This window comes from Lonchura striata, chromosome 25 (genome assembly GCF_046129695.1).
Source record: "Lonchura striata isolate bLonStr1 chromosome 25, bLonStr1.mat, whole genome shotgun sequence".
Lineage (NCBI taxonomy): Eukaryota > Metazoa > Chordata > Aves > Passeriformes > Estrildidae > Lonchura > Lonchura striata.
Window position 1 is genome coordinate 8,589,313 of NC_134627.1, and position 111,490 is coordinate 8,700,802.

At 67.6% G+C, this 111,490-nt stretch overlaps 13 protein-coding genes across 23 annotated transcripts in view; 4 read left to right on the forward strand and 9 right to left on the reverse strand.

Annotated features, from left to right (window-relative positions):
• Positions 1-607, reverse strand: part of LOC144247483 (collagen alpha-1(I) chain-like) — a 4,525-nt gene extending 3,918 nt beyond the window's left edge. The window contains exon 1 of the mRNA XM_077788400.1: positions 416-607. Coding sequence (XP_077644526.1) covers positions 416-497 — 82 coding nt within the window. The 5' untranslated portion in view covers positions 498-607. The remainder of the gene's footprint in view (positions 1-415) is intronic.
• Positions 608-13,838: 13,231 nt separating this feature from the next.
• On the reverse strand, positions 13,839-20,305 carry LOC144247480 (all-trans-retinol 13,14-reductase-like). The gene is made up of 11 exons (XM_077788358.1): positions 20,075-20,305; positions 18,692-18,874; positions 17,814-18,043; positions 16,844-17,039; positions 16,317-16,514; positions 15,849-15,968; positions 15,237-15,375; positions 15,043-15,152; positions 14,765-14,931; positions 14,495-14,654; positions 13,839-14,089 (listed from the first exon to the last, which is right to left on the reverse strand). The coding sequence occupies exons 1-11, from the start codon at positions 20,238-20,240 to the stop codon at positions 13,944-13,946; spliced, it is 1,815 nt and encodes a 604-aa protein (XP_077644484.1). The 5' UTR covers positions 20,241-20,305; the 3' UTR covers positions 13,839-13,943.
• A 2,240-nt stretch (positions 20,306-22,545) lies between these two features.
• Positions 22,546-29,491, reverse strand: MPP2 (MAGUK p55 scaffold protein 2). Its single transcript, XM_077788359.1, has 12 exons — positions 29,394-29,491; positions 28,301-28,419; positions 27,455-27,613; positions 27,190-27,339; positions 26,705-26,932; positions 25,720-25,851; positions 25,216-25,321; positions 24,634-24,702; positions 24,380-24,541; positions 23,492-23,694; positions 23,288-23,416; positions 22,546-22,748 (listed from the first exon to the last, which is right to left on the reverse strand). Exons 2-12 carry the CDS (start codon positions 28,415-28,417, stop codon positions 22,572-22,574), a joined length of 1,632 nt encoding a protein of 543 aa, XP_077644485.1. The 5' UTR covers positions 28,418-28,419; positions 29,394-29,491; the 3' UTR covers positions 22,546-22,571.
• Positions 29,492-33,519: 4,028 nt separating this feature from the next.
• Positions 33,520-34,507, reverse strand: LOC110474803 (peptide YY). The gene is made up of 4 exons (XM_021538492.3): positions 34,454-34,507; positions 33,885-34,063; positions 33,713-33,784; positions 33,520-33,563 (listed from the first exon to the last, which is right to left on the reverse strand). Exons 2-4 carry the CDS (start codon positions 34,061-34,063, stop codon positions 33,539-33,541), a joined length of 276 nt encoding a protein of 91 aa, XP_021394167.1. The 5' UTR covers positions 34,454-34,507; the 3' UTR covers positions 33,520-33,538.
• A 2,484-nt stretch (positions 34,508-36,991) lies between these two features.
• TMEM101 (transmembrane protein 101) lies at positions 36,992-40,626 on the reverse strand. Of its 2 annotated transcripts, none has more exons than XM_077788377.1 (4): positions 40,563-40,626; positions 39,242-39,422; positions 38,147-38,293; positions 36,992-37,492 (listed from the first exon to the last, which is right to left on the reverse strand). In XM_077788377.1, exons 2-4 carry the CDS (start codon positions 39,383-39,385, stop codon positions 37,184-37,186), a joined length of 600 nt encoding a protein of 199 aa, XP_077644503.1. In that variant the 5' UTR covers positions 39,386-39,422; positions 40,563-40,626; the 3' UTR covers positions 36,992-37,183. The 2 variants fall into 2 exon arrangements, with proteins under 2 accessions (XP_077644503.1, XP_077644502.1); XM_077788376.1 differs by lacking the exon at positions 40,563-40,626 and adding an exon at positions 40,269-40,405.
• An 840-nt stretch (positions 40,627-41,466) lies between these two features.
• LSM12 (LSM12 homolog) lies at positions 41,467-50,517 on the reverse strand. 2 transcript variants are annotated; one of them, XM_077788379.1, is made up of 5 exons: positions 50,341-50,517; positions 46,817-46,950; positions 43,050-43,159; positions 42,497-42,611; positions 41,467-41,924 (listed from the first exon to the last, which is right to left on the reverse strand). In XM_077788379.1, exons 1-5 carry the CDS (start codon positions 50,459-50,461, stop codon positions 41,832-41,834), a joined length of 573 nt encoding a protein of 190 aa, XP_077644505.1. In that variant the 5' UTR covers positions 50,462-50,517; the 3' UTR covers positions 41,467-41,831. The 2 variants fall into 2 exon arrangements, with proteins under 2 accessions (XP_077644505.1, XP_077644504.1); XM_077788378.1 differs by having other exon boundaries at positions 42,485-42,611.
• Positions 50,518-50,610: 93 nt separating this feature from the next.
• G6PC3 (glucose-6-phosphatase catalytic subunit 3) lies at positions 50,611-55,967 on the forward strand. Its single transcript, XM_077788373.1, has 7 exons — positions 50,611-50,752; positions 51,893-52,119; positions 53,549-53,655; positions 53,779-53,869; positions 54,167-54,285; positions 54,364-54,505; positions 55,411-55,967. Exons 1-7 carry the CDS (start codon positions 50,735-50,737, stop codon positions 55,760-55,762), a joined length of 1,056 nt encoding a protein of 351 aa, XP_077644499.1. The 5' UTR covers positions 50,611-50,734; the 3' UTR covers positions 55,763-55,967.
• An 855-nt stretch (positions 55,968-56,822) lies between these two features.
• On the reverse strand, positions 56,823-73,104 carry HDAC5 (histone deacetylase 5). Its single transcript, XM_077788380.1, has 26 exons — positions 73,004-73,104; positions 70,674-70,736; positions 68,801-69,000; positions 68,277-68,412; positions 68,069-68,183; positions 67,855-67,982; positions 67,656-67,787; positions 67,045-67,151; positions 66,766-66,894; positions 66,012-66,243; positions 65,004-65,200; positions 64,020-64,289; positions 63,504-63,648; positions 62,631-62,764; positions 62,432-62,552; positions 61,753-61,802; positions 61,579-61,686; positions 61,176-61,231; positions 60,973-61,060; positions 60,776-60,895; positions 60,591-60,688; positions 59,967-60,085; positions 59,755-59,888; positions 59,531-59,615; positions 58,992-59,166; positions 56,823-58,189 (listed from the first exon to the last, which is right to left on the reverse strand). Exons 1-26 carry the CDS (start codon positions 73,023-73,025, stop codon positions 58,150-58,152), a joined length of 3,204 nt encoding a protein of 1,067 aa, XP_077644506.1. The 5' UTR covers positions 73,026-73,104; the 3' UTR covers positions 56,823-58,149.
• Positions 73,105-74,761: 1,657 nt separating this feature from the next.
• On the forward strand, positions 74,762-78,681 carry HROB (homologous recombination factor with OB-fold). The gene is made up of 10 exons (XM_077788360.1): positions 74,762-74,829; positions 75,033-75,083; positions 75,161-76,366; positions 76,675-76,758; positions 76,864-77,004; positions 77,204-77,312; positions 77,426-77,511; positions 77,889-77,993; positions 78,120-78,312; positions 78,432-78,681. Exons 1-10 carry the CDS (start codon positions 74,827-74,829, stop codon positions 78,503-78,505), a joined length of 2,052 nt encoding a protein of 683 aa, XP_077644486.1. The 5' UTR covers positions 74,762-74,826; the 3' UTR covers positions 78,506-78,681.
• A 247-nt stretch (positions 78,682-78,928) lies between these two features.
• ASB16 (ankyrin repeat and SOCS box containing 16) lies at positions 78,929-81,552 on the forward strand. Its single transcript, XM_021538497.3, has 5 exons — positions 78,929-79,299; positions 79,576-79,843; positions 80,610-81,102; positions 81,173-81,286; positions 81,367-81,552. Exons 1-5 carry the CDS (start codon positions 78,993-78,995, stop codon positions 81,550-81,552), a joined length of 1,368 nt encoding a protein of 455 aa, XP_021394172.1. The 5' UTR covers positions 78,929-78,992.
• A 496-nt stretch (positions 81,553-82,048) lies between these two features.
• On the forward strand, positions 82,049-83,940 carry TMUB2 (transmembrane and ubiquitin like domain containing 2). The gene is made up of 3 exons (XM_077788374.1): positions 82,049-82,101; positions 82,343-83,105; positions 83,372-83,940. The coding sequence occupies exons 2-3, from the start codon at positions 82,633-82,635 to the stop codon at positions 83,739-83,741; spliced, it is 843 nt and encodes a 280-aa protein (XP_077644500.1). The 5' UTR covers positions 82,049-82,101; positions 82,343-82,632; the 3' UTR covers positions 83,742-83,940.
• Positions 83,941-85,436: 1,496 nt separating this feature from the next.
• On the reverse strand, positions 85,437-90,560 carry ATXN7L3 (ataxin 7 like 3). The gene is made up of 13 exons (XM_077788372.1): positions 90,530-90,560; positions 89,051-89,157; positions 88,832-88,964; positions 88,273-88,444; positions 87,794-87,891; positions 87,570-87,592; positions 87,451-87,496; positions 87,243-87,274; positions 87,069-87,137; positions 86,790-86,833; positions 86,617-86,688; positions 86,252-86,385; positions 85,437-85,954 (listed from the first exon to the last, which is right to left on the reverse strand). The coding sequence occupies exons 2-13, from the start codon at positions 89,099-89,101 to the stop codon at positions 85,803-85,805; spliced, it is 1,026 nt and encodes a 341-aa protein (XP_077644498.1). The 5' UTR covers positions 89,102-89,157; positions 90,530-90,560; the 3' UTR covers positions 85,437-85,802.
• A 3,256-nt stretch (positions 90,561-93,816) lies between these two features.
• UBTF (upstream binding transcription factor) lies at positions 93,817-110,758 on the reverse strand. 9 transcript variants are annotated; one of them, XM_077788356.1, is made up of 22 exons: positions 110,672-110,758; positions 106,775-106,908; positions 103,697-103,872; positions 103,355-103,438; positions 102,581-102,736; positions 101,798-101,862; positions 101,108-101,228; positions 100,559-100,669; positions 100,142-100,275; positions 99,425-99,566; positions 99,082-99,123; positions 97,998-98,111; positions 97,721-97,876; positions 97,220-97,375; positions 96,895-97,005; positions 96,719-96,807; positions 96,358-96,547; positions 96,081-96,128; positions 95,744-95,812; positions 95,227-95,373; positions 94,813-94,932; positions 93,817-94,484 (listed from the first exon to the last, which is right to left on the reverse strand). In XM_077788356.1, exons 2-22 carry the CDS (start codon positions 106,830-106,832, stop codon positions 94,371-94,373), a joined length of 2,403 nt encoding a protein of 800 aa, XP_077644482.1. In that variant the 5' UTR covers positions 106,833-106,908; positions 110,672-110,758; the 3' UTR covers positions 93,817-94,370. The 9 variants fall into 9 exon arrangements, with proteins under 9 accessions (XP_077644482.1, XP_021394181.1, XP_021394182.1 ...); XM_021538506.3 differs by lacking the exon at positions 110,672-110,758 and adding an exon at positions 110,098-110,193; XM_021538507.3 differs by lacking the exon at positions 110,672-110,758 and adding an exon at positions 109,664-109,788.
• Between the last annotated feature and the right edge of the window lie 732 nt (positions 110,759-111,490).

The window sequence follows — 111,490 nt, forward strand, 5'->3', positions numbered from 1 at the left end:
TTTTCTAATTCTTTCCTGATGGCTTTCGCAGATCCCGGGGCTGGGCCCCCCCTCTCCCTCCTCTCCCCCCTCTTCTCTCTCCCGCGCTCTTTCCCCCCTTTCCTTTCCCTTCCCGGCCTCCTCCTCCTCCTCCCCTTGGTCCCGGCTCCTCTCCACCCTTCCTTCCCTCCCCGCTCTTGGCAGGGCGCCCCATCCTCACCCCGCAGCCCCCTAAACCCCTATTCCCCCAACCCCAAATCCCCTCAGTCCTCTCCTCTTCTCTTTTTTGCGATTTTCCCCTCGTTGCCCCGCTTCGCCCCTCGTTCCCCGCTCCGCACGCCCAGCCCGGGCCGGGCGCGGCCGGTGCCGCGGGGCCGGTGCCAGCCCGGAGCCGCGTCCCGCCGGGCCGGGGGCATCCCCGGTGCCCGCTACTCACTGTCTTCCTCTCCTTGCCCGCGGGCGAGTAGGACGGTCGCTGCTATCAACAGCAGTGACCGAGAATCCACAAAGCTGAACATGTCTAAATATTAGACATGTAGACTCTTTGGGGTCTCTTTTGTTCTCAGCTTGGGGTCATGCGGGGCCGCTGCAACCCTGGAGCTCCAAATCCCGACCCCAGCAGAAAGTTCCTACCGCCCTTCGCCCGCTCCGGCGCCGGCCCTTTTATACCCTGCGCCGCGGCGGAGAGGTGGGACCCGGCGCGAGCAGCGGATTTTGGACGGCCCCCTCGGCCAATCAGAGGCACCCAGAGAATTGGGGGGCACCCCCTGTCCCCCCCCCCACCCCGGGCCGTGTGGCCGCGCACACGCAAACACGGCCGGGCACACGCACACGCGGCCGGGCACACGCGTGTGCTCCGCGGCGGGGCCGGGCCGGGATGGGGGTCGGGGGGTTTTGGGGTGCGGGTTTTTTTGCGGGGGGTTGTGGTTTTTTTGGGGGGGTCCTGCACGCTCGGAGGGGTCTGCGGGGCTGGCTGGGTGGGGACGGGCGATGTGGCACGTGGCGCCTCGGGGACCCCGGTGCCACGCGACGCCCGGAGCTGCACCGGGGCCCCGCCATCCCCCCACCCCCCAAAACAGCCACCCCGGGACTGGGGCACCCCAAAACCCACCCCCGGCGGGACCAAACCCCGGCACGGCGCAAGGCCACCGGTCCCCAGAGCATCCCTTGGACGGTCCCCAAGAGCATCCCCTGAGGGACCCCAGCCCCGAGGCCCCTCCAAGAACCACGGGCACCCCAAATCCCTCCCCCAGGCCCGCTGGCTTTGTGTTTTCAGCCCTTTTTTCTTCCCCTCTTTCCCCTTCCTTCCCCTCGCTCCTCTCGCTCCCCGCGCTCCCCCCCTGGCGCGGCTCCAGGGCCGTTTCCACATTTGAAGGAGCCACGTTGGTTGGAAAAAGCAAAAGCTCCTGGACAATGCTCCAGGACCTACCGTGCAATTTGGGGAGGCTGTAATTACACGCCAAAAGCATCCCCGCCCGGCCCGGCCGGCAGCGCGGCCAATGTGGCACCGGGGGAGGGGCGGCTCCCGCCGCCGCTCGCGTTTTTGGGGAGCGCGGTGGGAAATGGGGCCGGGGGAAAAGGGGGGATCGGCCCCGGGGCCCCCGCGCTCTGCTGGGGGGTGCTGGGAGCGCTGGGAGAACTGGGAATACTGGGAGTGCTGGGAGCACTGGGAGAACTGGGAGCACTGGGAGAACTGGGGGCACTGGGAGATGGGAGCACTGGGAGAACTGGGGGCACTGGGGACACTGGGAGCACTGGGGGCACTGGGAGCACTGGGAGTACTGGGAGCACTGGGAGCACTGGGAGTACTGGGGGCACTGGGGACACTGGGAGCACTGGGGGCACTGGGAGCACTGGGAGCACTGGGAGATGGGAGCACTGGGAGAACTGGGGGCACTGGGGACACTGGGAACACTGGGAGCACTGGGGGCACTGGGAGTACTGGGAGCACTGGGGGCACTGGGAGATGGGAGCACTGGGAGCATTGGGAGTACTGGGAGCACTGGGAGCACTGGGAGCACTGGGAGCACTGGGGACACTGGGAGCACTGGGGGCACTGGGCGCCTTGGGAACACTGAGAGCACTGGGAACACTGGGAGAACTGGAAGCGCTGGGTGCACTGGGGACACTGGGAACACTGGGAGCTCTGAGAGCACTGGGAGCACTGGGAGAACTGGGAACACTGGGAGAACTTGGAGTGCTGGGAGCATTGGGAACACTGGGAGTGCTGGGCGTGCTGGGAGAACTGGGAACACTGGGAGAACTGGGAGCACTGGGGACACTGGGAGCACTGGGAGTGCTGGGCGCACTGGGAGCGCTTGGAGCACTGGGAGAACTGGGAGTGCTGGGAGCAGTGGGAGCAGTGGGAATACTGGGAATTCTGAGAGTACTGGGAGCACTGGGAATACTGGGAGCACTGGGAATGCCAGCAGTGCTGGGAGCACTGGGAATACTGGTGGGGGTCACTGGTGTGCCCAGGCGTGTCCCAGCCCTGCCCCCAGCCCTGTCCCCTTATCCAGCCCCAGATCCAGCCCCAAATCCCAGATCCAGCCCCAGATCCCACATCCAGCCCCACATCCAGCCCCACATCCATTCTCCAGCCCCGGATCCAGCCCCACATCCCTCCTCCAGCCCTGGATCAATTCTCCAGCCCCACATCCATTCTCCAGCCCCACATCCAGCCCCACATCCCTCCTCCAGCCCCGGATCCAGCCCCACATCCCTCCTCCAGCCTGGATCCATTCTCCAGCCCCACATCCATTCTCCAGCCCCAGATCCAGCCCCACATCCATTCTCCAGCCCCGGATCCAGCCCCACATCCATTCTCCAGCCCCGGATCCAGCCCCACATCCCTCCTCCAGCCTGGATCCATTCTCCAGCCCCACATCCCTCCTCCAGCCCTGGATCCATTCTCCAGCCCCACATCCCTGCTCCAGCCCTGGATCCATTCTCCAGCCCCACATCCCTCCTCCAGCCTGGATCCATTCTCCAGCCCCACATCCCTTCTCCAGCCCTGGATCCATTCTCCAGCCCCACATCCCTCCTCCAGCCCTGGATCCATTCTCCAGCCCCACATCCCTCCTCCAGCCCTGGATCCGTGCATCCAAGACACGTTGCAAGCGGAGCCTCCTCCAATCCTGCCCCGGCGACTCGAAAAGCCCTGGCCGGGCTCCAGGCTGAAGATGTGTCTTTAATTTTTGCAGCATGACAGAAAAGAAAAGAATGTCATCGGCTTGGGTGTTTTTTTTCTTGCCTTTTTTTTCTTTTTTTTTTTTATGTATATATGGAGAGGGAGGGGAATTAAAAAAAAAAAGGGGGGGGGAAGGACGGGATGATGCCACCTCATCAACCCCCGGCCGCCCGCCCCAGGAATGCGGGACAAGGGGTTGGGGGCTGGGAAAAGGGAAGAATTCCCACTCTGAATAAGGGAAAAAAAATAATAAAGAAGAAGAAAATGAAAAAAAAGAGGCTGGAAAAGCCATTAGGATCCTCGGAAGCAGAACGGGAGATGCCGAGGCCTGGGCTCCTGCAGGATTTTGGGTCACCCAGCCGGGACCCTCCTGCTCCCTGGGGGTGTTGGGGATGGGGGTGTCCCACTCAGCCCCCCCTCAGCTTTTGGGGGGATCCCAGAGCCTTTCCCGCGGGTTCCAGACTGGTTTTTACTGGTGCGAACCGGGCGTGTGGCCACAGCGCTCAGAATGGGGGCAGCCACCCCAAAAAGAAGAGGGTCACCCCAAAAACTCGGGGGCCACCCCAAAAACTTGGGGGATCCTCCCAGAAAAATCAGCGGTCGTGCCAAAAACTTGGGGGATGCCCAAAATTGCAGGGGGTTCCCCAAAAGTTGATGGGTGCCCCAAAAAGTCAGCGGCTGCCCCAAAAATCCTCTGGGCCAGGGGTTGCCCGGAGGGTGGGGGGCGAGGATGAAGGGGGGCAGCCCCCCAATGATTTTGGGGGGGAATCACCCAAAAAAGGGGTTCGGGGCAGGGCGGGGGTTTGTTTGCCGAGCAGCTGGAGCAGGCAGCGGCATCTGGAGCGGGTTAGCTGCCGGCAGCCCGGCCACATGGATCGGATTAATTCCCTCCCCTCTCCCCCCTTCCCTCGGCAGCCCCGGGAGCCGCTCCCGGTCCCCCCGCATCGCCCCCCGCCCACCCCGCGGGCTCAGCCCCCTCCCCGGGCCGCGTCCCCCCCTTGGGGACAGGGCGGAGGGGACAGGGCGCTGTCCTGCCAGGCGGTGCCACGCAGGTGTCCGACCCCACCCTGGGTGCCCCCAGCCCCACCACGCCGCCACTAAGGAGCCTTTTTGGGGTGGGGGGTGCTCCCCGAGATCCGCCCCTTGCTCAGACCCCCCCCCCCCCCATTCCCCCCCACACTTGTCACTCTCCCATGGGGACGTGGTGGGCGACGCGGTGCCTCAGTTTCCCCCGCGGCGGCCGCAGCCCGGCACCGCCCCGGCTATTCCTGGTGGCCTCCGGGCCTCAATTGCGGCGCAGGGCAGAACCCCGTAATCACGGCCGCGACTCCCCGGCTATTTCCAGGGAAAATTGCTGAAATTGGCCCCCGCGGTGCCAGCGCCGCGCCGCCCGCGCCGGGGGCACCGCCGGCCCGGGGGGGCTGCCACAGGGTGGTCGTGCCCCCGCCGGGGACCCCCGGCTTGAGGAGGGGACCTCGTCCTGCTCGGGGGGTCCCTGCACCAAGCATGGGTCCAGCGGGATGGGGGGCAGGGGTGTGACCCCTCCCAGGGGCTGGGACCCACCCCCGGGGGGCTCATTTCAACCTCTGCACCCCCACATTGTCCCCACGGCCAGGGATGGGGGTCACCCCCCGTCTGCACCCCCCAACAGCCAGGCTGGCCCCTCCTGGGGGGCTCATCACCCCCTGCACCCCTAACCCAGGTCTGGGACCTCTGGGGGGCTCATCACCCCCTGCACCCCCCAACACCCAGGGCAGGGCCCCTCCTGGGGGGCTCATCACCCCCTGCACCCCCCAACACCCAGGGCTGGGCCCCTCCTGGGGGGCTCATCACCCCCTGCACCCCCCAACACCCAGGGCAGGGCCCCTCCTGGGGGTCTCATCCCCTCTGCCCCCCCACCCCAGCAGTGGGGTCTGGAGCGGATCTGGGGGGCTGGGGGCAGTTTTGGGGGGCCAGGGGCTCCGGAGGGGTCCCAGGCCGGGCGCAGCCGCCCAGGCCCGGCCCCGCTGTCTGAGCCGGGATGGAAACTCTGAGGGCCGAGCTCCACGCCGAACATTTTCCGTTCCCGACTCCTTTTTTTTTCACTTTTTATTCCTTTTTTTTTTTTTTTTTCCCCTCTTCAGTTTCATTGAAGAATTTGCTGCCCCCCCCCCAACCCCAGCCCCGGGGCAGCCTCATCCCCGGGGGGAGGGGGCGATGCTCCCCAGCCCCTTCCCCACCGTGGGACTGGGGGGGATGTGGGGGTACCCCGAGCACCCCGGAGCCCCCCGGGAGGGGATTGCGCACCCCTGAACCCCCCGGAAATCATCCCCGGGAACGGGGACGGGAACGGGGACCGGACGGGGACGGGAACGGGAACGGGAAGGGGAGCGGGGACGGGAACGGGAACGGGAAGGGGAGCGGGGACGGGACGGGAACGGGATGGAGACGGGAACGGGACGGGAGCGGGGACGGGATGGAGACGGGAGCGGGGACGGGACGGGGACGGGACGGGGACGGGGACGGGACGGGACGGGAAGGGGAGCGGGGACCGGGCGCTCCCGCGCTGCCGGCGGCCCCGGGGCTGGCCCGGAGCGGTCCCGGTGACCTCATCGGCCGGGGCCGGCCCCGGGCCCGCGGCCCGGCGGGGACGGTGGCCCCGGTGCCACGTGGCCGGGTCGCGGCGCTGCCAGCGCCCGCCTCGCACCCCCGCGGCGGGGCAGGGGGGGTCCCGGGGGTCCCCTGTACCCCAAAACCTTGGTGCGAGGGGCTGAAAACCCCGAGAGCCCCCCAGGAGGGAGGGGGGGAAGGTTGGGGGGCTCTGGGGGACAGAGCTGTGGGGTGTCCTCTGGGTGCCAAAGGGCTCATCTGGCACCGAGGCGTCCCCAAATCTGTCGGGTTTGGGGGGATCAGAGTGCCGGGGAGAGCCAGGCACTGCTTGGGGTGCTTGGGGTGGGGTTGGGGTGTTTGGGTTGGTGGGAGGAGCTGCTGGGGTGGTTCGGGTCGGGGTCCCCGGGGCTGTTTGGGTTGGGGTTACTTGGGGTTTGGAGTTTGGGGTTGGGGCTGCTGGGTTGGGGTGTTCGGGTTTTCAGCGTTTTGAGCTGGGGCTGTTGGGGTTGTTGGGGTTTTGGGGGTATTTGGGTGGTTTGGGCTCCTGGGCTGGGGGTCTCAGCTGCGGACTCAGGACGCCCCCTCCCCAAAGGAGCAGCTGGGGCCGGGCAGGGGGAGAGGGGCCCCCCCCGGCCCCGCCGTCCCCAGGCAGGGTCCCTCCAGCTGGAGCTCGGCCCAGCAGCAGCAGCGATGCTCCAGCTCTTCCTCCTCCTCCTCTTCCTCCCCGGCCCCACGTCAGCACCTCCCTGCTCCCCCAGTTGATCCCAGTTCCCTGCCAGGGGACGGCAGCGGCACGGCCGAGGGGGGGTTAACCCTTCCCCCCGTCCCCACGGTGTCCCCACTGTCCCCACGGTGTCCCCCCAGTCCCACGGTGTCCCTCCCTCCCCACGGTGTCCCCCCAGCCCCACGGTGTCCCCACGGTGTCCCCCCCGTCCCGCCACGTCCCTTTGGCAGCGGGACTCGGCCGTCGTGGAAATAGAGCGGGGGGGGGGGGGTGAACTGGGAGGGGGAACTGGGCGAACTGGGCGTGGTGTGTCCGTGTGGGCGAGGCCTGCGGGGAGGGGGCGCGGCCACCCAACAAAAGGGTTTCAAAGGGATGAGACTGGGGCAAAGCCAGAAAACTTGAAAAGTCTTTCCCTCCTCCCCCCCCCCCACCAAAAACAAACAAAACCCAAACCTCGCCCGCCGGGCCCTGCACACGTGTGAGGGGAAACTGAGGCACGGCGGGGCCGGGCGGAGCTCACGGTGCGGCCGCGGTGCCGGGGGTCCCGCGCAGAGCGCAGCAGCGGGGAGCACCGGGGGTGCCCCGGAGCAGCCGCGTCCCCACGCGGGACAGCGGCGGTGGCGGGGACGCGGCGGGGCCGGACTCGTCCCGTGGCGGGGCTGCCGGGGGCCCGATCCCAAAGTCGGGGCGGGCGGGGCGGGCGATGCCCTTGGCTCGCACCGGGCCCGGCCCCGGCGCTGCCTCCACGTCGGCAGCGGGAGCGGGGCCCGGGGGCTGAGGGGACCGGGGGTTTGGGGGGTTTGGGGGGACTGGGGGGCCGGGGACGTCCCCGCCTTGTGCCGGGCCGGGTCCCACCCTGCGCACCCCCGGGGGGAGCTCGGAACGGGAACGGCCCCCCCGGGACCGGCCGGGCACCGGGCAGGGCTGGGGACACCGGGACAGTGCCACCGGCAGGGCTGGGGACACCGGGACAGTGTTACACCGGCAGGGTTGGGGACAGTGTGACACCGGGACAGTGCCACCGGCAGGGGCGGGGACACCGGGACAGTGTTACACCGGCAGGGGCGGGGACACCGGGACAGTGCCACGGGCAGGGCCGGGGACACACCACGGGTAGCACCGGGGGCTGCACCCCCAGACCACGGCCAGGACACTCTCAGGGCCAGATAAAGGTGGGTGCCAGCCCTGCCCGTGGGCACACCCAAGGGCTGTGGGACACCAGTGACACCTGTGGCACCCACGGGCTCAGCCCCAAGGGTGAGCCATCCATCCATCATCCATCCATCCATCCATCCATCCATCATCCATCCATCCATCCATTCATCTATCCATCCATCCATCCATCCATCCATCCATCATCCAACCATCCATCATCCATCCATCATCCATCATCCATCCATCCATCCATCCATCCATCATCCATCCATTCATCCATTCATCTATCCATCCATCCATCCATCCATCATCCATCCATCCATCCATCCATCCATTCATCCATTCATCCATCCATCCATCCATCCATCATCCATCCATCCACCCATCATCCATCCATCATCCATCCATCCATCATCCATCCATCCATCCATCCATCCATCCATCATCCATCCATCCATCCATCATCCATCCATCCATCCATCCATCCATCCATCCATCCCTCTCTCCATCCCACCTGACCACTTTACACATTTTGATTTATTTCTCTGCCCCTCCATCCCTTCTCCATCCCCCCGGATCTCGGGTGGGCGCAGCCGCTGCGTGTGCAGCCACACGCCCATGTCACGCGTGTGCAGCCACACACCTGTGTCACGCGTGTGCTCTCGGGGACAGACCCCAAGGGCCACCTCGTGGCCACGGTAAAACCTTTGGTCTGTGTCCGTTCCCGTTCCCATTCCCGTTCTCGTTCCCGTTCCCATTCCCGTTCCCGGTCCCATTCCCGTTCCTGTTCCCGTTTCCGTTTCCGTTCCCGTTCCCGTTCCCGGTCCCTGTCCCATTCCCATTCCCATCCCCGTTCCCGTTCCCGGTCCCTGTCCCATTCCCGTCCCCGTTCCCGTCCCCGTTCCCATTCCCATTCCCATTCCCGTTCCCATTTCCGTTCCCATTCCCATTCCCGTTCCCGTTCCCATTCCCGTTCCCATTCCCATTCCCATTCCCGTTCCCATTCCCGTTCCCATTCCCATTCCCATTCCCATTCCCATTCCCATTCCCGTTCCCGTTCCTGTTCCCGTTCCCGTTCCCGGTCCCTGTGCCCATTCCCATTCCCGTTCCCATTCGCGTTCCCATTCCCGTTCCCGTCCCCGTTCCCGTCCCCGTTCCCGTTCCCGTTCCCGGTCCCGTTCCCGGTGGCTCCCGCTGTCCCCGCCGGTGCCGGGTGGCCGCGCTGCCGGCGGTGTCCGGCTGCAGCCCCGCGGCCGGGAGCCAAATTCCTCCGCCTCCGCAGGAAGCCGGCGGCGCTGGCGGCGCGGCGGGGCCGGCCCGGCCGGAGGCTGCCGGAGGCTGCCGGGGCGAGGACGCAACGCGGCTCAGCCCCGAGCCGCCGGCGTCACCCTGGCAGCGGCGGCGGCGGCGCCTTCGAGGAAGCAGGGCGAGGAGCGGCCCCGTGACGTCCCTCCGGGCCGGCCTGGCCGCGGCGCGCTCGCTCGAGGAACCGGCCCGGCCCCGGGGCGCGGGGAGCCCCAGGCAGGGGCGTTTGCTCCCCACAGCCCGGCCGTGAGCAGGGGGCGTCTCCGGGCGTGGGCTCGGCTCGGCCGCCGCTGTCCCGGGAGCCTCAAGGGCGGGACGAGAGAATGTTCGGCTCGGGCAGTGCCGGCTCTGTGTGCCCGGGATTTCCTTCCCTGGGTGCTGCTCCCGTCCCCGGGGCATCGTTCCCGTGCCCGGGTACCGCTCCCGTCCCCGGGGAATCGTTCCCGTGCCCGGGTACCGCTCCCATCCCCGGGCATCGTTCCCGTGCCCGGGGAATCGTTCCCGTGCCCGGGTGCCGCTCCCGTCCCCGGGTATCGTTCCCGTGCCCGGGTACCGCTCCCGTCCCCGGGTATCGTTCCCGTGCCCGGGTACCGTTCCCGTGCCCGGATGCTGCTCCCCGAGCCCTGCGGTGCTCCAAGCCCCGGTCCCGCTCCGTCTCCAGGCTCTGGGCTCGCTCTGATCCCTGATCCCATTCCTGGGTGCTGCTCCCACCCTCGGTGCCAACCAGCCCGGCTAGCCGCCCCTCCCCGGGCCGGAATCCTCCCCCCATGCCCGCCTCCCTGAACCCCGTCCCGGTCCCCGCGGTGGGCTCGGGGGTCCCTCCCTCCCTCCGGCCGGCGCTGTCAAACCCAAACTCGGCTCGGTGGAAAATGTGAGCGGCCGATAACTGGGGCCGGGCCGGGGCCGGCTGGAGCAGCGCGGGCTTGGCCGCGGGCCCGGCCGGGAGCGGGGGAGCCGCGGGGAACGGCGCGGGACTCCCTCGCACCTCGCTCCTCCCCGCCCCCGGCACCGCCCTGGCACCGGCCTGGCCACAGGGACACGGGGAACCGGGGACACCAGAGCCTGGTGGCACCCGGGCCCGGCCCAGCCCTGCCCGCAGCGCGGCCGAGACCCCAGCGATGGTGGCAGGACGGAAATGCCCAGGGATGGTGACAGGAGAGGATGGGATGCCAGGGATGGTGACAGGACAGGATGGGGTGCCAGGGATGGTGACAGGAGAGGATGAGATCCCAGGGACGGTGACAGGAGAGGATGAGATCCCAGGGATGGTGACAGGAGAGGATGAGGTCCCAGGGATGGTGACAGGAGAGGATGGGGTCCCAGGGATGGTGACAGGTCAGGATGGGGTGCCAGGGATGGTGACAGGACAGGATGAGATCCCAGGGACGGTGGCACCTGGGCAGCACAGAGATGCCCAGGGACAGTGGCACATGGACAGGACAGAGATGCCCATGGTGGGTGGGCACGATGGAGATGCTCAGGGATGGTGACGTGTGCAGGACAGAGATGCCCGGGAGGATGGAGGTGCCCGGGGATGGCGCCGGGCAGGGAGGACGGAGCTGCCCGGGGACGGTGCTGGTGGCGAGGACGGCGGTGCCAGCTGGGCAGGATGCAGATGCCCGGTGCCGGTGCCTGGTGGGGAGGATGCAGGTGCCCGGGGCCGCTGCCAGGAGGGCACCGGGAGGCGCACGGCCGGCCCCGCGGCCGGAGGTGTGTGGGCCGGGAGCAGCGCGGCCGAGCAGCCCGTTTGTTTCTCATTAGCGGCTCTTGGCAGGAGCTGTGGAAAAAATAGCTTCAAACAGGGAGCTGGAAGGGAAAAGGCCGGGCCGAGGGAGGGGAGAGGGGCCGCGGTGGGGAAGGGGGGCACGGGGCCAGGCGGGGGCGGGGAGGGGGCTGGGGGACGGCGGCCTGCATGGGGATGGGGACAGGGGGACACGCGGGATTCTGTCGGGAGCGGCGGCGGGGTCCGTGCGGGGATCGCGGCCCGTGCACACGCGGACCCGCTTGCACACGCGTGTGCGCACAGCGCAGCGAGCACAGCGTGTGCGCGCACCCCGCGGCCCGAGCGGCCCCGGGGAGGGGACGGGGACGCTCGGCCGGGGACCTCCCTCCGCACGGGGCATCCCGGCCCCGCGCTCCCCGGGAAACCGAGGCACACCGGCAGCGCCTGCGGGGCCCCGCCCCGCCGTGGGGCCGCAGCCTCCGCCGGTTCTCACGTTTTTTGGGGGGCCTCGTCACCGCGGGTGACGCAACCGCGCGTCTGCGAGCGCGGCCGGGGCAGCCCGGAGCGGGCGGGGGGCACGGGGGCTGCCCGGGGCTCTCCCCGCCTCGTACCACGGCGAGGAGACCGCGGCGACAGCGGCGAGTCCCACCCCGGTGTGGCTGTGCCCGGGCGGCACCGGTGCCCCGCGGTCCCCTCCCGGGACGCCGCCCTGGAAACGGGAGAGCGGCGGGACGGGGTCACCCGGGGACACGGCCGGGGATGGCGCCTGTCCCTGCGCCGGGGCTGGTGGCACCGTGGCAGCCTTGGCAGCCGGGCGCGGGCTTGGCACAGCCGTCCCTGCAGGCACAGGGGCCGTGTGCCAGGGATGATGGGCGTGTGTGTCCGTCTGCGTGCCCGTGTGTGTGTCCGTCTGCGTGTCCGTGTGCGCCTCTGTGTGTCCGTCTGCGTGTCCGTGTGCGTCTCTGTGTGTGTGTCCAGGTGTGTCCAGGTGTGTCCATCTGTGTCCGTGTGTCGCCAGGTGTGTCCAGCTGTGTGCATCTTCCGTTCCCATTCCCATTCAGCCTCCCGTTCCCGTTCCCATTCCCGTTCCCGTTCCCGCTCCCGTTCCCGTTCCCATTCCCGTTCCCGTTCCCGCTCCCGTTCCCGTTCCCGTTCCCGTTCCCGTTCCCGTTCCCGTTCCCGCTCCCGTTCCCGTTCCCGTTCCCGTTCCCGGTTCGGCCCCCAGCACCCACCTGGGGTCACGGATGTTTCTGCCTCCAGCCGGGATTTCACTCCCCGCGGCTGGAGTGGATTTAGGAGCCCGAAGGGAGCCCGGGCAGCCTCTCATGCCCTGGGGGACACGAGGGGACCCCCACCCCTCCGCGGCTCCAGCTCCCCCTCCCCACCGTGCCCTTGAACCCGCACCAGCCCTGTCCCCTCTGCCACCGCCTCCGCCTGTGCTCTGGGGCCACGGGGCCGGGGCGCAGCGTGGGGCACCCCTGGTTCACCCCCGGATCACCCCCAGATCGCCCCCGGTTCACCCCCGGATCGCCCCCGGATCACCCCCGGTTCACCCCCGGATCGCCCCGGGTCGCCCCGGGTCGCCCCGGCGCGGGGCTCAGCCGCCGATGGGATCTGGGAGCTCTTCACCCCCGCTCCTTCGGCCTCGCCGCCGGCTCCTCGCCCTCCCCTCTGCCCGGGCGTGACTCCCGGCAGGGCCGGGGGTCCCTGTGCCACCCGAGCACCCTTTGTGTCACCCTGAGCGCGCCCTGCGCCACCCAGGCCACCCCTCCATCCCCCCGCAGCCCCCCAGCAAGGTGCCACCCTTTACAGAGCTCCCAGAGCGGCCCGAATCACCCCAAAGTGCCCCACGGCGGGCCCCCCACCCAGGGCAAGGTGCGCCGTGGGGCAGGGAGGGTGCAAAGGGCGGCGGGCGTGGGGTGCTGGGCGCGGGCCGTGGGGTGCCCCGGGGCAGAGAGCGGCTGCGGCACGGAGGTGAGGCGGCGGCGCCGGGGCACACCGGCTCCGGGGGCGGGGGTCGGGGGCAGTGCCCGGGAGGGGTCCCTGGGGATGGAGACACCCTGGGAGCTCCGCGGGTGTGGGGACAGGGCTGGGGGGGACATGCCAGCCCCCAGCACGCATCTCTTGGTGTCCCCAGGGCCATGTTCTCCATCACCATCATCACCTTCGTAGCCGTCACCGTCCTCCTCCTCATCTTCCACATCATCCGCAAGCTCTGCCAGGGCCCCGCGCCGCCCCCCGCCTACCGGAGCCCGCAGGGCCCCGCGCCCGCCCCGCCCCACGGAGACCCCCGTGGCTCCGCGCCCCCCGCGCTCACCCCGGTGTCCCCGGTGCCCCGCGCCGCCGGTCCCGTGGGGCCGGAGCCGCCGCCCTACAGCGAGGTGGGTCCCGCTGGGAGCTGGGCTGAGCCCGGGGGGGCTGGGGGCGTGGGGTGTGTGGTGTGGGGGGTGTGGGGGGTGGGATGGGGGGTGGGGTGTGGGGGGTGTGGGGTTGGGGGTGTTTGCTGTGGGCTGTGGGGTGCTGGGCTCCCTTGTCCACGGAGAGGGATACCCTCTTTTCCTGGGGAACCCCCTGGGTGTGCCGCATGTCCCCTGAGGGTGCCGCATGTCCCCTGAGGGTGCCACATGTCCCCCCTCGCCCTCAGGTGACAGCCAAGCCCTTCCTGTACCCCCTGCCCGGGGGGCCGTGCCCCAAATGTGGCCACAACCCCGCAGCTCAGCCCCCCTTCAGCACCCGGCCCTAGAGGTGACCCCCTCCAAGGACAGCTGGTGACAACTCTCGCCTTCACTCGGGGGGACACGGACCCCTCAGGACCACCTGGATGGCCTGGCCTCATGGCACCCCGTTTCCCCAGGCTGCCCCACTGAGAATCCCCCTATTTATTTATTATATTTAAAAGTGTGAAGCATTCTGGACTTTCCTTGGGGGAGGGTGGGGCTGGAGAACCTCGGCGAGTATAAAGGGAGGAGGGGGGAAAGTTTAAGGGGGTTCTGCACCCCGCATTTACCCGCAGCTGTGTGTGCTCCCCGTGCCCATCCCCATCCCCATCCCAGACCTCTCTCCGTTCCGGTCTCACCCCTGTCCTTGTCCCTGTCCCCATCCCTACCCCAGTCCCTGCCCCTGTCCCATCCCTCTCCCACCTCCATCCCCTCCCCAAAACAGCTGCTGGCCGCTGGGACATCGGCGTTTATTGAGCCCGGAGCCACCCCCGAGCGCAGCTGTCCCCGAGGAGAGGCGTCCCTGTCCCCGGGCCCGCTGTCCCCGGGCCCGCTGTCCCCTCATGTCCCGTGCTGGCCCCGGCGCCGCTTGATCTCCGTCTTGAGGAGCTGCAGGTCCCGGTAGAGCAGCCGGCCCAGCACGGCCGAGGCGCAGAGCAGCCCCCCGTGCAGAGCCCCCGCCAGCCCGCAGCAGAACACGTCCTGCCCTGGGGACAGCCACCGTGCCACAGGGACACTGGGGGACAGGGACACCGGGGGGACAGGGACACCGGGGGGGACAGGGACACCGGGGGGACAGGGACACTGGGGGGGACAGGGACACCCCGAGGGGGACAGGGACACCGGGGGGACAGGGACACCCCGAGGGGGACAGGGACACCGGGGGGACAGGGACACTGGGGGGGACAGGGACACCCCGAGGGGACAGGGACACCCCAGGGGGACAGGGACACCGGGGGGACAGGGACACCCGGGAGGGGATGTGGCCACCACCCGGTGTGGGGACACCCGTGCAGAGGCTGGAGCTGGCGGGGACATGGGGACACGGGGACACAGGGACACAGACACATGGGGACATGCGGACACGGGGACACGGGGACACTGCCCCTCACCTGTCAGGTAGAGGTTCTTCACGGGGGTCTCGGGTCTCAGGGCCGCCGCCACGTCGCAGCTGAAGCGGCGCAGGTCGTGGTCGCCGCCGCCCAGCTCGCCCCGCGAGGCCGCCAGGTAGTGCTGGTTGCTGAGCGGGGACGCCGCCTCCATGTACTCCACCTGCGAGACACAGCGGGGGCTGCCGGCGTGCCGGGGGCGCGGCTGGAGCCCACGCGGGACACCCCGGCCCGTCCCGGCCCGCGGGCCGCCCCGGCCCGTCCCGCGGGCACCTTGTCCCGCAGGTGCGGGAAGCGGAGCAGCGCCTTGTCCAGCAGCCGCCGGGCGATGTCCATCTTGTAGCTCTGGTAGTCGTGGCCGCGGTGCCGCGGGCGGCTCCCGGACCACTCCTCGAACCACTCGTAGCGCGCCAGGGTCAGGATGGTCATGCAGGACTTACCTGGGTGGGGACGGCCGGTGACGCGGCCCGCGGGCTGCGGCGGCAGCGCCCACCCCGGGCCCCGAGCCCGCGGAGGGAGCTGGGGGGCCGCGGGGGTCCCCCCGAGGGTACCTGGGTGCCGCTGCTCGTACGTGGGGTCCTTGGCGGAGGGGAAGGTGATGAATACCATGGCCAGGTTCTCGGGAACGTCCTCGGGGCTCAGGGCGCTGTACTCGGCCATCCTGCGGGGACGCAGGGCTGTGATGCCCCCCGTGCCCCCCACCCACCCGCCGTGCCCCCCCCCCCAGGGCTGCCGGAGCCCTCACATGGCATCCAGGTCGTTGTGGGGGTAGATCCAGAAGTTGGTGGTGGGCAGGTCCAGCTCGGCCGCGGTGCCGCGCAGCCCCACGAACACCAGGAAGGAGCTCATGGCCGGCTGCACCATGTCCAGGATGGAGCGGACACCTGCGGGGACAGCGGGGTGGCACCTGGCCCGGGCAGGGGACAGAGGGGTGGCACCTGGCCCGGGCAGCGCAGGGGACAGCGGGGTGGCACCTGGCCCGGGCAGGGGACAGCGGGGTGGCACCTGGCCCTGCTTGTGCAGGGGACATGGGGGTGGCACCTTGTCTTGCCCAGGCAGGGGACACAGATGTGGAATATGACCCTGCCCAAACGAGGACACGGGGGTGGCACCTGGCCCTCCCGGGACAAGGACATGGGGCTGGCACTTGGCCCTGCCCGGGCAGAGGACACGGGGGTGAACCTTGTCCTGCCAGGGCAGGGGACACAGACGTGGAATATGACCCTGCTGGGACAAGGACACGGGGGTGGCACCTGGCCCTGCTGGGACACGGAGGTGCCAGGAGGGACGAGGCCGCTGGGGACGCCAGGGGTGCTGGGGACACGCGAGGGACACGGGGACACGAGTGGCACCTTACCGGGCTGGCTGCGGACGTGGGCGGGCAGCAGCTTCCCGAAGGTGTTGAAGACCCCCGCGTCGGAGATGACCAGGGGGGCGCGGATCTCCAGCTCTCCCTCACCCGTGCGCACCGCCACCCCTGGGACACGCGGGGGCAGGGGACACGCGTGGGGTCAGGCGACACGTGTGGGGTCAGGGGACACGCGGGGGGCAGGGGACACGCGGGGGGTCAGGGGACACGCGGGGGGTCAGGGGACACGCGGGGTCAGGGGACAGGCGGGGGGCAGGGGACACGCGTGGGGTCAGGGGACACGTGTGGGGTCAGGGGACACGCGGGGTGGAGCAGGGAACACGCGGGGTGGAGCAGGGAACACGCGGGGTGGAGCAGGGGACACCCGGTGGGGGTCAGGGGACACGCGGGGCGCTGTCGCCGTGTCCCCACCCCTCGGGGAGGCCCGGGCGGGGTTTGGGGGGTCCCGGCGCTCACCCCGGGCGGAGCCGTCGTCGCCGACGAGCACGCGCGTGACGGGGGCGCGCACGAGCACGGCGCCCCCCGCGCGCTCGATGATGGGCACGGCGTGGAAGGCGATCTCGCTGCCCCCCCCACGCGGGTACCAGGCCCCGCGCTGGTAGTGGTGAACCATCAGCGTGTTCACCAGCAAGCTCGAGTCCTGCGGCGCCGAGCCTGTCGCGACAGCGCGGGGGGACACGGGCGTGGCTGGCCTCCCTCTCACCGCGATGTCGCCCTCCCTTATCGCGACGCGGCCCCCCCGCTGTCCCCACGGAGCCCTCCCCTACCGCGACGCACCCTTCTGCTATCGCGACAGGGCCTTCCCCCCGCGACACAGCCTCCCCATCCCAACGCGGCACTGCCCGTGTCGCCGCGTGTCGCCGCGTGTCGCCGCGTGTCGCCGCGTGTCGCCACACAGCCTCCGCCGCTACAGCACCGCCCTCCTCCTCCGCCTGGCGCCCTCCCTGTCGCGACAGCCCCTCGCTATCGCGACGGCCCCTGACCGTAGAAGAGGTAGGTGAAGACGGCGCGCAGGTCGGCGTTGGAGGTGAGGCGCGCCACGGCGCGGCTGTGGCTGGTGGTGGCCATGCGGAACACGGGGGACAGGAGGTGCAGGAGGCCCGTGCGCAGCAGGACGGTGACGAGCCACCTGGGGACCAGCTTCAGCATGGCCAGCAGCGCCACGTGCCGCGCGGCCACCTGCGGGACACGGCCGGGACACCGTCACCGGGCCACCGGCACCGTGCCACTGTCACCGGGCCACCGGCACCGTGCCACCGCCCGCAGGGCTGCCGCTGCTGCGACCCCGGGGCCACCCGCGGCACAGCACCCATGTTCTCTGTGTCCCCTCTGTGCCCTCTTGGTGCCCCCTCTGTGTCCCCTCTGTGTCCCCTCTGTGTCATCTCTGTGTCCCCTCTGTGTCCCCTCCGTGTCCCCTCTGTGTCCCCTCCGTGTCCCCTCTGTGTCCTCTCCGTGTCCCCTCTGTGTCCCCTCCGTGTCCCCTCTGTGTCCTCTCTGTGTCCCCTCTGTGTCCCCTCCGTGTCCCCTCTGTGTCCTCTCTGTGTCCTCTCTGTGTCCCCTCCGTGTCCTCTCTGTGTCCCCTCCGTGTCCCCTCTGTGTCCTCTCTGTGTCCCCTCTGTGTCCCCTCTGTGCCCTCTTGGTGTCCCCTCTGTGTCCCCTCCGTGTCCTCTCTGTGTCCCCTCTGTGTCCCCTCTGTGTCCTCTTGGTGCCCCCTCTGTGTCCCCTCCGTGTCCTCTCTATGTCCCCTCCGTGTCCCCTCTGTGTCCCCTCCGTCCCCACCATGCCCACCACACATCAGGCATGTCCCCACCACGCTGTCACTCGTGTCCCCTCTGTCCCGCAGTCCCTTCCCCAGCACGAGCACCCCCACGTCTCCCCCCGGTGCCGCCGTGCCGAGCTGACCCCTCCCTGGGGACACGCCACCCCCGTGGGGAGGTGAGCCCGGGGCCACACCTTGGAGATCTTCATGAACTCCCTGATGGCCTCCTTCTCCTCGGGGAACTGCTCCTCCAGCGCGGTGACAAAGGCCACCTTGCCCGAGCGCATCAGGTAGCGCCGGGACCCCAGGGTCACCTCGTCGTAGGGGTCGGGCAGGCGCTGCCAGCAGAGCTGCCCGTCCGTCACCTGGTCCAGGGCCACCCGCAGGAGGCTCCCCTCGTGCAGCTGCCCCACGTAGTGGATGCCTGTGGGGACAGGGGACACGCTGGGGGACAGGGGACACGCTGGGGGACAGCGGGGACGCCAGCGGGGAGGACACGGTGGCGTGGGAGCAGCCGGGGAGGGCAGGGCTTGGCTTTGGCTGGTGTGGCACTGAGGGGTGAGGGTGGGACAGGGCAGGGACAGGGCAGGGACAGGGCAGGGACAGGGCAGGGACATGGTAGGGACACGGAAGGGACAGGGCAGACACTGGGGCTGGCAGCAGGTTCACAGTGGAGCTTCAGGGACAGGGGGTGGCAGGGGGTGACCAGGCATGACAGGGGTGGCAGGGGGTGGCAGCCAGGGGTGGCAGGGGTGCCAGGGGTTGGCAGCCAGGAGTGGCAGGGGGTGGCAGGGGTGACAGGGGTGGCAGCCGGGGGTGACAGGGGTGGCAGAGGGTGGCAGCGGTGGCAGGGGGTGGTAACCAGGGGTGGCAGGGGTGACAGGGGTGGCAGGGGGTGGCAGGGGGTGGCAGGGGGTGGTAGCCAGGGGTGGCAGGGGTGACAGGGGTGGCAGGGGGTGGCAGGGGTGACAGCCAGGGGTGACAGCCGGGGGTGGCAGGGGGTGGCAGGGGGTGGCAGGGGGTGGCAGGGGTGACAGCCTGGGGTGGCAGCCGGGGCTGCCGGGCTCCTCACCCACGTCGAACTCGAAGCCGTGCTGCTGGAAGGTGTGGCAGCAGCCCCCGGCCTGGTCGTGCTGCTCCAGCACCAGCACCCGCCGGCCCGCCTTGGCCAGGGTGGCGGCCGCCGCCAGGCCCCCGATGCCGCTGCCCACGACCACGGCGTCCAGCCGGGCGGGCACGCGCCGGGCGCTGAACCCTGCGTGAGCCCCGGGACCGTGAGCGGCGAGGGACCGGGAGAGCCCCGGGACCGGGAGCCCCGGGACTGTGAGAGCCCCGGGACCGTGAGAGCCCCGGGACTGTGAGAGCCCCGGGACCGTGAGAGCCCCGGGACCGGGAGCCCCGGGACCGTGAGCGCCCCGGGACCGGGAGCCCCGGGACCGTGATAGCCCCGGGACCATGAGCGCCCCGGGACTGTGAGAGCCCCGGGACCGTGAGAGCCCCGGGACTGTGAGCCCCGGGACCGTGAGAGCCCCGGGACCGCGTCCCAGAGGCACTGACACAGGGACACGGGGACACACAGACACACGGGCACATGGACACACGGACACACAGACACACGGACACATGAACACACGGACACACAGACACACGGACACATGAACACACGGATACACAGACTCACAGACACACAGACACACGGACACACAGACTCACAGACACACAGACACACAGACACACAGACACACGGATACACAGACTCACAGACACACAGACACACGGACACACAGACTCACAGACACACAGACACACAGACACACGGATACACAGACTCACAGACACACAGACACACGGATACACAGACTCACAGACACACAGACACACGGACACACGGACACACAGACACACAGACACACGGACACAGACACATGGACACACGGACACACAGACACACACACACACACACGGACACACAGACACACAGATACATACACATACACGGACACACGGACACACAGACACACGGACACACGGACACACGGACACACAGACACACGGACACACAGACACATACACATACACGGACACACGGACACACAGACACACAGACACACACACACAGACACACAGACACATACACACGGACACACAGACACACGGACACACAGACACACGGATACACAGACACACGGACACACGGACACACGGACACAGATACAGACACACGGATACACAGACTCACAGACTCACAGACACACAGACACACGGACGCACGGACACACGGACACACGAACACACAGACACACGGACACACGGACACACAGACACACAGACACACAGACACACAGACACACGGACACAGACACACAGACACACGGACGCACGGACACAGACACACAGACTCACAGACTCACAGACACACGGACACACGGACACACGGACACACGGACACACTCACCCTGCTTCAGGACCCTGTCCCGCGCACGCTGGTCCGTCACCAGCGGCCGCGGCGGCTCCAGGGGGGTGCGGAAGGGGTTCCCGGCCGGGCCCAGCAGCCGGTTCGCCACCCGCGCCACGGCCAGCGCGGCCACGGCCAGCGGCAGCAGCAGCAGCACGGCCCACATGGCTGCCCCGCGTGGGCTGGCTCCGGGCGGACACGCGGGGACACGGCACGGACAGGGCACGGGCACTGCAGGGACACGGCAGGGACACGTCAGGGACACGGCAGAGACACGGCAGGGACACGGCAGGGACACGGCAGGGACACGTCAGGGACACGGCAGGGACACGGCAGAGACACGGCAGGGACACGCGGGGACACGTCAGGGACACGGCAGGGACACGGCAGGGACACACACGGACATGGCAGGGACTCGGCAGGGACACACACGGACACGGCAGGGACACGTCAGGGACACGTCAGGGACACGCGGGGACACGGCACGGACAGGGCACGGGCACTGCAGGGACACGGCAGGGACACGTCAGGGACACGGCAGGGACACGGCAGGGACACGGCAGGGACACGGCAGGGACACTGCAGGGACACGGCAGGGACACACACGGACATGGCAGGGACACGGCAGGGACACGGCAGGGACACGGCAGGGACACACACGGACATGGCAGGGACACGGCAAGGACACGGCAGGGACACACACGGACATGGCAGGGACACACACAGACACACAAAGACACACATAGACACTGCAGGGATACAGACGGACACACGGACACACAGACGGACACACGGACACCCACGGGCACGCAGCCTCGGAGCCGGCGCGGGCGGCCCCAGCCCTTATAGCCGCGGCAGTCTGGGGCACGGGGGGCACGGAGGGCACGGGGGCCACGGAGGGCACGGACTGTGGACTCTGCACGGGCACGGCAGCGGCTTCAGAGGCGGCGCCGCTTAAAGCCACAGAGCGCCAGGCACGGCAGACACACGGACACGGACACACGGACACGGACACAGACACACGGACGTGGACACAGACACGGACACACGGACGTGGACACAGACACACGGACACGGACACAGACACACGGACACAGAAACACGGACATGGACACACGGACACGGACACTGCAGGCATGGACACGGGCCCACGGACACGGACCCACGGACAGGGCACCCACGAACACAGCACTACATGGACAGAGCACCCACAGACACGGACCCATGGACGGGGCACCCACGGACAGGGCACCCACAGACACGGACCCACGGAAAGGGCACCCATGGAGGGGGCACCCACGGACACGGACCCATGGATGGGGTACCCACGGACACGGACCCACGGACACGGATGGGGCACCCACGGACGGGGCACCCACCCCCTGGCCCCCTGTGACATCCTGTGACCCCCCATGGCCATGGCAGCCCGTGGGAGGTGCCCACGCACGTGCACAACGTGGGGACGCGCGTGTCACCCCGGGGCGCTGCACACACAGACACGGGCACACCCATGCTTGTGCAAAGGGAGCCAAAAAACCCTCGCACACCCACACACCCCCTTGCACACCCCTTGCACACCCCTTGCACGCCCCCCGCCCCCCCCCGGTGCCTGCGGCTCTGCTGACCCCTCCCGGCAGCACCGAGGAAGGGCCCCACGCGTGTGCAAGGTGACACGCGTGTGACACGCGTGAGACACACCCACCCGCGCTCCCACCCCCAGCCCCAGACTAGCGGGAAATGGCGATTTGCAGAGAAAAAAACACCGGCAGGGCAGGGCTGGGGAGGCGGACGTGTGGCACAGGGGACATGGGTGGCACAAGTGACACAGGTATGACAAGTATGACATAGGTGGCACAGGTGACACAAGTGACACAGGTGACACCAGCCCCCCCACGCTCACACGCGGGACAAACGTGTTTTTCTCTCCTTTAATAAAATCGACAGCAAAGTACCAAAAAGGGGCGAGGGGCGGCGGGGGGGGGGGGCGCACCCCACGCCCCCCGTGTCCCCGTCCCTTGGGGACAGCCGTGTCACCACCCCAGCCCCCCCCCCAGGCACAGCCCGCCGTGGGTTAATGACAGGGTTAATTACAAGGGCGGTTAAGGGTTAATTAGGGTTAATTACAGGGCGCGGGGAGGGGTTATTGCTACCTGGGAAGGGGCGACAGGGACACGAGGGACAGCGAGGGACCCCCACCCCGCTAAGGGGAGGAGGGGGTCCCCGAGGGGGGGGTGTGGCCTGGGGGACAGCGAGGGGGCCCCCAAACCCCAACCCCCCATCCCCAATCCGGGGGGGCTTCCCCAGGCTCTGGCAGTGACTCAGCTCTGGGGGGGCCGTGCCCCCCACGGGACCCCTCCCCAGATTTGGGGCGGGGGGGGGGGCACAGAGGGGTCGGGTTTGTCCTGGGGGGCTCTGCAGGGAGCCCCCGCTGGGCGAGACCGCCCCCCTCGCCCTTCTGCAGCCCCCCTGGGTGGGCCGGGGTGGGGCTCGGGGGTCCCTAGTAGACCCAGGTGACCGGCACCCACTGGGGCTGCACCCGGAGGTGCTCCATGGCCTCCCGCAGCCGCCCGAAGGTGCGCTCCAGGTCGTCGTTGGTCAGGCTCAGGTCGAAGTAGTGCCCGTAGCCGCGCTGGATGCGGCTGCTCTCCTCCACCGTGCGCTGGGCGTCCGCCTCCTGCGCCCCAAAACCTGCCTCAGTTTCCCCATCACCCCCGGGAACCGTGGGGAAATCCCATCGTGGGCTGTGTGCCCTCCTCCTGCGCCCCAAAACCTGCCTCAGTTTCCCCATCACCCCCGGGGACCGTGGGGAAATCCCATCGTGGGCTGTGTGCCCTCCTCCTGCCCCACCAAAACCTGCCTCAGTTTCCCCATCAGCTCCGGGGATGGTGTGAAACACCCACTGCGACCTGTGCATCCTCCCCCTGCCCCACCAAAACCTGCCTCAGTTTCCCCATCACCCCCGGGGATGGTGTGAAACACCCACTGCGACCTGTGCATCCTCCCCCTGCCCCACCAAAACCTGCCTCAGTTTCCCCATCAGCGCCAGGGATGGTGTGAAACACCCACTGCGACCTGTGCATCCTCCCCCTGCCCCACCAAAACCTGCCTCGGTTTCCCCATCACCCCCAGGGACGCTGAGGAAATCCCACTGCGACCTGTGCGTCCTCCCCCTGCCCCTCCCCAAAAGCTGCCTCAGTTTCCCCGGAGCCCCACCGTGAGCTGCTTGGTGGCCACGCCGCTCTCCAGGGCCGCCCGGTTCATGGCCCGCAGCCTGTCGGGCGCGGGCGCCTCGATGAACACCACGAAGGGCACGAACTCCGCCGTCCGCAGCACCTTCACGGCCTGGCGGGGGGACAGCGCTCAGCCCCCGGGCCGGGGAGCCCCGGGCCCGGCCGCCGCTCGCCGCGGCCCCCGCACCTGCGGGTTCACGTCCAGGATGCACATCTTGCCCGCGGCCAGCACGGCGCGGATGGAGTCGATGCGGGTGCCGTAGAGGTTCCCCTCGTACTCGCCGTGCTCCAGGTACCGGCCCGCCTTGATGTCCGCCTCCATCTCGGCCCGCGGCACGAAGCGGTAGCCCTGCCCGTCCCGCTCGCTCTCCTTCGGCTTCCGGGACGTGTCTGCCGGCGGCGGCATCAGCGACACAGCCCGGGCCGGGGCCCGAGCGGGAAGCGGCGCGGGGACGGCACGGGCACCGGGGACAGGGACAGGGGATGGGGACAGGGACAGGGACGGGGGACAGGGATGGGCACGGGGACAGGGACGGGCACGGGCACCGGGGACAGGGACGGGGTACAGGGATGGGCACGGGGGACAGGGACAGGGATGGGGGACAGGGACGGGCACGGGGACAGGGACGGGCACGGGGGACAGGGACAGGGACGGGCACGGGCACCGGGGACAGGGATGGGCACGGGAGACAGGGATGGGCACGGGCATAGGGGACAGAGATGGCTGCAGAGGACGGGGATGGGCACAGTGGACAGGGATGGGCACAGGGACAGGAACGCTGGCAGGGACAGGGATGAGCACAGGGGATAGGGGTGGGCACAGGGGACAGGGACGATGGCGGTGCAGGGGACAGGGGTGAGCACAGGGACAGGGATGGGCACGGGGACAGGGACGATGGCGGTGCAGGGGACAGGGGTGAGCACAGGGACAGGGATGGGCACGGGGACAGGGACGATGGCAGGGACAGGAATGAGCACAGGGGATAGGGATGGGCACAGGGGACAGGGACGATGGCGGTGCAGGGGACAGCGCCGCTCCGGGGACAGGCTGGTGGCAGGGGGCAGGGACGCTCACAGGGGATGGTGGTGCCGTAGCGCGCCTGGTCGGACATGATCAGCTTGTTCTTGAGGCTGCGGCGCCCCACGCCCTGAGCCCCGATCAGCACCAGCGTTTTCCGGCGGAACGGCGGCATCCGCGCCACCTCCTCGTAGATCAGCAGCTCGTGCCGGTCGAACTCTGCGCGGGGGACAGGGCTGGCACCCGTCCCCGGGGACCCCGGGGCACCCCGACCCGGCGGGTGCCACCACCGCCCCCCCTGCGGCACCCACCGGCGTTCTTCGTCGTCAGGTACATCATCCTCTTCTTCCTCTTCCCGCTGAGGCTGCCGCACAGGGCCCCTGGCAGGGCGAGGGCTGGCTGAGCTGGGGACAGGGACAGGACGGGGACAGGGACACAGGGACAGGACAGGGACACAGGGACAGGACAGGGACAGGGGGACAGGGACAGGGGGACAGGGACAGGGGGACAGGGACAGGGATGGGGACGGGGACAGGGGGACAGGGACAGGGACAGAACAGGGACAGGGACAGGGACAGGGACAGGGACAGGGACAGGGACAGGGACGGGGACAGGGACGGGGACAGGGCAGGGGAAAGGGGACAGGGACAGGGGGACAGGGACAGGGGGACAGGGACAGGGGGACAGGGACAGGGACAGGGCAGCACCCCGGCACGGGGACAAGGGGCACGGGAGCTGGCATCTTCCTCAGGGGCAGCGCCGTGTGGACATCACCCCCAGGATCGGGGACAGCGCCAAGGGGACAGGGGACCCGCCGTGCTCCCCTCGGGACGGAGGCGCCCCTTTCCCCCCCGTCCCCCGTGTCCCCCGCGGCCGGGCCGGTGTCCCCATACCCGAGGCGGGGGCCACCTCCCCGTCCCGCTTGACGAAAGCCTTGCGCTTCTCCTCCAGCAGCTGGCTGGGCACCAGCCCCGCGCTGCCGCCCTCCACGTGGCACGCCTGGGACACAGAGCCACGCGTGGGGACCCCGCGGGGACCCCCCTGTGCTCCAGAGACCCCTCCGACCTCAGGAAACACCCCCAGCTCCGGGGGAACCCCCCAAGTTCCACAAGGAACCTCCCCAGCTTCAGGGACCCCCCCAAATCCCGACATGAACACAAATCCCGAGCTCCAGGAAATTCCCGAATTTCCGGGGACCTCCCAGCCCACACAGGAGCTCTCCCCTGCTCCAGGGATTCCCCCAGTTCCCAAGTAGCCCCCCCAGCTCCAAGGACACCCCCAGAGCTCCGGGGACCCCCCAGGCCCACAGAGACCCCTCGATCTCCCCCTCGCCCTCCACGGCCCGGGATGGAGCCCAAGTGCCACCACCCCCCACCCACCGCCCAGGGCCCCCTGACCTGCCACCAGTTGGGGTCATCCTGGTTGACGATCTGCAGCAGGTCCCCGGCCATGAACTTGAGCCCGGCCTCCTTGCAGGGGATGAGGCTGTCGGTGGCCGGGTCGTAGTCGAAGTGACACTTGACGAACACCTGGGGACCGGGGGGGGTCAGCGGGGTCGGGCGGGACGCCCCCTCCTCACCGCCCGGCGCCTCGGCGGCGCCCGCGGCAGCCCCACGCGTGTCCCCGCTAGGAGCCCCCCGCGCCGGCGGGTGCCCCCCGCGCCCGGCGCAGCCAGGCCCGCACGACCCCCGCGCACACGCAGAGAGCCCCGGCCGCCGCCGCCGCGCCCCACGCCAGCACCACGGCCACCCCCACGCACAGCCCCACGGCCACCGAGAGGCACGCGAGGGTGCCCAGCGCCGCCAGCGCCGCGCCCGCGATGGCGCACATGGGGACGTGCGGGGACGCGCGCCCGGGTGGCACAAAGGGACACAGCCGGGTGGCACAAAGGGACACACAGCCGGGTGGCACGCAGGGCAGCGGGACAGCGTGGGGACAGCCCACGCGGGGACAGCCCGCGCGGGGACAGCGCTGCTTTGTCCCCTCGGAGACGGGGGTGGCTGGCACGGGGCGGGGAGCAGCAGCACAGGGCACCCTGTGCCAGCCGGCACCCGGCTCCTGTGTGGGGTTTGGGGGGGTCCCCGCCCTGTCCCCCAGGCCTCGAGGACCCCCTTCTCCCCTTAGCAGGGTGGGGGTCCCTCGCTGTCCCTTGTGTCCCTGTCGCCCCCTCCCAGGCAGCGATGCCCCCCCTGTGCGGGGACGGGGACAGGGCAGGGACCGGTGCCCGCAGAGAGGGCACGGGGGGACACGGGGGTCCCACCAGACAGGGGCACACGGCACGGACAGGGGGACAGCATGGGGATGGAGCACAGGGCAGGGGGGCTGTGGGCAGGGTGGGGATGCGGGATGCGGGGCGGGATGCGGGGCGCATGCGGGCAGTACCTGGCGGGGCGGGTGCGGCTCCTGGTAGCTGGGCAGGATCTTGAGCACGACGCTGCCGCTGGCGTGGCGCAGGCTGTCCTGCAGCGCCCGCGGGTCGCTGCCCACCTCGCGGCCGTTCACCTCGCGGATCACGTCCCCCACGTGCAGCAGCCCCTGCTGCGCCACCATCCCCCCGTGCAGGATGCGGGCGATCACCAGCTCCCCCCGCTCCACGCGGAACGTCACCCCCTGAGGGGACAGCCCCGCTCAGCCCCCGCCGGGGACACACGCGGGACACCCGCCCCTCGCCCCGCTGTGGCCCCGGCACCCCAAAATGCTCCCAGACACCATAAAAATCCCGCAATGCCCGCGGCACCCCACAACGCCGCCAGCACCCCCTAACGCTGCCAGCGTCCCCATCCCCTTACAACGCCCCAACGCTCTCCAGCACCCCAAAACCTCCCAGCACCCCAAAATGTCCCCCGGGGCACCCCGGCCGGGCTCACCAGGTTCTCCCCGGCTGCCTTGCGGATGCCCACCATGCGCACGGCGTCGGGGGGCACGGGCTGCGACCCCAGCGCGGGCTCCGGGCCGGGGCTGCTCGGGGGAGGCTCGAAGCTCTTGGCAGCCACCGAGTCGTGGGTCTCCAGCAGCGACTGGGACACGCGGGGCGGGCCGGGGGTCACCGCTGTGTGTGCCACGCACGCGGCTGGCACACGCGTGTCACGCCTCGTGGCACGGGACGGAGGGTCCCGCTCGCCCCCCACGCACCTGGAAGTGCGGCTCCCGCAGGATCCGCGCCAGCTCCGCCGCCGCTCCCTGCGCGTCGGCCCGCGCCAGGCGCCCGATGTCCCGCAGGATCTCCTGCACCAGCGCCAGGTTGTCCCCGCGCACCGCCTCCAGCTTCCGCTCCTCCAGCCGCTCGTGGGCCTGGGGACCGCGGGGACAGCCCCGGGCACGGGCGGGTAAGGGCGGAGACCCCCGAGGGCCGGGGGTCTGCGGGAGCCCCGGGGGGACCCGGCATCTCCAGCGGCTGAGGGGATCGGGGACCCTCCGGTGGGACAGGCTGTCCCCAGGGACCCCTGGGGCGGATTAGGGACCCCCGAATGCGGGGAGGACCTTGGGGGGAAGGGGGGATTAGGGGCCGAGGGGCTCAGGGGTTGGGGACAGCAGAGTTGTTAGGGACCCCCAGGGACAGGGGGAATTGGGGTCTGGGGGTGCTGGGGGGGATTAGGGACCCCCAGGGACAGGGGGAATTGGGGTCTGGGGGTGCTGGGGGGGATTAGGGACACCCAGGGACAGGGGGAATTGGGGTCTGGGGGTGCTGGGGGGGATTAGGGACCCCCAGGGACAGGGGGAATTGGGGTCTGGGGGTGATTAGGGACCCCCAGGGACAGGGGGAATTGGGGTCTGGGGGTGCTGGGGGGGATTAGGGACACCCAGGGACAGGAGGAATTGGGGTCTGGGGGTGCTGGGGGTATTAGGGACCCGCGGGTGTGGGGAACAGGGACACACGCGTGTGCACAGGACTCGTGCACGCGCACACACACGCGGGGGGCACTCCCCGCACGTCCCGGGGGTGCCGAGGGTGGTCCCGCGCCCCCCGCGGCCCCGCACCTTGGCCAGGGAGCGGACGATGGGGCTCTCCATGATGCCGCGGAGGAAGATGAGGTCGAGGTCGGCCACCCCCGGGGTCCCCGGGAGCCCCATCAGGTTGTCCAGCACCTGCTGCATGGCTGGGGGGGACACAGGGACACGGGGGGGACACACAGGAACCGGGGGGGGACAAACGGGACACGGGGGGGACACGGGGCGGGGGCAGGAGCAGCAGCGTGGGTGCAGGGGCAGCCGGGGGTGCCCCTGTCCCCCCGTTCTGTCACAGGCACCCCTGCGCCCCCCGCCCGTTACGGAGACAAGTGTCGGGGTCCGCTGGCAGCGCGGAAATGCCCCCTCCTCTTTCAGGGGGAGGGACGAGCCGATGGACCCCCCCCCAAATTGTCACCGTGCAGGCCAAAGCCCCCGGGGCACAGACAAGGGGGGGTGCATTGGGGGGGCGATGCGGGCAGCGGTGAGATGGGGGGGGGCGATGCAATTGAGGGGGGGCCGCATCCGGGGCCGCGGGGGCGGGAGCGGCTGCGCGGCTGCGCTGCAATGGCGGGGGACGATGGCGATGCAGCCGGGGGGGCGGGGGGGACACCCATCAGCCCCCCGCCCCCACGGACGGGGGGTCACAGCACCCCCCGGACCCCCAGCCCCATCTCCCTCCGCCCGTCCCATCCCGCGCCCCCCGGGCAGCGCCCCCGTACCTGGGGGAGCCGGGGGGGCGCGGGCGGGGCCCGGCCCGGGCGGCGGGGACCCGGGCCCGGGGCGGCTCATGGCTGCGGGGCCGGGCTCCCCCCGCAGATCCGGGTACCGCCGCCCCCCCGCAACCCCCGGCCCCGCGTGGAGCCCCCCCCGCGCGCCCCCCGCGCCGCGCACACGCGTGTGCGCCGGGCGCGCTCCGGCCGCTTTGCACGCCCGGCGGTGGGGAGGGGGCGGCACGGCTCGGGCACGGCTCGGGCACGGCTCGGGCACGCGCCTCTCCCGCGTGGGCACGCTCACGCGAGCCACCCCCGCGCGCGCGCCTCCCCACGCGCGCTCCCGCTCCGCCTGCACGCCCACGGGCGCGCTCCCCCGCGGCCCCCGCCCCGCCCGTGCCCTCCCCGCTCACCCGTCCTTGCACGCCCGGCCTTGCACGCCCGTCCTTGCACGCCCACCCCGCTGGCGGGCGCGACCCCCCCGCAGCGCCCCGCGGCGTGGGGAGGGGGCCGGCGGGGGCTCGGCCCCTTTAAGGGGGCGGTGGGAGGGGGGGGGGGGGGGGGCGGGAGCGCGGATTTAAAGGGGCCGCGCCCGCGCGGGAGCGCCCCCCCCCCTCCCGCACAAACACGCGCGCCTTGCACACGCGCGTGCCCCACGCGCGCACCCGGAGCCCCCGAACACGACCCCGACCCTGCCCCCCCACCCACGCGTGCACGGTGGGGGGGGTGTTTGCACCCCCCCGTGCGCGCTCACCCGTGACCGAGGCGGGGGCGGCCGCCGGCATCGCGGGACACGCGCGACTGGCACCGGCCGGGCGGCGACAGCGACGGGGACGGGGACAGGGCGGCCGCGTGGGCGTGTCCACAACGCCAGCGCCCCCCGTGTCCCCAGAGTCCCCAGTCACAGCTCCCCCCGTGTCCCCAACACAGCCACTCCGTGTCCCCAGTGTCCCCAGAACTCCCAGTGTCCCCAGTGTCCCCGTATCACTAGTGTCCCCACTGTCCCAGTGTCCCCAGTACTCTCAGTGTCCCCAGTACTCCGAGTACTTCCACTGTCCCAGTGTCCCCAGTACTCCCAGTGTCCCCCGTGTCCCCAGTGTCCCCAGTCACAGCTCCCCCCGTGTCCCCAGTATCCCCAGCACAGCCACTCCGTGTCCCCAGTGTCCCAGTACTCCCAGTATCCCCCTGTCCCCAGTGTCCCCGTGTCCCCAGCAGGCAGGGGCAGGACAGCCGGTGGCTGCGGGGGTTTATTGGTTTATTTTTATTCCCGGGGGTCCGTCCCGGCTCTGGGGGGGGCCGGGGGTGCAGTGGGGGCGGGGGCGCTGCCCCTCCTGGGCTGCTTCTCACTCGGCCCCGGCGGTGTCCCTGAAACAAAATGGGGGGGGGGGGGGGTCACGCAGGGCTCCCCAGCCTCGTGTCCCCCTCCCCACAGAGCCCCCCGATCCTCCCGGTCCCGTATCCCCCACCCTGACACCCCAAGGACCCCCTGAGACCCCCCAGCACCACGTCCCCCACACTGACACCCCAGGGACCCCCCGAGACCCCCCAGCACCACGTCCCCCACACTGACACCCCAGGGACCCCCCGAGACCCCCCAGCACCACGTCCCCCACACTGACACCCCAGGGACCCCCCGAGACCCCCCAGCACCACGTCCCCCACACTGACACCCCAGGGACCCCCCGAGACCCCCCAGCACCACGTCCCCCACACTGACACCCCAGGGACCCTCCCAGCCCCACGTCCCCAACACCACCCAGAGCCCCCCTTCCTCCCGGGCTGTCCCCGCTGGGGAAACTGAGGCCGGGGGCAGCCGGGGGGGGCCGGGGGGCTCCTCCCGCCCCCCAGCCCTCACCTGGGGCTCAGCACCCCGGGGCGCCCAGGGGCTCCTCGCCCAGCGCTCGCCCCCCTGCCCGCTTCCCGTACCTGCAACGGGGACGCGTTACGGGGACAGCGGCAACCCGCGGGGAGCGGGGCGCGACAGGGACAGGGGCACGACAGGGAGAGGTGCACGACAGGGAGAGGGGCGTGATAGGGAGCAGGGCACGACAGGGAGAGGGGCGTGATAGGGAGAGGGTCGTGACAGGGAGCGGGGCGCGACAGGGAGCGGGGTGCGACAGGGAGAGGGGCGCGACAGGGAGAGGGGCCCGACAGGGAGAGGGACACGATAGGGAGAGGGGCGCGACAGGGAGAGGGGCACGATAGGGAGAGAGTCGTGACAGGGAGAGGGTCGCGACAGGGAGAGGGGCGCGACAGGGACAGGGGCACGATAGGGACAGGGGCACGACAGGGAGAGGGACACGATAGGGAGAGAGTTGTGACAGGGAGAGAGTCGTGACAGGGAGAGGGGCGCGACAGGGAGAGGGGCGTGATAGGGAGGGTGTAGCCATGGGGAGCGCATTGAGATGGGGAGCGTGTCACGCCAGGGAGCGTGTCACGCCAAAGAGCGTGTCACGACAGGGAGCGTGTCACGCCCGGGAGCATGTCACGACAGGAGCGTGTCACGCCCGGGAGCGTGTCACGCCAGGGAGTGTGTCACGACCGGGAGAGTGTCACGACAGGGAGTGTGTCACGCCCGGGAGCATGTCACGACAGGAGCGTGTCACGCCCGGGAGCGTGTCACGCCAGGGAGTGTGTCACGCCCGGGAGCGTGTCACGCCCGGGAGCGTGTCACGAAGGGAAGCCCGCCGCGCTGGCAGCCACCCCACGGCGGTGGGGACGGCGCCGTGCCGCGGGGCATGTCGCGATAGCGGGGGCTGTGTCGCGCCAGCGGGCGCCGCTCACCGCGGGCGGGTGACCACGTTCAGGTACTGCTGCAGGTCGTTGTAGAAGCGCAGCAGCTCCTCGGCCGGCGCCTCGGGGCCGGGGAACGCGGGCTGCGCCGGGGCCGCGCGGGGCCGCAGCGGCAGCAGCGCCGCGGCGCACAGCAGCAGCAGCAGCGGCAGCGGCGGGGCCATGGCCGCGGCCACACCGGCGACACCGGAGCGGGACGGCGACAGCGGCGCTCCGGCGAGCGGAGTGCGCACCTGGGCGCAGCCGGACGCACCTGAGTGCTGATGGACACAGCTGAACACAGCTGGGCACACCTGGGCGCAGCTGGACACACCTGCACACACACACCTGAGCGCAGCTGGACACAGCTGAGTGCGGATGGACACAGCTGAACACACCTGGGCACACCTGAGCGCAGCCAGACACAGCTGAGTGCGGATGGACACAGCTGAACACACCTGGGCACACCTGAGCGCACACACCTGACCACACCTGAAACACCTGCACACAGCTGTGCGCATCTATACACACACATGAGTGCAGCTGGACACAGCTGAGCACAGCTGAACACAGCTGAGTGCACCTGGACACACCTGCACACACACAGCTGAGCGCAGCTGGACACAGCTGAGCACAGCTGGACACAGCTGAGTGCAGCTGTCCCCTCACACCTGTCCTGTCACACCTGTCCCCGCACCCCCGAGCTCCGCACTCACCTCCTCTCTCGGGCGGGACCGGGACGCTGCCGGACGCGCCGGTGCTCGGTGCCAGCGGCGGTGCTCGGTGCCAGCGGCGGTGCTCGGTGCCAGCGGCGGTGCTCGGTGCCGGCGCCGGGCTGGCCCTTAAATGGCCGCGTCCCCGCTGATGTCACCTGCCACGCCGCACCTGTGGCCAGGTGCCCGCTCGGGCGGGGAGGGGGCGCAGGGCCGAGCTGGGGTGACGGGGACAGCTGGCCCCGCACGGCTCCGGTTAATGTTTGACCCCGCGCGGCGGCTCCGGCAGGGGACGGGCCGTGGACACGCGTGTCCGGCCCCACGGAGGGACACAGGGACAGAGGGACACGGCAGGGGGGGCGGGGGGGTGGCGGGAGAGGACAGAGGGGGGGAGCGGGACAGGGGGACGGTGGAGGAGCGGCACCTGCACCAATGCCCCCCCCCGTGTCCCCCTGCATCCCGACATTCATCAGTGCCGATCCCCCCACCGGTGCCCCCCATTGCCCCGTGCACCCCAGTGTCCAACCCCAGCGCGCCCCAGCCCCACTCCCACCCTTCCCTACACACCCCCTCCTCCAAAATTCCCACCCCACACCCCTTTCCGCTCTACTCCCCTCCTTTCACCCCCCAATCCCTCCCCATCCCCCTGAGCCCCCTCCCAGCCCCCTGCACCCCTCCATCCCCCCTCAATCCCCCCTCAATCCCCCCTCCATCCCCTCTCCATCCCCCTCAATCCTCCCTCCATCTCCCCCCACCGCTGCCCTTCCCCGTCCCCTCTGCACCCCCTGCCCGGCCCCGCGCCCCCCGCGCCCCCCGCGCCCCACGCAGAGCCGGCCGTGCCCACGATCGTGTCTTTATTGTCGCTGCGGGGCCGTGCGGGGACCGCGCGGGACCCCCCCCGGCAGCGGCGGGGAGGGGACGGGGTCGGGGTCCCCCCGGCAGCGGGACGCCCCCGGGCCGGGTTCTGGGGGTCCCCGGCCTTCCAGCGGGGGTCCTGCGCTGGCGCTGGGTCCCCTGGGGGGACCTGGACAGGGGGGGAGGATTTGGGGGACGGGGGGGGCTGGGCGGGGCGGTCACCACGAGGAGTCGTCATCGAACCTGCGGGAAGAGCTGGGGTGAGAGCAGGGGAAACGAGACCCCCGACTCCCCCCGCGGGACCCCAAACCGGCCCGGGACCCCCACCCCGGGGTGCGCAGCCCACAGGGAGGGGGACAGGGGCACAGGGACACGGGCACACGGACACTCACCGTGAGCCGGCGCCGCCGGTGCCCGGGAGCAGCTCCGCCGCCGCGGCGCCGGGGCCGGCGCGTCTCCCGTACCTGCGGGACGCGGGCGCGCGCCTGAGCGACGGGGACCCCGCGGGGGCGCGCGGGGGGGACCCCGCGGGGCCAGCCACGCGTGTCCCCGCCGTGGCCTCACCTCTGCCGCGTGACCAGGTTGATGTAGTGGCGAAGGGCCGAGAAGTAGCGGGCCATCTCCTCGGGGGACGCGTCCTCGCCGGGGCTCTCGGGCCGGGGCGGGTACGCGGCCGCCAGGCACAGCAGCGCGCAGAGGGCCACGGCCGCCAGCGCGGCCCACGGCCGCGGGCACGGCACCATCTGCGGGCCACGGCGCTGGGGGGCGGCCGGGGGGGCACCCCAACACCCTCGGGACCCCCCGGCCCGGCTCTGCCCCACCAGCAAACCCCAGGAGCCCGTTCCCTGCGGGACTGTCAGAGCCTCAGAGCACCCCCGGCTCCCCAAGGCTTTCATCCCCCACCCGGGACCCCAGCCCACTCAAGGGACACCCCCAGCGTCCCCACGTATCCCGCGGGGACATCTCCCTCCCAGAGACCCCCCTCAGTGTCCCCAAGGGACTGTCCCACCCCGAAGGACACCCCAGAGACCCGCGTGCACCCAAGGGACGCCTCCCCTCAGGGTCCCCACAGGCCCCCGAGGTGACTGTCCCCCCCCAGGGACCGCGGGACCCCCGCCCGGCCCGGCACTCACGGCGGCGGCGGCAGAGGTGACAGGCAGGGCCTGGCAGTGGGGTGACAGCGCCGGGGACACGGCGGCTCCTGCACCCGCGCGCGTTTTATAGCCCGAGGGGGGCTGCTGGCTCCTCCCTCACGCGTGACAGACCCACGGGCACGCAGGACCCTGCGGCGACACGTGCCAGCAGCTGTCACTGCCCCCCCCAGCCTGGGGCACGGCTGGGACGGAGCGTGGGGGGCACGGGCGGGACACACGGGGACACGCGTGGGGCCACAGGACACGGGCACGGCAATGCCAGGCGGGCACGGGACATGGGCACAGGTGTGACATGTCACCGCGCCACACGGACAGGTGAGACAGGCAGCCAGGGCACGGTGACATGGATGTGACACACAGCCGTGGCACGAGGACACAGGACACGGACACGGATGTGACATGCAGCCGTGGCACAGGGACACAGGATGGGTGACACGGATGCCACACGCAGCCGTGGCACAGGGACACAGGACGGTGACACGGATGCCACACGCAGCCGTGGCACACAAACCTGCCCTGAGACAGCCCCGGGATGTGACAGCGGGACACGGGGACATCAGCCACCCCCAGGGACACAGACATGGCACATGGGACAAGACCCATAGCCCTGGCACAAGCCACCCATGGGCGACAGTGGAGGGGACAGACACACCCGCAGCCACGGCTGCCTCAGTTTCCCCAGACCAGGCACGAAGCCGCCACCGCAGCCCCGTCACCGGCACCGCCATCGGGCGCTGTCACCACCCGCAGGACGGATGAGGTGACCTTTCAGCCCCCCGCGCGGGGACATTGATCCCGTATGGATTTACCATTAAGGAGCAATCACCGGCTCCGGGGGAAACTGAGGCACGGAGGGACGCGGCGGGGACGTGCCACCGGGCAGCGGCCGCCGAAGCCGCCGCGGGGGCGCTGGGCGGCAGAAGGGGCTCCCCAAAACCCCCGGGACGGCCCCACGCGGCTGCAGCCACGGCGCGGAGGGGACACGGCCCGCGGGGACACCGTGGGGAGCCGCCAGCGCGGCCGGAGGCGGCGCGGTCGGGCCGGAGGGGCCGCGGGAGGGAGCCGGTCCCGACCGGAGGGGCCGCGGGCCACTCGTGCCCCGGTTGTCACCCGGGCGAGCGGCGGCGGGGACGCGGCGGGGGCTGTCCCCCGTGGCGTGGCCGCGCCGTGACACCCGCGGGGCCGCGGGCGGGGGGTCCCGGCCGAGCGGCGCCGGGCTCGGGGCAGCGCCGGGAGCGGCGAGCGGCCCCGCACGGCCGCGGGGTGCGGAGCCGGCGGGACCGGGGGGCTGCGGGGACCCCCCCGCGGCGGCGGCGGTGGCACCGCGCTGGCACCGGCGGCCCCGGGCCAGGCCGGGCGGATCCGGGCGCTTCTGCCCCATTGCTCCCAGTGACGGCAAACAGAGATTTTCCAAAGGTCGCGGGATGGCTCCGCCGCGGGGGGGGCGCGGCTGCAGCCCCGGTACAGCGGGGACGGGCGGGGGTCGCTGCCTGCCCCCCTCTGCCGGGGCAATGGGGAGGAGGAGGAGGGTCCGGGGGTGCGGGAGCGGGGCTGGAGCTGCCGGGGGTCCCGGGGGGGCGAGAGCCGCGGGGCCCCCCCGAGCAAACAGGGCTCTGCCGCCTGGCCGCGTTTTATGGCCCCGGTTCCGGCGGAGGCGACATCAGCGCTCCCGGAGGAAGGAGCTTATCGGCCGTGTTTGCTTTTCCGGACACCGGGGAGGACAGGGACACCGGGGGGGACAGGGACACCGGGGGGGACACGGACACCGGGGGGGACAGGGAAACCGGGGGGGACACGGACACCGGGGAGGACAGGGACACCGGGGGGGACAGGGACACCGGGGGGGACACAGACACCGGAGGGGGACACGGGCATGGCGGGGGACGGGACACGGGCACCGGCCCAGCCCAGGGAGGGGACACGGACAGCTCGGGGACAGGACGAGGGCACTGAAGCCTCAGCCCAGGGGGCCGCGGGGGTTGCCAGCCCCTCCCGGGTCCCACCGGGCCCCCCCCGTGCCAGAACCCCCCCAACCCCTCGGCCGAGTCCCCGCAGGGGCTCCCCCTCAGCCCCTCAATGTCACATCCCGCCCCAGAGCCGGCCCCAAAGTGGCTCCCCATGAGGGTCCCCCCAAAAACAGCCCCTCCACCCCAAGCTGCTAAAGGAGCTCTGCCCCCAAGCCCTCCAAAAGTGACTCCCCAAATCAGCTTCCCCAAATTGACTCCCCCAAATCAGCTCCCCTGAATCAGCTCCCCCAAAGCGACTCCCCCAAATCAGATCCCCCAAATCAGCTTCCCCAAATTGACTCCCCCAAATCAGCTCCCCTGAATCAGCTCCCCCAAAGCGACTCCCCTGAAGCACTTTTCCCCCACAGAAGTTCTTCCCCCACCACCAGCTCCCCAAAGCCCCCCTGCCCTGCAGTTCCACAACCCCAAATGCAGTTTGCACCCCAAAAGCTGCAGCCCCTCACCCTGGCGCCCCGAGCCTGGGGTGAGACGTTAAAGATTTCTCACCACATCGGTAAAAATACATTTTTTTGGTGGGGTGGGGGGGGAAGCAGTGACACCCCTCAGCAGGGAGACGGGCCCTGGCCACACAGTGGCCGCCACCCCCCACCAGAATTATCAAATATTTACAAACAGCACCAAAAAAAAACCAAAACAAAAAAACCCCTTCAAGGAATAAATAGCGGCGCTGCCCAAGAACCCCTCAGCCGTCGGTGGCCAGGATGACGGCGGCGCCGAAGATGCCGACGTTGTGGCCGATGAGCTTCATCTGGTTCCAGAACTCGACGTGGCGCAGGGCGTGCCAGTAGGCCAGGTTGCCGTCCACCAGCAGGATGGCGGGCGGCAGCAGCACGGCCAGCACCTGCGCCGCCGCCCGCACGTAGCAGCCCGACAGGAAGGCCAGCGCCAGCAGCCCGTAGAGCAGGAAGAGCAGCTGCAGGGCCACCTCGCCTCCAAGAAGCCGCTCCAGGTAGGCCAGGCGGTCCTCGGGGCTGTGCTGCAGCGAGTAGGCCTGGGGGGGGGACAGCGGGGACGCTCTGGGGACGGCGGCGGTGCAGCCGTGCCCGGGGGGGTGGCACCGGACGGGGTTGTGGTGGCGGTGGTGGCACTGGGAACCACCCCCCCGAGGACAACTGCTGGCCAAGGCTTCTGCCCTGGGGATGGCGCGGCCTCGGTGGCACCACCCCGAAGCTCAGTGGCACTGGAGCCACCACCCTGAGGCTCGGTGACAGCGTGGGCACAGTGGCACTTGTGACAGCAACCTGAACCTGAGGCTCAGTGACAGTATGGCCTTGGTGGCACTGGTGACACTATCCTGAGGCTCGGTCACAGCATGGGCTTGATGACCCTGGTGCCACCACCTGAGGCTCAGTGACAGTGTGGCCTTGGTGGCACTGGTGACACTATTCCTGAGGCTCAGTGACAGTGTGGCCTTGGTGGCACCGGTGACACTATTCCTGAGGCTCAGTGACAGTGTGGCCTTGGTGGCACCAGTGCCACCACCCTGGGGCTCCCAGCAGGGACAATCTGGAGCACTGTGAGCACTGTCCCAAGGTTCCTCCCACAGGCAAACGTGTCCCCAGCCCGCAGCACAGCAGCACAGAGGTGTCCCCAGCTGTCCCCACCGTCCCCAGGTATCCCCACTGTCCCCTGTCCCCGTGGTCACCTGGCAGATGAGGTAGATGCCCAGCAGCACCTGCCCGGTGGCCTGCAGGGAGCGGCTGCGGGGCCGCTGCCGGTAGAGCTCGCCGGCGCCGCTGGCCAGGATCAGGAAGCCGCCGATGACGGCCACGGTGCGCGAGTACATCCGCACCTGCGGGGAACCGGAATCGGGGACGGGCACGGGGACAGGAACGGGCCAAAGGTACACCGTGGCCACAGGGGTGATGGACGGATGATGGATGGATGATGGGTGGATGGATGGATGGATGGATGATGGATGGATGGATGATGGGTGGATGATGGGTGGATGGATGGGTGGATGGATGGGTGGATGGATGATGGATGGATGGATGGATGATGGGTGGATGGATGGATGGATGGGTGGATGGATGGATGGAGGATGGATGATGGATGGATGATGGATGGATGATGGATGATGGATGGATGATGGGTGGATGGATGGATGATGGGTGGATGGATGGATGATGGATGGATGGATGGATGATGGATGGATGATGGATGATGGATGGATGGATAGAGATGGATGGATGATGGATGATGGATGGATGGATGGATGGATGATGGATGGATGGATGGATGATGGATGGATGGATGGATGATGGATGGATGGATGATAGATGGATGATGGATGGATGGATGATGGATGATGGATGGAGGATGGATGGATGATGGATGATAGATGGATGATGGATGGATGGATGGATGATGGATGGATGGATGGATGGATGATGGGTGGATGGATGGATGGATGGGTGGATGGATGGATGATGGATGGATGGATGGATGGATGATGGATGGATGATGGATGGATGGATGATGGGTGGATGGATGGATGGATGGATGATGGATGGATGATGGATGGATGGATGGATGGATGGATGATGGGTGGATGGATGGATGGATGGGTGGATGGATGGATGGAGGATGGATGATGGATGGATGATGGATGGATGATGGATGATGGATGGATGATGGGTGGATGGATGGATGGATGGATGGATGATGGATGGATGGATGGATGGATGGATGATGGATGGATGGATGGATGGATGATGGATGGATGGAGGACAGGTCTGACCTTGAGCCAGTCTCCGTAGTGCGCGTGGCCGCCGACGTGGCTGGCGTAGGTGGCCAGGGCGAGCTGCAGCGCGGCGCCCAGGGCGAACCAGCGCCGCTTGACGCCGAAGGACATGAAGCTGGCGCAGAGCACGGCCGCGCCCATGTCCACGTACAGGTAGGGCACCGGGATGTCCGGCTTCCTGCGGGGGCGGCGCGGCGGCTACGGCACCCCGCGCCCGGCCGGAGCCCCGCGGCCTCCGAAGGGTTAATAGGGACTGCGGGCCTGGCCCTGCCCCACGGAAACCTCTCTGGGCCCCTCTAGACCCCCATGGATCCTCTCTGGGCCCCACAGGCCCCCTCTGCTGCTCTGTCCCCTCCCCCAGACCCCAAATCCTCCTCTGGACCCCAACACTGCCGGGGTCTCCCCTCATCCTCAGGCAGCAGCTCCGAGCCCCACCTCACACTCCACCTGCCCCAGCCCCACCGAGGGTCCCTGCCCTGTCCCCACCGAGGGTCCCGAGCAGCCCCACACTCACCCAGGAGCCCCCCAGCTGCCCCACAGCCCCAGTCCCCCAAAACCACCCCCAACCTCCCCAGCCCCAACCCTCCAGGGCCACCCCCATCCCCCCAGGACCACCCCCAACCCTCCAGGGCCACCCCCAGCCCCCCAGGACAACCCCCAACGCTGCAGGAGCACCCCCAGACTCCCAGGACCACCCTCAACCCCTCAGGACCATCCCCAGCTCCCCAGAAACACCCCCAGCCCCCAAGGACCACCCCCAACCCCCCAAAACCACCCCTAGCCCCCCAAACCCCCCAGCCCCCCACGACCACCCCCAACCCCGCAGGAGCATCCCCAGACCCCAGGACCATCCCCCAGCCCCCCAAACCCCACAGCCCCAGCCCCCCCTGCCCCCCAGGCCCCCCAGCACCGGGCCTCCCCCGCCTCCCGCAGCAGCCGCTGCTGCACCCGCACACTCGGGGCTCGCCGCCCCTCGCAGGCCGCGGCTCTGCCCCGAGCCCCGCCCGCGCTCCCGGTGCCGCACCGGCGCAGGTCGGCGCGCTCGGCGCAGAGCAGCAGCCCGCTGAAGCAGTGCCAGAAGGGGAAGCGGGTGAGCAGGACGCCGCCGCCCGCCGTCAGCAGCCGCAGCGCCCGGCGCCGCCAGCCGCGGCCCGCCGCCATCGCCGCGCCGCCGGAAGTGCCGCGCGGCCACGCCCCCCTCCCGACAGCCACGCCCCTTTAATTGGGGCGCGCTCATTAAGCTCAAACCGCGCCCCGCCGCGCCCACGGCGGCTCCTGCCCCGCATGAACGGCGCCGCTCCGGTACGGCCGCGCTCACCGAGCCGCCCCCGCCCGCCACGGGCCGCCGCTTCTCCCCGAAAGCGCGCACGTCAATCAAAGCGGCCCTCAGGGGAATGCCACGCCCCCTCGCTGAAGCCACGCCCCACAACGGAGCCAAACCCATCTCGTAGGCCACGCCCACCCAGTGACCACGCCCACTCAATGACCGCACCCACTCGTTAACCACGCCCATCCACTGACCACGCCCACCCAATGACGTTTTTAATAACCACGCCCACTCCGCAATAACGCTTTGCATAGCCACACCCACTTCGTGACCACGCCCACTCAATAACGCTTTGAATAACCACGCCCACTCATTGACCACGCCCCCTCCGCGCCCCCATTGAGCCCCCACAGACGCCGGTGATGGTTAAAAAAATTTCGGGTTTTTATTGGTTTTTTTTTTTTTTTTTTTGCTAAACAAGACTAAAAAATTTTTTCCTTTTTTTTTTCCTTTTTTTTTTTTTTTAAGTAGTTTTTTTTGTTTTTAATCTTCAATTTTCCTACGGGCAGGGCTTGAATTGTTCGGAGTTTTGATCTGCTTTTTTTTTAATTAAAAGCAAAAAAAAAAAAACCAAACAAAACAAAACAATGAAAGGAAACAAAACGGGGAGAAGGAGGATCGTGACAAATAAAAATTAAAATTAAAAAAGAAATTAAAATTAAAAAGGGCAAAAAAAAGAGTTAAAAACATAAAGGAAATGGGGGAAAACCCAAATCCAGGTTCTGGCTGCTCCCGAGGGGATGTTGGAGGCTTTTTTTGCCATGACCCTGCTGGATGCAGACAAATATTTAAAGGACATTTTAATATATATTTATATATATATTTAAAGATAAGAAAAATAAGACTAATTCAAGCCTTGCCCTGTGCAAACAAAATTAAAACGAGACCACGCTGGTCGTGAGGGTCCCGGGTCGGCCACCACAGTCAGCTCGTTAGCTTTATTTTCTGGAGGGGTTTTTGGGGAAGAGGGAGGCAGGAATTGGGAGGAAAAAGGGAAAAAAAAGCCAAAAAATAAAATTAACAGAGTCTGACTGGCTGGAAGGAGAAACCATGGCAGAAAAACAAAGTCTGTTAGTCAAGTAATGCATGAGGAGCTTTAAATTATTCTCTTTTCTCGTTTGTTTTAAAGTTCTAAAGTTCGGGATTGGTTGAGATTCCCCAAAGAGAGAGAGAGGGGGGAAAAAAAAAAAAAAAAAGGAAATAAAAGTTGAAGTGCCCCCGGAGACGGGGCCACGGGGTGGGTGGTGGCCCCAGGTGGCCTCAGGATGACAGGGACGTGTCCTTCTGTGTCTGCTGTGCTTGTGAACGCTGCAGGACCTTCTGGCTCTCCACGTCCCGAAAGTGTTTCTCCACCTGCGGGCAGGGGGCACGGGGGGTCAGGGGAGGGACCCCAGAGGGGCTGGGGGGCCTCAGGAGGGGCTGGGGGAGCCCCAGGAGGGGCTGGGAGATCCTTAGGAGGGGCTGGAGACCCATGAGGAGGGGCTGCAGACCCTCAAGGAGGGGCTGGGGGATCTCCAGGAGGGGCTGGGGGAGCCCCAGGAGGGGCTAGGGGATCCTTAGGAGGGGCTGAGGCGTCTCCAAGAAGGGCTGGGGGATCCCCAGGAAGGGCTGGGGGATCCTTAGGAGGGGCTGGAGACCCCTGAGGAGGGGCTGGAGACCCCCGGGAGGGGCTGCAGACCCCGAGGAGGGGCTGCAGACCCCCGGGAGGGGCTGGGGACCCCCGAGGAGGGTCTGGGGACCCCTGAGAAGTGGCTAGAGACCCCGAGGAGGGGCTGGAGACCCTGAGGAGGGGCTGGAGACCCCCAAGGAGTGGCTGCAGACCCCGAGGAGGGGCTGGGGACCCCCGGGAGGGCTCCTGGCTGTCCCCAGGACGCAGTGCCCCCCTGCCCAGCCCGTGCCCAGCCCGCACTCACTATTTTGCGTACGTGGCTCAGGGCGCTGCCCTCTTTGCCTTTGCAGTTCTCCACCTGGTACGGGGGGGCGATGACCACCTCCTCCATCACCACGATGTTCTTCTCCTGCCATTTACAGTCCTTAATGCTGCGGGGAGCCAGGGGGGACAGCGTCAGGGACCGTCCCCGAGGGGCACGCAGCCCCCCGGGCCACCGGGGCAGGGCAGGGGGTGGGATGGGGCAGGAAGGGCAGGGAGACCCCCACCCACTGAGGATCCCACCCAGGACACACCCGAGCCTGCCAAGGCAAACCCAGGGCACCAGGAATGGCAGTGGGAACCCAAAAAAGGAGAGTGGGGACCCCAAAAAGGAGCGTGGAGACCCTGAGGTGGGAACTGGGACCCCAGAAAGGAGCGTGGGGACCTCAAAAAGGCTGTGGGACCCCAAAAAGGAGTGTGGGGACCCTGAAGTGAGCACTGGGGACCCCAAGGCAGGCACTGGGGACCCCAAAAAGGAGCGTGGGGACCCCAAGGTGGGCACTGGGGACCCCGAGGTGGGCACTGGGGACCCCGAGGCGGGCACTTACGTCTTATGGATGGTCTGGAAGAGCTGCTGCCCCTCCAGAGAGACACCAGCACTAATTGCATACGCCTGGCTCATCTTCTCCTCCTTCTCCGTCCGTGCTTTGTTGGCAAGCTGGGGAAGCACAGGGACAGGGAATTGGGCTGGCAGCAGTGAGGGGACACACGGGGACCCCCGGACACGGCTCTGCCCCCTGTGATTCCAGCCTCAATTCCCCTTTGGAAGCACCCTCACGGCTGCTGGGGCCTCACAGAGATTTGGGGGTGGTGGTGCCATCACACCCCCCTGCCCCTTCCCCTCTTCTGGAAAAATTCTGGCATTTCACTACTCAGTTCACTGGGGATGGGGATGGGGAAGGGGAAGAGGAGCCTGGAGCACCCAACACGCTGGGAGTAGACTCTCCACGCAGGAGTAGGAGCAACTTTAGCCTGCAGCAGTTGGTTTGTTCCCAAAAAACAACCAGAATTGGTTATCTGGGAGCCGCATCCGTGTGTGGGGAGGTGTGATTACACACAGGGTGCTGGAATAGAGCTGGAAAACCCCGACCCTGGCATCCCCCGTGCTGCATCCCGTGGATGTGGGAGGAGAAGGAAGCAGAGCCTGGAGGCAGCAGCCGTGGACCAGCCGCCTTTTCCTGGCTGGAGCTGCCGCAGTGGAGGAGCCACGGCAGCATCATCATCCCTCCTCTTCCTCCTGCTGGAGCCTCCTCATTGCTGGGAGCGCACCCAGAGCTGGACTGGCTTCCTGCTGCTGGCCGAGGGGGCTCCACCCCTTCCAAAGCCCCTCTGAGGGCAGAACAGCCCCAGCTCCCTGTGAGCGGGGACACTTCAGTGCCCTAAGGGCACCCCGAGTCTGCTCCTGGTGGGAGCAGGCGCTGCAGGAGCACGGGGACGCTCCCTGGGCGCTCCCGGGATGCCCCAGCAGGGCCAGAAGCCTTCCTCACCCTCACACGGCCCCCACCCCATCCCAGGTGGGAATGGCTCCCTCCAAGACCAGACACAGCGTCCCACGGGAGCTGCCCTGCACCTCACACCCTTTCCAGAGGGAAATGCTCCCCTTTCCCCAGGAGGAAATGCACCCCTTTCCCCAGTGGGAAATGCACCCCTTTCCCTTTAGCAAATGTACCCCTTTCCCATTAGGAAATGCACCCCTTTCCCAGCGGGAAATGCACCCTTTTCCCAGCAGGAAATGCACCCCTTTCCCAGCAGGAAATGTACCCCTTTCCCATTAGGAAATGCACCCCTTTCCCATTAGGAAATGTACCCCTTTCCCATTAGGAAATGTACCCCTTTCCCATTAGGAAATGCACCCCTTTCCCATTAGGAAATGCACCCCTTTCCCAGTGGGAAATGCACCCCTTTCCCAGCGGGAAATGCACCCCTTTCCCAGCAGGAAATGCACCCCTTTCCCAGCAGGAAATGTACCCCTTTCCCATTAGGAAATGTACCCCTTTCCCAGTGGGAAATGCACCCCTTTCCCTTTAGCAAATGTACCCCTTTCCCATTAGGAAATGTACCCCTTTCCCATTAGGAAATGCACCCCTTTCCCATTAGGAAATGTACCCCTTTCCCAGGAGGAAACGGTTCAGCTCCAGCCCCTGGATCCCAGCACTCCCAGCAGCTCCCTGCACACACCTCGTCAATGGATGAGTCACTCCCTGCTCCCTCGGGCTGAATGAGGAATTCAGGGACCGTGGGGGCCACCAAGGTTCATGCCAGGGCCACCAGGGCCATGCCAGGGTCCCCCGGGGCCAGGGTGGCTCCTGATCCCACTTGGCTGCCAGCAGGCTGGGGAGATCCAGGGGGTCCCTCCAAAATCCCCCTGGAATGGCCCTGGGTGGCTGTGCCGAGCCGAGGGCCAGCCCCGTGGGTGTCCCCAAAAGTCCCCAACGCTCTGGGTTCCAGTGCCCACAGCTCCTCCTCCCAGTACGACCAGTCCCGGCCAGCAACGTCCCAGCCCAGCCCACCGTGGGGAAGGGGCTGTGGGGCAGCCCCACAGAACAGCCCCCCTGCCACTGGAACTGCCAAGCCCACCGCAGCCTCGTTCCCCACACACCAAACCACGGGGGCACTGGAATTCCTGGGGGGCTCCCAAAGTGAGAGCTGGAATTCCTGGGGGGCTCCCAGAGTGAGCACTGGAATTCCTGGGGGGCTCCCAAAGTGAGCTCTGGAATTCCTGGGGGGCTCCCAGAGTGAGCTCGGAATTCCTGGGGGGCTCCCAAAGTGAGCTCTGAATTCCTGGGGGGCTCCCAGAGTGAGCTCGGAATTCCTGGGGGGCTCCCACAGTGAGCTCTGGAATTCCTGGGGGGCTCCCCACACTGGAATTCCTGGAGGGCTCCCAAAGTGAGCTCTGAATTCTTGAGGGGCTCCCAGAGTGAGCTCTGAATTCCTGGGGGCTCCCAAAGTGAGCTCTGAATTCCTGGGGGGCTCCCAAAGTGAGCACTGGAATTCCTGAGGGGCTCCCAAAGTGAGCACTGGAATTCCTGGGGGCTCCCCACACTGGAATTCCTGAGGGGATCCCCACACTGGAATTCCTGAGGGGCTCCCCACACTGGAATTCCTGGGGGCTCCCCACACTGGAATTCCTGAGGGGCTCCCCACACTGGAATTCCTGGGGGCTCCCCACACTGGAATTCCTGAGGGGCTCCCCACACTGAGGAATCCCTGTGGGTGCCAGCTGAGCACCCTGTCCCCCCCGGACCCATCCCAGCACCGAGGGCTCGGGGTCCCCTTCCTGTCCTTCCACCTCCCTGGGAACCAGCAGTGATCCCGTCCCAGGATGGATGAAAAGCCATTCCTCAGCATTCCGTGAGCTCCCCTTTGTGAGTTCAGCTTTACCCAAAATGCCAAAATCTACACCCAAACCAGCATCATCCAGACCCCAAACACCACCACCAGACTACCAAAACCCAGGCTCCAAACCCCTCAAAATGCAAGCCCCAAAACATCACCTTAGACCCCAAAAACACCAAAATCCAAGTCCCCAAATGCCAAAAATTGAGACATAAAATCTGGGCTCCAAAACCACCCAAAAACCAGACCCCAAATGCCAAATGCCCGGACCCTTAACCCAACCAAATCCAGACCTCCGACTGCCAAAATTCAGATGCCAAACTGGTGAAATCCAGCCCCAGATCACCAAACCCCAGCCCCAGGAGGGAACGCTGGGAAGCTGCTCCAGTGGCAAATCCTGCTGGATCCCTGCAGGATTTGGGGGGATCCCTGAAGGATTTGGGGGATCCCTGCAGGACTCCTGGGGGGATCCCTGAAGGATTCTGGGGGGGATCCAGAAGGATTTCTGGGGGGATCCCTGCAGGATTTGGGGGATCCCTGCAGGATTCCTGGGGGGATCCCTGAAATATTCGGGGGGGGATCCCTGAAAGATTCTGGGGGGGATCCCTGCAGGATTTGGGGGATCCCTGCAGGATTCCTGGGGGGGATCCCTGCAGGATTTGGAGGGATCCCTGCAGGATTTGGGGGGATCTCTGCAGGAATCCTGGGGGGGATCCCTGCAGGATTCCTGGGGGGGGATCCCTGCAGGATTTGGAGGGATCCCTGCAGGATTTGGAGGGATCCCTGCAGGATTTGGGGGATCCCTGCAGGATTCCTGGGGGGGATCCCTGCTGGATTTCGGGGGGATCCCTGCAGGATTCCTGGGGGGGATCCCTGCAGGATTTGGGGGATCCCTGCAGGATTCCTAGGGGGGATCCCTGCTGGATTTGAGGGATCCCTGCTGGATTTGGGGGCATCCCTGCTGGGGGGGCTCTCTCACCTTGCTGACGTTGAGGGAGGCTAACGGGGGAGGCGTTTCCGTGCGGTCGTTGATTATTTCCACTTCTGACACGTACTGTAGGTTTACGAGCAGGATGTCTGCGTGGTTGGGCTTGCCGCTGGACGAGGGGCATTCTGGAGTGGGGGGTCAAGGAAAACGCACCCAGAGAGGTTTGGGGAGCTGGGGACGGCCCGGAGGAACGGCCCGGAGCACAGAGAGAGGTTTGGGGAGCTGGGAACGGCCCGGAGCACAGCAGGAGCAGGGCGGCTTTGGGGGAGCTCCCTGCTCCCCTGCCCTGCCAGGGACCATCAGTGATCCCACATTTGGTGTCGATCCCAGCCCATCCCAGCTCCAGACTGAGCTCCCTGCCTGCCAGGGACCATCAGTGATCCCACGTTTGGTGCTGATCCCAGCCCATCCCAGCTCCAGACTGAGCTCCCTGCCTGCCAGGGACCATCAGTGATCCCACGTTTGGTGTTGATCCCAGCCCATCCCAGCTCCGGACTGAGCTCCCTGCCTGCCAGGGACCATCAGTGATCCCACATTTGGTGTCGATCCCAGCCCATCCCAGCTCCGGACTGAGCTCCCTGCCTGCCAGGGACCATCAGTGATCCCACGTTTGGTGCTGATCCCAGCCCATCCCAGCTCCAGACTGAGCTCCCCTGCCCTGCTGCACCACCACCACTGAACCAGCTCCCCCAAATTTGCTCTTTTTCCACCAGAACTCTCTCCTTCCCACAGGCAGAAGGTCCCGGGGAGCATTCCCTGCTCTGGGAGGAATTCCCAGCAGAGGGATGCATGAGGTGGGTGGTTGGAGCTGCTGTTGGGAATGAGACAGCACCCCCAAAAAAACACCACCCCTTCCAGAGTGGAGAGAATTCCTGCACAATTCCTCTGCTCCCGGGAGGGTGGAGGGACGGATGGATGGATGGATGGATGGATGGATGGATGATGGATGGATGGATGGATGGATGGATGGATGATGGATGGATGGATGATGGATGGATGGATGGATGATGGATGATGGATGGATGGATGGATAGATGATGGATGGATGGATGGATGATGGATGATGGATGGATGGATGGATGGATGGATAGATGAATGGATGGATGGATGGATGATGGATGATGGATGGATGGATGGATGGATGGATGATGGATGGATGGATAGATGGATGATGGAGGGAGGGAAGGATGATGGAGGGATGGATGATGGATGGATGATGGATGGATGGATGGAGGGAAGGATGATGGAGGGATGGATGATGGATGGACGGATGGATGGATGATGGATGGACGGATGATGGATGATGGATGGATGGATGGATGGATGGATGGATGGATGGATGGATGGATGGAAGATGGATGGAAGATGGATGGAAGATGGATGGATGATGATGGATGATGGATGGATGATGGATGGATGATGGATGGATGATGGATGGATAATGGATGGATGATGGATGGATAATGGATGGATGATGGATGGAAGATGGATGGATGATGGATGGAAGATGGATGGAAGATGGATGGAAGATGGATGGAAGATGGATGGAAGATGGATGGAAGATGGATGGATGATGGATGGATGATGGATGGATGGAGGAAGCACAGCATGGAGAACCTCTTCCATGCCAGCACCATCTCCTGGAAGAGATCCCCATGGAAGGCCCTGCTCCTCTCCCAGCCCCCTGAGCACAAGGTGGAGCCCCCCCAAAATCGCCGCTCAGTGAGCAGGAAGCCAGGGAATTCCATCCAGCTGTGGAAGAAGAGCTGGATTTTGGGAAGGGCCCAGCCCCCCTGGGGCCGACAGGCAGCGCTGAGCAACCTGTGAGACCTGCTGGGACTTTCCTCCAGTGGGACCCGGCAGCTGCCCTGGCTCCAGCCACATCCCAGGCACCCAGGGGCCCTTCTCCTGTCGTGCTTCCCACAGCCCAGGCCACAAAAGCCTCTCCCAGCCCCCCAGTCCCTGCAGAAGCCACCCCTGTGTCCCCAAACCCACCCCTGTGCCCCAAACCCACCCTGGTGCCCCCAAACCCAACCCTGTGCCCCCAAACCCACCCCTGTGTCCCAAACCCAACCCTGTGCCCCCCAACCCACCCCAGTGCCCCCAAACCCACCCCAGTGCCCCCAAACCCACCCCTGTGCCCCCAGCCCACACCTGTGCTCCAAACCCACCCCGGTGCCCCAAACCCAACCCTGTGCCCCCAAACCCACCCCTGTGTCCCCAAACCCAACCCTGTGCCCCCAAACCCACCCCAGTGCCCCCAAACCCACCCCTGTGCCCCCAACCCACACCTGTGCTCCAAACCCACCCCTGTGCCCCAAACCCAACCCTGTGCCCCCAAACCCCAGCACCAGCCCTGAGCTGAGCTTTCCCCCCACCCGGGGCCCCCCAGTGCTTCCCGAAGCCTTTCCCCGTTCCTTGCAGGCTCCAAACAAAACCAGATCCACGTCTATTCCTACTGGGGAGGCCGGGACCCCCCCACTGCCCCCACTCACCCCAATCCAGCGCTCCCAGCCCCCCACAGTGAATGCCACACCCCCACTCACCCCACTACAGGGTTCCTCGCTGCCCCCCCAAAAAAAACCCTCCAGGACGGCACAGTCCGCCCCATCCTCCCCAAAACTGGGTGCTCCTGTGCCCCCCTTCAAGCCAGTACAGGGCTCCCCACTGCTCCCATCCCTTTATAATCCAGGACCCTCATTCACCCCAAAACGGGCTCCAAATCCCCCCATTCCCCCCTAACCCAGGCTCCCCAATCCCCCCAAAACCTCCGTGCCGGGCTCCCCACTCCCCCCTAAGCTCTTTATAATCCAGGACCCCCATTCACCCCAGAATGGGCTCCCAATCCCCCCAAAACAAACCTCTCCGCTCCCCCCAAAACCTCCCTGCCAGGCTCCCAACTCCCCCCAACCCTTTAGAATACAGGATTCCCTAAGCTCTTTATAATCCAGGACCCCCATTCACCCCAAAACGGGCTCCCAATCCCCCCGTTCCTCTCTAACCCAGGCTCCCCAATCCCCCCAAAACCTCCCTGCCGGACTCCCCACTCCCCCAACCCTTTAGAATACGGGATCCCCTAAGCTCTTTATAATCCAGGACCCCCATTCACCCCAAAACGGGCTCCCAATCCCCCCAAAACCTCCGTGCCGGGCTCCCCACTCCCCCCTAAGCTCTTTACAATACAGGGCCCCCACTCACCCCAAAACGGGCTCCCAATCCCCACATTCCCCCCTAACCCAGGCTCCCCAATCCCCCCAGAACAAACCTCCCCGCTCCCCCCAAAACCTCCCTGCCGGGCTCCCCACTCCCCCCACCCCTCGGGGGTCTCCCCGCTGCCCCTCAAACCCCTCCCTGTCGCCGCCCACCTCCATCCCCTCGCAGCCCTTCCCCTCCTTCGCCCCCTTTCCCCTCCCTCCCTCACGCCCCCCCCCCCCCCCATCGGGCGGGCCGCAGAGGCCCGAGCGGGCCGCGCCGGGGCCGGGAGCAGCGGCGGCGAGGCGCGGGCGGGTGGATACTGAGCGCCAGCATCTTGCTGGGGTAGTCGAAGGCGACGACCTCGCCCTGGAGGCGCTGCTCCTGGCAGGTGCGGCAGGACACCTGGCTGCCCACGCTGAAGTACTCGCCCGGCGCCGCCATCTTGTCCGCCCGCAGCGCCCGCGGCTCCGCTCGCCTCGGCCAGGCGCGGCGGGGGCGGGGCCAGGCGCCAGCGAGGGCGGGGATTGGCGCTCCGCCCCGCCGATCTGCTCCGCCCCGCGCGCTGATTGGCCGGGCCCGCCCCCCCCACGCGCACCCGGGCGAGGTTTGGCCCTCCCGCCCCGCCGTAGCGCGGCGCCGCGCGGGCGGTGCTGGGAAGTGTAGGCGGAAGAGGGCGGTGAGAGCGGCGGGAGGGAGCGCTGAGGGGCGGCCGGGATGGAATCCGCCCCTCAGGTACCGCCCGCCGGTACCGGGGCTGGGCAGCGCCTCCGGGAGGCGCAGGGGCCGCAGAGCCCGCCGGTGGGGACGGGGAGACCGGGGGTCTTGGTGTAGGGAGAGCCTAGGGAGGCCTCGGGCCTGAGAGCCCAGGCAGGCCCAGAGGGAGCCCAGAGGGAGCCCAGGGATGCTCAGGGATGTTCAGGGATGCTCAGAGATGGTCAGGGATGCCCAGGGATGTTCAGGGATGCCCAGGGATGTTCAGGGATGCTCAGGGATGCCCAGGGATGTTCAGGGATGCCCAGGGATGCTCAGGAGCCGCTGCAGGGAGAGCCCAGGGAATCCTCAGGGAATAGCAAGGGAGGCTCCAGGGAGAGCCCAGGCGTTCCGCAGGATAACCACAGGACAGGGAAACCCCAAGGAATAACAAGGGAGGCTCCAGGGACTCCCCAGGCCTTCTGCAGAACGCCCACAGGAGCCCCAGGAGGTCTCCAGGGAAGGCCCCAGGGCGGTGGTGGCTCTTTGGAGCATCTGGGCTGCTACAGCAAATCCCACAGCAATCCCTGGGATGCTGCCCCGGCCCCATCCCAGAGCCAGCAGAGGCGTGTCCTGCCCCCGGGCAGGGGCTGGGCACCCGTTTCTGGGCAAGCTTCAGGTGGTCAGTGAGTGCCTGAGCCAGTGCCAAGGCACCCCTGGGGTCCATGGGGATCCATTCCCCTCAGTGCCAAGGCACCCCTGGGATCCATCCCCTCCCACGGCATCCCCATGAGATTCCCAGGGATCCGTCCCCGTCTCCATGGGATTCCCAGGGATCCATCCCCATCCCTACGGGATTCCCAGGGATCCCACCCCCGTTCCCAAGGGATTCCCAGGGATCCATCCCTCCATCCCCATTCCATCCCCACGGGATTCCCAAGGATCCATCCCCATCCCCACAGGATTCCCAGGGATCCATCCCCTCCCAGCCCATCCCCAAGGGATTCCCAGGGATCCATCCCCGTCCCCAAGGGATTCCCGGGGATCCATCCCCGTTCCCAAGGGATTCATGGGGATCCATCCCCATCCCCACGGGATCCCCGGGGATCCACCCCCTCCCAGCCCATCCCCAGGGCACTCCCGGGGTCGGTGCCCGGGCTGACCCGTCCCTGCTGTGCCCAGCCCGGTGCCATGGAGGCCCTGCACGAGGCGGGGATCCGCGCCGCCGTGGCCCTGCAGGCCGGGCCGGCCTGGCTGGAGCGCTTCTGGCTGTTCCTGACGTCCCAGCTGGATCCCAAATCCGTCTACACCGTGTTCTTCCCGCTGGCGCGCGCGCTGGGCAAGCACGTGCCACCGCTGCTGCTCTGGATCGCCCTGCTGGCCGAGTGGCTCAACGTGGTGCTCAAGTGGTGAGGGGCACACGGGGGGCTCCCCGCACCCTGCCGGGGGCTCGGGCACAGACTGACCCCAGCCCGGGCACAGACTGACCCCCAGTTTGGGCACAGACTGACCCCAGCCCGGGCACAGACTGACCCCAACCCAGGCACAGACTGACCCCCAGTTTGGGCACAGACTGACCCCAGCCTGTGGGGTTTGGGCACAGACTGACCCCAACCCGGGCACAGACTGACCCCCAGTTTGGGCACAGACTGACCCCAGCCCGGGCACAGACTGACCCCCAGTTTGGGCACAGACTGACCCCAGCCCGGGCACAGACTGACCCCAGCCTGGGGGGTTTGGGCACACACATTGACTCCCTGCCTGCCTGGGGATTTTGGGGCACAGACTCCCAGCTTGGGGCATTCCGCAGGGTCACCCCAGCCACCCTGAGCAGCCGCCAGCAATTCCGGGCAGAGGAAAGCTCAGGGGGCATCGGGGCTGGCAAACGATCCTGATCCTCTGTGGCTTCATCCTGGAGATGGGATTGTCCTGGGATGGGCTGCAGGGATCCTGCTGGGATGAGCTGCAGGGATCCTGCAGGATCCTGCTCTCCTGGATCCCAGCTCGGGCTGCAGGGACCTTGCAGGGATCCTGCTGTCCTGGATCCCAGCTCGGGCTGCAGGGACCCTGCAGGATCCTGCTGTCCTGGATCATTCAGGATGAGCTGCAGGGACCCTGCAGGGATCCTGCTCTCCTGGATCCCAGCTCGGGCTGCAGGGACCCTGCAGGATCCTGCTGTCCTGGATCATTCAGGATGAGCTGCAGGGATCCTGCAGGATCCTGCTCTCCTGGATCATTCAGGATGGGCTGCAGGGATCCTGCAGGGATCCTGCTCTCCTGGATCCCAGCTCGGGCTGCAGGGACCTTGCAGGGATCCTGCTGTCCTGGATCCCAGCTCGGGCTGCAGGGACCCTGCAGGATCCTGCTCTCCTGGATCCCAGCTCGGGCTGCAGGGACCCTGCAGGATCCTGCTGTCCTGGATCATTCAGGATGGGCTGCAGGGACCCTGCAGGATCCTGCTCTCCTGGATCATTCAGGATGAGCTGCAGGGATCCTGCAGGATCCTGCTCTCCTGGATCATTCAGGATGGGCTGCAGGGATCCTGCAGGATCCTGCTCTCCCGGATCATTCAGGATGAGCTGCAGGGATCCTGCAGGATCCTGCTCTCCTGGATCCCAGCTTGGGCTGCAGGGACCCTGCAGGATCCTGCTCTCCTGGATCATTCAGGATGGGCTGCAGGGATCCTGCAGGATCCTGCTCTCCCGGATCATTCAGGATGAGCTGCAGGGATCCTGCTGGGATCCTGCTCTCCTGGATCCCAGCTCGGGCTGCAGGGACCCTGCAGGATCCCGGCCCGGCTCTCTGGGCTTTCCCAGCCCCGCGCTGTCCCTGCCGCAGGTTCCTGTTCGGGGAGCGCCCGTACTGGTGGATCCACGAGTCGGGGCTCTCCAGCCGGGAGCAGCTCCCGCTGCGCCAGTTCCCGGTCACCTGCGAGACGGGCCCAGGTGAGTCCCGGCTCGGCAGCCCCGGGAGGAGCCCCGGGAGCCCCGTCCCGGCGGGAGGAGCCGTTCTGAGCGGCGGGGAAGGGCTGGGCTCGGCAGTGCGCCTCTCCTGTGCTTCGTCCCCAGGGAGCCCCTCGGGGCACTGCATGATCCTGGCGGCGGCCCTGTGGCCGGTTGTCACCGCCCTGAGCGAGGAGGTGTCCCGGTGCACCCGGAGGTGAGTCCGGCACGGGCAGGGGCAGCGCTGGGGATGTGGGGCAGAACCAGGGGGAGAGGCAGGACGAGTCCCGGGATGGAGACACCGTCCCTTGGGAGCTTCCAGAGTGGAAGAGGGGGTGGATGTGGGACCCCAGCGCCCGTGGAGGGTGATGTGGATCCCTTCCCTCGCTGCAGAGCCGCTCCAGGGGACACATCCCTTCTCTGGCAGCTCGGGAAGGGGCCGGGAGAGCCCCTGAAGCCCCCCAGCAGTTTTAGTTGCCCCGTTCAGCCGTGCTTTCCTCCCGTTCCCTCCCAGCCGGCTGCTGAGGCTGACCCCGTTCCTTGCCTACATCGTCCTGCTGGTGGCCATGGGGCTCTCCCGCATCTTCGTGCTGGCCCACTTCCCCCATCAGGTGGTCACCGGCTCCCTGGCAGGTGAGGGGGGCGCCGCAGCCTTTCCCCGGGCCCCCTCCCGGTCCGTCCCAGTGCCGACCCCGCCTGTGCCCCCGCCAGGGATGGCTCTGGGCTGGGGGCTGCAGCGCTGGCCCCCCAACTTCCTCAAGTGCCGCTTCTTCCTGCTGACGGCTCTGGGGCTGCTCCTGGGCGCGCTGGCCCTGCACGGGCTGGCCACGGCCGCGGGGCTGGACCTGGACTGGTGAGAGCCGGGGGACGGGGGGCAGGGGGGTCCCGGGTGACAGGGGTCTCACAGGGGACAGGGGTGTCACGGGGGAAAAGGGGTCTCACAGGGGAAAAGGGTCTCACAGGGGACAGGGGGGTCCCGGGGGACAGTGGTGTCACGGGGGACAGGGGTCTCACAGGGGGACTGGGCTGCCACAGGGGACAGGGGTGTCACAGGGGACAGGGGTCTGACAGGGGACAGGGGTGTCACGGGGGGACAGGGGTGTCACAGGGGAAAAGGGGTCTCACAGGGGACAGGGGTGTCACGGGGGAAAAGGGTCTCACAGGGGAAAAGGGGTCTCACAGGGGAAAAGGGTGTCACAGGGGACAGGGGTCTCACAGGGGACAGGGGTGTCACAGGGGACAGGGGTCTCACAGGGGGACAGGTCTCACAGGGGACAGGGGTGTCACGGGGGAAAAGGGGTCTCACAGGGGAAAAGGGTGTCACAGGGGACAGGGGTCTCACAGGGGACAGGGGTGTCATGGGGGGACAGGGGTGTCACAGGGGAAAAGGGGTCTCACAGGGGGACAGGTCTCACAGGGGACAGGGGTGTCACAGGGGAAAAGGGGTCTCACAGGGAACAGAGGTCTCACAGGGGACAGGGGGTCCCAGGGGGTCCCGGGGGAAAAGGGGTCTCACAGGGGACGGGGGGGTCCCGGGGGACAGGGGTGTCACAGGGGAAAAAGGGTCTCACAAGGGACAGGGGTCTCACAGGGCACAGGGCTGCCACAGCGATCATCCTTCGGGGGTCTCATGTGCCCACCGGGGAGGGGTACCCAGGGAGCATCCCCGGGGCTCTGCTTCCAGGAGCGTGTCCGGGCTTAGCAGGGGCCGGCTCGGGCGGGGGGCTGCCCCAGGCCGATGCCCGCGCTGCCCCGCAGGTCGCTCGGCCGGGCCAGCTCGCGGTGCTCGGAGCCGGGCTGGCTGCGGCCCGAGACGCGGCCCTGGGCCTCGCTGTGCCGGGCGAGCGGCAGCGCGCTGGGGCTGGCGCTGGCCGCCCGGCGCCCGCTGAGCCGCCGCGCCGCCGAGGAGCTGCGGGCGCTGGAGCCGCCGCTGGGCAGCGCCGCGCTGGGGCTGCTGGCCCTGGACGTGCTGCACAAGCTGCCCAAGAGCGAGGACACGGCGCTCTGGTACCTGAGCGTGGGCGCCCGCTACGCCCTGGGGCCCGTGCTGGTGGGCTCCCTCGTGCCCCAGCTCATCCTCATCCTGCGGCGGCTGCGGGCGACCCCCTAGACCCCCCTCTGGACCGGGGAGGGGGGATCTGCTCCCGGTGCATCGCAGCACAGGGACCCCCACGCTGACCGGGGGGCGCCTGCTCTGTTAGTAGTTCATTCTCACGCTCCTGTTGCCCCAGGGACCCCCGAAACTGAGTAGGGGTCCCCACTCCTGTCCCAGTTCATCCTCATCCTTCGGCGGCTCCGGGAGACTCCCTAGACCGCCCCCCATGAGGGGAGGGGGGATCTGCTCCCGGTTCATCCCCACCAGTCCCAGGGACCCCCACACTGACCAGGGGGTGTCTACTCTGTTGAAGTTCTTTCTCACACTCCTTTTACCCCAGGGACCCCCGAGGTTGAGTAGGGGGTCCCCACTCGTGTCCCAGATCATCCTCAGCCTCTCTTTCCCCAGGGACCCCCGGACCGAGTGGGGGTTTCCGCTCTGTTCCCGGTTCACTCTCACTCCTTCCCCCCAAACCCAGCGGTTCTCCCGGTTGGTGCTCAGCCTCGCCCGCCCCAGGGACCCCCCCTCAGCCCGGGCAGGGGGTCCCGAGCCCCGCGGCTCTGGGGACACAGCCCGGGGACACCGAGCTGCCAGCCCCGTCCCCAGCTGCGCCCTCTGCAGCGGGGACGGGACCCCCGGGACCCCCCCGGGACCCCCCCTCGGCCCGGTGTGCGCGGGGCTGCCCCGTTTGGAACCAAATAAAGCTCCGGAACCGAGCCCGGCCCCGAGTGCTGGGGGACAGCGGGGACAGAGCCGGGATGGGGGGGACAGTGGGGACAGAGCCGGGATCGAGGGGGACAGTGGGGACAGAGCCGGGATCGGGGGGGACAGTGGGGACAGAGCCGGGATTAGGGGGGACAGAGCCGGGATCGGGGGGACAGCGGGGACAGAGCCCCCCGAGCCCAAGGGTGACAAAGGGGACCCGCCCCGCGCCCTCCCTGCGCCTCTCGCCATGCCTGGGGAAACTGAGGCACGTGGGGACACGGCGGTGAGCACGGGGCAGGGAAAGGGGACACGGGGAGAGAGGGACACGGGGGCACCCCCAGCACCCCCCCAAAAGGCAGCGGGCCCGGCGGGTATTGCCAGAAACAGTTTATTTATACAAGGACGAACATGGGGGGACATCTTACAAAATACCGAACCGAGACCCAGAGCGAGCGTGAGCGGGGCCGGGGGGACACGGGGGGACACGGGGGACACACGGCGGGGCGGGGGGGACACCAGCCCAAAGCAAGCCGGGCACGCTGCCGGGGGGGCCCGAGCCCCTCTTTCCCCCCCAAAATCCAGAGGCGTTTCCCTCTCCCGGGATGGGGACCCCCTCCACACGCACAATCCCCCCCTCCTCACCCCAAACCGGGCTCCTTCCCCCCCAGGGGAGGTGACAAGGACAACCTTACCCCTCTCTCCTCATTTGGGACCACCCCAAATTTCCCCTCCCACCCCCGGAATAATTTAACCCGCGACGCGCTTGTCCCTGTCCCCCCCTCCGCCCCCACCCCAATTAAAAAAATACTATTAAATAATCCATCTGTAATAAAATTATATCCCTTTTTTCTGGGGGGGGGGTTGGGTGGTTTTCTCTCTTTTAAAGCTAAAATCGCTCTGAGGCCCCTCCGGCTGGTGACAAAACAGGAAAATAAAGTGGTTTTCCCTCTTTTTTTCTTTTTTTTCCCTCTCCTATACGGATAAGTTTGATCCCAACGAAGGCGGCGGGGTGACAAAGTGAGGGGGGTGGGGACAGGGCTCGTCCCTTTGTCTCACGTCCCCGTCCAAAACGGGGAGGCCGAAGGGAAACAAAAATAAACCCAAGAAAATTAAAAAAAAACCCGAAATGAAGGGAAATTAAGGCATTAAAAAAAAATACTTACTTAAAGGCACGAAGATTTCCCATCGCCTCCCCCAGGGGGGGACGGAGCCGGAGCCAGGGAGGGAACGAGGGGGGGAGACACACAAAAATCAGGGGAAAATCAGGAAAAAACCCTAAAAAAAAATTCTCGAGGAGCCCCGGGGGGTCCGGGCAGCGCCGGGGGGACCCGAGGGACACGGGGGGACACAGAGGGGACACGGGGGGACACGGGGGGACACGGGGTGCTGGTGGAACCGCTGCTGCACAAGAGACACGACCGCAAACACCGCAGGGAGCCGGGGGCACAGGACGGGCGGGGGGATTTTTTTGTGTTTTTCTCCTCTTTTTAATAGAAAAAGAAAATATTTTCCTCTTTTTTTTTCTGGTTTTCCTTTCGATTTCTGCCTTTTTTTTTTTTTTGTCCTTTTTGTTTGTTTGTTTGTTTTTAGTGTTTTTTTTGTGTGTGTTTTGGGATTTTTTTTTCTTTTTTTTTTCCTTTTACTGTGATTTTTTTTGTGTGTGTTTCTCCTCTCTCCCGGGCGTTCCCTGGCACGGGTCAGAGCGTGGGCTCGGCCTCCATCGGCTCCTCCGCTGGCCTGGGCAGGGACAAGTGTCTGTCACCCCCCTGGGACAGCCAGCTGCATTCAGCCCTGCTGTGTCCTCTGGTGTCACACCCCGTTGTCCCCCAATGTCACATCCCCGTGTCCCCCAATGTCACAGCCCCCTGTCCCCCAATGTCACAGCCCTGTGTTCCCTGTGGTGTCACACCCCGGTGTCCCCCAATGTCACACTCCTGTGTCCCCCAATGTCACAGCCCCATGTCCCCCAATGTCACACCCCCGTGTCCCCCAATGTCACACCCCCATGTCCCCCAATGTCACACTCCTGTGTCCCCCAATGTCACAGCCCCATGTCCCCCAATGTCACACCCCCGTGTCCCCCAATGTCACACCCCCATGTCCCCCAATGTCACATCCCCCTGTCCCCCAATGTCACAGCCCCGTGTCCCCCAATGTCACACCCCCCTGTCCCCCAATGTCACAGCCCCGTGTCCCCCAATGTCACACCCCCCTGTCCCCCAATGTCACAGCCCTGTGTCCCCCAATGTCACACTCCTGTGTCCCCTCTGGTGCCACACCCCCGTGGCCCCCAGTGCCACACCCCTGTGTCCCCCAGCGTCACACCCCACTCCATTCACCCTCCCCGTGTCCCCACGTGTCCCCCAGTGTCACACCCACCCCATGTCCCCCCAGTGTCACACCCTCTCTGTATCCCCCCATTTCCCCCAGTGTCACACCCCGTGTCCCCTGTGTCCCCCCCTCCCCGTGTCCCCCTGTGTCTCCCCAGTGTCACACCCCGTGTCCCCCGTGTCCCCCCCTCCCCGTGTCCGGGCCGTACCTGGCCGGGGGCTCTGTCCCGGTGCCGGTGCCGGTGCCCCCGCGGTGCTCGGCGCCCACGGACAGCAGCGCCATGGCCGTCACCGTCTCGGCCTCCTCGGTGTCCCCGCGCTGCGCCTCCAGCAGGGACCGGCCCACGGCGGCGGCGAAGCGCCGCACCGAGCCCCAGTGCCGGCCTGGGGACGGGCAGGGCTGGCACCGGGCCCCGGGACCCCCTCTGTGCCCCCCCAGGACCCCCTCTGTGCCCCCCCGGGACCCCCGGTGTGCCCCCGAGACCCCCCATGTGACAGAATCGGCCCCAGGGACCCCTCAGGGCCCCCCCGTGTGCCCCCAGGACAGAACCCCTCAAGGACCCCTCAGAGATCCCCCGTGTGCCCCTGGGACCCCCCATGTGTCCTCCCATGTCCCTCTGAGTGTCCCCCCTCCCTGTGACAGAACCCCTCAGGGACCCTCCTGTCCCCCCAGGAAAGAACTGGGACCCCTCACGTCCCCCCATGTCCCCCCACGTCCCCCCCGTGTCCCCCGTGTCCCCGCTCTCACTCTGGATCTCGATGACCTTCTCCAGCGTGGCCACCGCGTTCACGTTGGGCTTCTGCTGCAGCAGGGCCGGGTCCAGGGGCTCCAGCTGTGGGGGGACACCCCGTCAGCCCCCCCAAACTGCCACCGGCACCCCCAGAGCCGGGGCAGGGAGGGAGCGGGGTCCCCGCAGCCAAGGCGGGGAAACTGAGGCACAGCGCGGGCCGAGGCGCCCGGGGCCGCCGTACCTCGAGGCCCAGCAGGGCGGACACGCAGGCCTCGGAGGCGTCGCAGATGGCCGTCAGGTCGTGCCCCCCCTCCAGCGCCAGCACCACCCGGCCCCCCGCCAGCATCATCAGCTGCTTGGTCAGGTGCCCGAAGCCTGGCGGCGGCGGGCAGGGCGTGAGGGGCGAGGGGCGGCCGGGCCGGGGTCCCCCCCGCGCCCCCGGACCCCACTCACACTTGGCGGTGACGGAGTAGCCCCCGAGCGGGGACAGGTGGCCCTCGACGGCGTCGAAGCCGGCGGAGACCAGCACCAGGTCCGGGCAGAACTCGGTGGCGATGGGCATCACCACGGTCCTGGGGGCGGCGCCGCTGGGACCCCTGCCAGGGACCCCCGCCAGGGCAGGGACCCCCACCAGGGCAGGGACCCCTGGCGCTGGGACCCCCGCCAGGGTGGGGGAGCACCCAGGGGTCGGGACATGGGGACCCTCCCAGGGTACAGGGACACCCCAGGACTTGGGGAGCCACGCAGGGAGCAGAGTGTGCAGGGACCCCCCTAAAGTGTGCAGAGACCACCCAAAGTGTGCAGGGACCCCCCTAAAGTGTGCAGGGACCACCCAAATTGTGCAGAGACCACACAAAGTGTGCAGAGACCACTCCAAGGTATGCAAGGACCCCCCCAAAGTGCACAGGGACCCCTTTAAGATGTGCAGGGACCCCCTGATGCAGGCCCCCCCCACTGCAGAGACCCTTCCCCAGGACACAGGGACCCCTCCCATCGGACAGAGCCCCCCCAGGGGCTCAGGACCCCCAGGCCAGGGGGGTTCCCCGAGGCAGGACCCCCCCCAGCCGTGCCCCCCACCTGAAGGCCGTCAGGTACTCCACGTCCCCAATCGGGGGGTCCACGCCGCCCGTCCAGGCGATGTTGATGTTGTAGCCCACGCCCAGCCCGCTGCCCACCTGGGCACAGCCACGGGTGACCCCCGGTGCCACAGCCAGGGCCAGGGGGGCATGTGGGGCCCCCCAACCCCAGAGACCCCCTGGTACCTCCTCGGGGGCCCCGCTGCCCGGGAAGAAGTTGCCGTCGTCGTAGCGGTGCAGGGAGATGTAGAGCACGTGCGGGTCGCTGTAGAAGGCCTGCTGGGTCCCGTTGCCGTGGTGGATGTCCTGGGGGGGCACCCGCGTGTCAGGGACCCCCCCACGGCCACCCACGCGCCCCCCGAGGCTGCAGGGCCCCCCCTTACCCAGTCCACGATGAGGATCCTGCCCACGCTGAGCCGCTGCTGCAGCAGCTTGGCCGAGATGGCCACCGAGTTGAAGAAGCAGAAGCCCCTGGGGACGAGGGACAACGGTGGAGGGGTGGCCCTGGGTGAGGTGGCCCTGGGCGGGGGGTGGCCCTGGGCAGGGGTGGTCCTGGGTGGGGGTCCCAGCCCGTCCCTGTACTCACATGGCTGTGGACTCCTCGGCGTGGTGGCCTGGGGGGCGGATGACGGCAAAGCCATTCTGGGGGACAGAGAGGGACACGGGTGGGACACAGAGACACGGGTGGGACACAGAGACATGGGTGGGACACAGAGACATGGGTGGGACACTGAGGTGTGTATGTGTGACAGACACGTGTGGCATTGGGACACAGCTGGGACACAGGGACACAGGTGGGACACAGAGGGATGTGGGACACTGAGGTGTGTGTGTGTGACACACGTGTGGCACTGGGACACAGCTGGGACAGAGGGATGTGGGACACTGAGGTGCGTGCGTGGCACTGGGACACAGCTGGGACACGCGGGGGACAGGCAGGGACACGTGTGACGGCAGGGACACGTGTGACGGCGACACAACGCGCCCACCTTGACCTCGCCCGCGGCCACCTTGAAGGCCAGCTCGAGCAGGCAGCCCACGGCCGTGCGCACGGCGCTGGACGAGTGCAGCTCGTTCCACACCGTGTCACTGTCCACCTGCGGGCACAGCGGCGCTCAGCGGGGCACGGACCCGGGCACCCCCAGCCCTGCCCCCAGACTCACCCCAATGCCCCCGCACGGCAGCACCGCGTACGTCTTCGGAGTGATGGGACCTGCGGGGTCAAGGGGTGGGGGGGACAAGGGGATCCCATGGGGTAAAGGCAGCTCTGGGCACCCCGAGGGATGGGGACAAGGGGATCCCGTGGGATAAGGGCAGCTCTGAGCACCCCGAGGGACGGGGACAAGGGGACACGGGGATCCCATGGGGTAAGGGCAGCTCTGGGCACCCCAAGGGATGGGGACAAGGGGACACGGGGATCCCATGGGGTAAGGGCAGCTCTGGGCACCCCGAAGGATTGGGAACTCCAGGGGACACTGGGGTCCTGTGGGGTAAGGGCAGCTCTGGGCACCCCAAGGGATGGGGACAAGGGGACACGGGGATCCTGTGGGAGAAGGGGAGCTCTGGGCACCCCGAGGGATTGGGAACCCCAGGGGACAGAGGGCTCTGCGCACCCCGAGGGATTGGGAACCCCAGGGGACAGAGGGATCCCCTGGGACCCCTGAACACCCCAAGGACTGGGACCCCCATGGGACACGGACTCTCCTGGACGCCCCAGGGGATGGGGACCCACAGGGAACAGAGGGATCACAAGGAACAGAGGGATCACAAGGAACGGGGCAGCGAGGTGACCCCGCTGCGGAGAGGGGGGGTCCCAGGCATCGGGGACCCCCCAGCACCCACCCAGCAGCTTTTTGCTGTCCAGCTTCTGGCGGTTCAGGGGGCTGGTGCCGTAGAGCAGCGCGTGGTGCTCCGAGTGCACCGTCTGGATCTCCTCCAGCGTCGCCTTCCTGCCCCGGATGCGCTGGCAAGGGGCACAGGCTGAGCCCGCCGGGCTCCCCGCGCCGCCCCCACGCCCCCGAACGTGGGGAGCCCCCCTCACCTCGCACTTGCCCAGCAGCCCCGTCTCCTGCAGCCGGGACCAGATGCTCTGGATGCGGCCGGCGTGCTCGGGGTGGATGGTGGTGTTCCCGCAGGTGCACTGGTGCTTCAGCATGAAGGTGTCGTACACCACGCCTGGGCACAGCACGGCTGGCACCCGGGACACCCCCGCGGGGCAGCCCAGGGGCAGGGGGATCCCGGGGGATCCGGGGAGCCCCGGGCTCCCCAGGGTGTTGGAACAGCGGGAGATAAAGGGGGTCCGGGGGATTGGGGGACACCAGGCAGCCCCAGGGGACAGAGGGATCCTGTGGCATTGAGGGACTCCAGGACACTCCAAAATCTGGGGAACCCCAGGGGACAGAGGGATCCTGTGGCATTGAGGGACTCCAGGACACTCCAAAATCTGGGGAACCCCAGGGGACAGAGGGATCCTGTGGCATTGAGGGACTGCAGGACACTCCAAAATCTGGGGAACCCCAAAGGACAGAGGGATCCGAAGGAGTAGGGGGACATTCCAAAGTATTGGAAACCCCAGAGTGATCCTATGGAGCAGGGGGACCCCAGGACATTCCAAAATATTGGGAACCCCAGAGGACAGAGGGATCTGATGGAGTAGAGGACCACAGGACATTCCAAAGTATTGGGAACCCCAGGGCACAGAGGGATCCTGTGGAGCAGGGGCACCCCTGGGTGCCCTGAAGGATTGGGAAGCCAGGAAAGAAGGGAGTCCCACGGGAGAGGAACACCCACAGCCCCAGCATGGAACGGGACACTCGTGGAGGTCACCACCATCCCCAGCACTTCCCCTGGCACAGGAGCCCCCCAGGCCCCAGAGCCGGGGGCACAGGGACCCCCGAACCCCCCCCGGCCGTACCTGTGGTGAAGAGGTGCTTGGGGGGCCCCTCGGGCGGGGGGGGTCTGACGCTGGCAGGGGAGGACTGGGCGCGGGCGAGGGCGGCGTGGGGCAGGGCCAGGACCCCCAGGGGGGGCGCGGGGTACAGCGGCAGCTCGGGGTACACCTGGGGGGCCGGGATGAGTCGGGGGGTCACGGCGTGGGGGCGGCGGGGACAGGGACGGGGGGGGGTTGAGTCACTGACCCCCCGAGTCACCAACCCCCCGAGTCACTGACCCCTCGAGTCACCCACCCCCCAAATCACTGACCCCCCGAGTCACCGACCCCCTGACCCACCGACCCCCTGACCCACCGAGCCCCCGAGTCACCCACCCCCTGACCCACCGACCCCCCGAGTCACCAACCCCCCGACCCATCGCCGCCGCCGCAGCCCCCAAAACCGGGGGGAGGGACGCACGGCGCGGCAGGGGGAGGGCAGGGGGTGCTGGAGGTGCATTTGGGGGATGGAGGGACACGAATCCCCCCCAAAAGCCTCACCTGCTTGTAGGTGACGCCCAGCTCGGCGACGTCGGGGTCCCCGGGGGCCTCGTCCCCGCTGTCACCCGGCTCCTGGCCGCCCTCGGGGTCCTGCGGCTGCTCCGGGGGGTCCCCGGCCTCGGGGGGCGCCAGGGCGAGGGGGGGGCCGAGGGGGGGCCCGGGGGGGCCTCTCTCCCCCGGGGGGGGCGACTGCTGCTCCGTCAGCTCCTCCTCCGTCTCCTCGGGGTGCGTGGGGGGCTGCCGCGCCAGCTCCCCCCCCTTGGGGAGCAGCTGGGGGGGCGCGGGGGTCAAGCGACCCCCCACGTCTGCCCCACGGCCCCCCCGTGCCCCACAGCCACCCCACACCCCCCCACACACACCTCTGTGCAGCCCTTCCCCAGCTTCCCGTGCCGTGCCTCAGTTTCCCCGCTCACATCGCCCATCCCCGCTGCAGTCTGGGGGTCAGTGGTGCCCTGTACCCCATTCCCCATGCCGTGCCTCAGTTTCCCCTGCTTGCACCCCCACTGCAGTTTGGGGGTCAGCTGTACCCCACACCCCACTCCCACACTCCCACCCCACTCCCCATGCCGTGCCTCAGTTTCCCCACTCACACCACCCCTCCCCGCTGCAGTTTGGGGGTCAGCCGTGCCCCGTACCCCACTCCCCATGCCGTGCCTCAGTTTCCCCGCTCACACCACCCCTCCCTGCTGCAGTTTGGGGGTCAGCCGTGCCCCGTACCCCACTCCCCATGCCGTGCCTCAGTTTCCCCGCTCACACCACCCCTCCCTGCTGCAGTTTGGGGGTCAGCCATGCCCCACACCCCACTCCCATCCCCCGTTCCCCATGCTGTGCCTCAGTTTCCCTGCTCACACCACCCATCCCCGCTGCAGTTTGGGGGTCAGCCGTGCCCCGTACCCCACTCCCCATGCCGTGCCTCAGTTTCCCCGCTCACACCGCCCCTCCCCGCTGCAGTTTGGGGGTCAGCCGTGCCCCGTCCCCCCCCACCCCACGCCCCCGGCCCACCTTGAGCTGCTGCTTGTCCAGGAAGTGGTGCTGCAGGGCGCCGTGGGGCAGCGCCGCGGGGCTCTGGGGCAGCGGCGAGGACTGCGTGCGGCTCAGGGGCCGGTGGCGTGGCAGCTTGCTCCCGCGGGGACCCCCCCCGCGCCCCCCGGTCACCAGCGGGGACTGCCCGTGCAGGGGCACTGCGGGCACGGCGTCAGAGCCACCCGAAACCCGGGACAGAGGGGGACAGACGGGGACAGACGGGGACAGACAGGGGGACAGCCGGGGAGGGAGCGAGGGGTGAACTGGGCGGGACTGGGGGTCACAGAGAGCAAACTGGGGAAGGACTGGGGACACTGGGAGGGGAGCAGGGGGACATTGGGGGGACATTGAGGGGACACTTGGGGGACATCGAGGGGACACTGAGAGGGGAGCAGGGGGACATTGGGGGGACGTTGAGGGGACACTGAGAGGGGAGGAGGGGGACATTGGGGGGACGTTGAGGGGACACTTGGGGGACATTGAGGGGACACTGAGAGGGGAGCAGGGGGACACCACGAAAGGACTGAGGGGACAGTGAGGGAAGACTGGGGGGATCGGGGGGACACCGAGGGGACAGAGCAGGACACTGAGGGGACACCGAGGGAGGACTGGGGGGATCAGGGAGACACCAAGGGGACACTGAGGGCACGGAGCAGGACACTGAGGGGACATCGAGGGGCAATCAGGGGGACACTGAGGCAGGACCAAGGGGACACTGAGGGAGGACTGGGGGGATCAGGGGGATACTGAGGAGACAGTCAGGGGGATAAGGGGCACACGGGGGCACACCGGGGCACACGGGGGCACACCGAGGGCACACCGGGGGGGATAAGGGGCACACCGAGGGCACACGGGGGGGATAAGGGGCACACTGGGGCACACCGGGGGGGATAAGGGGCACACTGGGGCACACGGGGGCACACCAGGGGCACACCAGGGCACACCGCGGCACGCAGCGCCGGGGCTCACCAGCGATCAGGGCGCTCTGCTGCCGCGCCTGCTCCAGCAGCAGCACGTGCTGCAGCAGCGACGGGGACCCGGCCGGGGCCTCCCCGTCCAGGGCCACCCCCAGCAGGCAGCCCGGGATGGACGAGGTGCTCAGGAACTTCCCGGGGAGGGCGGCCCCGGGGCGCAGCGGGGACACCCCCGGGGACACCCCCGGCCGCTCGCCCTCCGCCTGCGGCGACAGCTTCGGGGACACCTGCGGGGACAGCGCTGGCACCGGGGCGCCCGTGCTGCCCCCGGGGTGCCAGGTCCCTGTCCACCCCCGCGGGGTCCCCACATCCCTGCCAGAGGGTGCCAGGCCCCCATGTCACCCCCACGGTGTCCCCATGTCCTCCCTAGGGTTCCATGCCACCCACCACTGTCCCCATGTCCTCCATTGGGGTTCCATGCCACGCACCATGGTGTCCCCATGTCCTCCATTGGGGTTCCATGCCACCCACCACTGTCCCCGTGTCCTCCATTGGGGTTCCATGCCACCCACCACTGTCCCCATGTCCCCCTTGGGGTTCCATGCCACGCACAACTGTCCCCATGTCCTCCATTGGGGTTCCATGCCACCCACCACTATCCCCATGTCCTCCCTAGGGTTCCATGCCACCCACCACTGTCCCCATGTCCTCCATTGGGGTTCCATGCCACCCACCACTGTCCCCATGTCCCCAGGGGTCCCTGATGCCCCCGTCCCCGTGGGGCTCCCACATCCCCGTGCCCCACTCACGGGCAGGTGGGCGCTGGTGACGGTGACAGTGGCCTGCAGCCCCAGGGACAGGTTGGGCAGCGACGGGGACGTGTAGAGGCTGAGCTGGGCCCCGTCCAGGGCCAGCCCGTGGGGCTGGGGCAGGAGCTGCTGTGGCGGCACAGCAAACACGGCGTCAGTCCCGCGGGGACAGCGCAGGACAGGCCACATGCGTGGGGACAGGCCACATGCGTGGGGACAGGCCACACGGACGCCGCCAGCCCCGGCGTGTCCCTGTCCCTGTCCCCGTGCCCGCCGTACCTCGCTGTGGATGTTGGGGACGGAGGCGGCCAGGCCGTTGTGGGCACCGTGGGAGCTGTTGGGGGAGCTGGGCCCCGACCCGGGGGCGCTGCTGCAGACCGACGACACTGTGGGGACACGCGTGTCACACGGGCACGGGGACACGGGTGTCACACGGGCACGGGGGTCACACGGGCACGGGGACACTGCCTCATGTCACCCTGACACTGTGGGACACGTGTGCATCACATTAACACTCTCTGTGTCACACTGACACCGCAGGACACACGTGTGTCACACAGGCTCCACGTCACACAGTGTCCCACACCCTGACACTCTGCCCTGTGCACACGTGTGTGTCACGTGTGTCACCCCAGAGGCCAGGGGGGCTCTGGGGACAGCGCGGCAGGCAGTGAGCCCAGCCCGTGTCCCCACGGTGTCCCCGTGGTGTCCCTGCAGTGTCCCTGTGGTGTCCCCATGGTATCCCCTCGCTGTCCCCCCACTGTCCCCGCTCTGTCCCCATGGTATCCCCCCGCTGTCCCCACTCTGTCCCTCCGCTGTCCCCGCTCTGTCCCCATGGTATCCCCGCGCTGTCCCCCCGGTATCCCCGCTCTGTCCCCCCGTCCCCGCACCGGTGATCTCCACGTGCCGCTTGCGGAAGGCGCTGAGCACGGAGCCGTCGCGGCGCCGCAGCAGGGGGCTGCTCCTGCGCTCTGCCACCTTCTGCTTCAGCCGCGAGCGCACCTTCAGGTTGGGCTCCGAGGCTGGGGACACAGCCGTGTCACCGGGGTGCCACCGCCACCCCGGCGCGCCCCCGCCCGCCGCACCCACCGGTCTTGCGCAGCGGGAAATCGTCCCGGCCGTCGTAGGTGCCGAGCAGGGGGAGCTTGTAGGACGGGGGGGTCCCCGGGCTGCCGGTCTGGGGGGGGGAACTCTGGTCCAACGAGGTGTGGTGAGCCCTGGGGGGGGGTGAAGGTGGCAGAGACCCCGCTCGGACACCCCCAGGGCGCCTCGGGGGGGTCCTGCGGGGCTGGGGGGCACCTACCAACATTTGGGGTGCTGGGGGAGGGAATGGTTGGGGGCGCCGGGGCCCGGCTCCTTCGTCTTGCTGAGCAGGAACTCCTGGAGCTTCAGCTTCACCTCCGTGCTGGCGATGGCGCCTGGGGCAGGGGTGGGGGGTCAGGGGGCAGTGGGGTCCCGCAGAGCCCCGCTGCAGCCCCCCAGAGCCCCCCAGAGCCCCCAGCCCCGCTCACTGTCGCGGCCCCGCTCCTTGGGGCGCAGGCTCTGCAGCTGCTCCAGGCGCTGCTGCTGCTCCAGCTCCTGCCGCTCCCGCTGCCGCTGCTGCTCCAGCTCCTGCTGCCGCCGGGCTGCCAGCGCCTCCTGCTGCTGCTGCGGGCCGGGCACCGCCGTGGGACCCCCACGGCCCCCGGCTGACTGCCCCGGGGGCAGGGGGGCACCCCCGGTGTCCCCCCAGAGCTCCCTCACCCTCCATCAGTGACACCCCAGGGCTCCATCGCTCCCAGGGTCCCCACAACGGCTCCATCAACCCCAATACCTCCCCAAAAAGCTCCATCACCCCCAGACTGGTGGCACTCCACAGCTCCATCACCCCAAACTGGTGGCACCCCACAGCTCCACCATCCCCAGTACCCCTCCTCACAGCTCCATCCCCCCAGACTGGTGGCACCCCACAGCTCCATCCCCCCAGAACCACCACCCCCCACCTCTCCAGCACCCCCAGCCATTCCCCCCAACCCCGGCCGTGCCCCCCACCCACCTTGAGGTGCTTCTGGAGCTGGACCTGGTGCTGGCGGGTGAGGTGCTCGTGCTGCTTCTGGAACTCGGCGAAGAGCAGCTGCTTCTGGAGCTGCTGCTGCTGCTTCAGGGCCACCAGCTCCCGCTGCAGCTGCTGCTCCCGCGCCGCCGCCAGCCCCGCGTCCACCCCCGCCTCCTCCGGCCCCTCCGGACACGGACACGCTGTGCGGGAAAGGGACGGGACAGCCGGGAATGACGGAGGGGACGGGACAGCCGGGAATGACGGAGGGGATGGCGGAGGGGAGGGGGGCACACCGGGAATGATGGAGGGAATGATGGAGGGGAGGGGGACACCCTGGGAATGATGGAGGGAATGATGGAGGGGATGGGACACCCTGGGAATGATGGAGGGGATGGCGGAGGAGAGGCGGGCACACCGGGAATGATGGAGGGAATGATGGAGGGGAGGGGGGCACACCGGGAATGATGGAGGGAATGACGGAGGGGAGGGGGACACACCGGGAATGATGGAGGGAATGATGGAGGGGAGGGGGGCACACCGGGAATGATGGAGGGAATGACGGAGGGGATGGGACACCCCGGGAATGATGGAGGGGATGGGACACCCCGGGAATGATGGAGGGGACGGGACACCCCGGGAATGATGGAGGGGATGGGACACACCGGGAATGATGGAGGGGAGGGAAGCTCTTTAAGGGGCAGGTTTGGGGGGGGCAGGGATGCAGGGGGGGCTGAGAGTGGTTTGGGGGTGCCCCGGGGAGAATCGGTGGAGGACTCGGAGGGGGTTCTGGGGGGCGTCAAGGAAACCCTCAGGGGTCTCCCCCTGGATCAACCCCCACCTCAGTTAAGCCCCCCAAAAATTAAAAACGGGGAGGGGGGGGGCAATCAAACCCCTCCATCTGCAGCACACACCGCCCCCCCCACCCCGAACATCCCCCCAGGGACCCCCGGGGGGCACAGGACCCCCCCCCAGCAGGAGGGCCGGGCTGTGCAGGATCGGGAGGGGGGGGCGGCCCCACGCTCACAGGAAGGCGGGGGCGGGCGGGGGGCGCGCCGTGCATGCCAATGAGCCCCCCCAGCCCCGCCGCCCGCCGGGCACTGACGCGGCCCCGCGGCCCCACGGACGTCACCGCGCGTGGAGGGGGACAGCAGCCCCCCCCGGCACCGAGAAACCCCCCCGGGGACAGCCAGCCCCCCAAAACCAGAGCCCCCCCAGAACCACACAGCCCCCCAAAACCACACAGCCCCCCCACGTCCCGACCACCCCAGCCCCATCCAGCCCCCCCACCAGCGCAGCTCCGGGGTTTGGCTCTCCCGGGGGGGATTTGGGGGTACTCCTGCAGCCCCCCGAGCGTGCCAGCCCCAGCCGGGGGTCTCCGGGGGGTGTTGGGGTGCAGTGGGGGGCGGCAGCACCCAGCCCTGGAGGGGGCAGCGCTTGGGGGGCTCAAAAACCCCCCCGGAGGTGCCAACCCGGCACTTTGGGTGCCACAGCCCACCCTGTGGGACCCCCACCCTGCGGGATTCCCACCCTGCGGGGACCACCCGGGACGGGGATGTTTAACCCCTCGCTGCCCAGGACCCCCAAACAGAGAGGTGCCCGTGGGCACAACAGGGGTAACCCCACGGAATGGGGGCACGGGAGAGGCCGGGGGTCTGCAGTGGGGGGGGGGGGGGGGGGGGAGCACCCCCAGGGCTGGAGCAGCTCCCCTTGCACACCTGTCCTTGCACACCTGTCCTTGCACACCTGAATCCACTCGCATCCAGCCGCTCCCCCTGCACACTCATGGGGGATGTCACCGGGTTTGGGGTGCTGTCACCGGGTTTTGGGGTGGTCTCACTGTTTTGGGGGGCACGGGGGGCCGCCCCCCACTCACCTGGGGCGGGCAGGGGGACACGGGGCAGCAGCTCCAGCGGGGGCTCACGGCCAGACCCCCCCTCTGCAGAGAGACACCCGTGACCCCCTGAATAGGCTGGGAGCGGGGGGCCACGCGCGCCCCCAGACCCAACCTCAGCTCCCCAAATCCCTCCTCGGCGGCTGGGGGGGGTCAAGGAGCATCCCTGGGTTTTGGGGTGACGGGAGCAAACGCAGCCCCCCCGCTCCAGGCAGGGCAGGGCAGAGGGACCCCCCCACCCAGGGGCCCCCCCACCCACGCCCCCCCCCAGGCTATTCTCTCCGGCGCCTGGAAATAGCCGCGCACGGGAGGAGCCGGCTAAAAATAGGGAATTGTGCCGGGAGGGGGGCAAACAGATCCCGGAGGGGATGCGCTGTGTCCCCCCCAGACCCAGCTGCACCCCCAAACTGCCCCGGGGCCGGGGGGCACGGGCTGCCCTGGCTGAGGAGGCTGCGGGGGGCTAGGGTCCCCACGCCCCCCCCCCAGCTCCGTCCCACCCCCCGCATCCCCCTAATTGCCGGGGACGCTAATCCGCCTCAGCGCTGCCGAGCCAGACCTGCGATGTCCGGAGTGGGGGGGGGATTAGCCCCATTTTTGGGAACGTGAGGGCAGGAGACCCCCCCACCCCACTGCAGACCCCCCGAGCCCCCCCAGGAGGGGCTGGGGGCGCAGCCGCCAGCTCAGCACATTTCCCGTGGGATCCGTGTCCCCACGTGGCCCTGCAGGGACACGGGGGGGGTGACACCGTGCCGAGCGTGGAATCCCCCCTTTTTGGGGACGGGGGCATCCCCCCGGTTACGGGGAGCCCCCCCGCCACCCCGGCCGTGCGTAACCCCCCCCCCGGGGCAGCGCCACGTTTATTTACCAGGCGTTAATCCCGAGCCAAGACTTTTAATAGCCGGGATATTTCTGGGACACCCCGTGCCCCCCCCGGGGTGCTCTGGGGCTTGACGTCAGCCCGGCTATTTCTGGTGCTGCCAGCGGGCAGGAGGCCGCGGGAACGGGCCCGCCCGGCTCCGGACCCCTCAATGCTGCCCGGACCCCCTCAATGCTGCCCGGACCCCCAGTCCGACCCCCAGACTCCTTCCCGGCCCCCAGGGCAGGGCAGGGGCTGCCCGGGCCCGCGGAGCCCCTCCGGAGCTGGTGGCACTCCTGGGGGACAGCGGGACCCGCAGGGATGTTGGGGGACCAGTGGGGACCCCCAGGAATTCCGGGAGGGAAGGAGGGGAGCGAGGGATGGGAGCGGCACCCACGGGACCCCCGGCTCTGGGATGGGGCCGGGAAAAGGAGCCCTGGGGGTCCCAGAGCCCCCGGGGGCTGACCGGGGACCCCCGGGGGCTGATTTGGGATCCCCCAGTGGGTGATTTGGGGTCCCCCAGTGGGTGATTTGGGACCCCCGGGGGCTGGTTTGGGACCCCCGGGGGCTGATTTGGGACCCCCGGGGACACGGGCCGCCTCCGCCACATCCCCGACAGCCCCAGCCCGGCCGAGACCTCCCACCTCAGCACCCCCGAGGGGGTCCCCCAAGGCCCGCAGGCAGCCCCGGAGCCGGGAGGGGACCCCAAGGAGCGCCCCGGGGTTGGCGGAGGCGGCCCGGCCGTGTCCCGGTGCCACCGCGCCGCGTGCCAGCCCCGTGCCAGGCACGGCCGGGCGGCGCTCCAGCCCCGCGGCCGCTCCAAAAATACCGCCTGGGGGGGCTGGGGACAGAGGGGACACACGCCCCCCGCCCCGGCGAGCCCCCGCAGCGGGGCACGGGGCGCTGCCGCCGCCCGGGCCTCAGTTTCCCCGCAGAGGCGCGGTGCCGGTGCTGCCGCGTGGCCCCTCGGGGCGGGGGGGGGACACGCGAGCGCGTCCAGATGTCGCCGGAGTTCCCACCGGGATAATTACAGGGCGGCTCCGCCGGGGAGCCAGCGGGAGCCGGGACAGCGCGGGAACGGCCCCGGGGGTCACCGCGGCTGTCCCCACGCGTGGCACGGCGGGGACCCGCCCCCGGCGGCATAAAGAGCCACGCGTGAGCCGGGCCACGGCGGGGCCGGGAGCCGTGCCTCAGTTTCCCCTCCCAGCGGGAGGATGCCGGGGTCTGGGAGCACCGGGGTGGGGGGGCGGCGGCACGGGCTGGGATAACCGGGGTGGGGGGCGGCTGGCACGGCCCCGGGGCCCCCCGGTGCTCCCCGGCTGGCGCGGATGCGCCCCGCCGCTGCGACCCCCGGTACCCAACCTGGGGGTCCCGCGGGGGCTGCAGGGCCGGGGGACGCGCCGGGGACACGGCGCAGTCCGGCCGAGCCCCTCGGGCCGCAGTCCCCGGCTCTCACCTGCGTCGCTCGGGGGGTCCATGGTGGCCCGGGGGGGCTCGCAGAGGCGCGGGTCCGTCAGCGCCGGCCGGGGCACCGGGGCTGTGCCCGCGCCGCCAGGGAGCCCTGCGGGACCAAGCGCGGGTCAGCACCGCGGGACCCCCGGAACCTCCCCCGCTGCAAACGGGGGGGCGAGCCCGCACCGAGCCCCCCCGAGCACCCATGCGGGGCAGGATGGGGGGGCTGGGGCACCCCCAAAGGGACCTGGGGGTCGGCAGCGCCACACCCCCAGGCTCCGCAGGGAAAGGGAGGGCCCGCAGGGGGACCCCCGGCCGTGCCACCCCCAGGGACACGGGTGGGACCCCCATAAGGAGGGGGGACACAGGCTGACCCCCCGAGAAGGGGTCCCCGCAGAGAGAGGGGTCTGGGGGCGCCACCCACGAGGGCCCCGCGGCGGGACGGTCCCCGCGGGGGGGGGGGACACGCCGCTCGCGGTGCCGGCAGCGCCGAGCCCGGCGCGGTGCGGCGGGGCCCCCCCGGCCCCCCCGGCCGCGCTGCGGAGCCGCCGCCGTGCTGGCACGCGGACCCCCGACACTGCGGGAACCCCGGACCCGCGGGGACCCCCCCCGGGCACGGTGCACAGCCCACCGCACCGGGACCCCGACCCGCACCGACCCCCCCGCACCGCGCCGGGACCCCCGAAGGTGCCGGGCTGCCCCGGACCGCAGGGCCCCCCCATTGCACGGGCGCTGCCCCCCGAGCCGCACCGGGACCCCCGGACTGCACAGGACCCCCACCCGCAGCGGGGGTGCAGCCCCGCACCGGATCGCGCCGGGACCGCCGCTGCAGCCCCCCCAAAGCACACGGGGACCCCCGGGCCGCCCCGGACCCGCACAGGGCTCCCCCCGCTGCACCCCCCGAAAACCCGCACCGGGCCCCCCCGCTCCGCACGGCGCACGGCCCCTCACCGCGCGCCCCCCCAAGCGCACCGCGACCCCGCACCGGACCGCACCGGACCCCGGGATCGCAGCCCCCCCCCACCGCCGCGCGGAGCCCCCCCGGAGGCGCGCGGGGGTCCCGGACAGCGCGGGTCCCGGCGGGCCGCGGAGCCGCGGTGCCGGTGCCCCCGGCCCGCCGCCGCCGTACCTGGGGTCCCCCCGGTGCCGCCCGGCGCGCGCCCCGCCGCCCCCCCGCCGCCGCCTCCATCTTCGCCGCGCGGCCCCGCCCGCCCCGACAACAACATTCGGTGACGTCACTCCGCGTCACGTGACGGCGCCCGCCGCTAAAAATAGCCCCGCGCGCGGGCCCCCCCCCAACCCGGTAAAGGGGCGTGGCCGAGCCGGGGGGGCGGGGCCTAACGGGGCCTTAAAGGGGCCGCGCAGCGAGTGAGGGCCAGGCGGTGTCAGTGGGGAATGGTGTGTGACCGACACAGGGGTGTGAGTGTGTAAGAGCACACAGGCGTGCGAGTGCAGGACACACGCACAGACACACGCGTGTGCCCCTGCCGGCCGCGGCACCTGCTCGTGCCTTGCCCACGCGCGTGGGTGTAGCAGGCCCAGGTTGGGGGGGTCACTCAGCCTGTGCGGGGATGAATCACGCCGGGCCGAGGCCGCGCTGAGTCACCGGCGGCGCCGCGGGGCCCGGCCGGTGACGCGGGGGCACACGCGTGTGCACATGTGACACGCGCGGGGAACGGGGGTGCGTGGCCCTTTAAGGGGCGCGCCCGCCGCCAGGGGGCGCCCGGCGCCGCGGGGGAAGCTCCGCCCCTTCCCCGGGGCCGCGGGTTCGAGCCCCGGCCCCGCCGCTTCCGCCTCCGGGGCCGGGCCGGGGGTCGCGGCGCTGCCATGGTAACGGGCCCGGCGCGGATTTGGGGTGCCCTGGGGGGATTTGGGGTCCGCCGAGGCAGCCCTGCGGGCCCCGGCCCGTGCGGGGTGCCCCCGGCGCGGTGTGAGGCCCCGCCGCCGCCCGGTGCTCCCGCACGAACCACGGAGACCCCCGGGCCCCCAGCTCGCGTGTCCCTCCCAGCCCCATTCTTCCCTTTTTCCCACAGTCCTGCCACTTCCAGAGGCTCTTTGGGACCGACGGGGAGCTGGAGGACGAGGTGAGGGCCCCCCGACATCCTGGGGCTGCCCCGGGGCGCCCGGGCCCGAGGCATCCCCGCTGCTCCTTTCCCCGCAGGATTTCCTCTCCGCTGTGCAAGATGCAGAGAACCAGTTTGTGATCCCCGGACATTCCTCGCCCAGCGCCGTGCCGGTTCTTCCCAGTGAACCCCAAACCAGAAAACCCCATCCCAGTGAACCCCATCCCAGTGAACCCCAACCCAGCGGACCCCAAACCAGAAAACCCCATCCCAGTGAACCCCAACCCAGCGGACCCCAAACCAGAAAACCCCATCCCAGTGAACCCCATCCCAGTGAACCCCATCCCAGTGAACCCCAACCCAGCGGACCCCAAACCAGAAAACCCCATCCCAGTGAACCCCAACCCAGCGGACCCCAACCCAGTGAACCCCAAACCAGAAAACCCCATCCCAGTGAACCCCATCCCAGTGAACCCCAAATCAGGGAACCCCAAACAAGCGGACCCCAACCCAGCAGACCCCAACCCAGCGGACCCCAAACCAGCGAACCCCAACCCAGCGGACCCCAACCCAGCGGACCCCAACCCAGCAGACCCCCCAGCCTGCGGCCCCTCGCCCAGCAGCCCGTGGGCCTGCGGGTTCCCCCGTGGCGGGGAGCAGCGCCCCAGGACGAGCAGGACAATGCCCTTTTCCTGGCTGCCTGCAGGGAGCTCGAGGGGCCCGGCGCTGCCCCGCTGCCCCCCGGGCGCCGCGAGAAGCCGCCCTGGAAGGGCGCAGGGAAGGAGAACGCTCAGGAATGTGGGGTCCCCAAAAAGCTCAGGCTGGCACAGGAGCTGGTCCCCGGCTCCGGGGGGCTGCAGGAGGGGCAGGGCCCCCTCCCCAGTCCCAGACCGGTGCTGCGGCCCAGCGCGGCCGGCGCCCCCAGACCCCCCCCTTCCCTGGGAGAGCCAAGAGGGTCCGCAGGCTCCGTCCCTGCTCCGGGGGCTCCGTGCCTGAGGCCTGGCCAAGCGCCCCCGGGAAGGAGCAGCTCCTCGGTGCCCTGGACCCCCCCAGCACAGAGCTGCCCCCAGCCCCGGCTGCCCCCCAGACCCCCCTCGGGCCCCCCCAGCTCCGTGGAGTCCCCCGGCTTCCCGAACCCCCCCGTGGCCCCCAACGCCCCCGGCCCCCCGAGCGTCCCCGTGGTCACCAACCACCTGGTGCAGCTGGTGGCAGCGGCCAGCAAAGCCCCCCCGGGAGCCCCCCGAGCCCCCGGCCGCAGGGAGAGCCGGCGCTTCCCGGGGCCCGCCGGGATCCTGCCCCAGCAGGTGGGCTGGGATGGGGAGGGGAGGCTGGACAGGGGTGAGAGAGGGCCTGGGTGGGGATGGGGACAGCATGGGAAAGGATGGGATGGGGATGGGGATGGGGATGAGGTCAGGAGTGCAATGGGTGTGGGCAGAACGGGAATGGGAGTGGGCTATGGGATGGGATGGGATGGGATGGGATGGGATGGGATGGGATGGGATGGGATGGGATGGGATGGGATGGGATGGGATGGGATGGGATGGGATGGGATGGGATGGGAGCAGCTGGTGCAGCCAGGCAGATCCCTGGACGTCTCTCCCTCTCCCACAAGCACTCTGGGAAGCTGCTGGAGGAGATCCTGGTGGCTGCTCCCCAGGCTCCGGCTCACGGGGCCGTGGCGAAGCCACGGGCTCAGGTAACCCCCCACACGGGCTCAGGTAACCCCCCCATCCCAGCCCTGCCCCGGCAGATCCCGGGGGATCGGCCCCGGTGCTCCTGACCCTGCGTGTCCCTGCCCCAGGCGCTGCCCAGCTCCCCGCTGCCCACGGAGGAGGATTTCGGGAAGGGGCCCTGGCTGGCCATGAAGACGGAGCTGGGGCTGGATGAGAGGGACCCCAGCTGCTTCCTCCACAGCTACAGCGTGGTCATGGTGCTCCGCAAGGTGAGGATTCAGCCCCAGCTCTTCCCTCAGCCCCCGGAGCTGCTTGTGGGGCTGGGGGTCTCTGGGGAAGGGGCTGAGCTGAGCACAGACATCCACATCCCCCGGGTGATGAGGGTGTAAGATCCAGCAACATCCCACGGGAAGGATCCTGGGGTTCAACTGCCCAAGGTTATCCCAAAATCCCCGTTGTGCTGTGCAGGCAGCCCTGAAGCAGCTCCCGAAAAACAAAGTTCCCAGCATGGCCGTGATGATCAAGTCCCTGACCAGGAGCAGCGCTGGTGCCGGTGCCGTGTTCCGGGACCCCACAGGTGAGTGGGGGTTACCTGTGCCCGGGGGTCCCCGTGCCCGGGGGTTACCTGTGTACCTGTGCCCGGGGTCCCTGTGCCCAGGGGGGCTCAGGGATGCCACCCCTCGTTCCCAGGGGAGATGCAGGGCACCCTGCACCGGCTGCTGCTGGAGCAGAGGCAGAGCGAGCTCCGGGCCGGCTCCGTGCTGCTCCTGAGGCAGGTGAGGAGAATCTGGGGGGCTGCTGGTCCCACCCCAGCGGGGTCTCTTCCATCCCTGGGGAATGCGGGGTGGGGGATACAGCACATCACCTGTGCCATTCCCAACCCCGTTGCACCCTGGAAGTGGGAATGTAAATATTAGGATAAGGGGATAAGAGGAACTGGTGTGGTCATGTGGTACGTCCCTGTTCCCGTTCCATAGCACTCTGGAATAAAAAAATATCAAAAATATAAATACAAGAAAAGGATCTCCCACGGTTTTGCACCTCGGATTTTTCTCAGCTATTCCTAAAATGTCACCCCTCATCCTGAGATTTCCATGAATGGGGACCTGTACCTTGGGGGTTTATCCAGGAGCTGTGTCTGCCCTCTCCGCAGGTCGGGGTCTTCTCCCCCTCCCACCGCAACCACTACCTCAACGTGACCCCCAACAACCTCCTCCGGATCTTCCCACCCGAGCCCGAGGGCTGCTCCCCCCGCCAGGTCAGGGGGGCACCGGCGGCCCTGGGGGGCTGCTGGGACCCCAGGGGGGTCTGGGTTCTGGGGACCCTCGAGAGAAGGGGGGGCTGGGTAAATCCCCCAGGAATCCATCCCCGCTGGGTTTTGCAGGTCCCTGGCCTGGCTGAGCTGAGCCCAGAGCCCCCGGCACGGCCCACCCGGGCTGTCCCTGCTCCCGAGCACCGGGGACAGCCGAGGACAGGCGGACCCAGCGCGGAGCAGCGTCCCGGGGGCTCCTCCCTGCGCCCAGCGAGCTCTGATCCCGGCTGGGAAGGACCGGTGGGAACGGATGGATGTGACCTGGGTGAGTCGGAGCCACCCTGGAGGGGAGGAGAAGCTCTCCGGCCTGGGGAAAGCCGGGCCTGGCCCCTGAGCAGTGCCACGGTCACACACACACACGAGTGACATCCTCTGTGCCTGCAGATGACCTGGACGGGCTCCTGGGAGAGCTGCCCGAGGATTTCTTCTCAGCCCCGGCTCGGGTTGACTGCGGCTGAGCCCAGCAGCTCTGCTGAGGGTGGCGGTGCCAGGAGCAGGTGGCACGGCTGGCACCCCCCTGCTGCTCCCTGCGTGTCCGTGGTGTTTGCTGTGGGGCCGAGAGCCGGGGCACCCCGAGGCCTCGGCGCTGCTCCGGGCCCCCAAACCTGCATTAAAGGGCTCTTTGGTTTCTGCATCACCTGTGTCCTCGTGTGTCACCCCTGTTCCTTCCCGGGGTCCCTGCTCCTCCGGGTGTGAGGAGCCGTCTCCCCAGGCTCTCACAGCCCTGCAGGACCAGGGATCCCCAGGTCCCTCCCCGTGGGACGTCCCCACCTCGCGCCCACCAACAGTTTAAGCTGCCCTGCACCCCGTGACTCTGTTTACCACCAGGAGTTATTTATAATCCCCTGGCTCTGGGATTCGATTGCACACCCGCCTGTGGGGCACGGCCCTATTTATATCCCCGAGCTGTGCCCCGAGCCCCCCGCCCTGCCCTGCCGGGTGCCCATGGCCCACGAGAGCTTCGCCTTCAGCCCCTCGGCGCTGCGCTCGCTGCGGCTGCAGCGGGAGCTGCTGGAGCGGGAGGATCGCCGCCGGGCGCTGGCCCGGGCACCGGCCTCGCGCCCCCTGCCCGGGACCCCCCGCGCCCCCCCGAGCCCCCCGCGGCGGCGCCAGCTCTGCCGGGACCCCGCCGTGCACAACGCCCTCTACGCCGGGGACCTGCCCCGCGTCCAGAGCATCTTCAGGGACGAGGCCAGCGCCAATCTGGTGTTGGAGATGGTCAGCGAGGAGCTGGTGTGGTCACCGGAGCAGGGTACGGCCGGCCATGGGGCTGGGGGTCCTTCCCTGCTTCTCCCTCCCCCCCGTTCCCCTGCAGAACGAGTGGGGGGCAGGAAAAGGGGGTGCAGCTCCGGGGGGAGCGGGGCTGGCTGCTCCGGTTTGTGGGTGACAGGGAGTCTGGGGCAGGGCGGGTGCTCGGGGCAGCCCCATGGGCGCCCCACTGCTCCCGCCAGCTCCAGGGTGGGTGGGTGTGGGTGAGGGGGGTCCAGCGGGGTGCGGGCTGTCCGGCAGCCCCCGCTGACCCCCGCAGGGCTGTGGGTGCTGAGCCCCCGCCGGGAGCACACCTCGGCCCTGCGCATCGCCGCCGCCCGCGGCTACGAGGCCTGCGCCCGGCACCTGCTGCTCCGCGGGGCGGCCGTGGACGCCGTGGTGGGGGGCCGGGCCCCCCTGCACGACAGCGCGGCCGCCCCCCACCCCAACTGCGCCCGCCTGCTGCTGGCCTTCGGAGCCGACCCCAACGTGCTGAGCGCCGACGGCTCGGCCCCGCTGCACCTCTGCACCGCGCCCCACAGCCTCAGGTGCGGGCTCACCTGCGGGGTCTCACCTGTGGGGTCTCACCTGCAGGGTCTCACCTGTGGGGTCTCACCTGCAGCCAGGGCGGGCTCACTGCAGGAGGGGCCCGTGAGATCCTCACTCCTGCCCCACCCACGCAACCTGGGAGCCAGGGGCCTGGGGGGTGTCCTGGGGGGTGCCTGGGGGTGTCCTGTGGGTGACAGGTCACTCCAGGGTGCCCATGGCAGCGTCCCGTGGGTGACAGGTCACTCCAGGGTGTCACTGGGTGTCCCTGGGGGTGTCCCTGAGGGTGTCCCATGGTTCCCAGGTGACTCCAGGCTTTCCCGGGGTGTCCCTGGGGGTATCCCATGGGTGACAGGTCACTCCAGGGTGTCACTGGCCGTGTCCCACAGGTCACAGATGACTCCAGGCTTTCCCGGGGTGTCCCTGGGGGTGTCCCATGGTTCCCAGGTGACTCCAGGCTTTCCCGGGGTGTCCCTGGGGGTGTCCCTGAGGGTGTCCCATGGTTCCCAGGTGACTCCAGGCTTTCCCGGGGTGTCCCTGAGGGTGTCCCATGGTTCCCAGGTGACTCCAGGCTTTCCCGGAGTGTCCCTGGGGGTGTCCCTGAGGGTGTCCCATGGTTCCCAGGTGACTCCAGGCTTTCCCGGGGTGTCCCTGGGGGTGTCCCTGCGGGTGTCCCACTGCAATCACGTCTCCCTGGCACGTCCCGGTCGCGTCCCACGGGTGCCGCGTGTCCCCGCCGCGCCCGCTCACCGTTCCCACGCGCTCCAGGTGCGCGGAGCTGCTGCTGGCGCACGGCGCGCGGGTGAACCTGGGCACGCGCGACCGGCAGGTGACGGCGCTGCACGTGGCGGCGCGCCACGGGCTGCCGGCCCACGTGGAGCTGTACCTGCACCACGGCGCCGACCCCGAGCGGCGCACCCAGCAGGGCGAGACCCCGCTGAACGCGGCGGCGGCGGCGGCCGAGCGCCCCGAGGACGCCGAGCGGTTCCTGCGCGTGGCCGAGCGGCTGCTGGCGGCCGGCGCCCGGGCCGGGGCCGCGGGCCGCAAGGGCCACACGCCGCTGCACAACGCCTGTGCCAACGGGCACGCCGCGCTGGCCCGGCTGCTGCTGCGCCACGGCGCCGACGCCGCCGTGCCCAACGGCGCCGGGGACACCCCCATGGACTGCGCCCTCCGCGCCGTGCCCGAGTACCGGGAGCAGCGGCCCGAGGAGATCCTGGCCCTGCTGCTGGACCACGGCGCCCTCCCCGCGCACCCCAAGGTGGGGCACGGGGTGACGGGGGACTCGGGGTGCCGGGGGGGTCACCCCGGTGACACGGCTCTGCTGGCAGATGCTCAGGCTGTGCTGCCAGCACCCGCCGGCGCTGGAGGTGATGCTCAACGCCTACGACCGCGTGCCCCCCGCCGACGGCTGGGCGGAGGCCGTGCCCCCCGAGCTCTGGGAGGTAACGGGGTCCTGGGGGGTCCCGGGCCGTGCCCGTGTCCCATCCCGGCGCACCGAGCCCTCCCGTGTCCCCCCACGCAGGAGCACCGGGAGTTCTACGCCTCGGCCGTGCGCATGGCGGGGCGGCCGCGGCGGCTGCAGCACCTGGCCCGCGTGGCCATCCGGCGCCACCTGGGCGCCCGCTGTCGCGCCGCTGTCCCCGAGCTGGCGCTGCCACCCGCACTGCGCCGCTACCTCCAGCTGCCCATCGAGGGTCTCATCTCCTGAGGGCACTCCATGTGTCCCCGCCGCTGCCCCCTTCTTGCGTGCCCTCCTTGCTCCCCACGAGTGTCCGCTGCCTGTGTCCTCCCCGTGCCCTGCTGTCAGTAAAGGACATGGCAGAGGTGGCTCCCGAGGTGTCCTTGTCCCCGTGGGACCAGCGGGGCAGCGTCACCTGCAGTGGGGACGGGGGAGGAGGGGACAGAGCCCTTGGGTGGCAGGGGGGGGACAGACGGGCCCCGGAGGATGTGGGGGCCGTGGCGGGGGTTACAGCCGGGCCGGGGGGTCCGGGGGGTTCCGGTCCCGGGGGGGCTCAGCCCGGGGTTCCCACGGTGCTCCCGGGCCCCGCCCCGCCGGTGACTCCGCCCCAAGTGGCCCCGCCCACGCCGGCCCCGCCCACTCGGGGCGCGTTCCGCTGGCCCCGCCCACTCGGGGCGCGTTCCGCTGGCCCCGCCCCTCTGGCCCCGCCCCCGGGGCGCGCCCGCCGCCCCCGGCCGCCCCCTGGCGGCGGCGCGCGGTGACGTGGCGCTTCCGGCGGGGCGGCGGCGGCGGGAGGCGGTGAGTGGGGGGGGCACCGGGACCCCCGGGACCGCGGGGACACCCGGGACCGCGGGGCTGGCAGGGACACACCGGCACCCCCCGGGATGGCCGGGCATGGCGGGCACGCACCGGCACCCCCGGGAATCACGGGGACCGGCAGGGACACACCGGGAGCCCCGGGCACGGGTCGGGACGTCCCCGGTTCCTCCCGCCCCGCCATGCCCGGGCCCCGCTGACCGCATCGCTCTGCTCCGTCCAGGTCGGGGATGGCCTGACCCTGCCCCGCTGGGCACCGAGGGGCTGGGGCACCCCCGGGACTCTCCGCCGGGCCCGGTGAGGTGAGCGCAGCGCCGCCGGTTCGGTGTCTCGGGAGCGAGGAGGACAATCCGCAGCGAGGAGCTCCCGTCCCTGCGGTCTCCGGGTACCGGGAGCGGCCCCAGGGTCTGTTGTGAGCCCGAAGGTGGCACCGGGGCAGCCCCGGGGGTCCCCGCTGCCGCCGCGCCGCTCGCTCACACCGGGCACCGGGAGGTCGAGGCGGGCATCGCGGAGATGGAGCCCCCGGCCGCCCCCCTCATCGTGGGGGTGGGGGACGAGGTGACGCTGGTGGCCGGGGTGGCCGTGCTGGTGCTGGCGCTGGTGCTGGCCTGGCTGTCCACGTACGTGGCCGAGGGCGGCAGCCAGCTCCTGGGCACCGGGGACGCGGCCGTCATCCGCCTCGGGCCGCTGCCGCCCTACGCGGGGCCCGCGGGGGCGGCCGAGGCCCCGGAGCCCCCCAGGAGCCCCGCGGGCGCGGAGGAGAAAACGGAGGAGGAAGGGGCGGCGGCACCGGGGGACAGCGGGAGCGGCCCCGAGCCCGGCCTGGAGCAGCTGCTGGACGCGCCCGGCTTGTCCCGGGGCGCCGCTGAGCCCGGGGGCACCGGTGACGCGTGCCCCGGCCTCATCAAGATCCGCCTCAAGTTCCTCAACGACACCGAGGAGGTGGCGGTGGCCCGGCCCGAGGACACCGTGGGGGTTCTCAAGAGGTGAGGGCCGGGGGACGCGGGGAGCGCTGCCGGGCCCCCGCTGCGAACAGCCGCTTCCCACGGGACGGGGGAGGGCGTTCATCCCTCCCGATGTGCCAAAAATACCGGGGGGTGTGGGCTTTGAGACAGCAAGTTCGAAAGAGGCGGCGGTGGCGGTGCCGTGGTGAACCCTCCCCGTTTAACGGAGGGGCTCCCAGCCCGGGCGGGTCCCTCCCCGGGCGGGTCCGGGGTCTCCGCCGCCCCCACCCTCCTCCCTCCTCCCGCAGCAAATGCTTCCCGGGCCAGGAGGCCCAGATGAAGCTCATCTACCGCGGGCAGCTGCTGCAGGACCAGGCGCGCACGCTGCGCTCGCTCCGCATCACCGACAACTGTGTCATCCACTGCCACCGCTCCCGGGGGACCACCGCGGCCACCGCCGCCCTGCCCGAGCCCGGCCCCGCCGGCCCCGCGGCCCCGGGGCTGCCGCTGGCCGGGGGCACGCTGATGGTGCCCACGGTGATGGTGGTGCTGGCGCTGGGCTGGTATTTCCGCATCAACTACCGGCAGCTCTTCACGGCCCCGGCCACCGTGTCGCTGATCGGTGTCACCGTGCTGGTCACCCTCCTGGCCTTCGGGCTGTACGGGCAGGCGGGGTGAGCCGGGGCGGCACCGCGGCCTCCGTCCCCGCGCTGGGTCCCAGCCTCGCTGCCGGACTTTGCCCCCCAAAAAGGGGCTGTGCCCCCCCCAGACTCCACTGCCGGTCCCCAGCCCCAGCTCTGGGGGAGCTGGACAGCACTGGAACGGGCCGTGGCTTCTTCCCAAGGACTTTTTAATGCAAATAAAGGGTGTCAAGTCACCCCAGTGGTCGCCTTCCTGCCCTGGGAGCTGCTCTCCTACCCACCCACACTTCTGGGTCTTATAAAAACAAATCCGGCTCCCCCCCCCCCCGCCCCGTGCTGAATGGAGTGGGTGGAGATGGAGGTGGGAGGGGTAAAGGCCCTGTTTAATTAACGAGCTGTAATTAATGCCAGGGATACCAAGTCAAGATGCAGTTTTATTTACAGGGGCAGCCACAACCCACTCACGGGACACACAGACCTCACAAGGGCTCAGTTCCCCTGCGGGGGGGACGCGCAGAAACACCGGGGGGGGCAAGGACACCGACCTGGGGGGGTCACAGGGCACGGTCTGACCCCCCCAAGCCCCACTGCACCCCTTGGACCCCAAATCGCAGTGCCTCTCCTGCAGCTGAAGGGGCTCAGGATGCCTTTCCCCCACAGCCCCAGCTCGCCATGCCCCCCCAGGCAGTCTGGGGTGGTCCCCCGTGTTTTTGGGTGCCCACAGCTCCGTCCTGGGGCCCCGGGGCACACGAAGGCCAGCTCGGCGTGCTCCGGCGGCCCCGCAGCAGCGGGGACCGCTCGGGGGTCCCCACGAGGGGGGCCCGCAGGGTTCTGAGGTGCCCAGGGCTCTGCAGGACCCCCCCAGCCCAGCCTTTAGCAGCAGTTTGAAAACAATAGTGAATCCAGAGTCGAGAGCACCATAATGTGGGAGTCCCTGCGAGAGACGAGCCACGGCACCGGGGTGGGGGGACAGACACGGCTCCACCCCGGGGACACATGGCCAGATGGGGGTCAGAGAGCAAGGGAGGGACAACAGAGCCAACCCTGTCCCAGCACAGCCCCTGCCACGGAGAACAGCTGTGGGGAGGGAGGGGATCACGGGGCAGGGGTGACCTGGATCCAGCCAGAGGGACCTGTCCCCCCCAGCCCGCACAGCAGGGCGCTGGTCCTGGCCCCCCGAGCGAGAGCAGAGCTGTGGGGGGGTCCCCACTGACCCCCCGACTGCAGCAGCAGGTCCCAGGCACGCGTGGAGGGCACGCAGAGCTGCCCTGGGGACACCAGGAGTGGGGGGCTCTGCGCTGAAGCTGGGCTGGGCTTTCCCCCCCCAGGTTTTGCTCCACTTCCAGCTCCCCCCTAGACGTCCCTGATAGGTTGGGGTCCCCCCTCCCCAAACAGTTTGGCACAGGGATGGTCACAGCAGCTCCCCCCACCCCCAGACCCACCCCCAAGGATGCAGCATGCAGCCCCCTGTGACCCCCCTGCGTGGGCACTGCCAGGCCCTCAAGACCCCCACCAGCTGACTGCAGGCACAGCTGGACAGATTTGGGGGTGAGAGGATGCTCCCTTGTCCTCTGAGTATGAAGGGACCCCCCCAGTGTGACCCCCCCTTCCTGAGCCAGCCTGACCGGCGAGTGCCAGCCCAGGGCAGGGAGGGGGGGCAGCCCCAGAGTGGGGGGCTCACCCCAAAACCTCAGGGCAGGGGGGATTCACAACCCCCTGACCCAGGCCCAGACCTGCCCAGGGTGTCCAGGTGCCCCCCACCCCATTGGGGTGAGTGAGGAGCGGGTGTGGGGGGGCACAGCTGGCTTTGGGGGTGCTGGGAGGGAAGGGGGGCTGTACCCCCACGTTTGAGAGTGACGCCCCGATGGGAGCCCCACGTACAAAAACTGTCACAGAATAAATAGAGGCACTGGGGCAGGGCGGGAGGAAGGGGGGCACGAACGGGGGCTCCCCAAATCCAGCCCCACTCCAGCCGAGTCCTCTGAGCTCCGGTACCCACACTGTGTCCGGCCTGGGGGTGCCCGGGGGCTGGCCTGGCCTCTGTCTGTCCCTCTGTCCGTCCCTCTGTCCGTCCTGCCCCTCCCCAGCTCGGCGGGGCTCAGTTGTTGATGTCATCGTAGATGCTGGGGGTGTGGGGGGCAGGGGGCTTGGGCTTCTTCTTCTTGCTGGAGCCGAGCCCTGGGGCGCCGCTCACCAGCCCCAGGTGGGGCTTCTTCTTCTTGGTCTTGCGGGACTCGGAGTTGTTTGTACCTAGGGACGGGAGAGAGGGAAGAAATGGGGGTGTCAGGGAGGAGATGAGCCCCAGAACAGAGTGGATGATGCCCAACTCTGGTCAACACCCAAGAAAATGTACCCCGGAATGTTCCTGCCCCTCCCAAGTGGGGAACAAGGTGCTCCAGGCTTTGGAGCCATGGTCTGTTCAACCCCTCTTGTACTGAGGACATGCCAGAACAGCCAGTTTTGCTCCCACAGAGGTATCTGTGCCTCCGGATTTGCCCCTCGGAGGGGTCTGTGCCACCCGTGTGCCCCCAGCCCCTGAGCACTCACTGGCTTTGGAGGAGGCCGAGTCGGAGGGGGAGATGTCGGAGGAGCCGTCCCACTGCAGGCGGCTCATGAGGGCCTGGCTCTCGGCCACCTCGAAGCTGTCGTTCTCCACACCGGCCTCAGCCTCGGGCAGGGACCTGGGCACGGGTGTTACAGAGGGTGGGTGGGGACAGAGCCCCCCAAACGCCAAGGGGATGCCCAGGGGCTCGGCCCAGCCCCACCACCCTGCCGGGCTGCAAATCCCAGCCCCAGCCCGGGGCTCCCATCCCCTGCAGGCCTCCCCAGGGCCATCCCTGTCCAAACCCCACCTGAGCACCCCATGCAGCCCCCCCAGTCCGACCCCGGGACCCCGACCTGCACCCACTTACGCCGAGGGCCCAAGGAGGTAAACCCGGACTGCCCTGCGCTGCTCATCCGTGTGCTGGGGACACCGCAGGGACCTGGGGGTGACACACGGCACTGAGGCGTGCCTTCCCCCCTCCCATGAGGATGGGGGCATGTGGGGACCCTGGGGAAGCCCCCCAGAGCAAGCTGCCCTCACCTGGTGCACATCTTCTTGGTGTGTTCCGAGATGACCCCGCATTGCTGGGCAGGGAAGGGCCAGGTGAGTTTGGGGGGACAGGCGAGTGACCCCTGGGCTGTGCTGCACCATCACAGCCCTGGGGCCCCCCAGTCTCCCAGTGCTGTGTCCCAGACAAAGCAGCCACTGCCCCGCCTCGGGACCTGCTGCAGGTCCCCATTCCCAGCCGGGCAAGCAGCCCCAGCGGGGAGAGACCCCCGGGTCCCGCCCGCCGTGCTGCCGCAGCCCCCAGTCCCGCACCGTGGTGAGCAGCGTCCGCAGCTCCTCGGGGCCCAGCGTCTCGTAGTTGATGCCAGCCGAGTTGCTGTACTGGGGGGCAGGGAGCAGGCTCAGGGCTGGGGGGACCCTCCCGGGGGGCAATGCAGCCCCTGGGGAGGAGAGCACTGGCAGCCATCTCCCCCAGCCCCGGCTCACCTTGAAGGGATCGGGGTTCCCGCCGATCTCGCCTGGGAGGGAGGAAAGGTGAGGGGGGGTCCTGCCCGGGACCCCCAGGGCCCCCTCCCACTGCCACCAGCCCAGCCTCCCCACCCCAAATACCCCCCAACACCAGCCCAGCCCCAATGTGTGAGCCCCCTCCCCGTTTTTCAGCCCCACCCCGGGGGTGCCAGCTCTGCCCCCTCACCATTTTTGTGTTTCAGGGACTTGGACCTGCGGGGCGAGTTGGGGTTCTGCAACGAGAGGAGGGTGTTGGGGTCGTCCTGTGGCCTCCCCGTGCCCCCCACCCTTCCCCACAGCCCTCACCTTATCCGATTTCCTCTTCTTTGCTATGGAGAAGGACAGAAAGGAAAGATTGGACCTTTTCCAGTGGTGCAGCCCCAAGCCCAGAGCCACTGCCGCCTCCCCAGAGCTGGGACCACCAGTCGTGGCTGCTCTCCCCTCACACCCACCCAGCACTGGGGTTCAGGGGCCACGGGGCATGCAGGACATGTCCCCCACCCCTCAGGACACCAGGGACCCCTCCCCACCTTTCTTCTCGGAGCCATAGGACCAGTCGTTGTCATTGATGTCATCGTTGTCCTCCTGGTCACTCTCTGACTTGTTCAGGTTGTTGCTGCTCGCAATCCTGAGCGGGGAGGGGAAGGAGATCACACCGGGGTCTGCCCCACATCCTCCAGGGAGCCCCGGATCCATCCCACGCCCCCCTGCACCTCCGTCCTCCCCGGCACCCAGGGATCCAGAGAGCCACCGAGGCAGGGACAGAGCCCCCAGGGGGACACAGGACACAGCCCCCAGGATTCCCAGCTTCTTTTCCCAGGAGAGATAAACTGGCAGGGAGGAACAAGAGGAGCTCCAGGGGGAACCCAGCTGGACACCCCCAGGATGGAAAGCGAGGACAGGGGAGACACAGAATTGGCTGAACTGGCATCCCAGGCTCCTCAGAGCCCGAATCCACCCCGGCAGGCCCAGCGGTGCCTCGGTTTCCCCGGGAGCAGCCCAGCCCCACCTGCGGTTGGCGATGCGGCTGCTGTTGCGGCCCATGCCCAGGCACTTCTCCAGGTGAGGGGCGAAGCGGGAGGCGGCGATGCTGCGGCTGCAGTTGGGGCACACGCACTCCTTGTTCTTCCACTGGTTGTACACCTGCCCGAAGATGTCCACGCCCGGCTGGTCCACGATCTCTGCGGGGGACACGCTCAGCCCCTGCCCCGAGACCCCCAGCTGCTCTGGGGGGCCTCGGGCAGACCCTTGCCCGGAGCCTCCCCACAGCCTCAAGGGGACTCGGGGGAGCTGAAACCAGCGGCAGCTCTGCCAGGGGGTCTCTGCCACCTCCCACCCACACCCCAGCTGTGCCCCCCAGGGCCCCAGCCCCACGCTCTGGGGTTCAGTACCCCCCCATTTTCCCCTCCAGCACAGTCTGCTCACTGCTGGGGGGACATGTGGGTGTTTAATCCCCCTCAAAGCCAAATCCCGGTGTGTGGGGACACCGAACCCCCACGGGCTCTCTGGGAGCAGGGCCTGGCTGTGTCCCAGCATCACCCTGACCCTGGGGGCCTTGGGGGGCTCACCGAAGTCCTTCATACTGTCAGGGTCCGTGTCATCCAGGAAGAAGTAGCCGCACTTGACAGCCCGGTGCACCTCGAAGCAGAGCCCCAGGCAGGCATCCTCCACCAGCTCCGTGTAGATCTCGTGTGCAATGGCCTGGGGGCCCAGGGGGGCTGTTAGGGACGGGGGGGGACACACGGACACCCCAGGGGACAGACAGACCCCCGGAGGGGGCAGCTCACCTCCAGTTTGCTGTTATCCAGGCCAGACAAAGACATATCCTCCATTTTCATTTGCAGCTGCTTGCGGAGAAGTCACGCCGAATGCTCATAGCACGGGACACGGGGGGCTGGGGGCACAGGGGGGTCTCACTGGCACCTCAGCCCTCACCTGCAGACCCCTCCCGACCCCCTTCCCAGCCAAAATCCCACTGCACACCCTGGGATGGCCCCAAGATGCTCTCTGGGGGGTCCCCAAGGAAAACAGTCCTGGGGTTAAACCCTGCTGGAGTGAAGTCGGGGGGCTCGGGGGTCTCCCAGCTGGGCGTGCCCCTCCCCAGCCTGGCATGGATCCCCCCAGGTTAGTGGGGGACACTGGCTGACAAGGGTGGGGTGTCCCCTGTCCCCCAGCGTGCCCCCCAGCCCTCCCCAGCCTGGGACACGCCCAGCGCTCAGAGAGGTGGCACGGCCCCCACAGCAGCCCCACCTCACCCCACACTGTGTCAGGACTGTAGGTGAGCACAGGGGACTCGGCGTGTCCCCAAACTGCCCCCACCTCGGGGGAGGGGGGGATTTTGCTGCATCACCCTCCCTGGCAGGAGATGGAGGCGAGCATCGTGTGCCCCCCAAAATGGGACCTGGCCTCCCCTCCCCGCCAATGGGAGTCTCAAGACCCCAAAGTCAGGGTCAGACACCCCAAGCACCCAAGGGTGCTGCCCAGTAGAACCCCTGTTTGTCATGGAGCTGGGGGGACACAAGAGGGGTCTCCAGGCCCCCCGTACGCACCCCAGTCCCGCTGATCCAAGGATTTCTTCCTTCCAAAATGGAAAGAGGAAACGGGCTGGAATTGGCTCAGCCCCCAGCACACCCCCCAGGCTGAGGCAGAAAAGGGGGGGGGGAAAGGGGGGAGGTTCAGGGGGTCTCCCATAGGGCTGGGGGGTCAGGGAGGGTCCCAGGGGCTCTCAGGATCAAGGTAGGGGTAGGGAATGAGGGGTCTCAGGGCCTGGGGGGGCCTCAGGAGAGGAGGGCGGGGGACAGACACCAAAGGGGGGTTAGGGGCAGCTCGGGGGGGGTCTCTCGCCCGTCTGGGGGAGACAAGGGAGACGCCAGGGCTCTCAGGAGTGGATGGAAAAACAGGAAAATGGGGGGAGAAGGGAGATCTGGAGGCATGGGGCTGGGGGGCCCAGTGAGGGTTGTGGGGACTCTGAGGAAGCGGGGGGCAGGAAAGGGGGCAGGAGGGGAACCAGGAGTGCCCAGCAGGTCCGGGGGGCCCCTGGGGGGTTCAGGCAGAGAGCGAGGGAGGGGGAAGGGGAGGCTCGGGACCTGGGGATCCCGGGCAGGGTCCCGGGGCCCCTCGGACCGGGCTGGGAGGGCCCGGGCGGACCGCGGGGTCCCCGAGCGCCGGCGGGGAGGTCCCGGGGCGGGGTCAGCAGGCCCCGCTCCGGTGCGGCGGGGCCCCGCGGGCGGGCAGGGCCCGGAGGGGCGGGGCGGGCGGGCACTCACCGGCGCGGAGGCTCCGCCGGGGCCGGGGCGGGGCCGGGTCAGCGCCCCCCGCCGCTCCGGCGCGGGGCCCGGCGGCGAGTGGCCATGGCGGGGGCCGGCGCGGGGCCGGGCGGAGCGGCGGGGCCGGGCGGAGCGGCGGGCGGGCGGAGCGGCCGGGCCGGGCCTGGCGCTGCCTCCGCCCGGCGGCGGCGGCCCAGGGCGCTGAGGGCGCTGAGGGAGGGGCGGGGCGGCGCGCCCGGCGCGCGCACCGCCGGCCCCGCCCCCGCCGCGCCCGGCCAATGGGGAGGCGCCGTCAGGGGCTGCGGCCAATGGGGAGGGGCCGGAGCCGCGCGGGGCCTCGTCACAGTCACGGGGGCGGGGCGGGGCGGGAATGGGCGGGGCTGGGGGCGGGGCCGGAGCGCCCCCCCGCGGCCGGACCCCGCAGGGACCCCGCAAACCCCGGACCCCCCAAGCCTGAACCCCGCAACCTCCGGACCCCCGGACCCCCGAACCCCGCAAATCCCGGACCCCTGAACCCCGCAAACCCCGGACCCCCCAAGCCTGAACCCCGCAACCTCCGGGCCCCGCAAACCTGAACCCCGCAACCCCCGGACTCCCGGACCCCCCAAACCTGAACCCCGCCACCCCGGACCCCGCAAACCTGAACCCCGCAACCCCCGGACCCCCGCACCCCGCAAACCCCGGATCCCCGGACCCCCCAAACCTGAACCCCGCAACCCCCGGACCCCCGGACCCCCCAAACCTGAACCCCGCAACCCCCGGACCCCGCAACCCCCGGACCCCCGGACCCCCCAAACCTGAACCCCGCAACCCCCGGATCCCGCAAACCTGAACCCCGCAACCCCCGGACCCCCGGACCCCCCAAACCTGAACCCCGCAACCCCCGGACCCCTGGACCCCCCAAACCCCGGACCCCCGGACCCCGCAAGCCCCGGACCCCCGGACCCCGCAAGCCCCGGACCCCCGAAGTTCATCCCTACACCCCACGGGGAGATCCCGGTGACACCCCGGAGCCGCGGGTGCCTCCAGAGCCCAGCCTGCAGCTCCCTGGGCGCCACAGAGCCCCAAAAACGACCCCCAGGGCTTCCCTCCCCCAGGAAGGAGGAAAAACACTCCTCACGCTTGTCCTTTTTTTTTTTTTTCCTAAAGTTTTATTTTTTTATAGTAATGACATGAGAACAGAAACATTATTTTTCACTTTATTATACAAAAAAAAAAAAAAAAGAGAAAAAAAAGGAAAAACAAAAAAACCCCAAAAAACTCAAAAATAAACAAAACAAAACAAAAAGAACCAAAACCCCAAGCAAACCGGGATACCAGGGACACGACCCCTGCGTCCCGCTCAGCCGTACAAATTCCGAGTCGGGATTATTATTATTTTTCTTTTTTTTTTTCCTTTTTTTTTTGTCTTTTTTTTAAACCTACAAAAACACTCTTTAAATATTAGAAAAAAAAAGATGATTTTTTTTAATCCTTTTTTTTTTTTTTTGGTGTTTTTTTGCCTTTTTTTTTTAACGTAATTCACAAGAACTTCCATCTAAAGGATCCCGGGATTTTGTGGCAGTGCCAAAATGCACTCAGGAATTCTCTTGCAGCGCAAACGTCTTTCCCACCCCCTCCCCAGTTGTCGGCGCTGTAAGAATTTTTCTTTTTTATTATTTCATTTTTTTTACCTTTTTTTTTTAACAGAAAAAAAGGTGGGGGGAAAAAAAGGTGGGGTTTGATTTTTTTTTTTTGTCTTTTTTTTTGTACTAAAAACACATCCACTAAAACACGACAGTGCTGGGTACATTCAGCAGAAAAAAGGGATGGGGGGTTCCCCTTAGGGGATTTCGGGAGGGGCGGCGATTAAAAATTGGGATGAAAATGAAAGGAAAATCCCAAATGGATTGGGGTAAGTGGGAGGGGGAATCAGAGGGACGGACAGATGGACATTTTGGGGGGGGGGCGGCACCATCTGGGTTCCCTTCGGGGCCCCGGTCCCGGGGGGACACGGGGGGATTGTCCGTGTGGGAGCACCCGGGTTCACCCCTTCCCCCACGGCTGGGGGCAGTTTGCCCAAAATGGTGTTTTTTCAGCCCAAACTGAGGCAAGGCCAAGGGGTGCTGCCCCCACCTTCGCCTCAGCACGGAGGGGGTCCCCAGGGTCTTTTTGGGGGGCGGGATTTGGGGTGCTGAGAGCAGCAAAACTGGGGGGCATCACAGAGCTGGGGGGCAGGGACCCCTCAAACCCCAAAATCTGCAGCATGGTCCCCCCCGGCCCCCAGCCCTGCGGAGATTTGGGTGAAGAGAAAAACGAGAGAAAACCCCCCCAGGTCCCCCATCCCCTTCCCTGGGGCTCCCCAAATCCTGTCCCCCAGCCCAGCTCCTCTCCAGGGACAGGATGGGGGGAGGCTGAAGGAACAAATCTTGAGCCCCCCAGGTAGAATGGGGGTCTGGGGGGGTCCCCAATGACACTGGGTGGGTTTTGGGGGGTGGCACGGGGTGGGGGGACGGAACCCTGCAGGGAGGTGCCGTGGGATTGCTGGTGCTCGTGTCTGCTTAAAAAAAGGGGGGGCCCTGCCAGGGCCCCCCATGCACCCACCCCGGTCCCCGCGGCCCCAGCCCCTCCTGGGAGGGGGGCATCGACCCCCCAAAATAAACCCAAACCACACCAAAATTTACAGCATGGCCTGGGGGGTGGTGAGGCCCCCCAGGGGGGGACATGAACTGGCGTTAACTGGGGTAAACTGAGGCAAGGGGAGCTCTGATCCTCCGCCCAGGATTTGGAAGGGAGAGGAGCAGCTTCACCAGAGACAGAGAGGAAAATGGGGGGGGTGAGGGATGGAGGGCAAGGAAAAGGGGTAGGGGGAGAAACGGGGAGGGGGAAATGAAAAATAAAAAAAGATGGATCTTTCTTGTTTTATAAAAAGGGAAAAAAAAAAAACCCGAAAAAAAAAATAAAATAAAATACAACGGCACAACAACCACTGACAACAGAGCGGGGGGGACCCCGCACCCCCCTTGGTCACGCTGAGCCGCCGGTCCCGGGGTGGGGGCGGCCCCGGTGCCCCCCCCAACACTCGGTGCCCCCCAACACTCGGTGCCCCCCAACACTCGGTGCCCCCCCAACACTCGGTGCCCCCCACGCTCGCACGCTCGCACACACACCCAGACCCCCCCACGCCGCTCCCACCCCCCCGGGACACGCGGGGCGCTCCCAAGTGCCGTGGATGTGGAGATCCCGGGCGGCTCCCGGGGCAGCTCCCAGACTGTACAAGGTTTTTGGGGGGTGGGGAGGACCCCCGAGATGCTGGGGGCGCGAGGAGGGCGGGGGGGTCGCAGGGAGGCACTGTCCCACCGGCTGAGTCCTGAGCCCCTCGGCTCGTGCTCCGTGCCCGCTGCCGGAGGGGCTGCGCGGTCAGGGCGTTTTCTTCCCATTTCTGGGTTTTTTGATAAAAAAAAGGTGTGTGGGGGGGGTGTTGTTGTTTTTTGTTTTTTTTTTCTTCCTGTGTGTTTTTCTTCTCTTTCTAGAAAGTCCAGAGCTGGTAGCGAGGGGGTTATGGGGGTAGGGATGGAGAGACACCCCCCTGGAAAGAATGAAATTCCAAAAAAAAAATCGCTTCCCCTCGGGAGTAAAGCGGGGGGCAGGGGTGGGGGGCTCTCTCCTCGCCCCCCAGACGGGGGGAAGCAGCCCCTGATCCCCCTCCGTAGTGTGAGCTCGGCGGAGGGGTGCCCCCGGCCCCCGCTCCAGGGGTCCCACGGGGGGGCAGGAGGAAGAGGAGGAAGGATTTGGAGGGGCTGCAGGGGGGATTTGGGACCGAAACCGAGAAACCAAACGACGTTACAAAGAGCTTGGCCGATCAGTTGGAGTCGGAGTCGGAGGAGTCCCCCGAGGAGGAGGAGGAACTGCTGCTGCCCTCTGAGTCGTTGTCATCCTCGTCCTCATCATCCTCATCCTCATCGTCCTCGTCGTTCTGGGAGGGGGTGGCAGAGAGGAGGGGGAGGTCAGGGCAGGGTTAGTCCACGTCGCTCCTTGTCCCCCGCAGGTGTGGCCCCCAGACCCTCCCATCGCTGCCCCCGGGTCTGGGGGTGCAGGAGGAAGGGCACGGCAGGAGCCGGGAGCGAGGGCTCAGCTCGGGGCGCCGGAGCAGCGCGCGGGGTCCTGCCCTCACCTCTGCCACTGCCTCGCTACACGATCCGAGGGAGGCTGCCCGACCCGCCTCGTGCCTCAGTTTCCCCCCTCTAAAGCCAGGGAAGGAAGAGGCGTGAGCTGAGACCAGCGAGGGGGTGGAAACACCTCACCTGTCCGGTGGCGAGCACAAGGCACGGACACGGTTTCTGGCCCCAGCGCCATCCAGCATAGGCTGATTTCAGTTGCACCGGTGTAAAGCTTTGACTCTGGTGACTTACTCGGCATTCACACTGGCGCAAACGGAGCCGAGACCAGACTCAGTATCTCCACCAGGAAAAAGACAGGAGATTTTTCTCTGCTCACTGGGGGCTCTGCACATCCCCCCCGCACCTCTACGCCCCGCGGCTGCTCCTCGTGCCCGCCCCGGGAGCACCGGGGGCTCCTGCTCCCCTCCTTCTCCCCGTGTCCCCCTGCTTCCCGGGGGGCTCCTCCGCCACCGATCTATCTGAGCCCGGCTGCAGGTGCCCCCCAGCCCCGGGGGAGGGTGAGGGGGGCCCTGTGCCCTCCCCGTGCCACGGCCTCACCTCGTCCCCGTCCTCGCTCTCCTCCTCGCTGCTGGACTCCGAGGAGTCGCCGCCTTCCTCTGACGAGTCGCCGTTGTCATCATCATCATCCTCATCTTCATCGTCATCTTCCTCCTCCTCTTCCTCCTCGTCGTCGTCCTCTGACTCCTGCAGGACGGGAGGGGCTTGGTGAGTCCCTGGAGCTCCACACCCATGGGTGCAGCTCCCAGCCCATCCCTGACAGTCTCCTTTGGGTTCCTGCAGCCCTGGAGCACAGGAGATTCCCCACCCCACACCTCACTGGGAGCCTTTCCCCATTTATACTGGGAACTGCACCAGAAAGGGTTCCTGAGCAGCTGCCAGGGTCAAAATCCCACCTGGACGGGTTCTGAGCAGGGATTTGGGGAAGATTTATGGTCTCGAGGACCGGGCAGGGAGCTGGAAGCACCAAGGATGGCTCAAACAAGGGGTGTGGGTCCCCTCGACACGCTCCCCAGGGAGGGGGCCTGGGCGGCCCCACGGGGCTGCTGTGACTCACCGACTTGGACTGCATCGTTGGCTTCATCTTGGGGTTGGGACCCCGGATCTTCCCTATGCTCTTGCGTTTCTGTGGGAACAAAGCAAAGCCTTTCAGGGATCAAATTCAGCTCCTTCCCGGTGCCCAGCCCAGAGGAAATCCCACTGCCGAGCTGCCATGGGGACAAATCCCCACTGGAGGGGCTCTCTGGAGTGTGGCACATCCAGACCTCGCCCAGGACTGACCCTGCCCAGTCCCAAGCCCCCAGGCTCCCCAGCCCAGCCCCAAGGCCCCAGTGACCCCACCCCACTGCCAAGCTCCTGGGATCCCACCGCAGCAGTGCCACGTGGATACTCACATTGGAAATGTGTTCCTTGTAGGCAGCCCGCTCCTGGGGCGAGAGGCTCTGTGGGGACAGGGACACAGTCAGGGATGGGAGGCCACGGACAGAATGGGGGATGGAGTGGGGAGGGGCTCCAGCACCATAAAAGTATGTAACTTTTATCCTTTTAAGTTACAAAATGTCAAAAAATGGGAGGTGGTGGTTTCCGGAGGAGGGGTGGGAACAGAGAACCAAGCCAAACATCATCCCCAAAACCAAGGGATCCCAGCAGGCATCAGGATCCAGCACCCACCTTGAGCCAGATGTCGAGGTGCACCTTGTACTGCTTCTGCTGCTCCTCTGCCAGTTTTTTGTAGTGGTCCTTCTGGCCCTGGGAGATGCGCTGCCAGCGGCTGCCGATCTCCACCATCCGCTCCTTCAGCGGGAGGTGGTTCAGCTCCCCGTTGGACAGGAGCTCCTGGGAGAACTTCTGGTAACCGTTCCTGCACAGGGAGAGCGCAGGGACCGGGCTGGGACAGCGGGCACAGACAACCCAGGTGTGCAGAGCCCTCGCCCAGCCACACCAGGCTCCAGCCCACCCTCCCTCCTCTTGCTCCAGGCCCTTCCCAGCAGCAGCACAGGCAGACCCAGTTCTTCACACCCCAGGTACTCACATTGGGGGTTTCTTTGGCTCTCCCTGGAATTTCATTTTCTTGGTGGAGTTGGTGGAGCACGGAGGGGCCCGCATCTCGCTCAGCTCCCTCTGAGCCACAGGAGAGACAGAGGGTCAGGGAGAGGGGCAGCGCTGGCTACGGGACACGGTGAGGGGCAGGATGGGGCAGAGACCCACCTCGTATCGCTTCTGATCCTCCGCCGCCTTCTTGATCCACATCAGCTTCTCTTTCTTCTCCATGTTGTTCCAAGTGGCCTCCATGGCCTTCAGCGCTTTGCCCCGGTCGTTCTGTGGGACAGAACCACCACGATGCACCAGGTGCACCCAAAAACCCTGGGACACTGGGGTGCTGCTGCTGGGGCACTGCTCCCCCCGTGACCCCCATCCTCCCCATGGCTCCCAGCCCAAACCCAGGTGTGACCGCCAGAGAGAAATTCCAGGGAATTCCTGCTGGTGGGAGGGATGATCCCGCCTCCAGCCCCTTTCCCAGCCCCCTCTTCACCTTGAAACGAGCCAGGTAGTCCCCGATGACGCTCTGTTGCCAGATCTCCTCAGCAGTTTTGGGAGACTCGGGCAGCTTGCCGCGCTCCTCTTTATCTGAGCCGTGCTTCTTCTCCGACTGCGCCTTCATCGCCGCCTCCCGCGCCTTGTACTTGGCCTGGGCAGGGGGCACGGGGTGAGGGGGCACGGCAAGGGCACAGGGGACACTGGAGCTCCCCCAGCACTGTCCCACAGCAGCCCTGCCAGTCCCCGACCCCATCTCGGGACTCCCTCCATCAGGAAAACCACCAAAGCCTTAAAACTGAGGCTCAAGGGCTCTCTGAGGTTTCTTTATCTGGTGGGTTTTGATCCCCCGGGTGCTGAGCGGGGCAGGCACAGCCAGTGCTGACATTGGCACCTGTGTGACAGGTCAGGGGCCGTTTGTGCCCCGTGGTGCAGGACAAGGACAGGAGCACCCCCTGCACTGCCCGAGCCGGAGCAGGAACACAGGGATGGTACCAACCTTCTTCTTCTCGGAGAGGTCGTTCCACATGCGGGCCAGGAGCCGGGTCAGCTCGCTCTCCGACAGCTCCGGCCGCTCCTCCTGCAGCTGCTTCCGCTTCTCCTCCGAGAAGATGAACATGGCTGAGATGGGCCGCTTGGGCTTCTCTGAGCTGGCCTGAGGGCACACGGGGCTGTGAGGGGGGCGAGCCCATGCAGGGACCAGAGCCCCTTGGGGATCACCACCCATCCCCAGGCTCTGGCAGGTGCCGCCCCATCCCTCCCGGGGCTGCTCCCACCTTGCCGGTCTCTGGTGAGGACTTTTTGGATGCGGGACTCGTCGCCCCTTTCCGGTTGCTGCCCAACATCTTCTCCTCACCCAGCACCCGCTGCTGCTCCTCCTCGGGCAGGCTCTGGGTGGCACAGGAGGAGAAACATCGTTAGACAGCCCGGTGCTAACGAGGCTTTGAGGCAATGGGGGAATAGGGACCCTGGGGAAGGGGAATTAATGCACTTGGGTGTCCTGATCCACACCCTGTCCCCGTCAGGACCGGCATCTGGAAGTGCACATGTACAGACTGGGGGTCCCCACGCTGTCACCCCCTATCTGGGCAGTGTCCCTCTCCCCCAGCTCTGTCCCCTCCCCGGCTCAGCAGTTTCTCAGGGAGAGCAGGTGGGCAGGTGCCTGGATCCGGGCACACTCCTGGGTTTTACACCCCTGGGTTTTACACCCCTGGGTTTACACCCCTGGGTTTTACTCCCCTGGGTTTTACACCCCTGGGTTTACACCCCTGGGTTTTACACCCCTCGGTTTTACATCCCTGGGTTTTACACCCCTGGGTTTTACACCCCTGGTTTTACACCCTGGGTTTTATACCCCTGGGTTTACATCCCTGGTTTTACACCCCTGGGTTTACACCCCTGGGTTTACACCCCTGGGTTTTACACCCCTGGGTTTTCCAGCCCGTGGCCCCGCAGCCGCAGCCGGGGCCGCGTCACATCCGCCGGGGACGGGGACGGTGCTGGGCGGCCTCGGAGCGGCTCCCCCGCCCACGCCCCGGCCAGGGAAGGAAGTGAGAGGCTGCACGGCCACAGCCACTGCACACCCTTCTCTCCAGCTCCAGGCCTCTGCTCACCCCAGCTCCCCTCCCAGCTGGGGCCCACCCTCACCTCCCAGTGCCCAACTGGAAGACACTGGGGCAGAAATAAGGTCAAGGCTATGTGCAGCCACCTGCACGGCACCCACAGCTGGGCCCAGACATGTTTTGGGGGAGCAGAGAGGGCAGCTCCCCATTTAAGTCATCCCAGCCCCTGGGCAGAGTTCCCCATTCCCAGGTTTGGGATCTCCAGCACCCGATGGCCGAGCACCCCCTCCTCACTCACCTCCAGGAAGCGGAGCAGCTCGATCTCGTAATCTTTCTTTTTCTGGAAGGAGATGGAGACATGTGGTTACACAGAGATCCCTCACTCCATCCCTGACCCAGCCTCTACCCCTTGGCAACAGCACCCTCCACCTGGACCATCTGTTTGTCCCACAGGAGACAGGAAGGATGAAGGGAGGTGAGCGAGGACCTCAGGGAGAATCGGTGATGCAGGCTAGCACAGGGACTGAGGAAAGGCTTTGTTTCCAGGGATATTTCTAGCCCAGACTCTCCCATCCTGCTGTTACTTTCCCACAGCACAGGTGCCCTTCCTCTTCCCCTACCTGTCCATCCTCAGCCCTCACCTGGTCACACTTTTTGTGGTAGGCGTCTTTTTCCTTCTGAGAGAGCAGCTTCCACTGCTGGCTGCACAGCACCATCCGCTCTGTGCTGGGCACGTCTTTCATGTTGGCCATCAGCTCTGCACAGTACAGGGAGTAGCTATTCCTGAAAAACCCACAGAGGCACCCAGCATTAGGGAAAACTTGTCCCTGTGCAGCTGGCTTGGAGCAAAAAAGCCTCTCCAAAATCCCCCAGCTAGGTTGCACCAAGCAAGGAAGAGAAGTGCCTGTGTTTCAGGGCAGCAGGGTGCTGGATCACCCCCTAAAAGCCAAAGTATCACTGTAAATCTCACTCAGATTCTCCCCAAATTGTGTATTTGATGTACACTTAAGGACTGGTTTAAAGGAATTATCACAGAATCATGTAATCTTTAAGTCTGGAAAAGCCCTCCAATATCATTAGTCCAACCATGAACTAACACTGCCAAGCCCACCACTAAATAATGTCCTCGAGTGCCACATCCACACTTTCTGAACACTTCCAGGGATGGTGACTCCACCACTGCCCTGGGCAGCCTGTGCCCAGGCTTGACCGTGAGGAAATGGTTCCTATAAATCCCATCTAACCCCTGTGCGATCCCAGAAGCTCTCTGGGCTTCCCAAGCCCAGCAGAGTGCAGTTTCCTCGCCGGCCAGACCCAGCAGCCCCTCAGGCCGTGGCTCCAGGAGGGACAGGACTCACGGGGGTGGCTTCGTGGGTCGTCCGTCGAACTTGTCCTTGAGCTGCCGCTCGGCCTTGGTGAGGGTGGAGCGGGTGATTCCCTCCTCGCTGATGTTCAGCTCCGGGTGCTTCTGGATGTAATCCCGCATGATCTCCTGTGGGAGCGGAGAGCGGTCAGAGGGGCTGCCACCCCCGCCTGCCGGGCCGGAGGAGGAGGAGAGAGAAGCCAACCATTGCCCTAATCCTGTGCCTGGGGACGCTGCTGCCTGCCCTGCACACGGCTGGAGAGGCAGGGCTCAGACTCACTAGGGACCTGCCAGGACCTGCCTGAACCCCCACGCTGCCTATCGGGAGAGGCCACGCAGGGCTGGGACGCAGAGCGGCTCGGAGTGAATGTTGGGACCAGTGTGGAGGGGACCGGGTGGGGCTGCTCCCTACCTCGTACTCCTTCCGCTGTTCCAGGGCCTTATGAATCCATTTCAGCCTCTTTTTATCCGAGAGTTGAGACCACTGCTTGCCCAGCGACTCTTTCACCTCCTTCGTGGTGGCCTGAAAACCCAAAGCCAGAGGTGAGGGCAGAGGGGTAAAATCCAAAAAAAAAAGAGGGATGAAAAAATATTAAAAAATGGCAAAAAAATGGCGTTGCCTGGTGGGGCCTGACGGCACCCGGCATGGGGTGCCTGGGAGCCGTGGGGGTGTGTGGGAGTGAGGGGCATGGCCAGAGGTGGATGTCTGTGCTGGAATCCTTTCCTGCCCTGACTCAGGCTGTGGTCACCTCTTCCTGGCAAAAAGTGGGGGCTGGATCCCTGAGCCTCTTCCAGGTGTGCAGAGCCCCTCCTTACCTGGGTCCAGGCTCCGGGAGCTCCTAGCGGTGTCCTCCATCCCGACCCCCTGAAATGCTTCTCTCCCTTCCACCTCCTGCCCCAGCAGCGGGGTCCAGGACCCCCAGCACTCACACTCGCACTCACTCCCACCCACCGTACTCACATCTGGACGCACTTTCAAGTAGATCTTCTTCTCGTGGTTGTACCACAACTGCTGGGGGGTCTTGGGCTTTTCGGGGACGTCGGATTTCTTGGCGTTCTGGATGAGATCCGGGTGGTCTTCCCTTCAGCAGGCGGGGAGGTGGGGAAGGGAGAGCGTCAGGGAGGTGGCAGTGGCAAGGAGAGAACCCCTAAACCTGCCTGCTAAGGGACTGTCACTGCAGGGCACAGCCTCCATGGGCTTAGCTACTGGGGGGTCCCCAAAAAGAGCAGGAGGCTTTTAGAAGACATTTAAGTTTGTCCCTCCTTGGGGAGCAATGGCTACAGCCACCCCTGGGCTCGGCTGCAAGCCAAAGCAGCAGCAGGATCCACCTGGATCACAGCAATCCAAGGGGAAGGTCTGCAGTGACTGGGGGACGCTTCAGCTCTTATCAGTGCTAGTGGCAGGGCTCCTGTCCCCACCTCGCAGACCCTGACCCCCAGAGCATGGCTGGTCCTCTGCTCTCCCCCTCATCCAGTCTCCCAGCTGGAGGGCAGCTCTCAGACACCTTTTCTTTGCTCTCTTTTTGCTGAATTCCCCCTTCTCTTCAAGCCGAAAGCCCATCAGGGCCTCCTCTATGAGCTATGCACAGAGGGGAACCTGGATCTGCCTGGAGGGGCCTGGGGAAGTATGGAGGGGGAGCTGCCTGCTCACCTGAACCTCGCCAAGTTCCTCTCAAACTCCTGCTTCTCTCGCTGGAAGTCCTGGATGTATTTCATCTGGGGACACAAAGCCACCGCAGAGGTGGAGAGGGGCGTCAGCACCAGGGGACAGGCAGGAAGATACATCCCCATCGACCTGGCTGGGCATGCCACCACCCCGGGAGGGACTCACGGGCTCCCCAGCCTACAGAATGGTGCTGCAGAGGGTTTCCAGCCTGCCTGAGGCTCAGCAGCCGGGCACCTCTCCTCTCTGTGTATCCCAGCAGCCCTGGGAAGGGCACAGCAGGACTTTGTGCTCTGGACACCCCGGAGTTAAAGCTGGGCACCCTCAAAGCCCTGCCCAGGCTCTGCCATTCTCCAGGTGGGCAGATGTCTGTTCCCAGCATCTCCCAGAGCCTGTCCCCGTGTCCCTCGCCCGGACAGGGCAGCACAGCGGGGCGTGTGCCACAACCCCTTTAAACACAGATCCACCCAATGGCAAAGCCACCACCCAGGTCCGTCGGGAAGAGACGGACCAACGGACAGACCCAACCGGCCTCGCCCCATCCTGGGTTCCCATCCTGGGAACCAGGACAGGAAAAGCCAAGGAAGTCTTACAGGTCTGACAGGACTAAACAAACACCTGGCTTCTCCCATTGAGAGCCGGATTAAGCCCTTGCCAGGCAGAGCTTGAGCTCTGCTGGTTTTACTGGAAGAGCTGAGCAGGGCACAGCACACAGAGGCAGGCACATGGTGGGAAGGAGCTTGCTGACCCCACCTCCCCTCCACAAAATACCTTTTTCTTCTCGGGAAGCTCCTTGTATTTTTTGGACAGGATCTTGGTGAGATCCAGGTTGCTCATTTCGGGGTGAAGCTTGGCGTATTTGGCTCGCTTCTCCATGAAGAAGCGGAAATAGGGAGTCAGGGGCTTCTTGGGGAAGTCAGGGTGTTTCTGGGGAGACAGCAGAGTGGAAGACACTGAGCATGAAGCTGACAGCACCACCAGGGCACAGCCAAACCCGTGGCTCCCCAGTGCTGGGGGCTGCCTCCATCCAGCCATGCTGGTGGTCCAGGCACAGCAGGCAAGGAGGGGGAAACTGCTGGGAACAAGGGCTCCCCAAGGAACTAGAGTATCCCATGGCTGGGAACCTTGGGAGCGGCCTCCAGGCATCCAGAGCTGTCAGCACAGAGCAGGAGGGGACACTGGGGCTGGAGGAGGGGATGGGACCCAGCTCCCAGGGATGGACCATCCCCAGGGCCACCCAGCCGAAAGCACCCGGCAGGCCAGGAATAGGATGGCAGCTCCTGGGCCCTCTGGAGCTAAACTTGGATGCAGGCTGCCAGCAGCACAGCCAGCCATATTAAATGTACCCGGGAGTTGGCCCAGGCCCAGCGCCGCGGCCTCCGGAGCCTTGGGCAGCCGGACACCAGGATTAAGGGCACTGAGGTGCCTGCAGGGGCTCCCACGGCAGAGCCACGCGGAGCTGAGGTGCCACAGGGACAACAGGCCCGCATCCTGGGGAAGTGTGGGGTCACGCCTTAGGGACTGAGCCTAATTCCTGCCCAATACCTTGAGCTTTTTGCCTTTGTAAGGATTCTTCACGTGCTCTTCAGCGTCCATAATGAGCTCTGTGAGGGTCCGGAATTTCCTCACCTGTGCAGGAAATGAAGAGACAAAAGCTTGAATAGGGGACAGGGCAGATCCCCAGCACAGCAGAAAGCCACTGGGTTTTGTAATGCCACCCCAAAAATGACTGATGCCAGCCCCTCAGAGGGGGTCACAATGCTGACAGCAGCAAGGGCCGAGGGCTCTGGGCACTCAACTCGGACAATTCCAGCAGTCCTGGGAATGTCAGTAGGACATCAGACCCTGCTACAATACACCCAGGAAGCCCCATTCAGCATCAATTACCTCATTAGAGATCTCCATCCACTTCATCTTGCACATCTCCCCTGAGAAGTCCTTGAAAGCCACTTTTTCCCAGTCCAGGTGGGACTCGGTGGTTTTGAACTTGCTCCCGTCGTTGGAGGGCAGGTTATTCTTCATGCACTCCAGGAGGGTCAGCATGTCCTCCTGCGACCAGCGGTCTGAGCAGCGAGAAACAGGATCAGCCAGGGGCAGGAAGCCCTTTCCCTTCCCCTCCCTTCCCGGCAGGACACCGGGACTACAGCTCCCGGCGTGCCGCTCCGGACCGCACGCCAGGACACGTAATCTCCACGTGCTGCCTCTCGAGATTAAAGATCAAAGGGACGTGGCTGTTTCCATCACCCTCGAGCAACTTTCTATGGGCCAAAACCATCTGGGCAAAGCTAGAAATTCCACTCGGTGCAAACCAGAGAGACTCGCTCATCCCAGAAAGCCATCAGATAAGGGATGGCTCTGCTGCACCGGAGCAGAGGGCTGTTTCCTACCCCCGTGGAGTGACATGGGAGCAATGAGCTCTCCAGCCAAGCAGGAAGCAGGGAACCCCGTTTCTAAGTGCATGTATCCAGAGCAACTGGAAAGCCTCAGCGTTGCTTTTCCTGCACCTCGGAGAGCTTTGCAATCACCTGGGCCCAGCTCCACAGTGACCTCTGCCAAGGTCAAAGCTCCCAGACCACAAATTGAGGGCAGACAGAGCCTGGCACAGCCGCCCTGTCTCACAGAGGGGTCCCTGACATGCAGGATGATGTTCATGTCACCCCAATATCCCCCAAGCTGCTGGGAGGAGCATCCCCAGCTTCCATAGGAACATGCTACTGGAATGGTGGGATGGGCACGTGGCAAGGCCGGAGAGCCTGGAGCAACCTGGAAGCCAGGACAGGCAGCAGCACCATGCCAGGACAGGCAGCAGGCAGCATATCCCAGCCCTGAACGCCTCATCCAGCCCCAACCTCGGGGCTGCTTCCTTGCCAGGGGAATTCCTCCCTGCTCTAGCCAGCAGGGGAGCACAGCCCGGGGTGCTCTGCAAACATGGGTGGCCCTGGGGAATGCAGCAGGGCCTGGGAGCGGAAGGAAAATTCCCTGGGGATGGGCTGGAGGAGGAGCAGAGCCCGGAGCCACCCGCCCACGCAGCCCTGGCTGCCTCACCCCGGGATGGGCACCCGGGATCCCGCAGCGCAGCGCAGGGCTCAGCACCACGAGGCATTCCCTGCCTCACACCTCTGCCAGGTGAAGGCTGAGGCCTTCGGAGCTGCCCACGGGACATGGAGCACCCCAGAGATGGGGACAGTGTGGCTCCTCATGGATCTGAGTGGAGCATCTCTCCCTCCATCTGCAGGAATGAAACCGAGCTCCCAGAAATATCCAGCTGCAGATTTCTCCAGCTGCAGCTCTCCTTCCATTCAAGACTCAACATGAGGAAAACTACCTCCACCTCCTGCCCTTGCAGGAGTCTGGGGAAGGACAATTCCCCTGGAATCCCAAATCCAAGCAAGGGATGTTAAAGGACATACGGGAGCTGGTGAAGGGAGCACAGCCAGGATGTGACCCCCCCACCCCCATCCCATTTCCCCTCCTGGACCTGCCTCGTTGGGGGTCAAGGCAGGAACAGTTTGGGATCCAGCTGGTCCCTACAGTGACCTCATTAGGAATTCATATGGAAGGAGAAGACAGAAAGAGCCCCCCTGGAAAGCGAGGGCCTGGTGGCTTGGGGTGTGTCCCCATGCTCATGGCTTCATCCCAAAACACCATGAAGAGGCAAAAGAGATGGGGAACTCCCATTCCCTACAGAGCTGGGGGAGATCCGAGCTGGGGAAGGGAGAACACAGCCCCAAATTCTGTCCTCTTGTTTTCCCCATCCACTTTCCAGGCCTCCCAGGCAAGGACCAATGAGGCTGAACAGGGCTGGGAAGCTGGTGCCAACTTTACTTGCAGAAATCAGGAGGAATTACCAAAAGCAGCACAGCCACAAAAATCCAGAGGGGATGAAGGAGATGAAACACCCCCCCAAACCTGCCCCCATCAAGCCCAGCGCCTCAGTTTCCCTCTTTGAATGCAGGAACACCCAGAGACCTTTGGCCCTGCGTGAACCCCCACTGGCAGACAGCCGGAATAACCACATCCCAAAGGAATATGTAAAAAAAAACAGTGGAAACATCCCAAAATCCTCACTGGCAGCAGGGTGGGGACAACAGGGACCCCCACAGTCAGCTCTCCATCCCTCTGCTCCCCCTCCCTCAACCTGGGGCATGCTGAAAAAGGCTGGAATTGCAGCATTCACCCACCAGGATGAATGGTGTTGTCTGTGCCCTGGGACCGATTTATCCCGGCTCTCCTGGCACCGGCCGGGCCGGGTCTATATTAGGAAAGCTGCCCCAGTGTAATTAAATCCATCTAAAGTCCCGGAGAAGGACACGTGCTCCGGCCGGGTTCGCTCGAGGCAACAACCCTGACTGCAGCAGGGAAGGAGGAAAATGAGGGGACCTGGCAGGTCCAGAGGTTTGGGGGACCCAGGGGGTTTTTGAGGGGTGGAGTGGCAGAGCCCTGCGAGCTGCCCTAAATAAACATCTCTCTTTTTTCCCTTGTTTTCCTTTTCCAATAAAAGTTGAAGCTCTGATGTCATGCTGGGGTCTGGAAGCCGGAGGCCCAAGGTAACGGCTCGGCTTTTAATGCAGCCCAGATGTGAGCAGGCAGGGCAGCACCTCTGTGCCAGCCCCCCCTTCCCAATCCCCCCGGAATTCCAGTGCCCCCGAGGAGCATCCCAGCGCCAAGGGGCTGCCGGTGGCCCGGAGCACGAATCCGTGTGCTCATACACGTGCGTGCGTGTTCCCCGCGTGTGCTCGTACACATGTGTGCGTGTTCCCCGCGGCGGATCAGAACTCGGAGAGGCAGATTCCCGCTGGCAGCCGGGATCACGGATCCTCCATCCCTCCTCCCTCTCCATCCCTTCTCCTCTGCCATCCCTCCGAGAAAAGGGGCGCTCTGAGGTTCATTTGTTATCATTTTTAAGCGTGCCAGCAGTGTTCCTCCGGGAGCACCGGCATGCTGGGAGGGCTGCCGGGGGCTCACCTTGGTTTTTGGGAGCTGTCATTTCCAGGTCTGCAGGGCACTCGGCTTCGCCGTTCATCCTCCACCTGCCTGTGCCCAGGACGGTCCCGCCGGCTCCCTCCTCACCCTCTTCCCGAAATCACTCCCGCACGGCTCTGCAAGGAAAGGGAGAACCCTGCTAGGCATCCCCACCATGATGGGGGCCTCAACTCCTAACGGGAAACCTGATCCAGGCATCCGCCCATCCTCTCCACTCCCCGGAGAGAGAACGAGTGCAGGAATACCCTTTCCCACCCATCCCTGCGAGGTTTGGGGAGAGCTCCAGGAGGGGGGATCCTTCACGGTGATGGGACGCCCACGTTGGTCAGGGGAGGAGAAAAGGGGTGTGTGGGCAGGGGAGCAGGGTCCAGGGGTTCGTCCCCAGGGTGGGGGGTAGGATTTGAGAGGGATCCCAATAAATCCCAGAGGAGACAGGTTCAAGGTGGCTCCCTGGGGTGGGTGGGATCCAAAAACCTGGGATCAAGAGAATCTGAGTCTGAGGGCTCCAAGGGATCTCCTGTAAGGGGGTTCCTTCCCCCCAGTGCAAAATGGGGGTTTCAAAGGAAGGCCCACCATAGATCCAGCACAATCCTCTCCAGAGGTGGGGACACGCTTGGAGAAGAAGGGGATCCCCCAGATCCAAGGGAGCTGGGGGGGCATTTGAGGACCCTGAGGGGATTCAGGAGTCTCCCATGGAAGGAGAACAAGCTGGAGGGAGGTATTTCAACAGCAGGGGCTCCAGGGGAAGGATGTCCTCAGGCCCGCTTAGGAAGGATATTATGTCTCCACGGGGAAGGATAACCGAGGGAGGACACCCCAAAACTTGGTGGGAGCTGTCAGGAGGGTAGCCCGGGGGGCATCCCCGTCGGGGATTCCACTGGGGAGTCCCTGGAGGGCAGGTGGGGCTGGAGGCCTCAAGGGATCCCGAGGGACAGGCCACAGGCCTGGGGAGCAGGCCCGGGCCCGGGGAGGGGCCGGGCCCGAGGGGCTCCCGGGGGAACCGGGGCTTGGGGGGCCGCGGGGAGGGGTCCAGGGGCTCCGGCAGAACCGGGCCTGGGTCTGAGGGGATCACCCGGCAGGGCAGAAGCCCCGGGCCCGGCAGATCCGGGATGGCCCCGGGGCAGAGCAGCTGCCGGGAGGGGAACGGGCCAGGCCCCGCCAGGCCGGGCCGGCCCCTCGGGGACGAACCTGGGAGCACCGGAGGGATCCGGGCCCGGGGCGGACGAGGGGCGTGCGGAGCCCAGCAGCGTGGGACGCGATCACCCGGGGCGGGATGAACCCGCGGGGACGGGGGAGCGCTCCGGGCTTGGATGAACGCCCCGGCGGGGCGGGGCGGGACCACCCCCGGGCCGATCGGGGACCACCCCCGGGGCCGGCGGAGCGATCGCCGCGGGGTGGGATCAAGCCCGGCCCCCGGGCGGCGTGCGGCCGGGGATCGCCCCGGGCGGGGAGCGGGGGATCGCGCCGGGGGGCGGCGCGGGGGCGCCGTGAGAGGCGGGATCCGGCAGGGGGAGGGATGCGTGGGACCATGGCGGGGCGGGGCGGTGCGCGCGCACCGGGATCCCCGGGGGCGCGCGGGGAGGGGGCGCGGGATCCCCCCGCGGGGGAGGCGGGGGGACCGGATCCCGCGCCCGGGGGGGGAGGAGGAGGAGGAGGAGGCGGGGGAGGAAGGGGCCGGGCCGGCGGGCGGAGGCGGGGAGCCCGCACATGCCCTGCGCCGCCGGCCAGCGCCAGTCTCCTCCTCCAGCAGGCAGCAGGAACCGGGTGGGACCGAGCGCGGGCGGCCCCGGCGGCGCCTCCCCCGCCCCCGGTTCCCACCCGGGCGCCAGCGAGCTGAGCCCCCCCCCCCCTTTTTTTTTTTTCTTTCCCTCCAACAACACCCGGGCAGACAATGGAAGGCGAGTTCGGGGGGCCGCGGGTGCGGAGAGGGGCCGGGGGAACGCGGAGCGGCTCCCCCGGCCCCTCTCCGCACCCCCGGCCCCCCGGAGCGATGCGATGCGCTGCTTCATCCCCCCCTCACCGCATCCCCCCCGCATCCCCCCATCGTTACCGGCCGCTCTCCGCCGCGGCACACAATGGCCGGGCTGCGCCCGCCTCCGCCCGCCGCTCCTTCCCCTCCACCCGCGGTTATAAAGCCGAGACAAACCCACCTCTCCGGGCTGCTGAGGGGGAGGAGGAGGAGGAGGAGGAGGTGGTGGTGGTGGTAGTGGTGGTGGTAGTGGTGGTGGTGGAAGAAGGAGGGAGGAGGTTGGAAGGGGGGGGGGGGTGTGGGGGGGAGCTCTAACCGAGCCGCCGCAGCCCCAGCCCCGCCGCCGGAGCCGCTGGGGGAAGAAGAAGGAGAAGGAGAAGAAGGAGGAGGAGGAGGAGGAGGGGGAAGGGGGGGCGGGGATGCCCGGCTGGGGGCGGCCGGGCAGCTGCAGCGAGCCGGGCGAGGGCAGCGCGACCTCCCCGCACCGACCCCCGGGGAGCGGCTCCTACCCGATCCTCCCCCCCTCTCTTTTCCCCACCGCCGCCCCCTCCTCGCTTTTCCCTTCCTCGCTTTTCCTTTCCTTTCCTCCCTTTCTTACCCCCCTCTTTTCTCTCCGCGACCCCTCCTCGAGCCCGCGAACACCCACCCACCCAGCGGGGGGCTGGAGCCCCGCTCCCGGTCCGGAGGGAAGAAAGGAAGGGAAGGGGGGTGAAAGGCGGAAAAAAAAAAAGATAAGAGGGGGAGGGAAAAAAAATATAGAAAAAAAGAAAATAAGGAGAAAAAAGGGATGAAGAGGGGATACAGCGAGGATAAGGGGAGATGAAGCGCGGGGGGGGTCGGCCGAGCCCCGGCACGCACCGGCGGAGCGCGGCGCCCAGCTCCCGCCGCGGCGCGGGACTCACCCGGGCTCGGGAAAAACAAGCGGGCAGCGCTGGAAGCCTGCCCCCGAAATCCAGCTGCGGCACCGGGGAGGAGGGAGGGAAGGCGAGCGGGAAGGAGGGAGGGAGCGAGGAGGAGGAGAGGGAAGGGAAGGGAAAAAGGAGGGAGAGAAGGGGGGGCACACCGGGGCCGCCGAGCCGGGCGCTGCCCCCCGCCCCGAGCCCCAGCGCGGTGCCCCCCGCGGGCGGGCGAGGCGGGCGAGCCCCGGCGGTGGCGGTGGCGGCGGCGGCTTCCTGCCCGCGGGGCCTACGCGAAACCAGCCTTTCTTTAAAAAAAAAATATATATATATTCTCTCTTTTATATTTATCTATCTATCTCGCTAAAAAAAAAAAAAAATCGCTCCGGTGGGCGCGACCCCCTCCCCGTTCCCGTCGGAGCGGCGGCGGAGCGCCTTACCGAGCCCGGAGCGCGGCGGTGGCGGCGGCGGCAGCGGGAGCCCGGGGAGGAACAAAGCGCCTCCTCCAGCCCCGCCGGCGGAGCGGCGCGGCGGCGAATGGCGAGCCCGGGCGGCGGGCACGGCGCGGCGCGGCGGGGCACGGCGGCGGCGGCTCCCCCGGCGCGGGCACGTACCGGCGGGGCCGCCGCTTTGGGGGGCGGCGGGGGCTCGGGGCTCGCTCGGCGGGGCCGGGGCGGGGGAGCGGCGGTTGAACGGCGGCCAGCTCTGCAGCGCTGGCCCCGGGCGTGGACGCGCTCCAGTCCCCGCAGAGACGATCGCGCTTTCCCCCGCCTCCATGGCGCTGCGTTCGCTCTTCCAATCAGCCGGGCTGAGCGCGCCGGGATCCGCCGGGATCTCCCCGCCAGCCCCGCCGCCCCGCCGCCGCTTTCCGCCGGGTTTTTTATTGCTCTTTGCTTTTGCAACACTGTGGTGAGAAGAAAAAGAGGAGGAGGAGGAGGAGGAAGGAGAAGAGGAGGGAAAGGAGGGGGGGTGGGGTGGGGGGGGGGAAGGGAGGAAGAAAAAAAATCTCCTTACATGTGCAACAATCCTCGGCCGGCGTTTGCATAAAGAAAAAAAATTTAAAAATAGGGGGGAAAAAAAGAGAGATGAGGGGGAAAAAAAAAAAATAAAGGGGGGAAAGCGGGTGGGGGGGGAAGGGAGCCGAGCCGGGCCCCCTCGGCACGGCGGGGCCGCGGCCCTGCCCGCCCCGCGGCCCCGGGACACGGCGGCGGGGGGGCTCTGCCCGGCGGGGCGGGCGAGGGGCAGCTTCCTCCCCTCCTCCCTCCCTCCGCTCCCTTTCTCTCCTCTCCCTCTCTCTCTCCCTCTCTCTCTCTCTCTCTCTCTCTCTCTCTCTTAATTTTTTTTAATGGAATTTCTCCAACTCCACCTTTGTTGTGCTGGGCGTCATTCCCCGCAGCCAATCCCGGCCGGGCAGCGCCTGCACATTCCCGGCCATCCCGGCTGCCGGCACAGCACGGGCCATCCCGGGCTGCTTCCGTGCCACCGGCCAGCCCGGCGGCTTCCGCGGTGCCGAGCACCCCTGCGCTACCGGCAGCTCCCGTAGCACCGACCGCGCCGGCCGGCGGCTTGCCTGCACGGTGCCCGCCGCCCCTCCGGTACCGGCGGCACCGAGCAGCCCGGCTGGCCGCGCTGCGGCCGGGCCTGCGCGGCTGCCAGCGGGCTCCGGTGATCCGGCCGGCTCCGGTGATCGGCCCCGGCCGCTCCGGTGATCCGACCGCTCCGGTGATCGGCCCGGCCGGCTCCGGTGATCCGGCCGCTCCGGTGATCCGACCGCTCCGGTGATCGGCCCGGCCGGCTCCGGTGATCCGGCCGCTCCGGTGATCCGGCCGCTCC

Excerpts from the sequence above, each read along its gene's own strand:
- LOC144247480 (XM_077788358.1), bottom strand. The coding sequence starts at position 20,240 with ATGTGGGCCGTGCTGCTGCTGCTGCCGCTGGCCGTGGCCGCGCTGGCC. Across the intron at positions 18,875-20,074 it reads GGACAGGGTCCTGAAGCAGG|GGTTCAGCGCCCGGCGCGTG; the intron begins GTGAGTGTGTCC and ends GGGCTCACGCAG. Across the intron at positions 14,090-14,494 it reads GAAGAACCTCTACCTGACAG|GGCAGGACGTGTTCTGCTGC; the intron begins GTGAGGGGCAGT and ends GGCTGTCCCCAG.
- MPP2 (XM_077788359.1), bottom strand. The coding sequence starts at position 28,417 with ATGCAGCAGGTGCTGGACAACCTGATGGGGCTCCCGGGGACCCCGGGG. Across the intron at positions 25,322-25,719 it reads ATGACCCCAACTGGTGGCAG|GCGTGCCACGTGGAGGGCGG; the intron begins GTCAGGGGGCCC and ends TCTGTGTCCCAG. Across the intron at positions 23,417-23,491 it reads TCCTGGACGTGAACCCGCAG|GCCGTGAAGGTGCTGCGGAC; the intron begins GTGCGGGGGCCG and ends TCCCCCCGCCAG.
- LOC110474803 (XM_021538492.3), bottom strand. The coding sequence starts at position 34,063 with ATGGTGCCGTGCCCGCGGCCGTGGGCCGCGCTGGCGGCCGTGGCCCTC. Across the intron at positions 33,785-33,884 it reads AACCTGGTCACGCGGCAGAG|GTACGGGAGACGCGCCGGCC; the intron begins GTGAGGCCACGG and ends CGCGTCCCGCAG. Across the intron at positions 33,564-33,712 it reads ACCGGCGGCGCCGGCTCACG|GTTCGATGACGACTCCTCGT; the intron begins GTGAGTGTCCGT and ends CTCTTCCCGCAG.
- TMEM101 (XM_077788376.1), bottom strand. The coding sequence starts at position 40,405 with ATGGCGGCGGGCCGCGGCTGGCGGCGCCGGGCGCTGCGGCTGCTGACG. Across the intron at positions 39,423-40,268 it reads GAGCGCGCCGACCTGCGCCG|GAAGCCGGACATCCCGGTGC; the intron begins GTGCGGCACCGG and ends CCGCCCCCGCAG. Across the intron at positions 37,493-38,146 it reads GCATCTACCTCATCTGCCAG|GCCTACTCGCTGCAGCACAG; the intron begins GTGACCACGGGG and ends TCCCCCCCCCAG.
- LSM12 (XM_077788378.1), bottom strand. The coding sequence starts at position 50,461 with ATGGCGGCGCCGGGCGAGTACTTCAGCGTGGGCAGCCAGGTGTCCTGC. Across the intron at positions 43,160-46,816 it reads CCTCCCTCAACGTCAGCAAG|CTTGCCAACAAAGCACGGAC; the intron begins GTGAGAGAGCCC and ends GTGCTTCCCCAG. Across the intron at positions 42,612-43,049 it reads TTCCAGACCATCCATAAGAC|CATTAAGGACTGTAAATGGC; the intron begins GTAAGTGCCCGC and ends GGCTCCCCGCAG.
- G6PC3 (XM_077788373.1), top strand. Across the intron at positions 53,870-54,166 it reads GTGTCCCGGTGCACCCGGAG|CCGGCTGCTGAGGCTGACCC; the intron begins GTGAGTCCGGCA and ends GTTCCCTCCCAG. Across the intron at positions 54,506-55,410 it reads GCGGGGCTGGACCTGGACTG|GTCGCTCGGCCGGGCCAGCT; the intron begins GTGAGAGCCGGG and ends GCTGCCCCGCAG.
- HDAC5 (XM_077788380.1), bottom strand. The coding sequence starts at position 73,025 with ATGGACCCCCCGAGCGACGCAG. Across the intron at positions 66,244-66,765 it reads TCACCAGCGCCCACCTGCCC|GTGTCCCCGAAGCTGTCGCC; the intron begins GTGAGTGGGGCA and ends CTGTCCCCGCAG. Across the intron at positions 61,232-61,578 it reads TGGCCGCGGGCGAGGTCAAG|AATGGCTTTGCCGTCATCCG; the intron begins GTGGGCGCGTTG and ends TCTGTCCCCCAG.
- HROB (XM_077788360.1), top strand. Across the intron at positions 76,367-76,674 it reads CCGGGATCCTGCCCCAGCAG|CACTCTGGGAAGCTGCTGGA; the intron begins GTGGGCTGGGAT and ends CTCTCCCACAAG. Across the intron at positions 76,759-76,863 it reads TGGCGAAGCCACGGGCTCAG|GCGCTGCCCAGCTCCCCGCT; the intron begins GTAACCCCCCAC and ends TCCCTGCCCCAG.
- ASB16 (XM_021538497.3), top strand. The coding sequence starts at position 78,993 with ATGGCCCACGAGAGCTTCGCCTTCAGCCCCTCGGCGCTGCGCTCGCTG. Across the intron at positions 79,300-79,575 it reads GGTGTGGTCACCGGAGCAGG|GGCTGTGGGTGCTGAGCCCC; the intron begins GTACGGCCGGCC and ends TGACCCCCGCAG. Across the intron at positions 81,287-81,366 it reads TGCCCCCCGAGCTCTGGGAG|GAGCACCGGGAGTTCTACGC; the intron begins GTAACGGGGTCC and ends CCCCCCACGCAG.
- TMUB2 (XM_077788374.1), top strand. The coding sequence starts at position 82,633 with ATGGAGCCCCCGGCCGCCCCCCTCATCGTGGGGGTGGGGGACGAGGTG. Across the intron at positions 83,106-83,371 it reads ACCGTGGGGGTTCTCAAGAG|CAAATGCTTCCCGGGCCAGG; the intron begins GTGAGGGCCGGG and ends CTCCTCCCGCAG.
- ATXN7L3 (XM_077788372.1), bottom strand. The coding sequence starts at position 89,101 with ATGAAAATGGAGGATATGTCTTTGTCTGGCCTGGATAACAGCAAACTG. Across the intron at positions 87,275-87,450 it reads GTCCCTGAAACACAAAAATG|GCGAGATCGGCGGGAACCCC; the intron begins GTGAGGGGGCAG and ends CCTCCCTCCCAG. Across the intron at positions 86,834-87,068 it reads TGCGGACGCTGCTCACCACG|CAATGCGGGGTCATCTCGGA; the intron begins GTGCGGGACTGG and ends TTCCCTGCCCAG.
- UBTF (XM_077788356.1), bottom strand. The coding sequence starts at position 106,832 with ATGAACGGCGAAGCCGAGTGCCCTGCAGACCTGGAAATGACAGCTCCC. Across the intron at positions 103,873-106,774 it reads GACAGCTCCCAAAAACCAAG|ACCGCTGGTCGCAGGAGGAC; the intron begins GTGAGCCCCCGG and ends CTCGCTGCTCAG. Across the intron at positions 99,124-99,424 it reads ACCACAAAAAGTGTGACCAG|AAAAAGAAAGATTACGAGAT; the intron begins GTGAGGGCTGAG and ends ATCTCCTTCCAG.